Consider the following 144,179-nt stretch of genomic DNA (forward strand, 5'->3'; position numbering starts at 1 on the left):
TTTGTTTTATTAGCTTATATTCAGTATAAAAATCATGGATTTCATCATAACGCATACATGTACTTTGATTAAATCACCACCTTTGGGTTCTGGATTTTTTTTTCTTGGTGCTAGAGTCTTGCACTTGCCAGTCAAGTGCTCTGCTACTTCAGCCAGGCCTTCAGCTCATCTTCACATTTTAGGTACTTTATTTTTAGATAAGATCTTGCATTGCCTGACTTACTACACCTACCCCAGCTGACTTGTTGAGATGGAATCCTACTGATGTTTTGCCTGGGCTGGCCTCCAATTTTGATTCTCCTAATTTCCATCTCCCAAGTAGCTTGGATTATAGTCGTGAGCCACCCTTACCTGGCTCATGATATTGTTTATGTATTTATTTTGTGACTCATGGGGCTTGAACTCAGGGCCTGGGTGCTGTCACTGAGCTCTTTTTGCTATACCACTTTGAGCCACAGCTTCACTTTCAGTTTTCTGGTGGTTAATTGGAGTCTATCGAAGTGTCATGGATTTTCCCTACCTGGCTTTCAACTGTGATCCTCAGCTCTCAGCCTCATGAGTAGTTAGAATTACAGTCATGTGTCCCCAGCACTCAGCTTAAATAGCAATATTTTTTAAGTCTCTTGCTTTTTTTTAAGGTTTTTTTTGTTGCTATTGTTTAGGTTCTTAAAAACAACAACTATTTTTTTCTTTTTTGGTACTGGAGATTGAACTGAAGATAATGCACTTCCTAGACAAGTGCTTTAGCACTAAACCACATCCCTGCCCAAGTGTCTTGTTTGTAAAAGAATTTGTGTCATTGATTATTTGTCTCTCTTTGTATTTCCATTTTAGAAAGCTGCCTCCTATGCTGACAATGATGACAGTCACATGGCTAAAGATTGCCTGCTGGTTTATTCGCAGGAAGACACAGATTCCCTAAGGGGCTCCATTGGCTGTTGCAGTTTTATTGAAGGAGAGCTAGAGGACCACTTCTTAGATGACTTGGGTCTTAAATTCAAGACACTGGCTGAAGTTTGCTTAGGCCAAAAACTAGATATGGTTATGGAAATGGAGCAGAGGCCAAATCCAGTTAAAGAAACTAGCATGAGCACAGCTTCACTGTCACAGCATGAGCAAACCCGGGATAGTTCAGAGATTAGCTACTCCTCTAACAGCAGATTCCAAGTCCCAAAACCTATGCATGGAGCACACACAGAAAAAGTAACTCAGGAAACAGTCACTGAAATGGCAGTGTCTTCCAGGCAGAGTCAAAAGGTAGCATCACCTCTTCCTGACCCCATGGCTTCTGGTAATGTCATAGTGGCAGGATCTTCCTATGCCACAAGCTCTACTTTGCCACCAGGCACCGTGATCCTGGGTCCAGGACAGCCTCAGAGTCTTGTTGTGACAGAGAGGGTCTATGCCCCAGCCCCCACCTTGGTGGATCACCATTACACTAATGAAAGTAATGTTGTGGTTACAGAAAGAGTGATCCAGCCCAACGGGGGTGTCCTGAACCCCCTGGAAGGCGCCCAGCATCTTCAAGATTCACATTATGTTATGGTAAGGGAAAGAGAAAGCATCCTTGGCTCCGGTTCAGTGATGCAACCCTCTCTGACTACACCCAACAGGCAGAATGTGATGGTGACAGAAAGGGTGCTAACACCTGCTACCACTCTGCACTCTAGTTACCAGACACCCTCAGAAGCCTCGATCAAGGCTAGAAGCACTGTAGTTTCTGGATCTGGAGTCCTCAGCACTCTGCCAACTTCTGGTTTTACGGAATCTGGTCATTCTAACTCTACCATGACAACATCTTCTACCAGAGTCACTAAGCACAGCACTGTGCAGCATTCTTACTCCTAAATAGCATTCAGTCACAGATTCACATGGAACATAAGTAGCAGTGACTGGCTGAATGTTTTCTGTTTTCCTGGCCTTTCAGGAGCCCTGCAGATCTGCAGACAGAAGTAATTGAGCTTAAACCTCTTCTCAGTCACTGATCTGCACAGGACTACACTGTCTTTTCTTCCATTGGTGTATTTTAGAAATACCCTGGGGACATAGAGATGATACTGTTTCTTAAGTGCCTGTTTTCAGTAAGTTGTGCAGACAATAATCACAAAACAGGGACATCTGGCTTCTGACAATTTGCTAAATTGACACACCTTATCCAGTGCATTTGCCAAACCAGGAAACTGGATTTTTGTGCATACCCTGTTAACATTTAACCTAGAGTCTCCACATTCCTGCCCTAAGCAGATATATAACTCATTTATCCAATGGTACATCTATAGTCTGAGCTACCACTTTCTTTATGGGTCTCATTTAAGATTGAAACTCATTAATTTAAGTGATATGTGTTAAATTTTGAAGCACTGAAATAGAATATATATTGTATGTGTATATATAAGACATTTATGTATGTATGCTGGCCTCAAGATGAATCATATATTCTTGTCCTTCTACAGCCAAGAAAATTTCACTTATTACAGTAATAATAGTTCATCTTAAAAAAGCACTCAGGATACTCTCTCCTCCTCCCCTAATACTAGGACTTGAACTCAGGGCCTTGTGATCTTGCTTAATTGTTTTGCTCAATGATGGCACTCTACCACTTAAGCCACACTTCCACTTCCAGTTTTTGATGGATAATTGGAGATAAGAGTCTCATGGACTTTAATACCCTGGCTGTCTTCAAATCTCAGTCCTCAGATCTCAGCCTCTTGAGCTGCTAAGATTATAAATGTGAGCTACTAGTGGCTAGAATATATTATTTTCTGAAAAGCCACCATTTGGTGCAGGTAAATTAACCAGACATATTTCCTACTATTGTAGGGGTAGTGTCTTATCAGTCATCTTTACACTGACATATACTGTGCCTAACATTGTGCCAAATAATTATTAATAGAAGCAAACTGAATTGTCAAGCAATTCTTTTTGAGGTAAAGTGCACAAAAAAGATCTTATGTTTCTTTCATTATGAAGTTTGAAATTATGCTCTTCTTCTGGTGTCTCTGAGTCATTTATTGGCTTGTCATGCCTTAGTACATGGGTAATAGATGCTATATTATAAAATCCTCAAGTATTTACTTGATTTTGCACAACATCCCTGCCTTGTGTTTGCAAAAGTTACCAGAGTTATGTGGCTCCAAAATAGATCATATTTTATTTCTCTCAGAAACAGCAATGTTTCAAAATATATGTGCATATCAGGAAGAGTTTACATAAATACTCCCTGCAATGAAATTTTGTAATTTTTACAGACTACCTAACTTCTTGACTTCTATTTTGTTAAGGAAATGAAACATGAAGATTATACTTTTGTAGGCTTTCTAAAGAGAGTGTTTACTTGAATTGTGCCACAAGAAGATTTATATACTGCTCCAATATCTCAGTGTTAGGACAGATAGTTTTAGACATTATAAATTGTGGCTGAGATGAAAATGTCTCTTCTGTGACCTAGAATTGTTTACACTATACCTAGTAGGATTTTTTTTGTAGTTGTTTCCATTTTCAATTGTAGATGTAGATATATTTTGCCAATAGGAATATCACTGCTGTGTGAACATGTACATATGATTCACATATCCAGAAAAACAAAAGTTGGTCTTAAACTCCCTCCTTGGACAACCTTGAAAACCTTATCTGGCCCTTGTGTTTTCAGTGGTATGTTCCCCAAAAGGCGATGTGCATTCATTTTTATATGTTTGTATGTGTACCATCATAAATATTTAAATAAAAGACAATGTTCGAAATGTCTCATTCTCTGTAGCTTCTTACTGATGTATCATATGTTACTAGGAAGATTGTTTAGTTAACAAGACATTGCTTTGGACTGTGTTGATTCCAGAGCTCTGCTTGAATGAGCATAGCCAGTTTATTTTACAAGACTATTGTTTGTCTTCCTAACAAGGAAAAGAAAGACGAAAGCCCATTTAATCTTGAATGTCAGATCAGTGAACTGTATGTACTCTAAGAATTAACTCTAAAAATTAAATATGGTTACTGTTCGACTTGTAATGGGGTTATAGCTCAATAAACTCATTATTAATAAAAACATGTAGATTGAATGTGCACATAGTACTCCTAGCCAACTGAACAATAGTCTAATTTTGGATGATTGCATTTCACATTGGTGTCAACATTTAAATCATGGTAAGTCAGAGACTGTATGTGTTACTTATTCACATTTAACTGGGTACTACAGTTATATTTCTGCTTGCCAAATTTGGCAACCTTGTTCCTAAGGAACTGCAGGACACTGCTCAGAAAATAGCCCAATAGTAACCTGTGGCATTTGTTGAGGAGGGGCCTTGCACATTTGACACAAAGAGATAATATCTTACTGGGCACCAGTGGCTCACACCTGTAATCCTAGCAACTCAGGAGGATGAGATCGGAGGATCACAGTTGAAAGGCAGCCCAGGAAAGAAAGTCTGTGGGACTCCTATCTCCAATTACCCACCAGAAAATGGGAAGGGAAGGGAAGAAGGAAGGAAGGAATATAGGGAGTGAGGGTGGAAGGGAGGGAGGAAGGAAGGAAGGAAAGAAATTCTACACTGTTTGAGAGGTGCTCTTAGTTGCTTGTCATAGTTCACAGGGAAAACAATCAGAATCACATCTCTAGAGGAGAATGAAAATCCATCTCCTATCTTACTGGATTCTCAGCTGGGACTCAGTGATGTAGCACAGATGAGTGAAGGAATATATATATATATGCATATATGTCTGTTTACATTGAGATATTCAATGTTCAGTTTATATTGTTAAGAGCAGTTACTGGACAGATTCTCAACCAGAAGAGGGTCAGAGAACTCAGCCATGGAACAATGGAAAGCCATGTTTAAACAGAAGGAAATGGAAGTGAGGTCCAAAAATGGTTGGATTACAGCTCAGTATTTGTCTTACTTGGACAAGGCCTAACAGAAAGTAGTCTGTGACTGACTACTGATTGGTTGAGACTTTCCTCCTTGTTACAGAAGTGAAGTATCAAATGTAATTCTCTCTTCATTTACCTACTGGGCTCAGTGGCACTTCATTATACAGGGACTCAAGGTAGAAGGCAGACTCAGGACAAATTTAATTTCACAATAAACCAACTTGGACTAAAAGAGGATTTGAGCTCCTTGGCAAGTTACGGGAAGGCCTCTAGGAAAAGAATGGCAAACAAGGGTAAGGGTGGTATAAACCAATTCTACAACTCACGGGAGAGGGAAATGGGAAAGGGGGAGAATGGGGGAGGAAATAAGCTGGATAATTAATGTACTCACTTGCCTTACATATGAAACAGTAACTCCTCTGTACATCACATTAACAATAAATAAATGGAAAAAAAAAGAACCAAACAAAATTAAACAAAAATATTTTTTAAAAAGAATATATTGAGGTGATTAAGGTGAGTATGCTTAAAAAATAAATCTAAGGGAGCTGGTTGACCTCCTTCCACCTATAAGTATGTAATACGAAGTCAGGACCTTTTCCACAGGAATCCCTTATGATTTTTGAGTCATCCTAATCTTCTTGGTATAGAGACACCATTATGGCTGGACATTTCCTTCATAGATGGAAATTTCCCTCAGGAAGGAAACTTGAATTCTGTCTTCAGAACTGTGTGACTTCTCAAAATAATCAACCTAAAGTAATTGCTATGGTAAAATAGCATAGAGGGAGGTGGCACGTTGTGGTCTCCTCTACTACCACTACTCCCGGAAATAAACTGATGAAACTTCAAAACACAGTGCATGAAGATAACTCGAATTCTGTGTCCAGGATTTTTATCCCAAGTGGCACAATGGAGCCACATTTGGCTGATCTCCACAGAGTGTGTCACAATCACCACTCCTTCAAGCGGTACACAATCACCTGGAAATGATGATTCACAAAGCAAAGGCCATGGAGATGTTCTAGGAAGTTAGAAGGAGAAGAAGAATGAAAGAAGAGAGAACAGGGATAAAGTAATAGAGGGAAAATTTGATCCAAGCACATTATATGAATGAATGGAAATGCGATGATGAAACTACTTCCCGTGTATGACTTAGTATACATTAATAAAGATAAATAAGATGATATGTTGCAGACAATAGTCATCAAGTAAGTATATGTTATTTATTTAACAAACCAAATCTCTTCTATCTCACTGTCTTTCAAATCATCTGGTAATACTGAATTTTTTATCTAATTATGTCTATTTATTGTTTATCTAATTTTGTCTGTGAATTTCCTACCGTAAAATTTCCTACCCATTGGGGTTTGCTTATACATTTGATTCTTTCAAACTTTACTTCCTAAATTACAAACATTACTATCATGTTACTAGTCACCTTTTAAACCATAAAAAATATTTCTACCCCAGTGATTGTGAAATATGCTTTACCTGACAGTAAAATGAAATACTTTTCTTACTCTTTTTCTGCTTCTTTTCTGTTGGTTTTGTTGCTGCTGTTGTTATTGTTTTTGCTGCTTGGCGAATTGAACATAGGGACCCGGGTTTACTAGGCAAGTACTCAACCCACTTCAGCCATTTTCTACAGTCCATTTTTAGGGTTTTATTCTTTTTTTCAGCTAGAGTCTCATACTTTTGCCAGCCTGGCCTTGGAATATAAACCTCCTTCATTTACCTCCTAAAGTAACTGGGATTACAGATATGTACTACCATGCCTAGACTCAGCTTTCTTATGTTTAGCACTTTCACAGTTTAATTTTTTGATTCTTCTCTTTCCCACCTGTCTCTCTTTCTCATAGAGTACATTTCTGGTGAAGAGCACATAGATTTGTCTTGCCTTCTTATCCATTTGGTAAGTGCTGGGGTTTGATGGAAGGCTTTACAGCAACTGCCCAGGTGTAGAAGCTGAAGCCTTCAACTTGCCATCTACTGTCTCTGTTCTACTTTTTCACTCTTCCCTCCTTTCCGGCATTGTGTTGCAAAAGGTGTGTTTCAGAATTTGACCACAGGCCATTTTGTCCTTTAAAATCCAGAACACTTTATCAACAAGATCTCCTGTCAGCCTGGAAAACCTTCCCACAGGTTTAGAGGAGAAAGAATATAACTGAATTATTGACTAAGCACCAAGCCATGAGGTATGTCTCACTGACAACAAATAAACACAGTGCAAGAGCAGGAAGAATGGGCTATTTCCTTGCAGCCAGGTAGCACACAGGGGTACTGGATAAAGGATAATTCGGCCCTAAGTAAGTCTCACCTATACCTGGTGCTGAGCCTGGCACTGCTCAGTCTCTTGCTGATCATTCTTTCTGCTATGAATAGAGCAGTACCTGGTATTTCTGGCAGTACCCTCACTGACCATCCCGCAGGGCCTGGAGAGAGTGGAGGCCCTGGGCCTCCTGGGGAGAGACCCAAGACTCGACCCCCACGCGCTGCCCCCTGACGAGAACCTTCCAAGTCATCAGTGGCTCCTGCGAGAGCCTATACTGAATGTTGCTCATTCGCATTGCCTGCGACTCACCGAGTTGGCGGGAAAACGAACTCTCATTGCCAAGGACTCTGATCGCAGAGCTCCAACACTTGCGAATGCTTACCATGGGGGGCCATCTGGGCAAGATTGGCCTTTGCCTGCCTGCGGCCATCCCAGCCCACGAGGGGTCAAAGCGCCAAGCGCCTGCAGGCTGTGGACGACCCTCGGCCTCCAAGAGCGGCCCTCTGCTCTTCTCCAGGCTTCCCACCTCTCTCCACTTCCAACAGCCTCCACACATTCCATTCACTCTATCTGCAAAGGACCAGCACATGTGAGTATCACACAGTGCCACTGGACACGGCTAGCACAATGAAAACCCAGAGAGGCAGATATTGTCCGCACAGCAGCAGGTGGTTGAATAAAGAGGAGCAACTGGAAGCAGCTCATGGCAACCTGCCTGATTCAATGTCTTCTGTCCTTAAGGAAGTGTCTTTCCCTAGTTCTGTCTGGATGTCTTGAGTCACCAAGTAACCTATAGGTTCTGAACTGGTACAGAGGAGTGCAGATGAATACTACTGTGCTCATGGAGCTACACCTACTGGGAAAAAGCAAGATTCATTGTCATTGTGAGGGGTAAAGGCAATAGGAAATCGATGACCACAAAGCTGCAAAATACATGAGTATTGTATCACTGAATAAGAGAGAGGGAGAGAACCACTACTTCCAGTCAATCAGAGCAGGTTAAGCTTAGGAATGCTTGACTTGTCCCACCCCATGAAATGCTCATCAGACTCACGGCCCAGCAAAGCTTCCCTAACTTGCAGCTTTTGAGAAAATGAAGAGACCCACATAAACGAGTTCTGCACTACACAGAAAGTCAGAAGTGCATGTGACCACTATGTGCAAATGTACCTAAGCTCTCTAGCCTCACCTGGGGGATGGCTGAAGTGAAGATGTCCGGCGTCTTCTGTCTTGTAACCTCCTTCACCTTCTTGTGGTGCCCATGTCCTCCAGGATGGACAGATCTCAAGACCTCAGACTGAGTCCTATGTATGGAATCCATCTGACTTCCAACAACAAAAAGAAAGACTCTGTAAGTTAAAGAAAAATGTGTAAAATCTAGCTTCCAAGACAAAGGAATTCTATAGAATAGTAAACAACCACTTAAGATGCTCTCCATGCAGAAGAATATTGTAAGAAATTAGTAGACTTAGGAAGGATGGAGCTAAGGAAACTAAAGGCCAATTTCAAACAAAAATGATTTACTTATAAACCAGAGAGATTGATGAAAAGATTTGAAATACTAGAAGTTCCAAAGCATATCATCATAAATATGTCGAGTTGAGAACAAATGGAAGACATGAGTACAACAGAAACTATTAACTTATAATAACTACAGAAAAGGATCTAAATGATAAAATGTTGTCAATGAAAAAAATGTAACAAATATCTAGAGTTGAGAACTAGCACATGTGAAATCTAGTAAGGTCTGATTTTCAACCCAATATAGTTACTTCTAATTATAGCATGCTATGAAAACTTTTAAAATACTCTAAATCCAAAAGATTGTCCTAAGAAATATCTTCTATCTATATTGAAAGTGTAGGAGACATGAAACCTAAGGTCTGATTTCCATAGTTGGTCAGTCCAGGTCTCCTAATCCCACTGGGGTGCTCGCCTATAGCTGGGTGAGGGAGAAGGGGGGCCTATGCTTTTTAAGAGACATCACATCTGGGATACCAGCCCATATATCTTACAAAATCATTCTAATGTGCAGGAGCCAGAATTGTGGCTTTCACATGGCACAAAATTGCACATCAATGAACCAGGCCTAGGTATTTGGAGCCAGTTAAATCTGGCTTTGTCAAAAAGACTCCACATACCATTCAGGTCCTCTGCACAAGAGCTGGACATTGGAGCATCACACAGTGCCGCAGGACCAGGCTTGGACTATCCAAACCCGGAGAGGCAAGTTTGCTTCAAAAGGAATAGGGGCTGTGAAAAGAGGAGGAACAGGAAACAGCCCCTGGGATTCTGCCTGCTTCAGAAGACTCTGTCCTTGAGGTAGGGTCTTGAGTCACTAATTTGAAATGGTAGAGAAGTCTGGAGATGAACTCTTCTAAACCTGGGCAGGAGAAAGTGGAACTGCACCTATCAGGACAAAGCAGGATTCAGGGATTTTAGAAGTGGTTAGACAAAACAGGGAATCGAGGAGGACAAAGAAGTAAGAAGACAGAGGGAAAGGGATCCTTAACGAGGAAGAGGAAGAACCCCACTTCTTTTATTCTTTTGTTTTTTGGAATTATAATGCTTTTATTACCAGAATGTATCAAAGACTGATCTTTATATAGTTCTGCAATATCGTGGCACATTCCCAGTTTCACAACATTTAAGAATAAGTGTGATAGTATTGCAGTTTTTCAGAATAGAATAAAATCTTTAGCTTTGGTGGGTCAGATCTAATGGGAAGAAACCTGTCTACTTCAGCCTGAGATTCACATAGCTTCAAAAGAGCAAGAAGGATGAATTCACACCAAGCACACTGTCAGAGCAGTCCAAAGACCTCTCTAGACTCCCAAAAATTAAACTTCAAAAATGAAAGAATTGAACATGTTAACTTACGTTCATTTAACCAAAAAAATCAAAGTAAATAGTCATTTCCCAGTCTTTATAGTGAGACTCACGCCAAGATCTAAGAAGTGTATAGAAATTGAATCATCATGGCATGTCGAGTTGAGAACAAATGGAAGACATGAGTACAACAAACTATTAACTTTTAATAACTACAGAAAAGGCTCTAAATGATATAATGTCAATGAAAAAAATGAAAAAGAATCACATCACTGGGGACCCATCACCCCAACATGCTTTGTTTCAAACAGTATTTTAGAAATACAACAATCACAAGGACTCAATGCTGCCTCCATATTCCCATAGTGTCATGAATTGACCCCGTACACAGCGGATAAAAGAGACCCTCAAATCTTAAAGTAAGAATTAGCAGGTAAATGTAGGAATACTTCTTTTGTCCCAACCCATGAAATGCACGTCGGAAACCCAAACTCCAGCTTCTCCATCTTGTAGCTCCGGAGATGATAGGAGGAGCCACTCACCATGTTCTGCCCTACACAATAATGCAAGAGAGCCAATGAACAACATGGATAGATGCTGCTGTAGTTCTCCTGCCTCACCTGGATTTCTGATGATGCAGGGAATCGGCTTCTGTCCTGGGACCTGTGAGTTCTCGAGGTGCCCACTTCGTCCAGAAGTGACAGGCACAGGCTGCTAACTCTATCCCAGCCGGCTGAAGCCAGAGGTCCAGGTTCAGTTTGCTTTCTGCAGCTCCAGAGTGTGCGAGGCTCTTCCTGGTAGGTTTTGGGGTCAGATTCAGACGAAGGATGTTTGTTTGGGAGAAGGGAATGGGAGGGGGTGCGGATTACTTTTTGCTAGTGTACTGCCATTGGGTCTCCAGACCCTGTGGAACCACACCAATGGCAAGACAGGGGGCTGCGAACCCCAAAGGCCCAAATCCCCTGAAGCTTTGGGTGGGTGTGCAGAAGCTCCAACAGAGATTCTGCTGGCAACCATGGGTAAAGGGGATGGAGACTGGGACACAGAATGCTCCAGAAGAGGACCTGGTAGCTGGGGCAGCCACAATGAGTCCAAAGCCACCGGTGCCAGCTGAGGCCTCCCAGCCACCTGAGAAAAAAGGGGCCTGGGACAAGCTAGCAATCCTGGTGCCCACAGTGCCGGTGGCCTTGGCCTGAGAGGTGGTCCCACAGCCCGTGGTGGGGAGGCAGCTGAGGGAGGGCTGCTTGCTGGCAGGGGCCACAATGGTGGAGGCTGGGCAACCCTGACAGCTCAAAGTGGCCTGCCTAGAGTAGCCCAGAGCCCTCTGGCCTACTACTGAGGCAAGACCAGGCTCTGCAGGGGTGTGTGTGGCCAGCGCCTCTCCGAGCATCAAGGAGCAGCCAATGCCGGCAGGACTGGTTTCTTGTCCTCAAAGGCCAGCTTGGTGCAGACTCTTGGGTGGACACGCAAAGCCGGCTTGTTGGGGGAGGCAGAGGGAAATTTGAAGGCAGGCCTTGCTGTGTGGTGGAAGATTAAGCTGGCATCTCTTTCCTCAGAAGCAGGCGAGGGGCCTGCGAGAGCTGGGGAAGCCAGGGGAACTAGAGCAGGTGGCTGCTACCGAACTGGGCGAAGCCTTGATCTTGGCAAAGGGCCCTTGCCATCCATGCTCACCATGGAGCCACCAGCAGAGGCCAGGGGAGCCCCTACAATGCCCCTGGGAGGGGTAAAGTAGGTGGGAATGGCCTTGCTCTGAGGAGGATTTGTGCTTGGGTCTGTGGCAGAGGTGACAGAAGCCCTAGGGGAGCTGCCAGTATCCAGTACACAAAAGACCTGTGTGTTGTTGGCTAGAGCAGCTGGCTGTGTGGAAAAGCCAGATAGTGGCCCTGAGTTTGGGGATCCTATGCTGCCCATAACTGGCTCAGTGGCTGCAGCCTGGGTGCACCTGGAGGGAGACACGGTGGTATGTGTGGCCCTAGGTGGCACGGAGCTGTGGCCGTGGCCTTCAGGTGGAACTGGAACAGTGGGCCACGGCATGGCCGGCACATTATCATCAGTAGAACATGCTCCGTCCGCGAAGGACTGATAGGAGCCCCGAGCAGGGAAGCCTACCTTGGGGAATTGAGACATCATCACAGGCGAGGGTCTTGGGAGCTTCTGTGGTGGCTTTCCAGCCCCAGCACTGTCAGGGTGCTGTCTCTTGTGTTGTGGAACACAGACGGACCCTTGCTTGTCTCCAGCCACCTTGGTGGTTTTGTCTTGGAGGCCGTTGGCCAGTGGCTCCCCTGCCTTGGAATCTGGGATATTCCTGGAGGGTGCAGCCAGTGCGCAGGGGCTGGTGGTCTGCTCCTGACCAGGAGGAGGCGAAGCTGTGCCCTTCCAGAGGTGGATTTTCGGGGTTACCCCGCTGAACAGTCTCCTGCTGAGAGCCTTCATCTGATGGGTCTTCCAGCACCCAGCAGCCAGCGGGCCTAGGAGGAAATGGCGGGCCTGCTGGAGCAGATAGCATCTTTGAGGAGTGGGGAGAAGATTCCTGGTGAAAGGGGCAGGCAGGGCTCGCGATCCCCTCTTGCTGCCTCTCAGGAGAGAGATGAGGAGCCAGGAGGAGAGCAGAGGGATGCTCTTTTAGGCCGAAGGTCGTCCACAGCCCTCAGGCGCTTGGCACTTTGACCCCTTGTGAGCCGGGATGGCTTCAAGCAGGCAAAGGCAAGTCTTGCCCAGTTGGGCCTCCATGGCAAGCGTTCACAGACCTTGGCGCTCTGGGATCAGAGTCCTTGGCAATTAGAGTTGGTTTTCCACCAACTCGGTGAGTCACAGGCAACAGGAAAGAGCGATGTTCAGTATAAGCTCGCGCGGGAGCCATTGATGACATGGAAGGTTCTTGTCAGGGGGCAGCACGCTCCTGGGCCTCGAGTCTTGGGCCTCTGCCCACGAGGCCCAGGGTCTCCACTCTCTCCAGGCCCTGTGCGATGTTCAACATGGGTTGTGCCAGAAGTACCAGGTACAGCTTTTCTCATAGCAGAAAGAGTGATCAGCAAGAGACTGAGCAGTCCAGGCTCAGCACCAGGTACAGGTGATACTTTCTTAGGGCTGAATTATTCTTGATCCAGTACCCCTGTGTGTTGCTGCCTGGCTGCAAGGAAATAGCCCATTCTTCCTGCTCTTGCACTGTGTTTATTTGTTGTCAGTGATACATACTGCATGGCTTAGTGCTTAGTCAATAGTAGAATTATTTTCTTTCTCTCCTAATCCTGTTGAAGGTTTTCCAGGCTAACAGGAGATCTTGGTCTGATAAAGTGTTCTGTGGTTTAAAGTACAAAATGGCCTGTGGTCAAATTCTGAATCACACCTTTTGTAACACAATGCCAGAAAAGAGGGAAGAGTGAAAAAGTCGAACAGAGACAATAGATGGCAAGTTGAAGGCTTCAGCTTCTACACCTGGGCAGTTGCTGTAAAGCCTTCCATCAAACCCCAGCACTTACCAAATGGATAAGAAGGCAAGACATACCTCTGCGCTCTTCATCAGAAATGTAATCTACAAGAAACACAGAGACAGGTGGGAAAGAAAAGAAAGAAAATGTTAAATTGTGAAAGTGCTTAACATAAGAAAGCTGAGTCTAGGCATGGTAGTACAAATGTGTAATCATACTTACTTAGGAGGTAAATGAAGGAGGGTCATGTTCCAAGGCCAGACCTGCAAAAGTGTGAGACTCTAGCTGAAAATAGTAAAAACCCTAAACATGGGACTGGAGAAAATGACTGAAGTTGGTTGAGTACTTGCCTAGTAAACACGAGTCCCTATGTTCAATTGGCCAAGCAGCAAAAACAATAACAACCGCAGCAACAAAACCAACAGAAAAGAAGCAGAAAAAGAAAGTTATTTCATTTTATTGTCCGCTAAATCAGATTTCACAATCACCAGAGGGAGAGATATTCCATGTAGTTTCAAAGGTGACTAATAACATGATATGAATGTTTATAATTCAGGAAGTAATATTAGAAAGAAACAAGCATATAAGCAAAACCCTAATGGGTAGGATATTGTAACAGTTCATTTTTCAGTAGCTAATAAATAAAATTAGACTTAAAAAAATCAGTAATACGAGATGATTTGAATGACAGTGAAATAGGAGTAGGAGATTTTGGTGTGTTCAAAGATATAACATTCACATACTTACTTGTGTCTGCAACACACCATCGCACTTATTTGTATTAATGTCTATTAAGGCATACACGGGAAGTAGTTTCATCATAGCATTTCCATACATACATATAATGCACTTGGATCCTATTTATCTCTCTATTACTTTATCCCTCTTCCCTCCTCCTTCATTCTTGTCCTTCCAGCTTCCTAGACATCTCCATTTTACTCCCATGGCCTTTGCTTGTGAACTGTCATTTCCAGGTGATTGCGAGCACCTTGAAGGTATGGTGATAGGGACACACTCTGTGGAGATCTGCCAAACGTGGCTCATGACTATAGTCAAAGCTACTTGGGAGATGGAAATCAGGAGAATCAAAATTGGAGGGCAGCCCGGGCAAAACATCAGTAGGATCCCATCTCAACAAGTCAGCTGGCCTAGCTATAGTAAGTCAGGCAACGCAAGATCTTATCTAAAAATAAAGTACCTCAAATGTGAAGATGAGCTGAAGGCCTGGCTGAAGAAGTAGAACACTTGACTGGCAAATGCAAGACTTCAGCACCAAGAAAAGAAAATCCAGAACCCAAAGGTGGTGGTGTAATCAAAGTATATATACACGTATGCATCAGGATGAAATTTATGAATATAAGCAAATTAAACAAAGAAAGGAAGGAGGGCTTTTATATTGATGGAGAATAAATGGCCATGAGAAGTAAATCTAATAAAGGATGCTGACAGCATCATTGATAGAAATGCAATTCTATAATTGGCAGAATTCATATATAGCTTGTGCCAATTTTTAAGTTTCTAAATATGGGCTGGGAATGTGGCTTAGTGGTAGAGTGCTGGCCTAGCATGCAGGAAGCCCTGGGTTGGATTCCTCAGCACCACATAAACAGAAAATGCCAGAAGTGGTGCTGTGACTCAAGTGATGGAGTGCTTGCCTTGAGCAAAAAGAAGCCAGGGACAGTGAACAGGCCCTGAGTTGTAGCCCCAGGACTGACAAAAGAAAAAGTTGCTAAATTTGTGAATGGCACTATATGGTACTGTAGATATTGTGTGCAACTATGCATGGATGTGCGTGTGTGCATACATCTGAACATGTATGCACATAGGCATATGCATGCATGTGTATGTGTGTTCTAGCCATATATTTATTATGTGTGTTTTTGTACATATATACACGTGTACATGTAATACACGTAAAACAATGGAAGAATAAACGGCAGATGTAGAGAAATACTAAAAATTAGGTAAAATCTTGGTAGACTATTCAGTAATTCAAAATGTCTATACTTCTTGCACATTTTCTGACAAATGCTTTGTGGGCAGAAGATACTGAGGTTTGATTTGTGATCTTTCTGCTAAATTTGAATTCTTTCCCAATCAAAAGCAAGCAATATATGCATGACCGTGATTGCTGGGTGCAGGATTAAAGTGGACAAGGATCAATTAACTACCCAAAAGTCAGAAATAGAGCTGTGGCTCAAGTGGTAGAACATGAGTTTTGAGCAAAAAAAGCTCAGTGACAGCCCAAAGTTCAAGCCCCAAGACCAGCACACACACACATACACAGAAAATGAAAGAATGGATTTTTAAGCCTCAGTTGATACTGGACATAGTCTCTTCGGATCTGATGGGTGTGAATCCAGCAGAAGTCATCAAAGTAACTTGTAGAAAATATGCTTAAAGTGCAGTTCACTCATCGTCCAGCAGGGAGTCCCCAAGTGTGAGGGGCAGAGCCTTTGTGTGCAGTATGGAAATGGGACTCAGCAATGGAGGAACAACAAGAAGGGAGGAGTGTTTCAAGGGAAATGGAAACAGAGTCGTTCATGACAGGGAAAGAATGTACATTTAACAATGGCACCAAATACCATCCTAAAATCCCTTGCCATTCTCTGGGCCATATCTAGATCCATGCTCTACCTATCGCTCTACCTAACAACAAACTGTCACCTTGCAGCAACACTGTATCAACTCTGTTCTGGTAACCAAGTCAAAATAGGCTGTCACTTGTGCCCTTTGCTTAACAAAGGCCTGGGCAGGGAGTCTGAAATGACTACTGTTGAAAAGGGAGGCTGCCTTTGCTCCCTGCTCTCATACCACAACAGTTGACACAGACTCCCAATGTGAGGGGATCTCTCTCCACTAGCAAGTGCAAGACCACTTCTGCAGCAGGCATGGCTGCTTTGCCTTCCAAGTCAAGCCCATCGTATGCCTGACCCTATCTACCTGGACGTGGTATGAGATGTCACAAGTTGAGGGCTCAATCTCCAAGTCACTGTCACTCTGGAGATTCCAAGTATTTTAGGTTAGTGGGAACAAACAGCAATGGCACCATTGCATTATTGTCTCATGGATGAAAGCACCTCTAAAATCCTCTTAATTTAAAACCAGGAAATTATAGCAAGTGGCATTGATATGTGATGAACTGACCTTGTCTTCGGGGGGTACCCCCACCTTATTCCAGGGGTGATCCACCTCTGCAGTGCCAGGGATGACAGCCTCTCCACAATGGCATGGACTTTCCTGTCAGGGCTAGAACCGTAGTCCTCAGATCTCAGCCACCTGAGTAGCTAGGATTATAAGCAAGCCTGAGCCACGAGCACCCAGCTCTTTTGACTTCTTTAGTGACAAGAGGCATGAATTGGTCTAAGCCGAGATCAGTGCGCGCTCCTTACAAACTCTGTAAGAGAATACACACTGTGCCTGTCTGTTGTTGGCTATAGGATGAGGGTGTGCAAGACGTTCTCCTGCTTATATGTTTAAGATCAACCTAGCAAGACCATCACGGACACAGTCATTATCACCGTTGAGGACATCAATGACAACTTCCCCACACTGGTGGAGCCCGTGCAGAGTGTGTGTGTGGAAGCGGCCCCCAAGTGAACGTGACAGTGCTGCAGCGGGATGGCTTCTCCAACAGTGTGCCCTTCAGTTTCTCTATCGCTGACATTCCACCTGGAACCACCAAAAAATGGAAAATAATCCACCAGGAAAGGAAGCAGAGCTAACTATTGAGATACATTATACACATAGCTGCAAGCTTTTCTTCTGTAGCTGTTGTTTTGTCTCCCATTTGTTTGTCCAATATCACTTGTGAAAGGCATTTATAAAATGAGGTTCACTGTAGACATTGTTCCTTATAATGTCTTTGGGAAAAAACATTGTCTGAAAAAATCTAAATGGCAGCAGGGCCAGGCACTGTAATCTTAGTTCCTCCAGAGGCTGAAATCTAAGAATCACAATTCAAAGCAAGCACAGGCAGGCAAACCTAAGAGACTCAAATTAACCACCAAAAATAACAGAAGTAGAGCTGTTGTTTAAGTGATAGAGCACCAGTCTTGAGTGAAAAAGCTAAGGGAAAACACCAAACCTCTGAATTCAGTCTGCAGAACACACACATACACACACACACACACACACACACACACACAGTAGGAAGTTGTTTTTCACAAAGCTGTGGAAATAATTTTGTCTTTTTATCTAGGCAGTCAAAGCGTTCCTAAGTACAACAATCACAGTAGGTAGTTCCTAAATTATTAAATATGCCAACAATAAAACAATAATTTCACTTAAATAACATTTATTAGTATTACTCGCTCCCGGCACTCCGTATGCACTATCATACATCCTTACTTTATAGATTATTTCTTAATTACAATTACTAAAGTTTGACTCTGCAAAGCAATGATAGAGATTTTGTTTGTTTGTTTTTCAGTATGGGTTTCCTATGGGTCTAGGGCCATCCTCAGACTTTGGTCCTAATACCTATGCCTCTCATGTAGCCGTGATTACATGCTTAACCCACAATATCTAAGTTGCCTGTTGAGACAGGGTCTTGGTACCTTTTGCCCAGCCTGGCCTTGACCTATATTCTCTTCATTCCAAAATTATACAAGGGAGCCACCATTCCTGGCCCAGGACAATCTTGAAAAGCCTGCTCAGAAGACTATTTCATTTTAAAAAATTGGGTTTGTTTTAGAAAAGCTTCAAATATCATTCCCAGGTTTTTCTGAATTCATGTCTGTTATGGAATTTCATATGTGACAAATAATTTAGGTGATTTCCAGAGGATCATTCAAAATGTTGCATCCAGTTTTTAAGTTAAATACCTTCAATATCTAAACTGATTTCATAAATTAGTATACTTGGTTTCTTTTTGTATAGTCTAATTATCTGAATTAATAAGTAAATCCATCCTTTCATTTTTATGCTCTAAAATTTTAGTTCTAGTCTGAAACTGAGCCTATAAATACACTAAATCTAGAATTTTTCCACATTTTAATACTAAAATAACTCATGACTGTTCAGCCTGAAGCCACAGGTAGATCAGTAACACAAGCTACATTTTACGTTGGACTTACAAAGCTGATGTGCTATGAGCTACTTTTCCTTAAAAATACATGAAAAAAGTACATGAAACGTTCGTGAAAGAAAGTACATGAAACAAAATGTACATGAATCGTATAAAGAAATTCTTAGAGGTAAATATACATACATATATGACATGAAGATGACCGGTGCCATCTCATAGTCTGAGGGCCCATGTGGAATGAAAGGACACAGCAAGCCTGTCTCCTTCCTCCCTTCTCCCTCCTCCTTTCTTCCCTCTCCCTCAATAAGCTCCCAAACCCCATTTCCTCTCTAAAGTGCAAGTTGTCAACTCACACATAACTTCCTGGCATGTTGTGTAAACCACACACATTTGGTGACACATTAATCATCATGACAATAAAGTGTCCAGAGCAGCTCCTCTACTGTTTAACCTTTGTAGTTAAAGTCACTAGACAGATTTCAGTGATCACACATTATGAATTACACAGAAAGTGAAGGAACAGTAGAGCTTCTTCTACCTGGAGCTCCTCATTGGCTTTCCTCCCTTCCTGTGTTGTCACTCAATGTTGTTCCCTTCTGCCTCCTCCCCTTTGTAGGTACCAGTATGCTGAGGCAACACACCCGGCAAGAGCTGGGGAGAAGTGAGATTCAGTTCCTGCTTTCAGACAACCAGGGCCACAGCTGTCCTGAGTAGCAGATCCTCCCCCTCATGGTGTATGAATGCCTGCAGGGCAGCAGCTCTGTGAAGCCCAGCACTATAGCCACTTTGACCTGGGCCCAGCAGCCATTGCACTCATGATTTTCGCCCATTTGCTCTTGCTACACAAGTCTTCCAAGCCACTTTCTACCTTCTATTGTAATTTGAGAGCCCCATCATGATTTATGACTGTATAGACGTTAATTAATTCACCTATTAACAGTAGTGAGGGTGGTGGGAGTATGGCCTAGTGGTCAAGCACTCGTCTCATATTCATAAAGCCTTGGGTTCCATTGCTCAGCTCCACATATATAGAAAAAAAAAAAGCAGGAAGTGGCAGAGTGCTTGCCTTGAGCAAAAAGAAGCCTGGGACACTGCTCAGGCCCTGAGTTCCCAGGACTGGCAAAAACCAAACCAAAACAAACCAAAACAAAACAAAAAACAGCAGTGGGGTTTGAACTGAGGACCTTGTATTTGGTAGCCAGGTAATCTACCATCTGCGACTTTTAGTCTGGCATTTTTTGAGATAGGGTCTCACGTATTGCCCAGACTACCCTGGACTGCCATCCTTTGGCGTTTGCTTCCTATATGCCTGGGATTACACAGCACCCAGCCTTTTGGGGTTGAGATGGGGGTAGTATACTTTTCAATTGGGCAATCCAGGATGTAGAAGACACCACACCCACTCATTTATTTCTTATTTGGGTGGGGTATGTGGGGGGGGGGTTATGTGTATATGTGGTTTTGAGAGCGTTTAATGGAATTTTAGGAACTAGTTTTTCAATAATTCATGGGTTACTTAAGACCTCAGAGAGTCATGCCCTCATAACAAAATTCTGCTCTAACAAATGGACTTAAAATACTTCCTTTGTTGTAGAATATTGAAATGCATACAATGTGTGGAGAATTGCGATGTCAGGAAGGAAAACCTGGGAGAAAATTTGGTAGAGATGACACTGTTCAAAAAGAAATGTAATCATTGCCTGATTTATGTAAGTGTAACCTCGCTGTACATCACCTTTACAATAACAATAAATATAAGAAATGTTTCGAATCTTTCTACAACATAAAAAAGAAATACATTGAATTTTTCTACTGTCAAATCTTTCAAAACGGGGACAAGAAATTCACAAAACATTTTTTTGAATAGTGGCTAAAAATGAGATTCTGCTATGAGTAGAGCGGTACCTGGTACTTCTGGCACTACCCTTGTTGAACATCCCGCAGGGCCTGGAGAGAGTGGAGGCCCTGGGCCTCGTGGGGAGAGGACCAAGCCTCGAGGCCCCTGCGTGCTGCCCACTCACGAGAACCTTCCACGTCATCAGTGGCTCCCGCGCGAGCCTTCAGTGAACGTTGCTCATTCACATTGCCTGCGACTCACCGAGTTGGCGGGAAAACGAACTCTCATTGCCAAGGACTCTGATCGCAGAGGCCCAACCACTGTGAACCATTGCCATGGGTGCCCATCTGGGCAAGACTGGCCTTTGCCTGCCTGCGGCCATCCCGGCCCACAAGGGGTCTAAGCGCCAAGCGCCTGCAGGCTGTGGACGACCCTCGGCCTCCAAGAGCATCCCTCTGCTCTCCTCCTGGATCCCCACCTCTCTCCTGAGAGCCAGCAAGAGGGGATCGCGAGGCCCACTTGCCCCTTTCACCAGGCATCTTCTCTCCACTCCTCGAAGACGCTATCTGCTCCAGCAGGCCCACCATTTCCTCTTAGGCCCGCTGGCTGCTGGGTGCTGGAAGACCCGTCAGATGAAGGCTCTCAGCAGGAGACTGTGCAGCGGGGTGACCCCGAGAATCCACCTCCGGAAGGGCACAGCTTCGCCTCCTCCTGGGCAGGAGCAGACCACCAGCTCCTGCCCACAGGCTCCGCCCTCCAGGAACGTCCCAAATTCCAAGGCAGGGGAGCCACTGGCCAACGGCCTCCAAGACGAAATCACCAAGGTGTCTGCAGACAAGCAAGGGTCCGTCTGTGGTCCACAACACAAGAGACAGCACTCTGACAGTCCTGGGGCTGGAAAGCCACCGCTGAAGCTCCCAAGGTCCTCGCCAGTGCTGATGTCACAGGCCCCCAAGGTAGGGTTCCCTGCTTGGGGCTCCCATCAGGCCTTGGAGGAGAAACCATGCCCCTCCTCTGGGAGGTCCCTGGCAAGCGGGGACATCGCTGGCAAGCCCGGCTCCAGCCTGGACGGCCTCTCTTGTGGATTTGGTTCCTCGCTGGCCATGGCTGAGCTGTGCAAGAGGCCAGGGCCTGTGTCTTTCCCCTTGCTGGAAGAGAGGTTGTCCAAGAAAGTCAGGGAAGACTTGCTGCCTTGTCAGTCCAGGTCTTCAGCAGCTGCAGTGCCCCTTGACACCGAGATACCAGCAGACACACATGGGGAGGCCTCTAACAAAGTCCACAGCTGCCCTGCCACCACCCCATGCCCCAAACGTAGGGTGCAGTTTCAGATCCACCACAGCCAGCCTTCCTGTGCAACCTCTGCTGAGGCTTATGTGCCGGCCAGGCCGGGGCCCACTGTTCCAGTTCCAACTGAAGGCCACGGCCAAAGCTTCCTGCCACCTAGGGCCACACATACCACCATGGCTACCTCCAGCTGCACCCAGGCTACAGCCACTGAGCCTGGCATGGGCAGCATAGGGTCCCCAAACTCAGGGCCATTATCTGGCTTTTCCACACAGCCAGCTGCTCCAGGCATCAAGAGGCAGGGATTTTGTGCATTGGACACTGCCAGCTCCCCTAGGGCTTCTGTCCCCTCAGCCACAGACCCAGGCACAAATCCTCCTCAGAGCAAGGCCATTCCCACCTACTTTACAGCTCCAAGGAGCTTTGTAGGGGCTCCCCTGGCCTTTGATGGTAGCTCCCTTGTGAGTATGGATGGCAAGAGCCCTTTGTCCAAAATCCAGGCTTCGCCCAGTTCGGTTGCAGCCACCTGCTCTAGTTCCCCTGGCTTCCCCAGCTCTCGCAGCCCCTCGCCTGCCTCTGTCACCAGAGAGGCCAGCTTAAGCTTCCACCACACAGCAAGGCCTGCCTTCAAATTTCCCTCTGCCTCCCGCATCATGCCGACCTTGCGTGTCCCCCCAAGAGTCCGCACCAAGCTGGCCTTTGAGGACAAGAAGCCAGTCCTTCCTGCTCGCCTTGGCTCCTCCTTGATTCTAGGAAAAGCTCAGGCCACACACACCCATGCAGAGCTTGGGCCAGCCACAGCAACAGGCCAGAGGGCTCTGAGCTACTCTACACGGGCCACTTTGAGCTGTCAGGGGGGCCCAGCCTCCACCTTTGTGGCCCCTGCCAGCAAGCAGCCCTCCCTCGGCCGCCTCCTCAACACGGGCTGTGGGACCACCTCTCAGGCCAAGGACACCAGCACTGTGGGCTCCAGGCTTTCCAGCTTCTCTCAGGTCCCTTTGCTCTCGGGTTTCTGGGAGGCCTCAGCTGCCACCCGAGGCTTTGGATTCAGTGTGGCTGCCCCAGGCACCAGCTCCTCTTCTGGAGCATTCAGTGTCCCAGTCTCCATCCCATTTACCTATGGTTGCCAGCAGTCTCTCTGTTGGAGCTTCTGCAAGCCCACCCAAGACTTCAGGAGATTTGGGCCTTCGGGGTTCGCAGCCCCATGTCTTGCCATTGGTGTGGCTCCACAGGGACGGGAGGCCCAATGGCAGTACACTAGCAAAAAGTAATCCCCACCCCTTCCCATTCCCTTCTCCCAAACAAACATCCCTCATCTGACCCCAAAACCTACCAGGAAGAGCCTCGCACACTCTGGAGCTGCACAAAGCAAACCGAACCTGGACCTCTGGCTTCAGCTGGCTGAGATAGAGTTAGCAGCCTGTGCCTGTCACTTCTGGAGGAAGTAGGCACCTCGAGAACTCACAGATCTCAGGACAGAAGCCGATTCCCTGCATCATCAGAAATCCAGGTGAGGCAGGAGAATTACAGCAGCAACAGTCCATGTTGTTCATTGGCTCTCCTATGTTTTTGTGTAGCTCAGAATATGGTGAGTGGCTCCTCCCATCGTCTGTGGAGCTATACGGTGGGGAAGCTCTGCTGGAGGTTGGGTTTCTGATGTGCATATTTCATGGGTTGGGACAAAAGAAGTATTCCTAAATTTACTTGCTCACAATTACTTTAAGAAGTGAATGTCTCTGTATCGTCAATCTAAGCGATCAATTCATGACACTTTGGGAATGTGAAGGCAGCACTGAGCCCTGGTGATTGCTGTTTTTCTAACATACTGTCTCTAACAAAGCATGTTGGGGTGATCCGTCCCCAGAGGTGTGTTTCTTCTCAAATGCCATGATGACTTACTTTCCATAGTCTTGGTAGACCTTGGCGTGAGTCTCACGATAAAGACTGGGAAATGACTATTTACTTTGATTTTTTGAGTTAAATGAACCCACGTGAACTTGGTCAGTTCTTTCATTTTTGAAGCCTACTTTTTGGGGAGTCTAGTGAGGTCCTTGGACTGCTCTGACAGTGTGCTTGGGGTGAATTCATTCTTCGTGCTCTTTTGTGCCTATGTGAAGCTCAGGCTGAAGTGGACATGTCGCTTCTCATTTGATCTGAACCGTGAAAGCTAAAGATTTTATTCTGTACTGAAATACTGCAACACAATCTCACTTATTCTTAAATATTGTGAAACTAGGAATCTGCTGAAATATTGCAGATTTATAAAAACATCAGTTTTGGATACATTCTGGTAATGAAAGCATTATAATACCAAAGTAAAAAGAAAAAAGAAAAGAAAAGAAGTGGTGTTCTTCCTCTGCCTCTTTAAGGATCCCCTTTATTCAGTCTTCCTGCATTATCCTCAAAGATCCCGTCTTGTGTCTTTCCACTCACTACTAATGACCCTGAATCTTGCTTTATCCTGATAGGTGCTGCTCCACTTTCTCCTGCACAGCATTCGGAGTGTTCATCTCCAGCCTTCTCTATCATTTCAAATTGGTGACTCAAGACCTCCTGACAGAACCAGGGAAAGACCCTCCCTGAAGGACAGGGGCTTCTGAAGCAGGCAGAATCCCATGGGCTGCTTCCTATTGCTCCTCTTTACACAGCCCCCAGCTCCTTTTGAAGCAAACCTGCTTCTCCGGGTTTGGATAGTCCAAGCCTGGTCCTGCGGCACTGTGTGATGCTCCAATGTGCGGCTCTTGTGCAGAGGACCTGAATGGTATGTGGAGTCTTTTTGGCAAAGACAGATTGAACTGTCTCCAGACACCTAGGCCTGGGTCATCGATGAGCACAGTGGTGCCAGATGAAAGCCACAATGCTGGTTCCTGCACATTAGTATGATATTTTAACATTCATGGGCTGGTATCCCAGATGTGATGTCTCTGAAAAAGCATAGGCCTCTTCAGTCCCTAACCTGCTTACCAAACCCAACTATAGGCGAGCACCCTCAGTGTGCATCAGGAGACCTGGACTGACCACCTATGGAAGTCAGACCTTAGGTTTCATGTCTCCTTCCCTCTCTAGATAGAAGATATTTCTTAGGACAATTTTCTGGATTTAGAGTATTTTCAAAGTTTTCATATCATGCTATAATTAGAAGTAACTTTCTTGGGTTGAAAATCAGACCTTCCTAGATGTCCCATGCTCTTGTACTCAACTCCAGATATTTGTTACATTCTTTGCATTGACGATATTTTATCATTTACAGCCATTTTTGTAGTGATTATATGTTAAAAATTTCTGTTGTACTCTTGCCTTCCATTTCTTCTCAACTCGACATATTTATGATGATATGGGTTGGAACTACCAGTATTTTAAATCTTTACATACAGGTCTCTGGTTTATAAGTAAATCATTTTTGTTTGAAATTGTTCTTTAGTTTCCTTAGCTCCATCCTTCGTAACTCTACTAATTTGTTACAATATTCTTCGGCATGGAGAGCACCTTAAACGGTTGCTTACTATTCTGTAGAATTCCTTCATCTTGGAAGCTAGATTTTATACTTCACATCTCCTTCTGCACTCTAGATAATTTTTTACAAGATTTTTTACAATGACAATATTTTAAAGGTTTACACATTCTTCTTACAGAGTCATTCTTTTGGTTGTTGGAAGTCAGATGGATTCCATACATGGGACTCATTCTGAGGTCTTGAGATCTGTCCATCCTGAAGGACATGGGCACCACGAGAAGGCAAAGGAGATTACAAGACAGAAGATGCTGGATACCTTTACTTCAGCCATCACCCAGGTAGGGCTAGAGAGCTAACATGCATCTGCACATAGTGGTCACTTGCACTTCTGACTTTCTGTGTAGTGCAGAATTCGATTACGGGGGCCTTTACATTTTCTAAGAAGCTGGAAATTAGGGAAGCTTTGCTGGGCCGTGAGTCTGATGAGCATTTCATGGTGTGGGACAAGTCAAGCATTTCTAAGCTTTATCTGCTGATTGACTTGAAGAAGTGGTTCTCTTCATCTCTCTTATTCAGTGATAAAATACTCATGTATTTTGCTGCTTTGTGATCATCGATTGCCTGTTGCCTTTACCCCTGGCAATGACAATGAATCTTGCTTTTTCCCAGTAGGTGCAGCTCCTCCTGAATTTCCTCCTGCACAGTAGTCAAGTGTTCATCTGCACTCCTCTGTACCAGTTCAGAACCTATAGGTTACTTGATGACTCAGGACATCCAGACAGTACTAGGGAGAGACATTTTCTCAAGGACAGAAGACCTTCAGGCAGGTTGAGATGAGCTGCTTCCAGTTGCTCTTCTTTACTCAAGCACCTGCTGCTGTCCAGACAACTTCTGTCTCTCTCGGTTTTCATTGTGCCAGCCGTGTCCCGAGGCACTGGGTGATACTCACGTGTGCTGGCCCTTTTCAGATTGACTGAAAGGTATGTGTGGAGACCTGTTGGCGGTGCCATGTGGAACGATCTACAGTGCCCTAGGCTTGGCACATTGAATGTGGAAAGAGGTGCCATATGAAGGCCACAATATTGGCTATAAATTTTGGAGTGCTGCTTTGACTTATATGCTCTGGTAACCATGCTATGGTGTTCCTGAGAAAGCAATGCTCTTCCCATCCCCCCTCCCCCCCCCCATATTACCTGATTAGCCAACCCAGCTATAGTTGAGCCCACCCAATATATACCAGGAAACCTGTACTGATCTCATTTGGAAGTGAGACCTGAGTAGATTTTCATTGCAATATTCTCTTGTATTTACAATATTTTCAAAATTTGTCTACCATGCTATAATGCAGGTATCCATTTGTGTTGGATATCAAACCAAACAAGATTGCTCAAGCCCTCATTCTAAACTCTTGATATTTGTTACCATTTTTATTTGCATTGGCAATAACTCACTAAGTCCATACAGTTCTGTAGTAAATATTTTGTTGGAAAATAAACTTTGCATTATACATTGCCTTCAGTATTAACTCTGGAATTTTGTTACAAAAATCTTTTACACTGACAGTATTTTAAATGTTTGCCTACTCTTTCAAACATTTAAGTCCTTCATGTTGCATGTCAGACTTTAGAGTTCACATAATCTTTGTTCCAAGCTCTATTTGTTTGTTATAATAATTTTTCACATTGGAAATATTTTCAAATATGAGTACCCTGTGGTTCCCTGCCCACACTGTCTAGGCCGCTGCCACTCACCATCAACTTCATGAAATTTGCTCTTTTCTAGAAGGTAGACAGCAATATAGTCAGAAAGTGTCCCTTCCCTAGCTTCTTACCTCTGGGCCGGGGCACACTCTATCCCAGGGGATGGTACATACATACATAGCACTGTGACCATCTTTTAGAGTAGGACTAGGCACCCAGGGTGAGGTTCAGAGACATCTTGTCTAACGCCTCTGGTGATATGAGATTGAGGCTTCTGGGGAAAAGGCCTCCCTTGGACCATGGGTCGCTTATCTCATGCAAACCTGGCTTAAATTTCTCCCCACTCTACACCCAGGCTAGGCTAGCACAGGCTAGGCTGCCTGCAGCTTAGTGGCCAGGCAACTCTGGCTCTCACCTGGTAATATGGGGGCAGTGAATAGCTCACAGGATGGCCTGCAGACTCTCAGGAGTGCTAGAGCTCAGGGCTCACAGGGGTCTTTCTCCTCAAGTCTCAGGCCTCCACCTTTGCTCTGGCTACTCACATCCAAGGGGTCCTGATTGGCAGAATTAATCACCATTAGGTATGTTAGGAATGTTTCCAGGTAGGTAACCATGCCCTTGCATATAACTTGTAGGATTGGGTAGCTGATGAGCAAGGCCCAGGGCCTTGAGAGGAAATTCTGCCTCTATGCACCTGGGATGGCGACTTTACCTGGGCACCTTCAATCATCCCAATATAATACTGGGCAGAGCTTGATATGGTTGCTGCTGGAGACATCAGGAAAGATATTCAATGAGTTTGGCAACCACTTTTAAAAATTTTTTGGTCAGCTCTAGAGATAGAACTCAGGGTTCTGGTGGGGTTCCTTACCTTTTCCCTCAAGGCCTGTGCTTTAACACCTTGCGCACAGTACCACTCCCAGCTTTTATAATTTATTGAACATAAGACTCTCAAAGATTTGTCTGTCTAGATGGGGTTCTAACACTGACCCTCAGATCTCAGGCTTCTCATTAATTAGGATTACAGGTATGAGTTACTGCCCACCCCAAGGCATGAAAATGTTAAAGGAACCTGGCTGTCTACAGCCCCAGCTGTGGTCCAAGCCTGGGTCCTGCCTGGCCATCAGAGCATGGCCCTGTCACTACCCTTGTGCTCACCCTGGCCAGGAATGTACTAGCGTTGAGCAGCTGAAGCAGCTACCGATGAACTGCATCTATGACAATATAGTAGCAGAAGGGGGTTTTGGGGCCTGGGTCAGTGTACAGAGAAGGCTCAGCTGGGATGCCAGGTGCATTGCGAGGCACTGGGGCAGTGAGATTAAGCTGTCACAAGGATGGGGTCCTGAGGTCTGTACGTGGCTCATTGTGATACTACGTAGGGCCTGCTGGGAGGAAGGGGGCAAAAACTCTGAATTTCAGGGAGACCCTAGGAGCGACTTAAACATGCCTCGTGTTCATCTCATATCCAACCATGGCCTTACCTACAACCTGTCAGGTAAAGAGTAAAAGCCTCCAAACCCAGAAACTCTTAGGGATGGCTAACGTGCAGAAGTACCTGGGTCTTCGTGGGCAGAAACCAGGGAAGATACTAAGCTGAGATTCAGAACTCAGGAAGGCTGATGCTGAGGCCTCCTTGCTGAGCAGCCCTGCTCCTACACTGAAGGACCACAATTATCTGGGCCTAAGTTGCCTTCTCTTTCATATCTCTGTAATCTCTCACTCAGGTGGATTAGTGGGAGAGGAACTGGTTATTAACTAGGATCCTTTCTCTCCTGTTGTCCATACAAGGAGCCCAGAAAAGCACAGCTTCGGCATATAGTCCCTGGAAGCCCGTACACCTGGCTCTGACATTGGGGTGAGCTTTAGTGTCCTGGCTTCCCCACAGGTCAGGGGCCAGCCTCCCAAGCATCTCCAGGGATTTCCAGGATCACCTTGGACTCTACTAGCCAAGCCTTACCCTCAGCCTCCATCATACCTGAGGCCCCCACAGGCAACAACCAGAGCCGTGCGTCAGGGGTGAGCAGTGACTGCTCCTCCATGCCTCGGTACCACAAGCAGGCGGGGAAGCTTGTATCATCGGGGGAAGGGAGAGGGTGCATGAAGGCCACAGGACTGATTTACAGAAGCATCATGGTAGGTCGAGAAGCCTGGTGTCTTCATAGACTGCATCCTTGGCACTGGTGACCATGGGCGATTTGAATGTGTGGGCGTGTGAGATTCTTGGTCAGTCATAGATTATATGAATGAATAGTAGAAAGTAAAATATGTGCTGGTTGGGAGGAGGAAGGTATTAGGTGGATAATAACTTCTTTTTAGCAACATAACAACAGCTTTATTATCACATAATAATATGCCAGAGTAAAGTGGTGGGCTCTAGACCAGAGTTTCCCAAAGGCCATCAGGGACAGGCCATAAAGAATTACTTGGGATCTCAAAGGCTGGAGACATAGCTTAATGGTAGACTACCAGCCTGGCAAGGTCAAGGCCCTGACTTCAAACCCTAGTACTGACAGGACGGAGGGAGCCAAGAAGGGAGAGAAGATGATTTGAAGCTTTCTTCCAATGCAGATTCCTGGAGATGAGGGTGAGAGAGCTGTAGCATTTATCATCCCATTGATTTTCAGGAGTGATCTGCCTGACTTTTCTCCCTAACTGCTCTGTATCCATTCTTTCCATTGCTTCTGCAGCTATTCTCAGTTGGATGGATGCATGACCTTCCCCAGGAGAGGAGGGCCATTCTTTATTCTAGGATATGCAAGTAGTTGTGCTTCCCTGCTAGCTGGGCCAACATCAGGACATTGTCAAATCATAGACCTGGAAGAACTTGGACCTTGTGGAGCCCTTGGGAAGGTGACATTAGTGCAACTCAGGTCATTTGTGTGTGTGTGTGTGTCTGTGTGTGTGTGTGTTCAGGCAAGCCTATGTGTGTGCATACATGTACACATGCCAATACTAGGACTTATGAGAATAACCTCCTTGAATATGGATATGACCTTAAAATTCTGCTTCTACTGTTGTCTAGTCATTGTTTAATTTGTTCATTTCTAGTGTTTATGAGACCCTCTGTTATTTGGTGTGGAATACGAACTTTATGGGATGATGGTGGACTTTTGTACAGGTTGGAAATGCTGCCACCGCTCTCAAATTTGATGAAACGAAGGCCGGTCCATGCTGCACAAAACTATTGTGCGTTTCAGTTTCACTGAACAGGCCACTGCCCTAACACAGCCTCGAAATTCTTGCGATCCAGGCTGAAGGTATCATAAAAACAAATAACAATTGCAATCCAAACAGCAGCGTAGGAGTGTTCAGGCCCAGTCTTTTCAGGGAAACAGCCACCATCCTGAGGGCCAGGGAGTTGGATAGGAGAACCTACACCTCGTAGCCTCTACAAGAAGCCAAGACTTAGTCACCAGGGGAGCTCTTCATGGGGAGAAATGCTGCTGCTGAGATTACAGAGTGAAGGAATTGTTTGTTGTTTGGTGCTGACAAGACAATGGAACAGGACATTTGGTGAGTAAACTCAGTGAGGAATCCAGGCAGGCATGACAAAAATGGTTTGCAAACAAGGCACTCAAGCAACTCCTCAGGAAGCCCAATCTAGTTTCCAGAGTGACTACACTGTAAGAGTCGATGATCCGTTCTCAACAACTGCAAAGTGTGGAAGAGAATGGCTCCTTCACAGATATCAGAGTTTTGATGAAAGCAATCCTCATGGAAGCCCACACATTGGGCTGAGTAATCAGAGACAGCAAATCACCAGGATCAAATATTCTCAATGACGTGATAAACACTCGCGATGCACAAAGAAGTCCAGGAAATTAAGAAGAGGTCATTTCAGCAAGCGAGGAGATAAAAGTGATGAACTGGAACCACACGTGTGGATGTAGAGATAGGAACTGCAACACAACAGTCTCTAGAGGTATTCAATGGCAGTCGTGAGGCAGACACATTAATAATATTAAAAAAAGAGAACCGGAGGTAAGTCTAAATAGCTCAAAAGGGAAGATTGAAGGCAAATGATGAGCCAGAGTCTTTTAGGTTATACAATTGCTTAAAAGTACAAATCATGAAACTGATGATTAAGGTATGTTACAGAAAAATGAAATTATTATGAAGGGAATGCATGAAGTTGTTTGATAGCAGAGACTATGTAGACTTCTGACACCAAACTTTTACTGTTCTGGCTATGTTACTTTAGGTTTAATATATTCACTGTCATTCCCTCCATAAGCAGGAAACAAAAACTACATTGAAAAAGTACAAAAAGCAGTAATTGTAATATTTTACTACATAAGTGCTCCAATGAAATGCCATACCCCATGCTCACTGTGAACTTCTTCCCCCAACAGTCCAGAGCCTCTCCTTTCTCCCAGATATTCTCAGTCCTTTCCCTTTCTTTAGTTCTGTATATGACTCAGAATCCTGCCTGTCTTTCAGGTGTGTGTGTGTGTGTGTGTGTGTGTGTGTGTGTGTGTGTTTGTACACAGGTGCACATGCACACTCACACGCATGCGTGCTACTTCTGGGTCTTGAACTCTGGCCCTGGGTGCTCTCCTTGATATTTTGCACTCAAAGCTAGCATTCTGCAATCTGAGCCAAAGCCCCACTTCTGGCTTTGAACCACAGTCCTCAGATCTCAGCCTCCTAAGTAGCTAGGGACAGGTCTGAGTCACTGAGTCAGCCTCTGTCTTCCCGATTTATACTTTCCCAGTGCCTTTCTGCAGGCTTTTTCCTTGTTAATTTGTTGTCAGTTCATACCATAAGCTTCAATCATCAAGTTTTCACACCAGAGGAAACTTTCACAATGTTTTGTATTTATGCTGTCTAATTGCTAGCTCTAAAGGGAAAATTCCAAACTAAAACAGAGGTTAAATACATTTTGCCAGGTACACTAAAAACTTTCCCTCTCCCCCATCTCAGTTTTCTTCTTAACTTCCTTGAAGTATTTCTTTTAAATTAATTTGAAATTGCTCTTCTTTTTCCCAGTTGAGAGGCAAAAGTTTGGCTAACTTTCAGGGGTGCCTTTCTGAATGGCCTGAGGCCACATTTTTGAAATGCGAATGTCAGCATAGTACCCTGGCTCTCCTCAACTCTACTTCTAAGTAGTAAATATTTACCTTATAAGTACCCAGAGGATTGCTGTTTCTTTGAATAAAGAAAATTTTTAAACACAGTACTTGTCACTTTTAAGGAAAATGACTTGAACTGAAAGCATCACCTTCCACCTCACCCCCACCCAATAGGCACCTCTTAGAATTGTCTTGGCAGCAGATGCCTACACCATAATCTCCCCTCGTTCTGGATGTACAAGCAGTTTTGGAAAGGAGAGCTCTAGACCAAGGCCACCTCATATGTGTGGCTGAAGGAGACTTGGTTGCCCTTCCTAGGCTTTACTACTCTTGGTTAGTGGAGTTTGCCCTTTCTGCTCTTTTTCTTTTCTTACAACAAAACCCAAGCTCACTTTAAGAACTGGAAATACTGGGATTGCGAGCTTCCAAGATGCTTCTCTGGAGACTCTTGGAACTCAGCTAGCACACTGTGAAAAGCTCAAGCCACACAAAAAGGGTGAGTGTACCTACTCCAGCAAAGAGGCCCACTGAATCCACAGCATACAGCTGGCATAGCTGCGAGCCACAGATGGAGCATTGAGCCATGTTGGCTCCGTGAATGCCCAGGTAATTAAAGCTGCAACCACATCACAGGGCCCTGACAAGTGGCCCAGCAGAGTGTGGGGTGTGTGTAGAGTGAGGGGGTAAATGGACATCTTCCCTAAGCCTCTAAATTTTAGGATAATCCCCACCCCATCCCCACATTAAAGAAATGAGGCCAGGAGGCGTGATGCAATCACAAGAAAAGAATCTCCATTGATTCTATGGGGCAGTTGAGTTCCTCACCCCCCAATCCGCTGCCTTATCTGCCCAGGAGCTTCCTTTTGCTTCCCTTTTATTTTTCCCTTTTGTGGAGGTTTAGCAACCTTTTTCTTTCTTTCTTTTTTTTTTTTCTTGGCCAGTCCTGGGGCTTGGACTCAGGGCCTGAGCACTTTCCCTGGCTTCTTTTTGCTCAAGGCTAGCACTCTGCCACTTGAGCCACAGCGCCACTTCTGGCCATTTTCTGTATATGTGGTGCAGGGAATCAAACCCAGGGCCTCATGTATATGAGGAAGGCACTCTTGCCACTAGGCCATATCCCCAGCCCAGCAACCTTTTTCATATGTTCTTTCTTTTTGTGCTTGAATTGGACTTGGACTTGAACTCAAGACTTGGGGGGGGGGTCCCTTTGCTTCCTCTCTCAAGGCTCAGTGGAGCCACACATGCCATTTTGTCCTTGAGGGATTCATTGGAGATAAGTCTCAAAGTCTTTTCTGTAGGGTGTGGCTTCAAACCTGATCGTCAGATCTCAGCCTCCTGAAAAACCATAATTACAGGTGTGAGCCACTAGTGCCCAACTTCTCTAGAGGTGGGAAGCCAGATGTCTAAACCAAATGTACCACCATCCAAAGGGGAAAAGTCTGTCACTACTGCTCACACATGGACTCCAAGCTACTCAGGCTGAGATCTGAGGGTCAAGCAAGACCAGGCAGGAAAGTCCTGAGATTCTACTCTGAAATTAAACCACCAAAGAGCAGGAAGTGAGAGCTGGAGCTCACAGGTAAATTGCTAGCCTAGAGCAAGAAAGCTCATGGACACCACCCAAGCCCTGAGTTCAAGCCCCAGGACCTCCATCCTTTTTCCCCTCAAAGGAAAAGAAAAGAAAGGAAAAGACAAGAAATGAAGCAGGATTTCTGGGAAGACAGCCAAAGAGCAGCAGAGGCCTAGCTAAGCTCCCTCTGACATCCCAGTTTGACATGACTGCTCCAGAGAAACTGGTACTCCTAGGAACACAGGTCAAGGAAGTTAGAACAGTATACGTATTCTGGCTAGAAAGGAAAAATCAACTTTCCTTGCCTGAAAACACAGCTTTGAGCTCAGGGAAAGTGTCCCGCCAACCTGCTGGTGCTAGTGCCGGCACAGGCCCTAGCACTCCATACACCTAAAGCACACAGTGGCAACCAGGAAGAAATCCTCCATATGGTGGCAGACACACACGGATCACAGGCTGAGCATGGAAGGGCCGAAATCGCAGAAAAAGCATGAGTACCCCAAGAAAGATATTCCCACTCGGCCCACAGCAGCATCTGGAAGGTAGCCTTTCCCTCACGGCCAGATCAAAGCGCCATCTCAGACTCTGGCACTGACCAGGTCGGCCTAGACTAGAACTCAAGTGTGCCAGGCGAAAGAGAGGACAAAGGGGCCATCTTTGAAAAAGGCAAGAGTGACTGAGTGGTGAGAGCCAGCTCTGCCCAGGAGAAAGTTACCCCCCGATTCCCTCAGGTAGGAGGCTCCTTCCAAGGCCAAGGCTCACAGACTTAAGGAAAATCAGCCAGAGGTGCCTATCCACACTTCGCCCTGCCCCTTCATGTCCTGCCCCACTGATGCTGCAGCTGCTGACTCTCCAGCAGCCGCAAAATGTCAAATCCAACCGCAAGGGGTGAGCAGCTACCAGCAACTCTAAACAATCAGATGGTAGAGAAAACTGTTCCTGGGACAGATAAACAGCCCCTTTACAGATGAAGCCCAACTCCCACTAGCCAACAGAGCTGATTTCCACAGACAGCTCCACCCAGGGACAAGGTCACCTTGCCCAGGAGGGAGGGAACTCTCTCAGGTCAAATGGCTCTCAGCCAGGTAAACCAGGTTGGGAGAGCCCTGCCCTGCTGAGTTCACAGCCTATTCCCAGCCAGGCTTTAAAGGCAGCAGCCCCACAGCAGATGGGAGGAGCCACGGTTCCCCAGATTGTTCAGTGTCCCCAAACTACAGAGGACTCCCAAGTCCTACCCGCAAGCTGTGAAAACCACAGAGCCCCAGGACTTAATTAACAGGGGAGGAGGGTCAGAGTAGATCCAACCCCTGAAAACTGAAAGCAAATCAAACCAGCCAAGCAGCAGGAAAATAGACTCTAGACCGTCCCAGGAAAACACAGTGGAAAGATGCCGCCTAAACAAGGAAGACTCCATTTATAAACCTTGATTTAAACTATTCTACTTTTTATATTTTCTGTTTTTTATTTGTCTGTTTTATTGGGGGGGGGGTTATGGTAATGTTTTTTATTTTTATTTTTTGGGTATATACATTTTTTTTTTTAGTTTTTATTATAAAACAGATGTACAGAGAGGTTACAATTTCATACGTTAGGCATTGGATATATTTCTTGTATTGTTTGTTACCTTGTCCCTCTTTTGTGTGTTTCTTTTCCTATATTTTTCTTTGTTTTCCTTTTTACACTTTGTATCTTTAAAATTACTTTCCCTTGAGTAACACCTTTACTCTTGTCGGTTGAGTCTCCATTGTTTTATCATTTTAACCTCTTTCTTTCTACTGATTCTACTCTTCTCCACCTTTCCACTCCATGGACCAGGTTATCAGATGGAGGGTATCCCTGTTCAATCTCAGTGAGTCAAAGGGGTTCATAAAGAAATCCCACCAGTCCAAGTAGAACTACATATAAGAACAAAAATTGCCCTGATGGTTAAAACCGTAAATAAGTAACTACTGAATATAGGGCTCAAGGTAGGTTGTTGTATTGATATTGGATTGTTTGGGGACACAAAATTTGCTTGTATATATGAAAAAGATAGGGGAGGGAGCTGTATATAATTGTGAACTTCTAAAATTTATACAACAATGCTTGGTAAGTTCTGCTTTGGGTCTTAAATGGTGCTCACAGGTGCTTGTAGATTGGCATTTCCAATCCAAATGGGCCGAAGAAGCCCTGGAAAGATGGCAAACAAGGGAATATCATCTCCCACTCAAAACAAGCAGGAAGCAGAGCTGTCAGTCAAAGACCTACAAGAGGACCTTCAAAATTCCCTAGAAAGTCTACTGATAAAGATGTTCAATGAAAAGTTTGAATCCCTTCAGATACCTATTCTACAGTGTGTGGAGGCAAACCAAAAATTAATAGAGGATTTTATGGCCTCAACAAACAGCAAGATAAATGAACTTCAAGAGCCCAATGAAAAGAGAGCTACCCAGCTAAAAGATTTGAGAGACAGCAATCAGAACCAAATAAATGAAGTAAAGAAGTCCATACAGGACCTAAGAGAAAATTACAGCAAAGATATGGAAGCCATCAAGAAAGACCAGTTAGAATGAAGGGAGATTCAGAATCAAGTAGCTAGCCTACAGAGCAAAGTAGATGAAGCAGTGGTGTGAGTCTCAGGGACTGAAGATTCCATGGAATATATGGAGAAAGAACAAAAACAATACAAAACCAATCCAATTGGCAAACGAGATCATTCCTAGAGATCCAAGATACAATCAGGAAGACCAATTTAAGGCTACTAGATATCAAGTAAAACCTAGAGAAAGAACTCAATGCAACAGGCAATTATATTAACAGATAATTAGCTGAAAATGCCCCAAATATCCAGAAGGAATGGCCTATCCAGAGTCAAGAAGCTTTCAGAACACCAAACCAACCAGCCCTGAATAGGACCTCCCACCACCATATTGTGATCAAAACAGGATCAATATTGCCCAAGGAAAGAATCCTTAAAGCTGCTAGGGAGAAGAAAATAATCACATATAAACGAAAACCAATTAGAATTACACCAGACTTCTCAGCAGAGACCATGAAAGCAAGGAATGAGGTATGCCACAGCCTAAAGAAAAATAAATATCAACCAAGAATACTGTACCCAGCTAAACTCTCATTCATAGCTGAAAGTCAAATAAAAGTCTTCCACAGCAAGGAAAAACTGAAGAAATATATCTTCACCATACCACTTTCACAGAAAATCCTCAAGGATGTACTACATATGGAAAATAATCCAGATCACAATACAGACAGAGAAATAAAACCTACATAGAAAACTAGAATATTAGATCTAGAATTGGGAAGACTCAGCTAGTAACAAGATAGCTATACAAATGACAATCTCTAACTCTTCAATTAAATGACGTAGGCTCATAAGTTGCATCAAAAATCACGAAACATCTTTCTACTGCCTCCAAGACAAACATCTATCCAGCAGAAGCAAGCATCTTCTAAATGTCCAAGGCTACAATAAAATCTACCAAGCAAATGGCCTCCACAAGTAGGCTGGAGTTTCAATCCTAGTATCAGATAAAATCGACTACAAATTAAAAATGGTTAGAAGAGACAAAGAAGGTTACTACATACTAATAAAGGGATCTTGACTACAGGAGGATATAACCATCCTAAATGTCTACACCCCAAATACAGGAGCCCCCAACGTCATCCAACAAACACTACTGACTCTAGAAACACTCACAGACCCAATGACATTGATAGTTGCAGACTTTAACTCTCCACTGTCATGTCTGAACCGATTATCATGCCAAAAACAGAGCAAAGTAACCTCAGAACTAAACAACTCCACAGACCAACTAGACATAAGCGACAACTACAGAGGATTCCATCCAGCAACACCAGAATACACATTCTTTTCAGCAGCACATGGAATATTCTCCAAAATACATCAAATCTTAGGGCACAAAGAAAATCTGTACAAATTCACAAGTATTGAAATCATTCCCAGCATTCTCTGAGACCACAATGGAAGAAAATTAGAGCTTAACTCCAACAGCCACCACAGAAAATCCTATAATTCATGGAGACTACACAACAAAATTCTGAACCATCAGTGGGTCATTGAAGAAATTAAAACAGAAATTGAAATGTTTATGGAAATAAACCAAGAGGAGCACAGAAAGGACCAGCTGTTTGGGACACAGTGAAGGCCGTACTCACAGGAAAATTTACATCACTGAGGGCCTACACCAAAAAACTGGAGAAACAGCAATTCAACAACTTACGGAAGCACCTTAAGCACCTCAAAGGAGAACAAGAAGCCAAACCCCAAGGCAGCAGACAGAAGCAAATAATTAAAGTCAAATCAGAATTCAATGATTTCGAGTCAAAAAAGAAACATCACAAGAATCAACAAAACAAAGAGTTGGTTCTTTGAACAAATTAAAAAGGTAGACAAATCCCTAGCCAACCTGACCAAAACACAAAGGCAGCACATCCAAATAAAGAAGATCAGAGATGAAACAGGTAACATCACCTCAGAAACAATCAAACTTCACAACACCATAAGGGACTATTTTGCAAACCTTTACACCCACAATTCGAGAACCCTGAAGAAATGGACGATTTCCTAGCAAAAAATTGATATCCCCAAACTCAACCATGCACATTTAAACCTTGTAAACAGACCAATATCCAGCATTGAAATAGAAACTGACATAAGAGTTTTCCCATCCAAGAAAAGCCCAGATCCAGACGGATTCACAGCAGAATTCTACAAGTCCTTCAAAACAGAACTCTCACCAATATTTCTCAAACTCCACAATTGAATTGAAAGAGAAAGTTTGCTACCAAACACATTCTATGATGCCAGTATAACCCTCATTCCTAAACCAGGCAAGGACTCATCAAGGAAAGAGAACTGTAGACCGATTACCTTGTTAAACATTGATGCAAAAATTTTCAACAAAATTCTGGCCAATCGACTTCAACAAGTGATCAAAAATATCATACACCGTGAACAAACTTGATTCATCCCAGGGATGCAAAGTTGGTTCAATATACGCAAGTGAATTTACGTAATCCACCACATCAACCCGAGCATGGTAAAGAATCACACGGTTATGTCCCTACATGCGGAAAAGGCATTCCATAAAATCCAGGGCTTTTATGATACAAGCCCTGGAAAAACTGGGATTCCAGGGAACATTCCTGAATATAATCAAGGCAGTCTCTGACAAACCAACAGCAAGCATAATTCTAAATGGGGAAAAACTAAAGCCATTCCCTTTAAAATCAGGAACAAGGCAGGGGTGTCCACTCTCTCCCCTGCTCTTCAACATAGTACTAGAATTCCTAGCCAGAGCAATTAGGCATGAAGAAAATATAAAGGGGATCCAAATAGGAAAAGATGAAGTTAAACTTTCTCTCTTCGCAGATGACATGATCCTGTACCTAAAGAACCCCATAGACTCTACCCCCAAGCTACTAGAGCTGATCCAAAACTTTGGCAAAGTTGCAGGATATAAAATAAACCTTCAAAAATCAATGGCCTTTCTCTATGCTAACGACCCGAAGACCGAGGCTGAAGTCCGGAAAGCAACTCCTTTTGCAATAGCCCCCCAAAACATAAACTACCTTGGAATAACCTTAACCAAAGAAGTGAAAGACCTCTTTGATGAGAACATTAAAAGCTTGAAAAACGAAATTCCGTCAGAACTAAGAAAATGGAAAAACCTCCCATGCTCCTGGATTGGGAGGATTAATATAATCAAAATGGCAATATTGCCAAAGGCTATCTACAAATTCAAAGCAATACCCATTAATAGCCCAACACCATTTTTTGATGAAATAGAGGAAGCAATCCAGAAACTCATATGGAACAATAATAGACCTAGAATAGCAAAAACAATCCTAAGCAGAAAGAACAGTGCTGGAGGAATTACAATACCCAACTTCAAGCTGTATTATAAAGTGATAGTAATAAAAAGAGCTTGGTATTGGCACCGGAACAGGCCTGAAGACCAATGGAACAGAATTGAAGACCCAGAAATGAACCCCCAGAACTACGCCTACTTAATCTTTGATAAAGGAGCTAAAACAATAGTAGGGAAGAAAGATAGCCTCTTTAACAAATGGTGCTGGCAAAACTGGCTCAACACGTGCAACAAACTAAAACTAGGTCCTAATATATCACCCTGCACCAAAATCAATTCCAAATGGATTAAAGACCTCAAAATCAAAACAGACACCCTGAAAACACTAAAAGAAGGAGTAGGAGAAACACTTGGGCTCCTTGGCACAGGATGGAACTTCCTTAACAAAGACCCAGAAAGGCTATAAATCAAAGAAAGGTTGGATAAATGGGACTGCCTCAAACTGCAGAGCTTCTGCTCGGCAAAGGACATAGCTCGCAAGATAAAAAGAAAGACCACAGACTAGGAGAATAACTTTACCGGCCATTCAAAGGACAAAGGCCTCATCTCTAAAATATATGCAGAACTAAAAAAATTACCTTCTTCCAAAACAAAACTGCAAAGAACCAACAGCCCCCTCATCAAGTGGGCTAAAGACTTACAAAGAGACTTCTCTCATGAGGAAATGAGAATGGCCAAGAGACATATGAAAAAGTGCTCTACATCACTAGCCATAAAAGAAATGTAAATCAAAACAACATTGAGATTCCATCTCAACCCAGTAAGAATGTCATATATCAAGAAAAATAACAATAACAATTGTTGGAGGGGATTTGGCCAAAAGGGAACCCTTCTTCATTGTTGGTAGGAATCTAAACTGGTTCAGCCACTCTGGCAAGCAGTATGGAGATTCCTCAGAAGGCTATATATAGAGCTCCCTTATAACCCAGAAGTCCCACTTTTGGGTATCCATCCAAAAGATAACAAAGAAAATCACAGTAATGCCACCAGCACAACAATGTTCATCGCAGCACAATTTGTCATAGCTAAAATATGGAACCAACCCAGATGCCCCTCGGCAGATGAGTGGATCAGGAAAATGTGGTACATATACACAATGGAATTTTATGCCTCTTTCAGAAAGAATGACATTGTCCCATTTGTAAGGAAATGGAAGGACTTTGAAAAAATTATACTGAGTGAAGTGAGCCAGACCCGAAGAAACATGAACTCTATGGTCTCCCTTATTGGGAATAATTAGTACAGGTTTAGGTTAGTCATAGCAGAGCATCACAAGGCCCAATAGCTATACCCTTATGTACACATAAGATGATTCTAAGTGAAATGAACTCCATGTTATGGAAACAATTGTTATATCACAGTTGTAAGTACTTTCAACGTCCCATGTGTATCTGTAGCTTCTATTCCTTTTTTTTTTTGGCCATCCTGGGGATTGGGACTCTGGGCCTGAGCACTGTCCCTGGCTTCTTTTTGCTCAAAGCTAGCACTCTGCCACTTGAGCCACAGCGCCACTTCTGTCCATTTTCTGTATATGTGTTGCTGATGAATCAAACCCAGGGCCTCATGTATATGAGGCAGGCACTCTTGCCAATAGGCCATATCCCCAGCCCCTGTAGCTTCTATTGTTGGTGATGATCTTGTATCACCGTCCTGTGGTTGTAGCTAGACTATCTCTGTAATCTTATATTAGTATATTGGAAACCGTGTATGCTGGTATTGGAACTAGGAAATTGAAATGGAATACCATAATTGAGAGACACAGGGTAAAAAAAGACAAACAACTATAAAAGCAATACTTGCAATAACTGTTTGGTGTAAGTGAACTGAACACCTCAGGGGGGGAAAGGGAAAGGGGGAGGAGGGAGGGGAGTATGAGGGACAAGGTAACAAACAGTACAAGAAATGTATCCAATGCCTAATGTATATAACTGTAACTTCTCTGTACATCAGTTTGATAATAAAAATTTGAAGAAAAAAATGAACAAAACAGAAAAAAAAAACCAGAAAACAACAAAAACAAAAAGACACTTTCTGTCTTCACTGATGACATGATCCTATACCTAAAGAACCCAATAGATTCCACTCTGAAGGTACTAGAGCTGATCCAAAACTTTGGCAAAATAGCAGGATATAAAATAAATCCTCAAAAATCAATGAAGAGTGAGGCCTACATCGGGAAAGTAACACCTTTTGCAATAGCCTCAAAAAACATAAAATACCTAGGAATAACCTTAACTAAAGAAGTGAAAGCCACTATGATGAGAATGTAAAAACCTGAAAAACAAAATTAAGGCAGAACTAGGGAAATGCAAGACCTCCCATGCTCCTGGATTGGTAAGATTAATATTGTTAAAACGGCAATATTGCCAAAGACTATCTACAAATTCAATGCAATACCCATTAATATCCCAACACCACTTTTTAATGAAATAGAGGAAGCAAACCAGAAATTCATGTGGAACAGTAAAAGAGCCTGAATAGCAAAAACAATGCTAAGCAGAAAGAATAGAGCTGGAGGAATTACAATTACCAAACTTCAAGCTGTATTATAAAGCTGTACTAATCCAAATAGCTTGGTATTGGCACAAGAACAGGCCTGAGCACCAATGGAACAGAACTGAAGACCCAGGAATGAACCCACGGAACTATGCCTACTTAATCTTTGATAAAAAATCTAAACAATAGGATGGAAGAAAGATAGCCTCTTTCACAAATGGTGCTGACCAAACTGGTTCAACACCTGCATCAAATTAAACTAGATCCTCATACATCAGCCTGCACCAAAACCAATTGCAAATGGATCGACGACCTCAAAAAAAAAAAAAAACACCAGACACCCTGTAAACACTACAAGAAGAGGTAGGAAAAACACTTGGGCTCCTTGGACACAGGACAAAAGTTCCTTAATAAAGGCCCACAATTGCAACAAATCAAACAAAGGTTGGACAAATGGGACTGTATCAAACCACAGAGCTTCTGCAAGGCAAAAGACATAGCTTGCCAAAAAAACAAAGCCCACAGATTGGGGAAAGATCTTACCGGCCATTAAACGGACATAGGCCTCATCTAAAATATATGCAGAAAAAAAATTAAAAATTAAATTAAATATATGCAGAACTAAAAAACTTAAATTCCGCCAAAACCAAACCACAAAGAACCAACAGCCCCCTCATCAAGTGGGCTAAAGACTTAAAAAGAAACTTCTCTGATGAGGAAATGACAATAGCCAAGAGACATATGAAAAAGTACATCACTGGCCATAAAGAAATGCAAATAAATACAACACTGAGATTCCACCTCACCCCAATAAGAAGGTCCATGATCAAGAAAACTAACAAAAACAAATTTTGGAGGGGATGTGGCGAAAAAAAAACCCTACTTCCTTGTTGGTGGGCATATAAACTGGTTCAGCCACTCTGGAAAGCAGTATGGACATTCCTCAGATGGCTCAACATAGAGCTCCCCTAGGACCCAGCAGCACCAATTTTGGGCATCTACCCAAAAGACTAAAAAGAAGAATACACAAAAGTCACCAGCACAAAAATGTTAATCGCGGCACAATTTGGCATAGCTAAAATATGGAACCAAGCCAAATGCCCCTCAGGAGACCAACGGATCAGGAAAATGGAGTACATATACACAATGGAATTTTATGTCTCTATCAGAAAGAATGACATTGCCCCATTCATAAGGAAATGGAAGAACTTGGAAACAATTCCACTAAGTGAAGTGAGCCAGACCCAAAGAAGCATGAATGCTATATGGATTTCCTAATAGAAAATAATTAGTACAGGTTTAGGCTAGTCACAGCACAGGATCACAAGAGCCCAATCACTTTGCCGTTATGAACACATAAGATGATTCTAAGTGAAATGAATTCCATGTGATGGAAACGACTTTTATATCACTGTTATAATTACATTCAACATGCCATGTGAAAGCATAGCTTGTATTGTTGATGATCCTCTTGTATCGCCTTCATGTGGTTGTAACTACTACTGTATCTTATCTGAGTACATTGGAAACTTTGTATACTGGTATTAGACCTAGCAAAGTGAAAGGGAATACCAAAATCGAGAGACACAGGATAAAAAGACAAATGACTACAAAAGCAATACTTGCAAAACTGTTTGGTGTCATCCAACTGAGAACCTCATGGAGGGAGAGGGAAAGGGGGTGTGGGGGAGGGGGAATGAGGGAGGAGGTCACAAACAGTACAAGAAATGCATCCAATGCATAACATATGAAACTGTAACCTCTCTGTACATCAGTTTGACAAGAAAAAATTAAAAAGTCAACCAGCATCAAAAGCAATACTTGCCAAACCATTTGGTGTGACCAAATAAACAACTGTTGCGGGGAGAGGAAAAGGGGGGGAGAGAGGAGGGAATGAGGAAGGAGGTAACAAATTGTAAAAGAAATGTACTCATGTCCTCACATATGAAACTATAACCCCTCTGTACATCACTTTGACAATAAAGAAGCAAAAAAAAGAAAAGGAAAGAGAAGAAAAGAGGCTGGGAATGTGGCTTTAGTGGTAGAGTACTTGCCTAGCATGCATGAAGCCATGAATTTGATTCCTCAGCACCACATAAACAGAAAAAGTCAGAATTGGCACTGTGGCTCAAGTGGTAGAGTCCTAGCCTTGAGCCAAAAGAAGCAGGAATAATGCTCAGGCCCTGACTTCATGCCCCAGGACTACAAAAAAAGGGAAGTAAATAAATAAAAACACAGACAAATGAAAGGGAAACTCTTTCCCTAAACTATAAAAATGAAAACTTCATTCGTACACAATGGAAAATACAATTTAAACAAAACATGTAAAATAGGTTATAATTTATTGTATCAGTGTCAAGTTTACAGCATGTCCAGGAACCGAGGAGAAAAGATAGTCTGTGAGACTATGGAGCTAGAGTGAGCATTCATACTATAGGTTGCATCCTATTTCCTGTCAGTCTCTATGCCATCTACAATGCATCTTGTGCCCATTGGTCAACATACTAAACTTTTTTGTGACATTACATTATTCCGGGTATTCGATAGCAAAACCAAAGTATTTGCTTATACTTATAGAATAGTACCCAAATTGTAAAATGTTTCCAATGCGAAAAATTACTGTAACAAACACATAGAGCTGAGAGCAAAGAATATGTGATGTCTAAATTCTGACCTCCAACATGAAGGACTTAAATGCTTGAAAGAGTGGTCAAATATTGAAGATGCTGTCAGTGTAAAAGATTTTTGTAACAAATTTGCAGAGTTAATACTGAAGGCAATGTATAATGTAAAAGTTTATTTTCCAACAAAGTATTTACTACAGAACAATATGGAAATAATGAGTTATTGCCAATGCAAAAACATGGTAACAAATATCTCGAGTTTAGCATGAAAGCTTTCGCAATCTAGTAAGGACTGATTTCCAACCCCAAATGGTTACTTCTTAATATAGCATAGTATACAAATTTTTAAAATATTGTAAATACAAAAGAATACAAAAACGAATCAGGTCTGAGTTCCAAATGGGGTCAGTAGAGGTTCCCCATTAGACATTGGGAGATATCAACTATAGCTAGGTTGAGTAACCAGGTAATATGTGTGGGGGTGGGGTGGGGGGAAGAGCATTGCTTTCTCAGGAACCCCATAGCATGGTTACCAGAGCATATAAGTCAAAGCAGCACTCCAAAAATTATAGCCAACACTTTGGCGTTCATATGGCACCTCTTTCCGCATTAGCCAAGCCTAGGACACTGGAGGCAGTTAAACATTGCACTTCCAACATGCCTCCACACATACCATTCACTCTATCTGCAAAGGACCAGCACATGTGAGTATCACACTGTGCCACTGGACACAGCTAGCACAATGAAAACCCAGAGAGGCAGATATTGTCCGCACAGCAGCAGGTGGTTGAATCAAGAGGAGCAACTGGAAGCAGCTCATGGCAACCTGCCTGATTCCACGTCTTCTGTCCTTAAGGAAGTTTCTCTCCCTAGTTCTGTCTGGATGTCTTGAGTCACCAAGTAACCTATAGGTTCTGAACTGGTACAGAGGAGTGCAGATGAATACTACTGTGCTCATGGAGCTACACCTACTGGGAAAAAGCAAGATTCATCGTCATTGCAAGGGGTGAAGGCAATAGGAAATCGATGATCACAAAGCAGCAAAATACATGAGTATTGTATCACTGAAAAAGAGAGAGGGAGAGAACCACTACTTCCAGTCAATCACAGCAGGTTAAGCTTAGGAATGCTTGACTTGTCCCACCCCATGAAATGCTCATCAGACTCACGACCCAGCAAAGCTTCCCTAACTTGCAGCTTTGGAGAAAATGAAGAGACCCACCTAACCGAGTTCTGCACTACACAGAAAGTCAGAAGTGCATGTGACCACTATGTGCAAATGTACGTAAGCTATCTAGCCTCACTTGGGTGATGGCTGAAGTGAAGATGTCCGGCGTCTTCTGTCTTGTAACCTCCTTCGCCTTCTCGTGGTGCCCATGTCCTCCAGGATGGACAGATCTCAAGACCTCAGAATGAGTCCTATGTATGGAATCCATCTGACTTCCAAAAACAAAAAGAAAGACTCTGTAAGATAAAGAAAAATGTGTAAACCTTTAAAATATTGTCATTGTAAAAAATCCTGTAGGAAATTATCTACAGAGCGAAAGGAGATGTGAAGTATAAAATCTAGCTTCCAAGACAAAGGAATTCTATAGAATAGTAAGCCACCACTTAAGAGGCTCTCCATGCAGAAGAATATTGTAAGAAATTAGTAGAGTTACAAAGGATAGAGCTAAGGAAACTAAAGGCCAATTTCAAACAAAAAGGATTTACTTATAAACCAGAGAGCTTTATGTAAAGATTTAAAATACTAGCAGTTCCAAAGCATACAATCATAAATATGTCGAGTTGAGAACAAATAGAAGACATCAGTACAACAGAAACTATTAACTTATAATAACTACAGAAAAGGCTCTAAATGATAAAACGTTGTCAATGAAAAAAATGTAACAAATATCTAGAGTTGAGAACTAGCACATGTGGAATCGAGGAAGGTCTGATTTTCAACCCAATATAGTGACTTCTAATTATAGCATGATATGAAAACTTTTAAAATACTCTAAATCCAAAAGATTGTCCTAAGAAATAGCTTCTATCTATATTGAGAATGAAGGAGACATGAAACCTAAGGTCTGACTTCCATACTTGGTCACTCCAGGTCTCCTAATCCCACTGGGGTGCTTGCTTATAGCTGGGTTAGGGAGGAGGGGCGCCTTTGCTTTGTAAGAGACATCACATCTGGGATACCAGCCCGTATATCTTACAAAACCATTCGAAGGTGCAGGGGCCAGAATTGTGGCTTTCACCTGGCACAAAATTGCACATCAATGAACCAGGCCTAGGTGTCTGGAGATAGTTCAATCTGGCTTCGCCAAAAAGACCCCACATACCATTCAGGTCCTCTGCACAAGAGCCGCACACTGGAGCATCACACAGTGCCGCAGGACCAGGCTTGGACTATCCAAACCCGGAGAGGCACGTTTGCTTCAAAAGGAATAGGCGGCTGAGAAAAGAGGAGGAACAAGAAGCAGCCCCTGGGATTCTGCCTGCTTCAGAAGACTCTGTCCTTGAGATAGGGTCTTGAGTCACCAATTTGAAATGGTAGAGAAGGCTGGAGATGAACTCTCCTAATGCTGTGCAGGAGAAAGTGGAGCTGCACCTATCAGGACAAAGCAGGATTCAGGGATATTAGAAGTACATAGACAAAACAGGGAATCGAGGAGGACAAAGAAGGAAGAAGACAGAGGAAAAGGGATCCTTAACGAGGCAGAGGAAGAACCCCACTTCTTTTATTCTTTTGTTTTTTGGAATTATAATGCTTTTATTACCAGAATGTATCAAAGACTGATCTTTATATAGTTCTGCAATATCGTGGCACATTCCCAGTTTCACAACATTTAAGAATAAGTGTGATAGTATTGCAGTTTTTCAGAATAGAATAAAATCTTTAGCTTTGGTGGGTCAGATCTAATGAGAAGAAACCTGTCTACTTCAGCCTGAGATTCACATAGCTACAAAAGAGCAAGATGGATGAATTCACACCAAGCACACTGTCAGAGCAGTACAAAGACCTCATTAGACTCCTAAAAAAGTAAACTTCAAAAATGAAAGAATTGAACATGTTAACTTATGTTCACTTAACCAAAAAAAAAAGTAAATAGTCATATCCCAATCTTTATCGTGAGACTCACACCAAGATCTAAGAAGTGTATAGAAAGTGAGTCATCATGGCATGTCGAGTTGAGAACAAATGGAAGACATGAGTACAACAGAAACTATTAATTATAATAACTACAAAAATGGCTGTAAATGATATACTGTTGTCAACGAAAAAAATGAAGAAGGATCACATCACTGGGGACCCATCACCCCAACATGATTTGTTTTAGATAGTATTTTAAAATACAACAATCACAAGGACTCAATGCTGCCTCCACATTCCCATAGTGTCATGAATTGATCACGTAGATAGTGGATAAAAGAGACCCTCACATCTTAAAGTAAGTATTAGCAGGTAAATGTAGGAATACTTCTTTTGTCCCAAACCATGAAATGCATGTCGGAAACCCAAACTCCAGCACAGCTTCTCCATCGTGTAACTCCGGAGATGATAGGAGGAGCCACTCACCATGTTCTGCCCTACACAATAATGCAAGAGAGCCAATGAACAACATGGATAGATGCTGCTGTAGTTCTCCTGCCTCACCTGGATTTCTGATGATGCAGGGAATCGGCTTCTGTCCTGGGACCTGTGAGTTCTCGAGGTGCCCACTTCGTCCAGAAGTGACAGGCACAGGCTGCTAACTCTATCCCAGCCGGCTGAAGCCAGAGGTCCAGGTTCAGTTTGCTTTCTGCAGCTCCAGAGTGTGCGAGGCTCTTCCTGGTAGGTTTTGGGGTCAGATTCAGACGAAGGATGTTTGTTTGGGAGAAGGGAATGGGAGGGGGTGCGGATTACTTTTTGCTAGTGTACTGCCATTGGGTCTCCAGACCCTGTGGAACCACACCAATGGCAAGACAGGGGGCTGCGAACCCCAAAGGCCCAAATCCCCTGAAGCTTTGGGTGGGTGTGCAGAAGCTCCAACAGAGATTCTGCTGGCAACCATGGGTAAAGGGGATGGAGACTGGGACACAGAATGCTCCAGAAGAGGACCTGGTAGCTGGGGCAGCCACAATGAGTCCAAAGCCACCGGTGCCAGCTGAGGCCTCCCAGCCACCTGAGAAAAAAGGGGCCTGGGACAAGCTAGCAATCCTGGTGCCCACAGTGCCGGTGGCCTTGGCCTGAGAGGTGGTCCCACAGCCCGTGGTGGGGAGGCAGCTGAGGGAGGGCTGCTTGCTGGCAGGGGCCACAATGGTGGAGGCTGGGCAACCCTGACAGCTCAAAGTGGCCTGCCTAGAGTAGCCCAGAGCCCTCTGGCCTACTACTGAGGCAAGACCAGGCTCTGCAGGGGTGTGTGTGGCCAGCGCCTCTCCGAGCATCAAGGAGCAGCCAATGCCGGCAGGACTGGTTTCTTGTCCTCAAAGGCCAGCTTGGTGCAGACTCTTGGGTGGACACGCAAAGCCGGCTTGTTGGGGGAGGCAGAGGGAAATTTGAAGGCAGGCCTTGCTGTGTGGTGGAAGATTAAGCTGGCATCTCTTTCCTCAGAAGCAGGCGAGGGGCCTGCGAGAGCTGGGGAAGCCAGGGGAACTAGAGCAGGTGGCTGCTACCGAACTGGGCGAAGCCTTGATCTTGGCAAAGGGCCCTTGCCATCCATGCTCACCATGGAGCCACCAGCAGAGGCCAGGGGAGCCCCTACAATGCCCCTGGGAGGGGTAAAGTAGGTGGGAATGGCCTTGCTCTGAGGAGGATTTGTGCTTGGGTCTGTGGCAGAGGTGACAGAAGCCCTAGGGGAGCTGCCAGTATCCAGTACACAAAAGACCTGTGTGTTGTTGGCTAGAGCAGCTGGCTGTGTGGAAAAGCCAGATAGTGGCCCTGAGTTTGGGGATCCTATGCTGCCCATAACTGGCTCAGTGGCTGCAGCCTGGGTGCACCTGGAGGGAGACACGGTGGTATGTGTGGCCCTAGGTGGCACGGAGCTGTGGCCGTGGCCTTCAGGTGGAACTGGAACAGTGGGCCACGGCATGGCCGGCACATTATCATCAGTAGAACATGCTCCGTCCGCGAAGGACTGATAGGAGCCCCAGCAGGGAAGCCTACCTTGGGGAATTGAGACATCATCACAGGCGAGGGTCTTGGGAGCTTCTGTGGTGGCTTTCCAGCCCCAGCACTGTCAGGGTGCTGTCTCTTGTGTTGTGGAACACAGACGGACCCTTGCTTGTCTCCAGCCACCTTGGTGGTTTTGTCTTGGAGGCCGTTGGCCAGTGGCTCCCCTGCCTTGGAATCTGGGATATTCCTGGAGGGTGCAGCCAGTGCGCAGGGGCTGGTGGTCTGCTCCTGACCAGGAGGAGGCGAAGCTGTGCCCTTCCAGAGGTGGATTTTCGGGGTTACCCCGCTGAACAGTCTCCTGCTGAGAGCCTTCATCTGATGGGTCTTCCAGCACCCAGCAGCCAGCGGGCCTAGGAGGAAATGGCGGGCCTGCTGGAGCAGATAGCATCTTTGAGGAGTGGGGAGAAGATTCCTGGTGAAAGGGGCAGGCAGGGCTCGCGATCCCCTCTTGCTGCCTCTCAGGAGAGAGATGAGGAGCCAGGAGGAGAGCAGAGGGATGCTCTTTTAGGCCGAAGGTCGTCCACAGCCCTCAGGCGCTTGGCACTTTGACCCCTTGTGAGCCGGGATGGCTTCAAGCAGGCAAAGGCAAGTCTTGCCCAGTTGGGCCTCCATGGCAAGCGTTCACAGACCTTGGCGCTCTGGGATCAGAGTCCTTGGCAATTAGAGTTGGTTTTCCACCAACTCGGTGAGTCACAGGCAACAGGAAAGAGCGATGTTCAGTATAAGCTCGCGCGGGAGCCATTGATGACATGGAAGGTTCTTGTCAGGGGGCAGCACGCTCCTGGGCCTCGAGTCTTGGGCCTCTGCCCACGAGGCCCAGGGTCTCCACTCTCTCCAGGCCCTGTGCGATGTTCAACATGGGTTGTGCCAGAAGTACCAGGTACAGCTTTTCTCATAGCAGAAAGAGTGATCAGCAAGAGACTGAGCAGTCCAGGCTCAGCACCAGGTACAGGTGATACTTTCTTAGGGCTGAATTATTCTTGATCCAGTACCCCTGTGTGTTGCTGCCTGGCTGCAAGGAAATAGCCCATTCTTCCTGCTCTTGCACTGTGTTTATTTGTTGTCAGTGATACATACTGCATGGCTTAGTGCTTAGTCAATAGTAGAATTATTTTCTTTCTCTCCTAATCCTGTTGAAGGTTTTCCAGGCTAACAGGAGATCTTGGTCTGATAAAGTGTTCTGTGGTTTAAAGTACAAAATGGCCTGTGGTCAAATTCTGAATCACACCTTTTGTAACACAATGCCAGAAAAGAGGGAAGAGTGAAAAAGTCGAACAGAGACAATAGATGGCAAGTTGAAGGCTTCAGCTTCTACACCTGGGCAGTTGCTGTAAAGCCTTCCATCAAACCCCAGCACTTACCAAATGGATAAGAAGGCAAGACATACCTCTGCGCTCTTCATCAGAAATGTAATCTACAAGAAACACAGAGACAGGTGGGAAAGAAAAGAAAGAAAATGTTAAATTGTGAAAGTGCTTAACATAAGAAAGCTGAGTCTAGGCATGGTAGTACAAATGTGTAATCATACTTACTTAGGAGGTAAATGAAGGAGGGTCATGTTCCAAGGCCAGACCTGCAAAAGTGTGAGACTCTAGCTGAAAATAGTAAAAACCCTAAACATGGGACTGGAGAAAATGACTGAAGTTGGTTGAGTACTTGCCTAGTAAACACGAGTCCCTATGTTCAATTGGCCAAGCAGCAAAAACAATAACAACCGCAGCAACAAAACCAACAGAAAAGAAGCAGAAAAAGAAAGTTATTTCATTTTATTGTCCGCTAAATCAGATTTCACAATCACCAGAGGGAGAGATATTCCATGTAGTTTCAAAGGTGACTAATAACATGATATGAATGTTTATAATTCAGGAAGTAATATTAGAAAGAAACAAGCATATAAGCAAAACCCTAATGGGTAGGATATTGTAACAGTTCATTTTTCAGTAGCTAATAAATAAAATTAGACTTAAAAAAATCAGTAATACGAGATGATTTGAATGACAGTGAAATAGGAGTAGGAGATTTTGGTGTGTTCAAAGATATAACATTCACATACTTACTTGTGTCTGCAACACACCATCGCACTTATTTGTATTAATGTCTATTAAGGCATACACGGGAAGTAGTTTCATCATAGCATTTCCATACATACATATAATGCACTTGGATCCTATTTATCTCTCTATTACTTTATCCCTCTTCCCTCCTCCTTCATTCTTGTCCTTCCAGCTTCCTAGACATCTCCATTTTACTCCCATGGCCTTTGCTTGTGAACTGTCATTTCCAGGTGATTGCGAGCACCTTGAAGGTATGGTGATAGGGACACACTCTGTGGAGATCTGCCAAACGTGGCTCATGACTATAGTCAAAGCTACTTGGGAGATGGAAATCAGGAGAATCAAAATTGGAGGGCAGCCCGGGCAAAACATCAGTAGGATCCCATCTCAACAAGTCAGCTGGCCTAGCTATAGTAAGTCAGGCAACGCAAGATCTTATCTAAAAATAAAGTACCTCAAATGTGAAGATGAGCTGAAGGCCTGGCTGAAGAAGTAGAACACTTGACTGGCAAATGCAAGACTTCAGCACCAAGAAAAGAAAATCCAGAACCCAAAGGTGGTGGTGTAATCAAAGTATATATACACGTATGCATCAGGATGAAATTTATGAATATAAGCAAATTAAACAAAGAAAGGAAGGAGGGCTTTTATATTGATGGAGAATAAATGGCCATGAGAAGTAAATCTAATAAAGGATGCTGACAGCATCATTGATAGAAATGCAATTCTATAATTGGCAGAATTCATATATAGCTTGTGCCAATTTTTAAGTTTCTAAATATGGGCTGGGAATGTGGCTTAGTGGTAGAGTGCTGGCCTAGCATGCAGGAAGCCCTGGGTTGGATTCCTCAGCACCACATAAACAGAAAATGCCAGAAGTGGTGCTGTGACTCAAGTGATGGAGTGCTTGCCTTGAGCAAAAAGAAGCCAGGGACAGTGAACAGGCCCTGAGTTGTAGCCCCAGGACTGACAAAAGAAAAAGTTGCTAAATTTGTGAATGGCACTATATGGTACTGTAGATATTGTGTGCAACTATGCATGGATGTGCGTGTGTGCATACATCTGAACATGTATGCACATAGGCATATGCATGCATGTGTATGTGTGTTCTAGCCATATATTTATTATGTGTGTTTTTGTACATATATACACGTGTACATGTAATACACGTAAAACAATGGAAGAATAAACGGCAGATGTAGAGAAATACTAAAAATTAGGTAAAATCTTGGTAGACTATTCAGTAATTCAAAATGTCTATACTTCTTGCACATTTTCTGACAAATGCTTTGTGGGCAGAAGATACTGAGGTTTGATTTGTGATCTTTCTGCTAAATTTGAATTCTTTCCCAATCAAAAGCAAGCAATATATGCATGACCGTGATTGCTGGGTGCAGGATTAAAGTGGACAAGGATCAATTAACTACCCAAAAGTCAGAAATAGAGCTGTGGCTCAAGTGGTAGAACATGAGTTTTGAGCAAAAAAAGCTCAGTGACAGCCCAAAGTTCAAGCCCCAAGACCAGCACACACACACATACACAGAAAATGAAAGAATGGATTTTTAAGCCTCAGTTGCTACTGGACATAGTCTCTTCGGATCTGATGGGTGTGAATCCAGCAGAAGTCATCAAAGTAACTTGTAGAAAATATGCTTAAAGTGCAGTTCACTCATCTTCCAGCAGGGAGTCCCCAAGTGTGAGGGGCAGAGCCTTTGTGTGCAGTATGGAAATGGGACTCAGCAATGGAGGAACAACAAGAAGGGAGGAGTGTTTCAAGGGAAATGGAAACAGAGTCGTTCATGACAGGGAAAGAATGTACATTTAACAATGGCACCAAATACCATCCTAAAATCCCTTGCCATTCTCTGGGCCATATCTAGATCCATGCTCTACCTATCGCTCTACCTAACAACAAACTGTCACCTTGCAGCAACACTGTATCAACTCTGTTCTGGTAACCAAGTCAAAATAGGCTGTCACTTGTGCCCTTTGCTTAACAAAGGCCTGGGCAGGGAGTCTGAAATGACTACTGTTGAAAAGGGAGGCTGCCTTTGCTCCCTGCTCTCATACCACAACAGTTGACACAGACTCCCAATGTGAGGGGATCTCTCTCCACTAGCAAGTGCAAGACCACTTCTGCAGCAGGCATGGCTGCTTTGCCTTCCAAGTCAAGCCCATCGTATGCCTGACCCTATCTACCTGGACGTGGTATGAGATGTCACAAGTTGAGGGCTCAATCTCCAAGTCACTGTCACTCTGGAGATTCCAAGTATTTTAGGTTAGTGGGAACAAACAGCAATGGCACCATTGCATTATTGTCTCATGGATGAAAGCACCTCTAAAATCCTCTTAATTTAAAACCAGGAAATTATAGCAAGTGGCATTGATATGTGATGAACTGACCTTGTCTTCGGGGGGTACCCCCACCTTATTCCAGGGGTGATCCACCTCTGCAGTGCCAGGGATGACAGCCTCTCCACAATGGCATGGACTTTCCTGTCAGGGCTAGAACCGTAGTCCTCAGATCTCAGCCACCTGAGTAGCTAGGATTATAAGCAAGCCTGAGCCACGAGCACCCAGCTCTTTTGACTTCTTTAGTGACAAGAGGCATGAATTGGTCTAAGCCGAGATCAGTGCGCGCTCCTTACAAACTCTGTAAGAGAATACACACTGTGCCTGTCTGTTGTTGGCTATAGGATGAGGGTGTGCAAGACGTTCTCCTGCTTATATGTTTAAGATCAACCTAGCAAGACCATCACGGACACAGTCATTATCACCGTTGAGGACATCAATGACAACTTCCCCACACTGGTGGAGCCCGTGCAGAGTGTGTGTGTGGACGCGGCCAGGTGAACGTGGCCCAGTGAACGTGACAGCGCTGCAGTGGGATGGCTTCTCCAACAGTGTGCCCTTCAGTTTCTCTATCGCTGACATTCCACCTGGAACCACCAAAAAATGGAAAATAATCCACCAGGAAAGGAAGCAGAGCTAACTATTGAGATACATTATACACATAGCTGCAAGCTTTTCTTCTGTAGCTGTTGTTTTGTCTCCCATTTGTTTGTCCAATATCACTTGTGAAAGGCATTTATAAAATGAGGTTCACTGTAGACATTGTTCCTTATAATGTCTTTGGGAAAAAACATTGTCTGAAAAAATCTAAATGGCAGCAGGGCCAGGCACTGTAATCTTAGTTCCTCCAGAGGCTGAAATCTAAGAATCACAATTCAAAGCAAGCACAGGCAGGCAAACCTAAGAGACTCAAATTAACCACCAAAAATAACAGAAGTAGAGCTGTTGTTTAAGTGATAGAGCACCAGTCTTGAGTGAAAAAGCTAAGGGAAAACACCAAACCTCTGAATTCAGTCTGCAGAACACACACATACACACACACACACACACACACACACACACAGTAGGAAGTTGTTTTTCACAAAGCTGTGGAAATAATTTTGTCTTTTTATCTAGGCAGTCAAAGCGTTCCTAAGTACAACAATCACAGTAGGTAGTTCCTAAATTATTAAATATGCCAACAATAAAACAATAATTTCACTTAAATAACATTTATTAGTATTACTCGCTCCCGGCACTCCGTATGCACTATCATACATCCTTACTTTATAGATTATTTCTTAATTACAATTACTAAAGTTTGACTCTGCAAAGCAATGATAGAGATTTTGTTTGTTTGTTTTCAGTATGGGTTTCCTATGGGTCTAGGGCCATCCTCAGACTTTGGTCCTAATACCTATGCCTCTCATGTAGCCGTGATTACATGCTTAACCCACAATATCTAAGTTGCCTGTTGAGACAGGGTCTTGGTACCTTTTGCCCAGCCTGGCCTTGACCTATATTCTCTTCATTCCAAAATTATACAAGGGAGCCACCATTCCTGGCCCAGGACAATCTTGAAAAGCCTGCTCAGAAGACTATTTCATTTTAAAAAATTGGTTTGTTTTAGAAAAGCTTCAAATATCATTCCCAGGTTTTTCTGAATTCATGTCTGTTATGGAATTTCATATGTGACAAATAATTTAGGTGATTTCCAGAGGATCATTCAAAATGTTGCATCCAGTTTTTAAGTTAAATACCTTCAATATCTAAACTGATTTCATAAATTAGTATACTTGGTTTCTTTTTGTATAGTCTAATTATCTGAATTAATAAGTAAATCCATCCTTTCATTTTTATGCTCTAAAATTTTAGTTCTAGTCTGAAACTGAGCCTATAAATACACTAAATCTAGAATTTTTCCACATTTTAATACTAAAATAACTCATGACTGTTCAGCCTGAAGCCACAGGTAGATCAGTAACACAAGCTACATTTTACGTTGGACTTACAAAGCTGATGTGCTATGAGCTACTTTTCCTTAAAAATACATGAAAAAAGTACATGAAACGTTCGTGAAAGAAAGTACATGAAACAAAATGTACATGAATCGTATAAAGAAATTCTTAGAGGTAAATATACATACATATATGACATGAAGATGACCGGTGCCATCTCATAGTCTGAGGGCCCATGTGGAATGAAAGGACACAGCAAGCCTGTCTCCTTCCTCCCTTCTCCCTCCTCCTTTCTTCCCTCTCCCTCAATAAGCTCCCAAACCCCATTTCCTCTCTAAAGTGCAAGTTGTCAACTCACACATAACTTCCTGGCATGTTGTGTAAACCACACACATTTGGTGACACATTAATCATCATGACAATAAAGTGTCCAGAGCAGCTCCTCTACTGTTTAACCTTTGTAGTTAAAGTCACTAGACAGATTTCAGTGATCACACATTATGAATTACACAGAAAGTGAAGGAACAGTAGAGCTTCTTCTACCTGGAGCTCCTCATTGGCTTTCCTCCCTTCCTGTGTTGTCACTCAATGTTGTTCCCTTCTGCCTCCTCCCCTTTGTAGGTACCAGTATGCTGAGGCAACACACCCGGCAAGAGCTGGGGAGAAGTGAGATTCAGTTCCTGCTTTCAGACAACCAGGGCCACAGCTGTCCTGAGTAGCAGATCCTCCCCCTCATGGTGTATGAATGCCTGCAGGGCAGCAGCTCTGTGAAGCCCAGCACTATAGCCACTTTGACCTGGGCCCAGCAGCCATTGCACTCATGATTTTCGCCCATTTGCTCTTGCTACACAAGTCTTCCAAGCCACTTTCTACCTTCTATTGTAATTTGAGAGCCCCATCATGATTTATGACTGTATAGACGTTAATTAATTCACCTATTAACAGTAGTGAGGGTGGTGGGAGTATGGCCTAGTGGTCAAGCACTCGTCTCATATTCATAAAGCCTTGGGTTCCATTGCTCAGCTCCACATATATAGAAAAAAAAAAAAGCAGGAAGTGGCAGAGTGCTTGCCTTGAGCAAAAAGAAGCCTGGGACACTGCTCAGGCCCTGAGTTCCCAGGACTGGCAAAAACCAAACCAAAACAAACCAAAACAAAACAAAAAACAGCAGTGGGGTTTGAACTGAGGACCTTGTATTTGGTAGCCAGGTAATCTACCATCTGCGACTTTTAGTCTGGCATTTTTTGAGATAGGGTCTCACGTATTGCCCAGACTACCCTGGACTGCCATCCTTTGGCGTTTGCTTCCTATATGCCTGGGATTACACAGCACCCAGCCTTTTGGGGTTGAGATGGGGGTAGTATACTTTTCAATTGGGCAATCCAGGATGTAGAAGACACCACACCCACTCATTTATTTCTTATTTGGGTGGGGTATGTGGGGGGGGGGTTATGTGTATATGTGGTTTTGAGAGCGTTTAATGGAATTTTAGGAACTAGTTTTTCAATAATTCATGGGTTACTTAAGACCTCAGAGAGTCATGCCCTCATAACAAAATTCTGCTCTAACAAATGGACTTAAAATACTTCCTTTGTTGTAGAATATTGAAATGCATACAATGTGTGGAGAATTGCGATGTCAGGAAGGAAAACCTGGGAGAAAATTTGGTAGAGATGACACTGTTCAAAAAGAAATGTAATCATTGCCTGATTTATGTAAGTGTAACCTCGCTGTACATCACCTTTACAATAACAATAAATATAAGAAATGTTTCGAATCTTTCTACAACATAAAAAAGAAATACATTGAATTTTTCTACTGTCAAATCTTTCAAAACGGGGACAAGAAATTCACAAAACATTTTTTTGAATAGTGGCTAAAAATGAGATTCTGCTATGAGTAGAGCGGTACCTGGTACTTCTGGCACTACCCTTGTTGAACATCCCGCAGGGCCTGGAGAGAGTGGAGGCCCTGGGCCTCGTGGGGAGAGGACCAAGCCTCGAGGCCCCTGCGTGCTGCCCACTCACGAGAACCTTCCACGTCATCAGTGGCTCCCGCGCGAGCCTTCAGTGAACGTTGCTCATTCACATTGCCTGCGACTCACCGAGTTGGCGGGAAAACGAACTCTCATTGCCAAGGACTCTGATCGCAGAGGCCCAACCACTGTGAACCATTGCCATGGGTGCCCATCTGGGCAAGACTGGCCTTTGCCTGCCTGCGGCCATCCCGGCCCACAAGGGGTCTAAGCGCCAAGCGCCTGCAGGCTGTGGACGACCCTCGGCCTCCAAGAGCATCCCTCTGCTCTCCTCCTGGATCCCCACCTCTCTCCTGAGAGCCAGCAAGAGGGGATCGCGAGGCCCGCTTGCCCCTTTCACCAGGCATCTTCTCTCCACTCCTCGAAGACGCTATCTGCTCCAGCAGGCCCACCATTTCCTCTTAGGCCCGCTGGCTGCTGGGTGCTGGAAGACCCGTCAGATGAAGGCTCTCAGCAGGAGACTGTGCAGCGGGGTGACCCCGAGAATCCACCTCCGGAAGGGCACAGCTTCGCCTCCTCCTGGGCAGGAGCAGACCACCAGCTCCTGCCCACAGGCTCCGCCCTCCAGGAACGTCCCAAATTCCAAGGCAGGGGAGCCACTGGCCAACGGCCTCCAAGACGAAACCACCAAGGTGTCTGCAGACAAGCAAGGGTCCGTCTGTGGTCCACAACACAAGAGACAGCACTCTGACAGTCCTGGGGCTGGAAAGCCACCGCTGAAGCTCCCAAGGTCCTCGCCAGTGCTGATGTCACAGGCCCCCAAGGTAGGGTTCCCTGCTTGGGGCTCCCATCAGGCCTTGGAGGAGAAACCATGCCCCTCCTCTGGGAGGTCCCTGGCAAGCGGGGACATCGCTGGCAAGCCCGGCTCCAGCCTGGACGGCCTCTCTTGTGGATTTGGTTCCTCGCTGGCCATGGCTGAGCTGTGCAAGAGGCCAGGGCCTGTGTCTTTCCCCTTGCTGGAAGAGAGGTTGTCCAAGAAAGTCAGGGAAGACTTGCTGCCTTGTCAGTCCAGGTCTTCAGCAGCTGCAGTGCCCCTTGACACCGAGATACCAGCAGACACACATGGGGAGGCCTCTAACAAAGTCCACAGCTGCCCTGCCACCACCCCATGCCCCAAACGTAGGGTGCAGTTTCAGATCCACCACAGCCAGCCTTCCTGTGCAACCTCTGCTGAGGCTTATGTGCCGGCCAGGCCGGAGCCCACTGTTCCAGTTCCAACTGAAGGCCACGGCCAAAGCTTCCTGCCACCTAGGGCCACACATACCACCATGGCTACCTCCAGCTGCACCCAGGCTACAGCCACTGAGCCTGGCATGGGCAGCATAGGGTCCCCAAACTCAGGGCCATTATCTGGCTTTTCCACACAGCCAGCTGCTCCAGGCATCAAGAGGCAGGGATTTTGTGCATTGGACACTGCCAGCTCCCCTAGGGCTTCTGTCCCCTCAGCCACAGACCCAGGCACAAATCCTCCTCAGAGCAAGGCCATTCCCACCTACTTTACAGCTCCAAGGAGCTTTGTAGGGGCTCCCCTGGCCTTTGATGGTAGCTCCCTTGTGAGTATGGATGGCAAGAGCCCTTTGTCCAAAATCCAGGCTTCGCCCAGTTCGGTTGCAGCCACCTGCTCTAGTTCCCCTGGCTTCCCCAGCTCTCGCAGCCCCTCGCCTGCCTCTGTCACCAGAGAGGCCAGCTTAAGCTTCCACCACACAGCAAGGCCTGCCTTCAAATTTCCCTCTGCCTCCCGCATCATGCCGACCTTGCGTGTCCCCCCAAGAGTCCGCACCAAGCTGGCCTTTGAGGACAAGAAGCCAGTCCTTCCTGCTCGCCTTGGCTCCTCCTTGATTCTAGGAAAAGCTCAGGCCACACACACCCATGCAGAGCTTGGGCCAGCCACAGCAACAGGCCAGAGGGCTCTGAGCTACTCTACACGGGCCACTTTGAGCTGTCAGGGGGGCCCAGCCTCCACCTTTGTGGCCCCTGCCAGCAAGCAGCCCTCCCTCGGCCGCCTCCTCAACACGGGCTGTGGGACCACCTCTCAGGCCAAGGACACCAGCACTGTGGGCTCCAGGCTTTCCAGCTTCTCTCAGGTCCCTTTGCTCTCGGGTTGCTGGGAGGCCTCAGCTGCCACCCGAGGCTTTGGATTCAGTGTGGCTGCCCCAGGCACCAGCTCCTCTTCTGGAGCATTCAGTGTCCCAGTCTCCATCCCATTTACCTATGGTTGCCAGCAGTCTCTCTGTTGGAGCTTCTGCAAGCCCACCCAAGACTTCAGGAGATTTGGGCCTTCGGGGTTCGCAGCCCCATGTCTTGCCATTGGTGTGGCTCCACAGGGACGGGAGGCCCAATGGCAGTACACTAGCAAAAAGTAATCCCCACCCCTTCCCATTCCCTTCTCCCAAACAAACATCCCTCATCTGACCCCAAAACCTACCAGGAAGAGCCTCGCACACTCTGGAGCTGCACAAAGCAAACCGAACCTGGACCTCTGGCTTCAGCTGGCTGAGATAGAGTTAGCAGCCTGTGCCTGTCACTTCTGGAGGAAGTAGGCACCTCGAGAACTCACAGATCTCAGGACAGAAGCCGATTCCCTGCATCATCAGAAATCCAGGTGAGGCAGGAGAATTACAGCAGCAACAGTCCATGTTGTTCATTGGCTCTCCTATGTTTTTGTGTAGCTCAGAATATGGTGAGTGGCTCCTCCCATCGTCTGTGGAGCTATACGGTGGGGAAGCTCTGCTGGAGGTTGGGTTTCTGATGTGCATATTTCATGGGTTGGGACAAAAGAAGTATTCCTAAATTTACTTGCTCACAATTACTTTAAGAAGTGAATGTCTCTGTATCGTCAATCTAAGCGATCAATTCATGACACTTTGGGAATGTGAAGGCAGCACTGAGCCCTGGTGATTGCTGTTTTTCTAACGTACTGTCTCTAACAAAGCATGTTGGGGTGATCCGTCCCCAGAGGTGTGTTTCTTCTCAAATGCCATGATGACTTACTTTCCATAGTCTTGGTAGACCTTGGCGTGAGTCTCACGATAAAGACTGGGAAATGACTATTTACTTTGATTTTTTGAGTTAAATGAACCCACGTGAACTTGGTCAGTTCTTTCATTTTTGAAGCCTACTTTTTGGGGAGTCTAGTGAGGTCCTTGGACTGCTCTGACAGTGTGCTTGGGGTGAATTCATTCTTCGTGCTCTTTTGTGCCTATGTGAAGCTCAGGCTGAAGTGGACATGTCGCTTCTCATTTGATCTGAACCGTGAAAGCTAAAGATTTTATTCTGTACTGAAATACTGCAACACAATCTCACTTATTCTTAAATATTGTGAAACTAGGAATCTGCTGAAATATTGCAGATTTATAAAAACATCAGTTTTGGATACATTCTGGTAATGAAAGCATTATAAACCAAAGTAAAAAGAAAAAAGAAAAGAAAAGAAGTGGTGTTCTTCCTCTGCCTCTTTAAGGATCCCCTTTATTCAGTCTTCCTGCATTATCCTCAAAGATCCCGTCTTGTGTCTTTCCACTCACTACTAATGACCCTGAATCTTGCTTTATCCTGATAGGTGCTGCTCCACTTTCTCCTGCACAGCATTCGGAGTGTTCATCTCCAGCCTTCTCTATCATTTCAAATTGGTGACTCAAGACCTCCTGACAGAACCAGGGAAAGACCCTCCCTGAAGGACAGGGGCTTCTGAAGCAGGCAGAATCCCATGGGCTGCTTCCTATTGCTCCTCTTTACACAGCCCCCAGCTCCTTTTGAAGCAAACCTGCTTCTCCGGGTTTGGATAGTCCAAGCCTGGTCCTGCGGCACTGTGTGATGCTCCAATGTGCGGCTCTTGTGCAGAGGACCTGAATGGTATGTGGAGTCTTTTTGGCAAAGACAGATTGAACTGTCTCCAGACACCTAGGCCTGGGTCATCGATGAGCACAGTGGTGCCAGATGAAAGCCACAATGCTGGTTCCTGCACATTAGTATGATATTTTAACATTCATGGGCTGGTATCCCAGATGTGATGTCTCTGAAAAAGCATAGGCCTCCTCAGTCCCTAACCTGCTTACCAAACCCAACTATAGGCGAGCACCCTCAGTGTGCATCAGGAGACCTGGACTGACCACCTATGGAAGTCAGACCTTAGGTTTCATGTCTCCTTCCCTCTCTAGATAGAAGATATTTCTTAGGACAATTTTCTGGATTTAGAGTATTTTCAAAGTTTTCATATCATGCTATAATTAGAAGTAACTTTCTTGGGTTGAAAATCAGACCTTCCTAGATGTCACATGCTCTTGTACTCAACTCCAGATATTTGTTACATTCTTTGCATTGACGATATTTTATCATTTACAGCCATTTTTGTAGTGATTATATGTTAAAAATTTCTGTTGTACTCTTGCCTTCCATTTCTTCTCAACTCGACATATTTATGATGATATGGGTTGGAACTACCAGTATTTTAAATCTTTACATACAGGTCTCTGGTTTATAAGTAAATCATTTTTGTTTGAAATTGTTCTTTAGTTTCCTTAGCTCCATCCTTCGTAACTCTACTAATTTGTTACAATATTCTTCGGCATGGAGAGCACCTTAAACGGTTGCTTACTATTCTGTAGAATTCCTTCATCTTGGAAGCTAGATTTTATACTTCACATCTCCTTCTGCACTCTAGATAATTTTTTACAAGATTTTTTACAATGACAATATTTTAAAGGTTTACACATTCTTCTTACAGAGTCATTCTTTTGGTTGTTGGAAGTCAGATGGATTCCATACATGGGACTCATTCTGAGGTCTTGAGATCTGTCCATCCTGAAGGACATGGGCACCACGAGAAGGCAAAGGAGATTACAAGACAGAAGATGCTGGATACCTTTACTTCAGCCATCACCCAGGTAGGGCTAGAGAGCTAACATGCATCTGCACATAGTGGTCACTTGCACTTCTGACTTTCTGTGTAGTGCAGAATTCGATTACGGGGGCCTTTACATTTTCTAAGAAGCTGGAAATTAGGGAAGCTTTGCTGGGCCGTGAGTCTGATGAGCATTTCATGGTGTGGGACAAGTCAAGCATTTCTAAGCTTTATCTGCTGATTGACTTGAAGAAGTGGTTCTCTTCATCTCTCTTATTCAGTGATAAAATACTCATGTATTTTGCTGCTTTGTGATCATCGATTGCCTGTTGCCTTTACCCCTGGCAATGACAATGAATCTTGCTTTTTCCCAGTAGGTGCAGCTCCTCCTGAATTTCCTCCTGCACAGTAGTCAAGTGTTCATCTGCACTCCTCTGTACCAGTTCAGAACCTATAGGTTACTTGATGACTCAGGACATCCAGACAGTACTAGGGAGAGACATTTTCTCAAGGACAGAAGACCTTCAGGCAGGTTGAGATGAGCTGCTTCCAGTTGCTCTTCTTTACTCAAGCACCTGCTGCTGTCCAGACAACTTCTGTCTCTCTCGGTTTTCATTGTGCCAGCCGTGTCCCGAGGCACTGGGTGATACTCACGTGTGCTGGCCCTTTTCAGATTGACTGAAAGGTATGTGTGGAGACCTGTTGGCGGTGCCATGTGGAACGATCTACAGTGCCCTAGGCTTGGCACATTGAATGTGGAAAGAGGTGCCATATGAAGGCCACAATATTGGCTATAAATTTTGGAGTGCTGCTTTGACTTATATGCTCTGGTAACCATGCTATGGTGTTCCTGAGAAAGCAATGCTCTTCCCATCCCCCCTCCCCCCCCCCATATTACCTGATTAGCCAACCCAGCTATAGTTGAGCCCACCCAATATATACCAGGAAACCTGTACTGATCTCATTTGGAAGTGAGACCTGAGTAGATTTTCATTGCAATATTCTCTTGTATTTACAATATTTTCAAAATTTGTCTACCATGCTATAATGCAGGTATCCATTTGTGTTGGATATCAAACCAAACAAGATTGCTCAAGCCCTCATTCTAAACTCTTGATATTTGTTACCATTTTTATTTGCATTGGCAATAACTCACTAATTCCATACAGTTCTGTAGTAAATATTTTGTTGGAAAATAAACTTTGCATTATACATTGCCTTCAGTATTAACTCTGGAATTTTGTTACAAAAATCTTTTACACTGACAGTATTTTAAATGTTTGCCTACTCTTTCAAACATTTAAGTCCTTCATGTTGCATGTCAGACTTTAGAGTTCACATAATCTTTGTTCCAAGCTCTATCTGTTTGTTATAATAATTTTTCACATTGGAAATATTTTCAAATATGAGTACCCTGTGGTCCCTGCCCACACTGTCTAGGCCGCTGCCACTCACCATCAACTTCATGAAATTTGCTCTTTTCTAGAAGGTAGACAGCAATATAGTCAGAAAGTGTCCCTTCCCTAGCTTCTTACCTCTGGGCCGGGGCACACTCTATCCCAGGGGATGGTACATACATACATAGCACTGTGACCATCTTTTAAGTAGGACTAGGCACCCAGGGTGAGGTTCAGAGACATCTTGTCTAACGCCTCTGGTGATATGAGATTGAGGCTTCTGGGGAAAAGGCCTCCCTTGGACCATGGGTCGCTTATCTCATGCAAACCTGGCTTAAATTTCTCCCCACTCTACACCCAGGCTAGGCTAGCCAGGCTAGGCTGCCTGCAGCTTAGTGGCCAGGCAACTCTGGCTCTCACCTGGTAATATGGGGGCAGTGAATAGCTCACAGGATGGCCTGCAGACTCTCAGGAGTGCTAGAGCTCAGGGCTCACAGGGGTCTTTCTCCTCGAGTCTCAGGCCTCCACCTTTGCTCTGGCTACTCACATCCAAGGGGTCCTGATTGGCAGAATTAATCACCATTAGGTATGTTAGGAATGTTTCCAGGTAGGTAACCATGCCTTGCATATAACTTGTAGGATTGGGTAGCTGATGAGCAAGGCCCAGGGCCTTGAGAGGAAATTCTGCCTCTATGCACCTGGGATGGCGACTTTACCTGGGCACCTTCAATCATCCCAATCTAATACTGGGCAGAGCTTGATATGGTTGCTGCTGGAGACATCAGGAAAGATACGCAATGAGTTTGGCAACCCTTTTTAAAATGTTTTGGTCAGCTCTAGAGATAGAACTCAGGGTTCCGGGGGGTTCCTTACCTTTTCCCTCAAGGCCTGTGCTTTAACACCTTGCCGACAGCACCACTCCCACCTTTTATAATTAATTGAACATAAGACTCTCAAAGATTTGTCTGCCTAGATGGGGTTCTAACACTGACCCTCAGATCTCAGGCTTCTCATTAATTAGGAATACGGTATGAGTTACTGCCCACCCCAAGGCATGCAAATGTTTAAGGAACCTGGCTGTCCACAGCTCCAGCTGTGGTCCAAGCCTGGGTCCTGCCTGGCCATCACAGCATGGCCCTGTCACTACCCTTGTTCTCACCCTGGCCAGGAATGTACTAGCGTTGAGCAGCTGAAGCAGCTACCTATGAACTGCATCTATGACAATATAGTAGCAGAAGGGGGTTTTGGGGCCTGGGTCAGTGTACAGAGAAGGCTCAGCTGGGATGCCAGGTGCATTGCGAGGCACTGAGGCAATGAGAGTAAGCTGTCACAAGGATGGGGTCCTGAGGTCTGTACCTGGCACATTGTGGTACTACTTAGGGCCTGCTGAGGGGGGGGGGGGGGCGGGCAAAAGACTCTGAATTTCAGGTTGACCCTAGGAGCGACTTAAACACGCCACGTGTTCATCTCATATCCAACCATGGCCTTAGCTACAACCTGTCAGGTAAAAGGTAAAAGCCTCCATACCAAGAAACTCTTAGGGATGGCTAACGTGCAGAACTACCTGGGTCTTGGTGGGCAGAAACCAGGGAAGATACTAAGCTGAGATTCAGGAGTCAGGAAGGCTGATGCTGAGGCCTCCTTGCTGAGCAGCCCTGCTCCTACACTGAAGTACCTCAATTCTTTGGGCCTAAGTTGCCTTCTCTTTCATAACTCTGTAATCCCTCGCTCAGGTGGATGAGGGGGAGAGGAACTGGTTATTAACTAGGATCCTTTCTCTCCTGTGGTCCATACAAGGAGCCCAGAACAGCGCAGCTTCGGCATACAGTTTCTGGAAGCCCGTACACCTGGCTCTGACCTTGGGGCGGTCTTTAGTGTCCTGGTTTCCCCACAGGTCACGGGGCAGCCTCCCAAGCATCTCCAGGGATTTTCAGGATCACCTTGGCCTCTACCAGCCAAGCCTTACCCTCAGCCTCCATCACACCTGAGGCCCCCACAGGCAACAACCAGAGCCGTGCGTCAGGGGTGAGCAGTGACTGCTCCTCCATGCCTCGGTACCACAAGCAGGCGGGGAAGCTTGTGTCATCGGGGGAACGGGGAGCGTGCATAGAGGACACAGGCCTGATTTAGAGAAGCATCATGGTAGGTCGAGAAGCCTGGTGTCCTCAGAGACTGCATCTTTGGCACTGGTGACCATGGGCGATTTGAATGTGTGGGCGTGTGAGATTCTTGGTCAGTCATACTTTATATGAATTAATAGTAGAAAGTAAAATATTTACTGATTGGGAGGAGGAAGGAACTAGGTAGATAATAACTTCTTTTTTAGCAACATAACAACAGCTTTATTATCACATAATAATATGCCAGAGTAAAGTGGTGGGCTCTAGACTAGAGTTTCCCAAAGGCCATCACGGACAGGCCATAAAGAATTACTTGGGATCTCAAAAGCTGGAGGCATAGCTTAATGGTAGACTACCAGCATGGCAAGATCAAGGTCCTGACTTCAAACCCTAGTACTGACAGGACGGAGGGAGCCAAGAAGGGAGAGAAGATGATTTGAAGCTTTCTTCAAATGCAGAATCCTGGAGATGAGGGTGAGAGAGCTGTAGCATTTATCATCCCATTGATTGTCAGGAGTGATCTGCCTGACTTTCCCCCCTAACTGCTGTGTATCCATTCTTTCCATTGCTTCTGCAGCTGTTCTCATTTGGATGGATGCATGACCTTCCCCAGGAGAGGAGGGCCATTCTTTATTCTAGGATATACAAGTAGTTGTGCTTCGCTGCTAGCTGGGCCAACATCAGGACATTGTCAAATCATAGACCTGGAAGAACTTGGACCTTGTGGAGCCCTTGGGAAGGTGACATTAGTGCATCTCAGGTCATTTGTGTGTGTGTGTGTCTGTGTGTGTGTGTTCACGCAAGCCTATGTGTGTGCATACATGTACACATGCCAATACTAGGACTTATGAGAATAACCGCCTTGAATATGGATATGACCTTAAAATTCTGCTTCTACTGTTGTCTAGTCATTGTTTAATTTGTTCATTTCTAGTGTTTATAAGACCCTCTGTTATTTGGTATGGAATACGAACTTTATGGGATGATGGTGGACTTTTGTACAGGTTGGAAATGCTGCCACCCCTCTCAACTTTGATGAAACGAAGGCCGGTCCATGCTGCACAAAACTACTGTGCGTTTCAGTTTCACTGAACAGGCCACTGCCCTAACACAGCCTCGAAATTCTTGCGATCCAGGCTGAAGGTGTCATAAAAACAAATAACAATTGCAATCCAAACAGCAGCGTAGGAGTGTTCAGGCCCAGTCTTTTCAGGGAAACAGCCACCATCCTGAGGGCCAGGGAGGTGGATAGGAGAACCTACACCTCGTAGCCTCTACAAGAAGCCAAGACTTAGTCACCAGGGGAGCTCTTCATGGGGAGAAATGCTGCTGCTGAGATTACAGAGTGAAGGAATTGTTTGTTGTTTGGTGCTGACAAGACAATGGAACAGGACATTTGGTGAGTAAACTCAGTGAGGAATCCAGGCAGGCATGACAAAAATGGTTTGCAAACAAGGCACTCAAGCAACTCCTCAGGAAGGCCAATCTAGTTTCCAGAGTGACTACATTGTAAGAGTCGATGATCCGTTCTCAACAACTGCAAAGTGTGGAAGAGAATGGCTCCTTCACAGATATCAGAGTTTTGATGAAAGCAATCCTCATGGAAGCCCACACATTGGGCTGAGTAATCAGAGACAGCAAATCACCAGGATCAAATATTCTCAATGACGTGATAAACACTCGCGATGCACAAAGAAGGCCAGGAAATTAAGAAGAGGTCATTTCAGCAAGCGAGGAGATAAAAGTGATGAACTGGAACCACACGTGTGGATGCAGAGATAGGAACTGCAACACAACACTCACTAGAGGTATTCAATGGCAGTCGTGAGGCAGACACATTAATAATATTAAAAAAAGAGAACCGGAGGTACGTCTAAATAGCTCAAAAGGGAAGATTGAAGGCAAATGATGAGCCAGAGTCTTTTAGGTTATACAATTGCTTAAAAGTACAAATCATGAAACTGATGATTAAGGTATGTTACAGAAAAATGAAATTATTATGAAGGGAATGCATGAAGTTGTTTGATAGCAGAGACTATGTAGACTTCTGACACCAAACTTTTACTGTTCTGGCTATGTTACTGTAGGTTTAATATATTCACTGTCATTCCCACCATAAGCAGGAAACAAAAACTACATTGAAAAAGTACAAAAAGCAGTAATTGTAATATTTTACTACATAAGTGCTCCAATGAAATGCCATACCCCATGCTCACTGTGAACTTCTTCCCCCAACAGTCCAGAGCCTCTCCTTTCTCCCAGATATTCTCAGTCCTTTCCCTTTCTTTAGTTCTGTATATGACTCAGAATCCTGCCTGTCTTTCAAGTGTGTGTGTGTGTGTGTGTGTGTGTGTGTGTGTGTGTGTGTGTGTGTGTGTGTGTGTGTGTACACAGGTGCACATGCGCACTCACACGCATGCGTGCTACTTCTGGGTCTTGAACTCTGACCCTGGGTGCTGTCCTTGAGGTTTTGCACTCAAGGCTAGCATTCTGCAACCTGAGCCAAAGCCCCACTTCTGGCTTTGAACCACAGTCCTCAGATCTCATCCTCCTAAGTAGCTAGGGACAGGTCTGAGTCACTGAGTCAGCCTCTGTCTTCCATATTTATACTTTCCCAGTGCCTTTCTGCAGGCTTTTTCCTTGTTAATTTGTTGTCAGTTCATACCATAAGCTTCAATCATCAAGTTTTCACACCAGAGGAAACTTTCACAATGTTTTGTATTTATGCTGTCCAATTGCTAGCTCTAAAGGGAAAATTCCAAACTAAAACAGAGGTTAAATACATTTTGCCAGGTACACTAAAAACTTTCCCTCTCCCCCATCTCAGTTTTCTTCTTCACTTCCTTGAAGTATTTCTTTTAAATTAATTTGAAATTGCTCTTCTTTTTCCCAGTTGAGAGGCAAAACTTTGGCTAATTTCAGGGTGCCTTTCTGAATGGCCTGTGGCCACATTTTTGAAATGCGAATGTCAGCATAGTACCCTGGCTCTCCTCAACTCTACTTCTAAGTAGTAAATATTTACCTTATAAGTACCCAGAGGATTGCTGTTTCTTTGAATAAAGAAAATTTTTTAACACAGTACTTGTCACTTTTAAGGAAAATGACTTGATCTGAAAGCATCACCTTCCACCTCACCCCCACCCAACAGCCACCTCTTAGAATTGTCTTGGCAGCAGATGCCTACAGCATAATCTCCCCTCTTTCTGGATGAACAAGCAGTTTTGGAAAGGAGAGCTCTAGACCAAGGCCACCTCATATGTGTGGCTGAAGGAAACTTGGTTGCCCTTCCTAGGCTTTACTGCTCTGGGATAAATCCTCTTGGTTAGTGGAGTTTGCCCTTTCTGCTCTTTTTCTTTTCTTACAACAAAACCCAAGCTCACTTTAAGAACTGGAAACACTGGGATTGCGAGCTTCCAAGATGCTTCTCTGGAGACTCTTGGAACTCAGCTAGCACACTGTGAAAAGCTCAAGCCACACAAAAAGGGTGAGTGTACCTACTCCATCCAGCAAAGAGGCCCACTGAATCCACAGCACACAGCTGGCATAGCTGCAAGCCACAGATGGAGCATTGAGCCATGTTGGCTCCGTGAATGCCCAGGTAAGTAAAGCTGCAACCACATCACAGGGCCCTGACAAGTGGCCCAGCAGAGGGGAGGGTGTGTGTAGAGTGAGGGGGTAAATGGACATCTTCCCTAAGCCTCTAAATTTTAGGATAATCTTCACCCCATCCCCACATTAAAGAAATGAGGCCAGGAGGCGTGATGCAATCAAAAGAAAAGAATCTCTATTGATTCTATGGGGCAGTTGAATTCCTCCCCCGCAATCAGCTGCCTTATCTCCTTATCTGCCCAGGAGCTTCCTTTTGCTTCCCTTTTCTTTTTCCCTTTTGTGGAGCTTTAGCAACCTTTTTCTTTCTTTCTTTTTTTTTTTTCTTGTCCAGTCCTGGGGCTTGGACTCAGGGCCTGAGCACTTTCCCTGGCTTTTTTGCTCAAGGCTAGCACTCTGCCACTTGAGCCACAGCGCCACTTCTGGCCATTTTCTGTATATGTGGTGCGGGGAATCAAACCCAGGGCCTCATGTATATGAGGAAGGCACTCTTGCCACTAGGCCATATCCCCAGCCCAGCAACCTTTCTCATATGTTCTTTCTTTTTGTGCTTGAATTGGACTTGGACTTGAACTCAAGACTTGGGTGGGGGGGTCCCTTTGCTTCCTCTCTCAAGGCTCAGTGGAGCCACACATCCCATTTTGTCCTTGAGGGATTCATTGGAGATAAGTCTCAAAGTCTTTTCTGTGGGGTGTGGCTTCAAACCTGGATCGTCAGATCTCAGCCTCCTGAAAAACCATACTTACAGGTGTGAACCACTAGTGCCCACATTCTCTAGAGGTGGGAAGCCAGATGTCTATACCAAATGTACCACCATCCAAAGGGGAAAAGTCTGTCACTACTGCTCACACATGGAGTCCTAGGTACTCAGGCTGAGATCTGAGGGTCAAGCAAGCCCAGGCAGGAAAGTCCTGAGATTCTACTCTGAAATTAAACCACCAAAAAGCAGGAAGTGAGAGCTGGAGCTCACAGGTAAATCAGCCAGAGGTGCCTATCCACACTTCGCCCTGCCCCTTCATGTCCTGCCCCACTGATGCTGCAGCTGCTGACTCTCCAGCAGCCGCAAAATGTCAAATCAAACCGCAAGGGGTGAGCAGCTACCAGCAACTCTGAACAATCAGATGGGAGAGAAAACTGCTCCTGGGACAGATAAACAGCCCCTTTACAGATGAAGCCCAACTCCCACTAGCCAACAGAGCTGATTTCCACAGACAGCTCCACCCAGGGACAAGGTCACCTTGCCCAGGAGGGAGGGAACTCTCTCAGGTCAAATGGCTCTCAGCCAGGTAAACCAGGTTGGGAGAGCCCTGCCCTGCTGAGTTCACAGCCTATTCCCAGCCAGGCTATAAAGGCAGCAGCCCCACAGCAGATGGGAGGAGCCACGGTTCCCCAGATTGTTCAGTGTCCCCAAACTACAGAGGACTCCCAAGTCCTACCCGCAAGCTGTGAAAACCACAGAGCCCCAGGACTTAATTAAGAGGGGAGGAGGGTCAGAGTAGATACACCCCCTGAAAACTGAAAGCAAATCAAACCAGCCAAGCAGCAGGAAAATAGACTCTAGACCGTCCCACAAAAAACACACTGGAAAGAGGCCGCCTAAACAAGGAAGACTCCATTTATAAACCTTGATTTAAACTATTCTACTTTTTATATTTTCTGTTTTTTATTTGTCTGTTTTATTGGGGGGGGGTTATGGTAATGTTTTTTATTTTTATTTTTGGGGTATATACATTTTTTTTAGTTTTTATTATAAAACAGATGTACAGAGAGGTTACAATTTCATACGTTAGGCATTGGATATATTTCTTGTATTGTTTGTTACCTTGTCCCTCTTTTGTGTGTTTCTTTTCCTATATTTTTCTTTGTTTTCCTTTTTACACTTTGTATCTTTAAAATTACTTTCCCTTGAGTAACACCATTACTCTTGTCGGTTGAGTCTCCATTGTTTTATCATTTTAACCTCTTTCTTTCTACTGATTCTACTCTTCTCCACCTTTCCACTCCATGGACCAGGTTATCAGATGGAGTGTATCCCTGTTCAATCTCAGTGAGTCATAGAGTTTCATAAAGAAATCCCACCAGACCAAGAAGAACTACATATAAGAACAAAAATTGCCCTGATGGTTAAAACCGTAAATAAGTAACTACTGAATATAGGGCTCAAGGTAGGTTGTTGTATTGATATTGGATTGTCTGGGGACACAAAATTTGCTTGTATATATGAAAAAGATAGGGGAGGGAGCTGTATATAATTGTGAACTTCTAAAATTTACACAACAATGCTTGGTAAGTTCTGCTTTGGGTCTTAAATGGTGCTCACAGGTGCTTGTAGATTGGCATTTCCAATCCAAATGGGCCGAAGAAGCCCTGGAAAGATGGCAAACAAGGGAATATCATCTCCCACTCAAAACAAGCAGGAAGCAGAGCTGTCAGTCAAAGACCTACAAGAGGACCCTCAAAATTCCCTAGAAAGTCTACTGATAAAGATGTTCAATGAAAAGTTTGAATTCCTTCAGATACCCATTCTACAGTGTGTGGAGGCAAACCAAAAATTAATAGAGGATTTTATGGCCTAAACAAACAGCAAGATAAATGAACTTCAAGAGCCCAATGAAAAGAGAGCTACTCAGCTAAAAGATTTGAGAGACAGCAATCAGAACCAAATAAATGAAGTAAAGAAGTCCATACAGGACCTAAGAGAAAATTACAGCAAAGACATGGAAGCCATCAAGAAAGACCAGTCAGAATGAAGGGAGATTCAGAATCAAGTAGCTAGCCTACAGAGCAGAGTAGATGAAGCAGTGGATTGAGTCTCAGGGACTGAAGATTCCATGGAATATATGGAGAAAGAACAAAAACAGTACAAAACCAATCCAATTGGCAAATGAGATCATTCCTGGAGATCCAAGATACAATCAGGAAGACCAATTTAAGGCTACTAGGTATCAAGGAAAACCTAGAGAAAGAACTCAATGCAACAGGCAATTATATTAACAGATAATTAGCTGAAAATGTCCCAAATATCCAAAAGGAATGGCCTATCCAGAGTCAAGAAGCTTTCAGAACACCAAACCAACCAGCCCTGAATAGGACCTCCCACCACCATATTGTGATCAAAACAGGATCAATAGGGCCCAAGGAAAGAATCCTTAAAGCTGCTAGGGAGAAGAAAATAATCACATATAAAAGAAAACCAATAAGTATTACACCAGACTTCTCAGCAGAGACCATGAAAGCAAGGAATGAGATATGCCACAGCCTAAAGAAAAATAACTATCAACCAAGAATACTGTACCCAGCTAAACTCTCATTCATAGCTGAAAGTCAAATAAAAGTCTTCCACAGCAAGGAAAAACTGAAGAAATATATCTTCACCATACCACTTTCACAGAAAATCCTCAAGGATGTACTACATATGGAAAATAATCCAGATCACAATACAGACAGAGAAATAAACCCTACATAGAAAACTAGAATATTAGATCTAGAATTGGGAAGACTCAGCTAGTAACAAGATAGCTATACAAATGACAATCTCTAACTTTTCAATTAAATGACATAGGCTCATAAGTTGGATCAAAAATCACGAACCATCTTTCTACTGCCTCCAAGACACACATCTATCCAGCAGAAGCAAGCATCTTCTAAATGTCCAAGGCTACAATAAAATCTACCAAGCAAACGGCCTCCACAAGTAGGCTGGAGTTTCTATCCTAGTATCAAATAAAATCGACTACAAATTAAAAATGGTTAGAAGAGACAAAGAAGGTTACTACATACTAATAAAGGGATCTTGACTACAGGAGGATATAACCATCCTAAATGTCTACACCCCAAATACAGGAGCCACCAACTTCATCCAAAAAACGCTACTGACTCTAGAAACACTCACAGACCCAATCACATTGATAGTTGCAGACTTTAACTCTCCACTGTCATGTCTAAACAGATTATCATGCCAAAAACAGAGCAAAGTAACCTCAGAACTAAACAACTCCACAGACCAACTAGACATAAGCGACAACTACAGAGGATTCCATCCAGCAACACCAGAATACACATTCTTTTCAGCAGCACATGGAATATTCTCCAAAATACATCACATCTTAGGGCACAAAGAAAATCTGTACAAATTCACAAGTATTGAAATCATTCCCAGCATTCTCTGAGACCACAATGGAAGAAAATTAGAGCTTAACTCCAACAGCCACCACAGAAAATCCTATAATTCATGGAGACTAAACAACACAATGCTGAACCATCAGTGGGTCATTGAAGAAATTAGAGCAGAAATTCAAATGTTTATGGAAATAAACCAAGAGGAGCACAGAAAGGACCAGCTGTTTGGGACACAGTGAAGGCCGTACTCACAGGAAAATTTACATCACTGAGGGCCTACACCAAAAAACTGGAGAAACAGCAATTCAACAACTTACGGAAGCACCTTAAGCTGCTCAAAGGAGAACAAGAACCCAAACCCCAAGGCAGCAGACAGAAGCAAATAATAAAAGTCAAATCAGAATTCAATGATTTCGAGTCAAAAAAGAAACATCACAAGAATCAACAAAACAAAGAGTTGGTTCTTTGAACAAATTAAAAAGGTAGACAAATCCCTAGCCAACCTGACCAAAACACGAAGGCCGCACACCCAAATAAAGAAGATCAGAGATGAAACAGGTAACATCACCTCAGAAACAACCAAACTTCACAACACCATAAGGGACTATTTTGCAAACCTTTACACCCACAATTCGAGAACCCTGAAGAAATGGACGATTTCCTAGCAAAAATTGATATCCCCAAACTCAACCACGCAGATTTAAACCTTCTAATCAGACCAATATCCAGCATTGAAATAGAAACTGACATAAGAGTTTTCCCATCCAAGAAAAGCCCAGATCCAGACGGATTCACAGCAGAATTCTACAAGTCCTTCAAAACAGAACTCACACCAATATTTCTCAAACTCCACAATTGAATTGAAAGAGAAAGTTTGCTACCAAACACATTCTATGATGCCAGTATAACCCTCATTCCTAAACCAGGCAAGGACTCGTCAAGGAAAGAGAACTGTAGACCGATTACCTTGTTAAACATTGATGTAAAAATTTTCAACAAAATTCTGGCCAATCGACTTCAACAAGTGAACAAAAAAATCATACACCGTGAACAAACTGGATTCATCCCAGGGATGCAAAGTTGGTTCAATATACGCAAGTGAATTTACGTAATCCACCACATCAACCCGAGCATGGTAAAGAATCACACGGTTATGTCCCTACATGCGGAAAAGGCATTCCATAAAATCCAGGGCTTTTATGATACAAGCCCTGGAAAAACTGGGATTCCAGGGAGCATTCCTGAATAGAATCAAGGCAGTATATGACAAACCAACAGCAAGCATAACTCTAAATGGGGAAAAACTAAAGCCATTCCCTTTAAAATCAGGAACAAGGCAGGGGTGTCCACTCTCTCCCCTGCTCTTCAACATAGTACTAGAATTCCTAGCCAGAGCAATTAGGCATGAAGAAAATATAAAGGGGATCCAAATAGGAAAAGATGAAGTTAAACTTTCTCTCTTCGCAGATGACATGATCCTGTACCTAAAGAACCCCATAGACTCTACCCCCAAGCTACTAGAGCTGATCCAAAACTTTGGCAAAGTTGCAGGATATAAAATAAACCTTCAAAAATCAACGGCCTTTCTCTATGCTAACGACCCGAAGACTGAGGCTGAAATCCGGAAAGCAACTCCTTTTGCAATAGCCCCCCAAAACATAAACTACCTTGGAATAACCTTAACCAAAGAAGTGAAAGACCTCTTTGATGAGAACATTAAAAGCTTGAAAAACGAAATTCCGTCAGAACTAAGAAAATGGAAAAACCTCCCATGCTCCTGGATTGGGAGGATTAATATAATCAAAATGGCAATATTGCCAAAGGCTATCTACAAATTCAAAGCAATACCCATTAATAGCCCAACACCATTTTTTGATGAAATAGAGGAAGCAATCCGGAAACTCATATGGAACAATAATAGACCTAGAATAGCAAAAACAATCCTAAGCAGAAAGAACAGTGCTGGAGGAATTACAATACCCAACTTCAAGCTGTATTATAAAGTGATAGTAATAAAAAGAGCTTGGTATTGGCACCGGAACAGGCCTGAAGACCAATGGAACAGAATTGAAGACCCAGAAATGAACCCCCAGAACTACGCCTACTTAATCTTTGATAAAGGAGCTAAAACAATAGTAGGGAAGAAAGATAGCCTCTTTAACAAATGGTGCTGGCAAAACTGGCTCAACACGTGCAACAAACTAAAACTAGGTCCTAATATATCACCCTGCACCAAAATCAATTCCAAATGGATTAAAGACCTCAAAATCAAAACAAACACCCTGAAAACACTAAAACAAGGAGTAGGAGAAACACTTGGGCTCCTTGGCGCAGGACGGAACTTCCTTAACAAAGACCCAGAAAGGCTATAAATCAAAGAAAGGTTGGACAAATGGGACTGCATCAAAATGCAGAGCTTCTGCTCGGCAAAGGACATAGCTCGCAAGATAAAAAGAAAGACCACAGAATAGGAGAATAACTTTACCGGCCATTCAAAGGACAAAGGCCTCATCTCTAAAATATATGCAAAACTAAAAAAATTACCTTCTTCCAAAACAAAACTGCAAAGAACCAACAGCCCCCTCATCAAGTGGGCTAAAGACTTACAAAGAGACTTCTCTCATGAGGAAATGTGAATGGCCAAGAGACATATGAAAAAGTGCTCTACATCACTGGCCATAAAAGAAATGCAAATCAAAACAACATTGAGATTCCATCTCAACCCAGTAAGAATGTCATATATCAAGAAAACTAACAATAACAATTGTTGGAGGGGATGTGGCCAAAAGGGAACCCTTCTTCATTGTTGGTGGGAATGTAAACTGGTTCAGCCACTCTGACAAGCAGTATGGAGATTCCTCAGAAGGCTATATATAGAGCTCCCTTATAACCCAGAAGTCCCACTTTTGGGTATCCATCCAAAAGATCACAAAGAAAATCACAGTAATGCCACCAGCACAACAATGTTCATCGCAGCACAATTTGTCATAGCTAAAATATGGAACCAACCCAGATGCCCCTCGGTAGATGAGTGGATCAGGAAAATGTGGTACATATACACAATGGAATTTTATGCCTCTTTCAGAAAGAATGACATTGTCCCATTTGTAAGGAAATGGAAGGACTTTGAAAAAATTATACTGAGTGAAGTGAGCCAGACCCGAAGAAACATGAACTGTACGGTCTCCCTTATTGGGAATAATTAGTACAGGTTTAGGCAAGTCATAGCAGAGCATCACAAGGCCCAATAGCTATACCCTTATGTACACATAAGATGATGCTAAGTGAAATGAACTCCATGTTATGGAAACAATTGTTATATCACAGTTGTAAGTACTTTCAACGCCCCATGTGTATCTGTACCTTCTATTCTTTTTTTTTTTTTTTTTTTTTTGGCCATCCTGGGGATTGGACTCTGGGCCTGAGCACTGTCCCTGGCTTCTTTTTGCTCAAAGCTAGCACTCTGCCACTTGAGCCACAGCGCCACTTCTGTCCATTTTCTGTATATGTGTTGCTGGGGAATCGAACCCAGGGCCTCATGTATATGAGGCAGGCACTCTTGCCACTAGGCCATATCCCCAGCCCCTGTAGCTTCTATTGTTGGTGATGATCTTGTATCACCATCCTGTGGTTGTAGCTAGACTATCTCTGTAATCTTATATTAGTATATTGGAAACCGTGTATGCTGGTATTGGAACTAGGAAATTGAAATGGAATACCATAATTGAGAGACACAGGGTAAAAAAAGACAAACAACTACAAAAGCAATACTTGCAATAACTGTTTGGTGTAAGTGAACTGAACACCTCAGGGGGGGAAAGGGGGAGGAGGGAGGGGAGTATGAGGGACAAGGTAACAAACAGTACAAGAAATGTATCCAATGCCTAATGTATATAACTGTAACTTCTCTGTACATCAGTTTGATAATAAAAATTTGAAGAAAAAAATGAACAAAACAGAAAAGAAAACCAGAAAACAACAAAAACAAAAAGACACTTTCTGTCTTCACAGATGACATGATCCTATACCTAAATAAACCAATAGACTCCACTCTGAAGCTACTAGAGCTGATCCAAAACTTTGGCAAAATAGCAGGATATAAAATAAATCCTCAAAAATCAATGAAGAGTGAGGCCTACATCAGGAAAGTAACACCTTTTGCAATATCCTCAAAAAACATAAAATACCTAGGAATAACCTTAACCAAAGAAGTGAAAGCCACTATGATGAGAATGTAAAAACCTGAAAAACAAAATTAAGGCAGAACTAGGGAAATGCAAAGATCTCCCATGCTCCTGGATAGGTAAGATTAATATTGTTAAAACGGAATATTGCCAAAGACTATCTACAAATTCAATGCAATACCCATTAATATCCCAACACCACTTTTTAATGAAATAGAGGAAGCAAACCAGAAATTCATGTGGAACAGTAAAAGAGCCTGAATAGTAAAAACAATGCTAAGCAGAAAGAATAGAGCTGGAGGAATTACAATTACCAAACTTCAAGCTGTATTATAAAGCTATACTAATCCAAATAGCTTGTTATTGGCACAAGAACAGGCCTGAGCACCAATGGAACAGAACTGAAGACCCAGGAATGAACCCACGGAACTATGCCTACTTAATCTTTGATAAAAAAGCTAAACAATAGGATGGAAGAAAGATAGCCTCTTTCACAAATGGTGCTGACCAAACTGGTTCATCACCTGCAACAAATTAAACTAGATCCTCATACATCAGCCTGCACCAAAACCAATTGCAAATGGATCGAAGACCTCAAAAAAAAAAAAAAAAAAAAAAAACACCAGACACCCTGTAAACACTACAAGAAGCAGTAGGAAAAACACTTGGGCTCCTTGGACACAGGACAAAAGTTCCTTAATAAAGGCCCACAATTGCAACAAATCAAACAAAGGTTGGACAAATGGGACTGTATCAAACCACAGAGCTTCTGCAGGGCAAAAGACATAGCTTGCAAGAAAAACAAAGCCCACAGATTGGGGAAAGATCTTACCGGCCATTAAACGGACATAGGCCTCATCTAAAATATATGCAGAAAAAAATTAAAAATTAAATTAAATATATGCAGAACTAAAAAACTTAAATTCCGCCAAAACCAAACCACAAAGAACCAACAGCCCCCTCAACAAGTGGGCTAAAGACTTAAAAAGAAACTTCTCTGATGAGGAAATGACAATGGCCAAGAGACATATGAAAAAGTACATCACTGGCCATAAAGAAATGCAAATAAAAACAACACTGAGATTCCACCTCACCCCAGTAAGAAGGTCCATGATCAAGAAAACTAACAAAAACAAATTTTGGAGGGGATGTGGCCAAAAAAAAACCCTACTTCCTTGTTAGTGGGAATATAAACTGGTTCAACCACTCTGGAAAGCAGTATGGACATTCCTCAGATGGCTCAACATAGAGCTCCCCTAGGACCCAGCAGCACCAATTTTGGGCATCTACCCAAAAGACTAAAAAGAAGAATACACAAAAGTCACCAGCACAAAAATGTTCATCGCGGCACAATTTGGCATAGCTAAAATATGGAACCAATTCAAATGCCCCTCAGGAGACCAACGGATCAGGAAAATGGAGTACATATACACAATGGAATTTTATGTCTCTATCAGAAAGAATGACATTGCCCCATTCATAAGGAAATGGAAGAACTTGGAAACAATTCCACTAAGTGAAGTGAGCCAGACCCAAAGAAGCATGAATGCAATGGCTTCCCTAATAGAAAATAATTAGTACAGGTTTAGGCTAGTCACAGCACAGGATCACAAGAGCCCAATCACTATGCCCTTATGAACACATAAGATGATGCTAAGTGAAATGAATTCCATGTTATGGAAACGACTTTTATATCACTGTTATAATTACATTCAACATGCCCTGTGAAAGCATAGCTTGTATTGTTGATGATCCTCTTGTATCGCCTTCCTGTGGTTGTACCTACACTACTACTGTATCTTATCTGAGTACATTGGAAACTTTGTATACTGGTATTAGACCTAGCAAAGTGAAAGGGAATACCAAAATCGAGAGACACAGGATAAAAAGACAAATGACTACAAAAGCAATACTTGCAAAACTGTTTGGTGTCATCCAACTGAGAACCTCATGGAGGGAGAGGGAAAGGGGGTGTGGGGGAGGGGGAATGAGGGAGGAGGTCACAAACAGTACAAGAAATGCATCCAATGCATAACATATGAAACTGTAACCTCTCTGTACATCAGTTTGACAAGAAAAAATTAAAAAGTCAACCAGCATCAAAAGCAATACTTGCCAAACCATTTGGTGTGACCAAATAAACAACTGTTGGGGGGAGAGAGGAGGGAATGAGGAAGGAGGTAACAAATTGTAAAAGAAATGTACTCATGTCCTCACATATGAAACTATAACCCCTCTGTACATCACTTTGACAATAAAGATGCAAAAAAAAGAAAAGGAAAGAGAAGAAAAGAGGCTGGGAATGTGGCTTTAGTGGTAGAGTACTTGCCTAGCATGCATGAAGCCCTGAATTTGATTCCTCAGCACCACATAAACAGAAAAAGTCAGAATTGGCACTGTGGCTCAAGTGGTAGAGTCCTAGCCTTGAGCCAAAAGAAGCAGGAATAATGCTCAGGCCCTGACTTCATGCCCCAGGACTACAAAAATAGGTAAGTAAATAAATAAAAACACAGACAAATGAAAGGGAAACTCTTTCCCTAAACTATAAAAATGAAAACTTCATTCGTACACAATGGAAAATACAATTTAAACAAAACATGTAAAATAGGTTATAATTTATTATATCAGTGTCAAGTTTACAGCATGTCCAGAAACCGAGGAGAAAAGATAGTCTGTGAGACTATGGAGCTAGAGTGAGCGTTCATACTATAGGTTGCATTCTATTTCCTGTCAGTCTCTATGCCGTCTACAATGCATCTTGTGCCCATTGGTCAACATACTAAACTTTTTTGTGACATTACATTATTCCGGGTATTCGAGAGAAAAACCAAAGTATTTGCTTATACTTATAGAACAGTACCCAAATTGAAAAATATTTCCAATGCGAAAAATTACTGTAACAAACACATAGAGCTGAGAGCAAAGTATATGTGATGTCTAATTTCTGACCTCCAACATGAAGGACTTAAATGCTTGAAAGAGTGGTCAAATATTGAAGATGCTGTCAGTGTAAAAGATTTTTGTAACAAATTTCCAGAGTTAATACTGAAGGCAATGTATAATGTAAAAGTTTATTTTCCAACAAAATATTTACTACAGAACAATATGGAAATAATGAGTTATTGCCAATGCAAAAACATGGTAACAAATATCTCAAGTTTAGAATGAGGGCTTGAGCAATCTAGTAAGGACTGATTTCCAACCCCAAATGGTTACTTGTTATTATAGCATAGTATACAAATTTTTAAAATATTGTAAATACAAAAGAATACAAAAACGAATCAGGTCTGAGTTCCAAATGGGGTCAGTAGAGGTTCCCCATTAGACATTGGGAGATATCAACTATAGCTAGGTTGAGTAACCAGGTAATATGTGTGGGGGTGGGGTGGGGGGAAGAGCATTGCTTTCTCAGGAACACCATAGCATGGTTACCAGAGCATATAAGTCAAAGCAGCACTCCAAAATTTATAGCCAACACTTTGGCGTTCATATGGCACCTCTTTCCGCATTAGCCAAGCCTAGGACACTGGAGGCAGTTAAACATTGCACTTCCAACAGGCCTCCACACATACCATTCACTCTATCTGCAAAGGACCAGCACATGTGAGTATCACACTGTGCCACTGGACACAGCTAGCACAATGAAAACCCAGAGAGGCAGATATTGTCCGCACAGCAGCAGGTGGTTGAATCAAGAGGAGCAACTGGAAGCAGCTCATGGCAACCTGCCTGATTCCACGTCTTCTGTCCTTAAGGAAGTTTCTCTCCCTAGTTCTGTCTGGATGTCTTGAGTCACCAAGTAACCTATAGGTTCTGAACTGGTACAGAGGAGTGCAGATGAATACTACTGTGCTCATGGAGCTACACCTACTGGGAAAAAGCAAGATTCATTGTCATTGCGAGCGGTGAAGGCAATAGGAAATCGATGATCACAAAGCAGCAAAATACATGAGTATTGTATCACTGAATAAGAGAGAGGGAGAGAACCACCACTTCCAGTCAATCACAGCAGGTTAAGCTTAGGAATGCTTGACTTGTCCCACCCCATGAAATGCTCATCAGACTCACGACCCAGCAAAGCTTCCCTAACTTGCAGCTTTGGAGAAAATGAAGAGACCCACCTAACCGAGTTCTGCACTACACAGAAAGTCAGAAGTGCATGTGACCACTATGTGCAAATGTACCTAAGCTCTCTAGCCTCACCTGGGTGATGGCTGAAGTGAAGATGTCCGGCGTCTTCTGTCTTGTAACCTCCTTCACCTTCTTGTGGTGCAAATGTCCTCCAGGATGGACAGATCTCAAGACCTCAGAATGAGTCCTATGTATGGAATCCATCTGACTTCCAAAAACAAAAAGAAAGACTCTGTAAGTTAAAGAAAAATGTGTAAACCTTTAAAATATTGTCATTGTAAAAAATCCTGTAGGAAATTATCTACAGTGCGAAAGGAGATGTGAAGTATAAAATCTAGCTTCCAAGACAAAGGAATTCTATAGAATAGTAAGCAACCACTTAAGATGCTCTCCATGCAGAAGAATATTGTAAGAAATTAGTAGAGTTACAAAGGATAGAGCTAAGGAAACTAAAGGCCAATTTCAAACAAAAAGGATTTACTTATAAACCAGAGAGCTTTATGTAAAGATTTAAAATACTAGCTGTTCCAAAGCATACAATCATAAATATGTCGAGTTGAGAACAAATGGAAGACATCAGTACAACAGAAACTATTAACTTATAATAACTACAGAAAAGGCTCTAAATGATAAAACGTTGTCAATGAAAAAAATGTAACAAATATCTAGAGTTGAGAACTAGCACATGTGGAATCTAGTAAGGTCTGATTTTCAACCCAATATAGTGACTTCTAATTATAGCATGATATGAAAACTTTTAAAATACTCTAAATCCAAAAGATTGTCCTAAGAAATAGCTTCTATCTATATTGAGAATGAAGGAGACATGAAACCTAAGGTCTGACTTCCATACTTGGTCACTCCAGGTCTCCTAATCCCACTGGGGTGCTTGCTTATAGCTGGGTTAGGGAGGAGGGGCGCCTTTGCTTTGTAAGAGACATCACATCTGGGATACCAGCCCGTATATCTTACAAAACCATTCGAAGGTGCAGGGGCCAGAATTGTGGCTTTCACCTGGCACAAAATTGCACATCAATGAACCAGGCCTAGGTGTCTGGAGATAGTTCAATCTGGCTTCGCCAAAAAGACCCCACATACCATTCAGGTCCTCTGCACAAGAGCCGCACACTGGAGCATCACACAGTGCCGCAGGACCAGGCTTGGACTATCCAAACCCGGAGAGGCACGTTTGCTTCAAAAGGAATAGGCGGCTGAGAAAAGAGGAGGAACAAGAAGCAGCCCCTGGGATTCTGCCTGCTTCAGAAGACTCTGTCCTTGAGATAGGGTCTTGAGTCACCAATTTGAAATGGTAGAGAAGGCTGGAGATGAACTCTCCTAATGCTGTGCAGGAGAAAGTGGAGCTGCACCTATCAGGACAAAGCAGGATTCAGGGATATTAGAAGTACATAGACAAAACAGGGAATCGAGGAGGACAAAGAAGGAAGAAGACAGAGGAAAAGGGATCCTTAACGAGGCAGAGGAAGAACCCCACTTCTTTTATTCTTTTGTTTTTTGGAATTATAATGCTTTTATTACCAGAATGTATCAAAGACTGATCTTTATATAGTTCTGCAATATCGTGGCACATTCCCAGTTTCACAACATTTAAGAATAAGTGTGATAGTATTGCAGTTTTTCAGAATAGAATAAAATCTTTAGCTTTGGTGGGTCAGATCTAATGAGAAGAAACCTGTCTACTTCAGCCTGAGATTCACATAGCTACAAAAGAGCAAGATGGATGAATTCACACCAAGCACACTGTCAGAGCAGTACAAAGACCTCACTAGACTCCTAAAAAAGTAAACTTCAAAAATGAAAGAATTGAACATGTTAACTTATGTTCACTTAACCAAAAAAAAAAGTAAATATTCATATCCCAATCTTTATCGTGAGACTCACACCAAGATCTAAGAAGTGTATAGAAAGTGAGTCATCATGGCATGTCGAGTTGAGAACAAATGGAAGACATGAGTACAACAGAAACTATTAATTATAATAACTACAAAAATGGCTGTAAATGATATACTGTTGTCAACGAAAAAAATGAAGAAGGATCACATCACTGGGGACCCATCACCCCAACATGATTTGTTTTAGATAGTATTTTAAAAATACAACAATCACAAGGACTCAATGCTGCCTCCACATTCCCATAGTGTCATGAATTGATCACGTAGATAGTGGATAAAAGAGACCCTCACATCTTAAAGTAAGTATTAGCAGGTAAATGTAGGAATACTTCTTTTGTCCCAAACCATGAAATGCATGTCGGAAACAAAAACTCCAGCACAGCTTCTCCATCGTGTAACTCCAGATATGATAGGAGGAGCCACTCACCATGCTCTGCCCTACACAATAATGCAAGAGAGCCAATGATCAAGATGGCTAGATGCTGCTGTAGTTCTCCTGCCTCACCTGGATTTCTGATGATGCAGGGAATCGGCTTCTGTCCTGGGACCTGTGAGTTCTCCAGGTGCCCACTTCCTCCAGAAGTGACAGGGCACAGGCTGCTAACTCTATCCCAGCCAGCTGAAGCCAGAGGTCCAGGTTCCGTTTGCTTTGTGCAGCTCCAGAGTGTGCGAGGCTCTTCCTGGTAGGTTTTGGGGTCAGATTCAGACGAGGGATGTTTGTTTGGCAGAAGGGAATGGGAGGGGGTGGGGATTACTTTTTGCTAGTGTGCTGCCATTAGGTCTCCAGTCCCTGTGGAGCCACACCAATGGCAAGACAGGGGGCTCTGAACCCCAAAGGCCCAAATCCCCTGAAGCCTTGGGTGGTTCTGCAGAAGCTCCAACAGAGATTCTGCTGACAACCATGGGTACAGGGGATGGAGAGTGGGACACAGAATGCTCCAGAAGAAGAGCTGGTAGCTGGGGCAGCCACACTGAATCCAAAGCCACGGGTGCCAGCTGAGGCCTCCCAGCAACCTGAGAAAAAAGGGGCCTGGGACAAGCTGGCAATCCTGGTGCCCACAGTGCCGGTGGCCTTGGCCTGAGAGGTGGTCCCACAGCCCGTGGTGTGGAGGCACCTGAGGGAGGGCTGCTTGCTGACAGGGGCCACAATGGTGGAAGCTGTGCCCCCCTGACAGCTCAAAGTGGCCCGTGTAGAGTAGCCCAGAGCCCTCTGGCCTACTACTTAGGCAGGCCCAGGCTCTGCAGGGGTGTGTGTGGCCTGTGCCTCTCCTAGCATCAAGGAGCAGCCAATGCCGCAGCAAGGACTGGCTTCTTGTCCTCAAAGGCCAGCTTGGTACAGACTGTTGGATGGACACGGAAAGCCGGCTTGTTGCGTGAGGCAGAGGGAAATTTGAAGGCAGGCCTTGCTGTGTGGTGGAAGCTTAAGCTGGCCTCTATTTCCTCAGAAGCAGGCGAGGGGCTGCGAGAGCTGGGGAAGCCAGGGGAACTAGAGCAGGTGGCTGCTACCGAACTGGGCGAAGCCTTGATCTTGGACAGAGGGCCCTTGCCATCCATACTCACAGTGGAGCCACCAGCAGAGGCCAGGGGAGCCCCTACAATGCCCCTGGCAGGGGTAAAGTAGGTGGGAATGGCCTTGCTCTGAGGAGGATTTGTGCTTGGGTCTGTGGCAGAGGTGACAGAAGCCCTAGGGGAGCTGGCAGTGTCCAGTACACAAAAGACCTGACTTTTGTTGTCTAGAGCAGCTGGCTGTGTGGAAATGCCAGATAGTGGCCCTGAGTTTGGGGATCCTATGCGGCCCATGCCAGGCTCAGTGGCTGTAGCCTGGGTGCAGCTGGAGGGAGACCCGGTGGTATGTGTGGCCCTAGGTGGCACGGAGCTGTGGCCGTAGCCTTCAGGTGGAACTGGAACAGTGGGCCCCTGCGTGGCCGGCACATTGTCCTCAGCAGAAGATGCACCGTCCTCCAAGGACTGATGGGAGCCCCAAGCAGGGAAGCCTACCTTGGGGAATTGAGACATCATCACAGGCGAGGGTCTTGGGAGCTTCAGCGGTGGCTTTCCAGCCCCAGCACTGTCAGGGTGCTGTCTCTTGTGTTGTGGGTCACAGACGGTCCCTTGCTTGTCTCCAGCCACCTTGGTGGATTTGTCTTGGAGGCCGTTGGCCAGTGGCTCCCCTGCCTTGGAATCTGGGACGTTCCTGGAGGGCGCAGCCTGTGCACAGGAGCCAGTGGTCTGCTCCTGCCCAGGAGGAGGCGAAGCTGTGCCCTTCCGGAGGTGGATTCTCGGGGTCACCCCGCTGCACAGTCTCCGGCTGAGAGCCTTCATCTGATGGGTCTTCCAGCACCCAGCAGCCAGCGGGCCTAGGAGGAAATGGCGGGCCTGCTGGAGGAGATAGTGTCTTCGAGGAGTGGAGAGAAGATGCCTGGAGAAAGGGGCAGGCTGGCCTTGGGATCCCCTCTTGCTGGCTCTCAAGAGAGAGGTGGGGAGCCAGGAGGAGAGCAGAGGAAAGCTCTTGGAGGCCGAGGGTCGTTCACGGCCCGCAGGCACTTGGCACTTTGACCCCTTGTGAGCCGGGATGGCTTCAAACAGGCAAAGGCAAGTCTTGCCCAGTTGGGCCCCCATGGCAAGCGTTCACAGGCCTTGGCGCTCTGGGATCAGAGTCCTTGGCAATTAGAGTTCGTTTTCCGCCAACTCGGTGAGTCGCAGGCAACAGGAACAAGCAACTTTCAGTATAGGCTCGTGCGGGAGCCACTGATGACATGGAAGGTTCTTGTCAGGGGGCAACGCGCCCTGGGCCTCGAGTCTTGGGCCTCTCCCCACGGGGCCCAGGACCTGCACTCTCTCCAGGCCCTGTGCGATGTTCAACATGGGTTGTGCCAGAAGTACCAGGTACAGCTCTACTCATAGCAGAAAGAATGATCAGCAAGAGACTGAGCAGTTCCAGGCTCATCACCAGGTACAGCTGACACTTTCTTAGGGCCGAATTATCCTTTATACAGTACCCCTGTGTATGCTGCCTGGCTGCAAGGAAATAGCCCATTCTTCCTGCCCTTGCACTGTGTTTATTTGCTGTCAGTGATACATACCGCATGGCTTAGTGCTTAGTCAATACTAGAATTATTTTCTTTCTCTTCTAATCCTGTGGGAAGGTTTTCCAGGCTGACAGGAGATCTTGCTTTGATAACCTGTTCTGGGTTCTAAAGGACAAAATGGCCTGTGGTCAAATTCTGAAGCACACCTTTTGCAACACAATGCCAGAAAGGAGGCAAGAGTGAAAAAGTAGAACAGAGACAGTAGATGGCAAGTTGAAGGCTTCAGCTTCTACACCTGGGCAGTTGCTGTAAAGCCTTCCATCAAACCCCAGCATTTACCAAATGGATAAGAAGGCAAGACATAACCTCTGCGCTCTTCACCAGAAATGTAATCTACAAGAAACACAGAGACAGGTGGGAAAGAAAAGAAAGAAAAAGTTAAATTGTGAAAGTGCTAAATATAAGAAAGCTGAGGGCTGGGGATATGGCCTAGTGGCAAGAGAGCTTGCCTCGTATACATGAGGCCCTGGGTTCAATTCCCCTGCACCACATATACAGAAAACGGCCAGAAGTGGCGCTGTGGTTCAAGTGGCAGAGTGAGCAAAAGGAAGCCAGGGACAGTGCTCAGGCCATGAGTCCCAAGGTCCAGGAAAGGCAAAAAAAAAGAAAGAAAGAAAGAAAGAAAGAAAGCTGAGTCTAGGCATGGTAGTGCATATCTGTAATCGCACTTACTTAGGAGGTAAATGAAAGAGGGTCATGTTCCAAGTCCAGACCTGCAAAAGTGTGAGACTCTAGCTGAAAATAGTAAAAACCCTAAACATGGGACTGGAGAAAATGGCTGCAGTGGGTTGAGTACTTGCCTAGTAACCCCGGGTCCCTATGTTCAATTCGCCAAGCAGCAAAAACAATAACAACAGCAGCAACAAAACCAACAGAAAAGAAGCAGAAAAAGAAAGTTATTTCATTTTATTGTCCGCTAAACCAGATTTCACAATCACCAGAGGGAGAGATATTCCACGTAGTTTCAAAGGTGACTAATAACATGATATGAATGCTTATAATTCAGGAAGTAATGTTAGAAAGAATCAAGCATATAAGCAAGACCGCAATGGGTAGGATATTGAAACAGTTCATTTTTCAGTACCTAATAAATAAAATTAGACTTAAAAAAATCAGTAATACGAGATGATTTGAATGACAGTGAAATAGGAGTAGGAGAGTTTGTTGTGTTCAAATATATAACATTCACATACTTACTTGTGTCTGCAACACATCATCGTACTTATTTGTATTAAAGTCTATGTCTAGTAAGGCATACACGGGAAGTAGTTTCATCATAGCATGTCCATAATACATATAATGCACTTGGATCATATTTATCTCTCTATTACTTTATCCCTCTTCCCTCCTCCTTCATTCTTGTCCTTCCAGCTTCCTAGACATCTCCATTTTACTCCCATGGCATTTGCTTGTAAACTGTCATTTCCAGGTAATTGCGAACACCTTGAAGGAGTGGTGATAGGGACATACTCTGTGGAGATCTGCCAAACCTGGCTCATGACTATAGTCAAAGCTACTTGGGAGATGGAAATCAGGAGAATCAAATTTGGAGGCCAGCCCAGGCAAAACATCAGTAGGATCCCATCTCAACAAGTCAGCTGGCCTAGCTATAGTAAGTCAGGCAGCTTAAGATCTTATCTAAAAATAAAGTACCTCAAATGTGAAGATGAGCTGAAGGCCTGGCTGAAGAAGAAGAACACTTGACTGGCAAATGCAAGACTTCAGCACCAAGAAAAAAAATCGAAAACCCAAACTTGGTGGTATAATCAAAGTACATATACATGTATGCATCAGGATGAAATCTATGAATATAAGCAAATTAAACAAAGAAAGGAAGGAGGGCTTTTATATTGACGGAGAATAAATGGCCATGACAAGTAAAGCTAATAAAGGATGTGAACAGGATCATGGATAGAAATGCAATCCAATAATTGGCAGAATTCATATATAGCATGTGCAAATTTTAAGTTTCTAAATATGGGCTGGGAATGTGGCTTAGTGGTAGAGTGCTGGCCTAGCATGCAGGAAACCCTGGGTTGGATTCCTCAGCATCAAATAAACAGAAAATGCCAGAAGTGGTGCTGTGACTCAAGTGATGGAGTGCTTGCCTTGAGCAAAAAGAAGCCAGGGACAGTGAACAGGCCCTGAGTTGTAGCCCCAGGACTGGCAAAAGAAAAAGTTGCTAAATTTGTGAATGGCACTATATGGTACTGTAGATGTTGTGTGCAACTATGCATGGATGTGCGTGTGTGCATCCATCTGAACTTGTATGCACATAGGCATAGGCATGCATGTGTATGTGGGTTCTTGCCATATATTTATTATGTGTGTTTTTGTACATATATACACGTGTGCATGTAGTACATGTAAAACAATGGAAGAATAAACGGCAGATGTAGAGAAATACTAAAAATTAGGTGAAATCTAGGTAGACTATTCAGGAATTCAAAATGTCTATACTTCTTGCACATTTTCTGACAAATGCTTTGTGGGCAGAAGATACTGAGGTTTGATTTGTGATCTTTCTGCTTTCCCAATCAAAAGCAAGCAATATGTGCATGACCGTGATTGCTGGGTGCAGGATTAAAGTGGACAAGGATCAATTAACTACCCAAAAGTCAGAAGTAGAGCTGTGGCTCAAGTGGTAGAACATGAGTTTTGAGCGAAAAAAGCTCAGTGACAGCCCTGAGTTCAAGCCCCAAGACCAGCAAACACACACATACACACAAAATGAAAGAATGGATTTCTAAACCTCAGCTGCTACTGGACATAGTCTCTTGGGATCTGATGGGTGTGAATCCAGCAGAAGTCATCAAGGTAACTTGTAGAAAATATGCTTAAAGTGCAGTTCACTCATCTTCCAGCAGGGAGTCCCCAAGTGTGAGGGGCAGAGCCTTTGTGTGCAGTATGGAAATGGGACTCAGCCATGGAGGAACAACAAGAAGGGAGGAGTGTTTCAAGGGAAATGGATACAGAGTCGTTCAGGACAGGGAAAGAATGTACATTTAACAATGGCACCAAATACCATCCTAAAATCCCTTGCCATTCTCTGGGCCATATCTTGATCCATGTTCTACCTATCGCTCTACCTAACAACAACCTATCACCTTGCAGCAACACTGTATCAACTCTGTTGTGGTAACCAAGACAAAATAGGCTGTCACTTGTGCCCTTTGCTTAACAAAGGCCTGGGCAGGGAGTCTGAAATAACTACTGTTGAAAAGGGAGGCTGCCTTTACTCACTGCTCTCATACCACAACAGTTGACACAGACTCCCAATGTGAGGGGATCTCCCTCCACTAGCAAGTGCAAGACCACTTCTGCAGCAGGCATGGCTGCATTGTCTTCCAAGTCAAGCCCATCGTAAGCCTGACCCTATCTATCTGGACGTGGTATGAGATGTCACAAGTTGAGGGCTCAATCTCCAAGTCACTGTCACTCTGGAGATTCCAAGTATTTTAGGATAGTGGGAACAAACAGCAATGGCACCATTGCATTATTGTCTCATGGACGAAAGCACCTCTAAAATCCTCTTAATTTAAAAACCAGGAAATTAGAGCAAGTGGCATTGATATGTGATGAACTGACCTTGTCTTCGGGGGGTACCCCCACCTTATTCCAGGGGTGAACCATCTCTATAGTGCCAGGGATGACAGCCTCTCCACAATGGCATGGACTTTCCTGTCAGAGCTAGCTTCCTGTCAGGGCTAGAACCATAGTCCTCAGATCTCAGCCACCTGAGTAGCTAGGATTATAAGCAAGCCTGAGCCACGGGCACCCAGCTCTTTTGACTTCTTTAGTGACAAGAGGCATGATTTGGTCTCAGCCGAGATCTGTGTAGACCAGGAAGTGTAGTTAAGTGGACAGTGCGTGGTCCTTACCAACTCTGTAAGAGAATACACACTGTGCCTGTCTGTTGTTCCTATAGGATGAGGGTGTGCAAGACGTTCTCCTGCTAATATGTTTATGATCAACCTAGCAAGACCATCATGGGCACAGTCATTATCACCGTTGAGGACATCAATGACAACTTCCCCACACTGGTGGAGCCCGTGCAGAGTATGTGTGTGGACGCGGCCCCCAAGTGAACGTGACAGCGCTGCAGCGGGATGGCTTCTCCAACAGCATACCCTTCAGCTTCTCCATCGCTGACATTCCACCTGGAACCACCGAAAAATGGAAAATAATCCACCAGGAAAGGAAGCAGAGCTAACTATTGAGATACATTATACACATAGCTGCAAGCTTTTCTTCTGTAGCTGTTGTTTTGTCTCCCATTTTTTTTGTCCAATATCACTTGTGAAAGGCATTTAAAAAATGAGGTTCACTGTAGACATTGTTCCTTATAATGTCTTTGGGAAAAAACATTGTCTGAAAAAAATCTAAATGGTAGCAGGGCCAGGCACTGGTAATCTTAGTTCGTCAAGAGGCTGAAATCTAAGAATCGCAATTCAAAGCAAGCACAGGCAGGAATACCTAAGAGACTCAAATTAACCACCAAAAATAACAGAAGTAGAGCTGTTGTTTAAGTGATAGAGCACCAGTCTTGAGTCAAAAAGCTAAGGGAAAACACCAAACCTCCGAATTCAGTCTTCAGAACACACACATACACACAGTAGGAAGTTGTTTTCCACAAAGCTGTGGAAATAATTTTGTCTTTTTATCTAGGCAGTCAAAGTGTTCCTAAGTACAACAATCACAGTAGGTAGTTCCTAAATTATTAAATATGCCAACAATAAAACAATAATTTCACTTAAATCACATTTATTAGTATTACTCTCTCCCGGCACTCTGTATGCACTATCATACATCCTTACTTTATAGATTATTTCTTAATTACAAGTACTAAACTTTGACTCTACAAAGCAATGATAGAGATTTTGTTTGTTTGTTTTTCAGTATGGGTTTCCTATGGGTCTAGGGCCATCCTCAGACTTTGGTCCTAATACCTATGCCTCCCATGTAGCCGTGATTACATGCTTAACCCACAATATCTAAGTTGCCTGTTGAGACAGGGTCTTGGTACCTTTTTGCCCAGCCTGGCCTTGACCTATATTCTCTTCATTCCAAAATTATACAAGGGAGCCACCATTCCGGGCCCAGGACAATCTTGAAAAGCCTGTTCAGAAGACTATTCCATTTTAAAAAATTGGGTTTGTTTTAGAAAAGCTTCAAATATCATTCCCAGGTTTTTCTTAATTTATCTTTATTATGGAATTTCATATGTGACAAATAATTTTAGGTGATTTCTAGAGGATCATTCAAAACGTTGCATCCAGTTGTTAAGTTAAATACCTTCAATATCTAAACTGACTTCATAAATTAGTATACTTGGTTTCTTTTTGTATAGTCTAATTAACTGAATTAATAAGTAAATCCATCCTTTCATCTTTATGCTCTAAAATTTTAGTTCTAGTCTAAAACTGGGCCTATAAATACACTAAATATAGAATTTCTCAACATTTTAATACTAAAATAATTCGTGACTGTTCAGCCTGAAGCCACACGTAGATCAGTAACACAAGCTACATTTTATGTTGGACTTACTAAGCTGATGTGCTATGGGATACTTTTCCTTAAAAATACATGAAAAATGTACATGAAACGTTCGGGAAAAAAAGTACCTGAAACAAAATGTACATGAAGAGTATAAAGAAATTCTTAGAGGTAAATATACATATATATATGACATGAAGATGACCGGTGCCATCCCATAGTCTGAGGGCCCATGTGGAATGAAAGGACACAGCAAGCCTGTGTCCTTCCTCTCTTCTCCCTCCTCCTTTCTTCCCTCTCCCTCAATAAGCTCCCAAACCCCATTTCCTCTCTAAAGTGCAAGTTGTCAACTCACATGTAAGTTCCTGGCCTGTTGTGTAAACCACACACATTTGGTGACACATTAATCATCATGACAATAAAGTGTCCAGAGCAGATCCTCTACTGTTTAAACTTTGTAGGCAAAGTCACTAGACAGATTTCAGTGATCACACATTATGAATTACACAGAAAGTGAAGGAACAGTAGAGCTTCTTCTACCTGGAGCTCCTCATTGGCTTTCCTCCCTTCCTGTGTTGTCACTCAATGTTGTCCCCTTCTGCCTCCTCCCCTTTGCAGGTACCAGTATGCTGAGGCAACACACCCAGCAAGAGCTGGGGAGAAGTGAGATTCAGTTCCTGCTTTCAGACAACCAGGGCCACAGCTGTCCTGAGTAGCAGATCCTCCCCCTCATGGTGTACGAATGCCTGCAGGGCAGCAGCTCTGTGAAGCCCAGCACTATAGCCACTTTGACCTGGGCCCAGCAGCCATTGCACTCATGATTTTCGCCCTTTTGCTCTTGCTACACAAGTCTTCCAAGCCACTTTCTACCTTCTCTTGTAATTTGAGAGCCCCGATTGTAATGCCCAAGTCAAGAGAAACCCACCAAGAAGACCACCGAGAGCCAGACATTCCAAAATGCAAAAGCAAGGCTTTAATCAGGCGAGTTGCAACTCAGGCCTTGTCCCTTACACCGACGCAGCGGAGATAGGGAGGAAGCCCTGAGCTGGATTTTTACAGGGCTTATAAAAGCAAAAAATACGAAATTTACAGCAAGCAGGTGTTTAGGCAGAATTTGGGTATGGACCGATGGCTGATTGGCTCGGGGCTAGGGGCATTCTAGGATGGTCAAAGGTTATCAAAGGAGTTTCCTAGCTGTCCTTTTATCTTGTACTTTGTGCAATCCGTCCCAAGGCCAGGCACAGCACACAGTAGCTTCTTTAACTTGTAGATAGCTTTGTTCTAGGAATTTACAAGTGCTGTAGGGAGTCTGGCTTTAAGGCTGTTAAAGAATTTGCAGCTTAACTGCTTTAGCACAAACTAACCAGTTCCTGAAACTTAAGCATGCTCAGGGTCATTTAGATTTTGATATAGACAACAAAGGGGTTAACACCTCAGAACAGAGCACTTTTCATTTAACCCTTCACGATGATGATTTATGACTCTATAGACGTTAATTAATTCACCTATTAACAGTAGTGAGGGTGGTGGGAGTATGGGCTAGTGGTCAAGTACTCGTCTCATATTCATAAAGCCTTGGGTATGATTGCTCAGCTCCACATATATAGAAAAAGAAAAGCAGGAAGTGGCAGAGTGCTTGCCTTGAGCAGAAAGAAGCCAGGGACACTGCTCAGGCCCTGAGTTCCCAGGACTGGCAAAAACCAAACCAAACCAAAACAAAAAACAGTAGTGGGGTTTGAACTGAGGACCTTGTATTTGGTAGCCAGGTAATCTACCATCTGAGACTTTTAGTCTGGCATTTTTTGAGATAGGGTCTCACGTATTGCCCAGACTACCCTGGACTGCCATCATTTGGCTTATGCTTCCTATATGCCTGGGATTACACAGCACCCAGGCTTTTGGGGTTGAGATGGGGGTCGTATACTTTTCAATTGGGCAATCCAGGATGTAGAAGCCACCACACCCACTCATTTATTTCTTATTTGTGTGGGGTATGTGTGTGTGGGAGGGTGTATGTGTATATGTGTTTTTGAGAGCTTTTAAGGGAATTTTAGGAACTAGTTTTTCAAAAATTCATGGGTTACTTAAGACCTCAGAGAATCATGCCCTCCTAACAAAATTCTGCTCTAACAAATGGTCTTTGTTGTAGAATATTGAAATGCATACAATTTGTGGAGAATTGCGATGTCAGGAAAGAAAACCTGGGAGAAAAATTGGTAGAGATGACACTGTTCAAAAAGAAATGTACTGAACTTCCAGGAAGACAGCAGAGCAGCTGCAGGGCACTAGCTCAGCTCCCTCCAGCACCACAGTTTTCTCACCCCATAGAAACTTTTACCACTAGAAATACAACCAGCATAAGTTGTAACAGTACAGGGATTCTGGCCAGGAAGGAATAATCGACTTTGCACATCTGAAAACACAGATTCGAGCTCTGGGCGGTATCCCACCGCCACGCCAATGTCGGCGGCGCCAGCACAGTGCCCATCACAGCAACCCGCACTCTATGGAGGTAACACACACAGCAGAGACCAGGTGGCGGCTGAGCACGGACGACCTGAAATCGCAGAGAAAGCGTGAGTACCCACGAAAGATATTTTCACTCACGCCCACAGAGCAACTTTGGCAAGGCAGCCCTTCCCCCACCGCCAGAGAAAAGCGCCATCTTTGCCACTGGCATAGGGTCAGACCAGATTGGAACTAAAGCGGGCCTGGGAAAAGCGAGGTCAAATTAGCCATCTTTGAAAAGGGCAAGAGGGACCAATCAGTGAGAGCCAACTCCGCCCAGGAGAACGCCCCCTGCCCAGGTGGGAGGTGAGTCCTGGGCCGCACATAGCCAGAGGTGCCCCGCCCTGCCCGCCGGAATTTCTAAATTTAACGCGAAAACAGCCAGCAGCTCCCAGCGGCAAAAAAACAACAGACGGAGGAACCTAAGACAGTTAAATGGTCCCATCACAGAGGAAGCCTAATTCCCAGCCTGAAAAGGAGCTGCTTTCCAAAGCCACCTCCGCCAAGGAGGCCGCCCGGCGCAGGAGGCAGAAGCCTTGCACAGGCAAGCACCTCTCAGCCAGGTAAAACAGGCCAGAGGCGCCCCGCCCTGCTCAGTCCACAGCCTATTCAAAGGCAGGCATTAAAGGCTGCGGCCCTGCAGTAGACAGAGGAGCAAGCTGAATTCTGCCAAACCCAGAAAATCAGGAATATAGACTGCAGACCATCACAAGGAAACCAGAGCCTGGGGAAAGACCACCCAAACAAGGAAGACTCCATTTTTTTTTCTTTATCTTTTCAACATTTCTTCAACTTTAAAAAAAAAAATTTTTTTTCAAGTCTGAAACGTCATCGTTTTTTTTTCCCATGTTTTCTATTTTTACCTGTTTGTTTTATCAAGTTTTTGTTTTCTTTTCTGTTTGTTTGGGTTGTTCCTTTTCTGATTTTTTAAAAAAAAATTTCTTTTTTATCTTCTTTTTAAAATAATTTTTCTCTGTTGTGTTCATCTGTCTCCCACTACTTTTACATTTGCGTTCTCTTTCTTTAAAACTTACTTTCCTATGAAGAACACCTCCACTCTTTTCTGCTAACTCTCCATTATCTATCATTGCAACCTTATTCTCTCTACTGATTCTACTCTTCTCGACACTTCCACGTCACTGAAACTAAACCAAAATCACCACCTCCCCTCCCCAATATATTTTACTCTATTCCCTTTACTACCTCCAACTTACCCTCCTGACTTACTGCCTGGACCTCCAGTCTCCAATGACTCCTGGTTATTGGATAGAGGGTATCCCAGCTTAATCCAAGTGAATCAAAGGGGTTCATAGAGAAAGCCAGTCCTAAAAGAACTTAATATAAAAACAAGAATTGTGTATAGGGTTGTAACAGTAAATAAGTAACTACTGAATACGGGGCCCAGGATCAGTTGTTATATTGAAATTGAATTCTTTAGGAACACCAAATCTAATTTTATAGACAGGTATACAGGGTATCTGTACATAATTGTGAACTTGTAAGATTTACACAACAGTGCTTGGTAAGGGCTGCGTTGGGTCTTAAACAGTGCTCACAGGTGCTGGTAGACTGGCCTCCCCAATTCAAATGGGCAGAAGAAACACAAGAAAGATGGCAAACAATGAAGTCTTATCCCCCACTCAAAACAAGCAGGAAGCAGAGCAGTCAATCAAAGACATAGAAGAGAACCCTCAAAATGCTCTACAAAGTCTACTGATAAACATGATAAATGAAAAGTTCGAAGCTCTTCAGTCAATTATTCTAGAGCGTGAGGAGGCAAAGCAAAAATTAATGGAGAATTTCATGGCATCCACAAATAGAAAGATAAATGAACTTCAAGAGTCAAATGAAAAGATAGCTAACCAGCTTAAAGATTTGAGAGACAACTCTCAAAACCAAAGTAATGAAGTTAATGAAGTAAAGAAGTCCATACAAGACCTAAGAAATGACATGGAAATTATCAGGAAAGACCAGTCAGAAGCAAAAGAGATTCAAAATCAAGTAACTAGCCTACAGTCCCGACTAACTGAAGCAGAGGATCGAATTTCAGGAGCTGAAGATTCCTTAGATTCTATGGAGAAAGATCAAAAATCAATACAAATCCAGTCCAATCAACAAAACAGATTGCTACAGGAGATTCAAGACAGGATCAGGAAGCCCAATTTAAGGATAATAGGTATTGAGGAAAACCTGGAGAAAGAGGTTAATGGGATAGGCAACCTATTTAACAGAATATTAGCTGAGAACTTCCCAAATATCCAGAAGGAAAGGCCTATGCAGATACAAGAAGCATTTAGAACCCCAAATTGACCAGACCAGAATAGGACATCCCACTGACACATTGTGATCAAAACAGCTTCAGCAGAGTACAAGGAAAAAATACTCAAAGCTGTTAGGGCAAAGAAAACAATCACATATAAAGGAAAAGCAATCAGAATTACCCCAGACTTCTCAGCAGCGACCATGAAAGCAAGGAGAGCCTGGAATGAAGTATACCAAACTCTAAATAAACATAACTACCAACCAAGAATCCTGTACCCAGCCAAACTCTTCCTTCATACCCAAAGGTCAAATAAAAGTCTTCCACAATAAGGAAAAACTGAAACAATATATCTCCATCAAACAAGCTTTAAAGAAAGTCTTGAAAGATGTACTATACAAGGATAATAATCAAGATCCCAATACAGACAGAGAAATGAACCCTAATTAGTAAACATCAGATCAAGAAATGGGAAGACACAGCTTTAAACAAGATAGTGATAATGAAAGGAACAAACGATCATCTCTCAATCCTAACTGTCAACATTAATGGACTTAATTCTCCAATCAAATGACATAGGCTCATGAGTTGGATCCAAAATCAAGATCCATCTTTCTGCTGCCTCCAAGAGACACATCTCTCCAGCAAAAGTAAACATCTTCTAAAAGTGAAAGGCTGGAAACAAATCTATCAAGCAAATGGCCCCCATAAGCAGGCTGGAGTTGCAATCCTAGTATCAGACAAAATTGACTTCAAATTAAAAAAGGTAAGAAGAGACAAAGAAGGATACTACATACTAGTAAAAGGATCTCTCCTACAGGAAGAAATAACCATTCTAAATATCTACACACCAAATGCAGGAGCACCCAACTTCATCAAACAAACACTACTGGCTCTAAAAACACTCAAAGACCCAAACACATTGACAGTTGGGGACTTTAACACTCCACTATCACCTCTGGACAGATCAACACGCCAAAAACTGAACAAAGAAACCACAGAACTAAACAATTGCATAGACCAACTAGACTTAATCGACATCTACAGAATATACCACCCAGCAAGGACAGAATACACATTCTTTTCGGCAGCACATGGAACATTCTCCAAAATAGATCACATCTTAGGGCACAAAGAAAATCTGTACAAATTCATAAGTATCAAAACCATTCCCTGCATTCTCTCAGACCACAATGGAATAAAATTAGAGCTCAACTCAAATAGCCACCACAGAAATTGCTAAAATTCATGGAGACTAAAAAACACTCTGCTGAACCATCAGAGGGTCATTGAAGAAATTAAAATGGAAATTCAAATGTTTATGGAATTCAACCAAGTTGAGGACACAAAGTACCAGCTCCTTTGGGACACAGCAAAGGCAGTACTCAGAGGAAAATTTATATCTCTGAGTGCATACATCAACAAACTGGAGAAACAGCAACTCAATAATATAAGGAAGCACCTTAATTTCCTTGAGAGAGAACAACAAGCCAAACCCCAAATCAATAGACGGAAGCAAATAATTAAAATTAAATCAGAATTAAGTCAATTAGAGACGAAAAAAACCATCGAAAGAATCCACAAAACAAAGAGTTGGTTCTTTGAAAAAATCAACAAGATAGACAGACCCCTGGCAAACCTGACCAAAAAACAAAGGCAGCACACTCAAATAAACAAGATAAGAGATAAAACAGTTAACATCACCACAGAAATAACCGAAATTCAGAAAATAATAAGGGACTATTTTGCAAACCTTTATGCCAACAAGTTCAAGAACTTGGAAGAAATGGATGATTTCCTAGAAAAAATTCATATCCCCAAACTGAACCATGAAGATTTAAACCACCTAAACAGACCCATATCCAGTACTGAAATAGAAAAGGCAATAAATGATCTCCCATCCAAGAAAAGCCCAGGTCCAGACGGATTCACTGCAGAATTCTACAAGACCTTCAAAACAGAACTCACACCAATATTTCTCAAACTCTTCAATGAAATTGAAAGAGAACGTTCACTTCCAGACTCATTCTATGGAGCCAGTGTAACCCTCATCCCAAAACCAGGCAGGGACTCATCATGGAAGGAGGACTATAGACCGATCTCCCTGATGAACATAGATGCAAAAATTCTCAACAAAATTCTGGCCAATCGACTTCAACAGGTCATCAAAAAAATCATACACCACGATCAAACTGGATTCATCGCAGGGATGCAAACTTGGTTTAATATACGCAAGTCAATTAATGTAATCCACCACATCAACCGGAGCAAGCTAAAGAACCACATGGTTTTATCTCTGGATGCAGAAAAAGCGTTTGATAAAATCCAGCACCCATTTATGCTAAAAGCCCTGGAAAACTGGGATTCCAGGGAACATTCCTGAATAGAATCAAGGCAGTTTATGACAAACCAACAGCAAGCATAACTCTAAATGGGGAAAAAACTAAAGCCATTCCATTTAAAATCAGGAACAACGCAGGGATGTCCACTCTCTCCCCGGCTCTTCAACATAGTACTAGAATTCCTAGCCAGAGCAATCAGGCATGAAGAAAATATAAAGGGGATCCAAGTAGGTAAAGATGAAGTTAAACTCTCTCTCTTTGCAGATGACACGATCCTATACCTAAAGAATCCCATAGACTCTACCACCAAGCTACTAGAACTGATCCAAAACTTTGGGAGAGTTACAGGATATAAAATAAACCTTCAAAAATCAACGGCCTTTCTCTATGCTAACGACCCGAAGACGGAGGCTGATATCTAGAAAGCAACGCACTTTGCAATAGCCCCCCAAAACATAAAACACCTAGGAATAACCTTAACCAAAAAAGCGAAAGACATCTTTGAGGAGAACTTTAAAACCTTGAAAAAGAAAATTAAGTCAGAACTAAGGAAATGGCAAAACCTCCCATGATTCTGGATTGGGAGGATTAATATAACCAAAATGGCAATATTGCCAAAGGCTATCTACAAATTCAATGCAATACCCATTAATATCCCAACACCATTTTTTGATGAAATAGAGGAAGCAATCCAGAAATTCATGTGGAATAATAAAAGACCTAGAATAGCAAAAACAATCCTAAGCAGAAAGAACAGTGCTGGAGGAATTACAATACCCAACTTCAAGTTGTACTATAAAGCTATAGTAATAAAAACAGCTTGGTATTGGCACCGGAACAGGCCTGAAGAACAATGGAACAGAATTGAAGACCCGGGAATGAACCCACAGAACTACGCCTACTTAATCTTTGATAAAGGGGCTAAAACAATAGTTTGGAAGAAAGATAGCCTCTTTAACAAATTGTGCTGGAAAAACTGGCTCAACACATGCAACAAACTAAAACTTGATCCTTATATATCACACTGCACCAAAATCAATTCCAAATGGATTAAAGACCTCAAAATCAAAACAGACACCCTGAAAACACTAAAGGAAGAAGTAGGAGAAACACTTGGGCTCCTTGGCGCAGGACGGAACTTCCTTAACAAAGATCCAGAAAGGCTATAAATCAAAGAAAGGTTGGACAAATGGGACTGCATCAAAATGCAGAGCTTCTGCACGGCAAAGGACATAGCTTGCAAGATAAACAGAAAGCCCACAGACTGGGAGAAGATCTTTACCGGCCATTCAACGGACAAAGGCCTCATCTCTAAAATATATGCAGAACGAAAAAAATTACCTTCTTTGAAAACAAAACCGCAAAGAACCAATAGCCTGCTCATCAAGCGGGCTAAAGAGCTACAAAGAGACTTCTCTGATGAGGAAATGAGAATGGCCATGAGAGATATGAAAAAGTGCTCTACATCACTGGCCATAAAAGAAATGCAAATCAAAACAAGATTGAGATTCCATCTCACCGCCGTAAGAAGGTCATATATCAAGAAAACTAACAATAACAATTGTTGGAGGGGATGTGGCCAAAAGGGAACCCTACTTCATTATTGGTGGGAATGTAAACTGGTTCAGCCACTCTGGCGAGCAGTATGGAGATTCCTCAGAAGGCTAAATGTAGAAGTCCCCTATGACCCAGCAACCCCACTTTTGGGTATCTATCCAAAAAACCACAAACAAACTCACAGTAAAGCCACCAGCACAACAATGTTCATCGCAGCTCAATGTGTCATAGCGAGAATCTGGAACAAACCCAGATGCCCCTCCGTAGACGAATGGATCAGGAAAATGTGGTACATATACACAATGGAATTTTATGCCTCTATCAGAAAGAATGCCATTGTCCCATTTGTAAGGAAATGGAAGGACTTAGAAAAAGTTATACTAAGTGAAGTGAGCCAGACCCAAAGAAACATGAACTCTATGGTCTCCCTTATTGGGAATAATTAGCACAGGTTTAGGCAAGTCACAGCAGAGGATCACAAGAGCCCAATAGCTATACCCTTATGATCACATAAGATGATGCTAAGTGAAATGAACTCCATTTTATGGAAATGAATGTCATGTCACAGTTGTAATTACTTTCATCACCCCTTGTGTATCTGTAGTTTCTACTATTGATGATGTTCTTGTATCACCTTCTTGTGATTGTATCTAAACTATCTCTGTAATCTTATCTGAGTATATTGGAAACCGTGTATACTGGTATTAGAATTAGGAAATTGAAAGGGAATACCAAAATTGAGAGACAAAGGGTAAAATAAGACGAAAAACAACAAAAGCAATACTTGCAAAACTGTTTTGTGTAAGTGAACTGAACACCTCAGGGGGGGAAAGGGTAAGGGGGAGGTAGGAGGGGGGGATGGGGGACAATGTAACAAACAGTACAAGAAATGTATCCAGTGCCTAATGTATGAAACTGTAACCTCTCTGTACATCACCTTTACGATAACAATAAATATAAGAAATGTTTCGAGTCTTTCTACAACATAAAAAAGAAATACATTGAATTTTTCTACTGTCAAATCTTTTAAAACGGGGGACAAGAAATTCACAAAACATTTTTTTGAATAGTGGCTAAAAATGAGATTCTGCTATGAGTAGAGCGGTACCTGGTACTTCTTGCACTACCCTTGTTGTGGAGGCCCTGGGCCTCGTGGGGAGAGGCCCAAGACTCGAGGCCCCTGCCTGCTGCCCGCTCACGAGAACCTTCCACGTCATCAGTGGCTCCCGCGCGAGCCTTAAGTGAACGGTGCTCATTCGCGTTGCCTGCGACTCACCGAGTTGGCGGGAAAACGAACTGTCATTGCCAAGGACTCTGATCGCAGAGCCCCAACCACTGTGAACCATTGCCATGGGCGCCCAACTGGGCAAGACTGGCCTTTGCCTGCCTGCGGCCATCCCGGCCCATAAGGGGTCTAAGCGCCAAGCGCCTGCAGGCTGTGGACGACCCTCGGCCTCCAAGAGCATCCCTCTGCTCTCCTCCTGGCTCCCCATCTCTCTCCTGAGAGCCAGCAAGAGGGGATCGCGAGGCCCGCTTGCCCCTTTCACCAGGCATCTTCTCTCCACTCCTCGAAGACGCTATCTACTCCAGCAGGCCCGCCATTTCCTCCTAGGCCCGCTGGCTGCTGGGTGCTGGAAGACCCGTCAGATGAAGGCTCTCAGCAGGAGACTGTGCAGCGGGGTGACCACGAGAATCCACCTCCGGAAGGGCACAGCTTCACCTCCTCCTGGGCAGGAGCAGACCACCAGCTCCTGCGCACAGGCTCCGCCCTCCAGGAACGTCCCAAATTCCAAGGCAGGGGAGCCACTGGCCAACGGCTTCCAAGACGAAACCACCAAGGTGGCTAGAGACAAGCAAGGGACCGTCTGTGATCCACAACACAAGAGACAGCACCCTGACAGTTCTGGGGCTGGAAAGCCACCGCTGAAGGTCCCAAGGTCCTCGCCAGTGCTGATGTCTCAGGCCCCCAAGGTAGGGTTCCCTGCTTGGGGCTCCCATCAGTCCTTGGAGGAGAAACCGTGCCCCTCCGCTGGGAGGTCCCTGCCAAGCGGGGACAGCGCTGGCAAGCCCGGCTCCAGCCTGGACGGCCTCTCTTGTGGATTTGGTTCCTCGCTTGCCATGGCTGAGATGTGCAAGAGGCCAGGGCCTGTGTCTTTCCCCTTGCTGGAAGAGAGGCTGCCCAAGAAAGTCAGGGAAGACTTGCTGCCTTGTCAGTCCAGGTCTTCAGCAGCTGCAGTGCCCCTTGACACCGAGGTACCAGCAGACACACATGGGGAGACCTCTAACAAAGTCCACAGCTGCCCTGCCAGCAACCCATGCCCCAAACGTAGGGTGCAGTTTCAGATCCACCACAGCCAGCCTTCCTGTGCAACCTCTGCTGAGGCTTATGTGCCGGCAAGCCGGGACCCACTGTTGCAGTTCCACCTGAAGGCCACGGCCAAAGCTTCCTGCCACCTAGTGCCACACATACCACAATGGCTACCTCCAGCTGCACCCAGGCTACAGCCACTGAGCCTGGCATGGGCAGCATAGGGTCCCCAAACTCAGGGCCACTATCTGGCTTTTCCACACAGCCAGCTGCTCCAGGCATCAAGAAGCAGAGATTTTGTGCATTGGACACTGCCAGCTCCCCTAGGGCTTCTGTCACCTCAGCCACAGAACCAGGCACAAATCCTCCTCAGAGCAAGGCCATTCCCACCTATGTTACAGCTCCAAGGGGCATTGTAGGGGCTCCCGTGGCCTTTGCTGCTAGCTCCTATGTGAGCATGGATCGCAAGAGCCCTCTGTCCAAGATCCAGGCTTCGCCCAGTTCGGTTGCAGCCACCTGCTCTAGTTCCCCTGGCTTCCCCAGCTCTCGCAGCCCCTCGCCTGCCTCTGCCACCAGAGAGGCCAGCTTAAGCTTCCACCACACAGCAAGGCCTGCCTTCAAATTTCCCTCTGCCTCCCGCACCATGCCGACTTTGCGTGTCCCCCCAAGAGTCCGCACCAAGCTGGCCTTTGAGGACAAGAAGCCAGTCCTTGCTGCTCGCCTTGGCTCCTCCTTGATGCTAGGAAAAGCTCAGGCCACACACACCCATGCAGAGCTTGGGCCAGCCACAATAACAGGCCAGAGGGCTCTGGGCTACTCTACACGGGCCACTTTCAGCTGTCAGGGGGGCCCAGCCTCCACCTTTGTGGCCCCTGCCAGCAAGCCGCCCTCCCTCGGCCGCCTCCTCAGCACGGGCTGTGGGACCACCTCTCAGGCCAAGGACACCAGCACTGTGGGCTCCAGACTTTCCAGCTTCTCTCAGGCCCCTTTTCTCTCGGGGTGCTGGGAGGCCTCAGCTGGCACCCGAGGCTTTGGATTCAGTGTGGCTGCCCCAGGCACCAGCTCCCCTTCTGGAGCATTCAGTGTCCCAGTCTCCATCCCATTTACCTATGGTTGCCAGCAGACTCTCTGTTGGAGCTTCTGCAAACCCACCCAAGGCTTCAGGAGATTTGGGCCTTCGGGGTTCGCAGCCCCATGTCTTGCCATTGGTGTGGCTCCACAGGGACCGCAGGCCCAATGGCAGTACACTAGCAAAAAGTAATCCCCACCCCCTCCCATTCCCTTCTCCCAAACAAACATCCCTTGTCTGAATATGACCCCAAAACCTACCAGGAAGAGCCTCGCACACTCTGGCGCTGCACAAAGTAAACCGAACCTGGACCTCTGGCTTCAGCTGGCTGAGATAGAGTTAGCAGCCTATGCCTGTCACTTCTGGAGGAAGTGGGCACCTCGGAACTCACAGGTCCCAGGACAGAAGCCGATTCCCTGCATCATCAGAAATCCAGGTGAGGCAGGAGAATTGCAGCAGCAACAGTCCATGTTGTTCTTTTGCTCTCCTATGTTTTTGTGTAGTACAGAACATGGTGAGTGGCTCCTCCCATCGTCTCTGGAGCTATACGGTGGGGAAGCTCTGCTGGAGCTTGGGTTTCTGATGTGCATATTTCATGGGTTGGGACAAAGAAGTATTTCTAAATTTACCGGCTAACAATAATTTTAAGAAGTGAGTGTCTCTGTATCATCAATCTAAGCGATCAATTTATGACACTTTGGGAATGTGAAGGCAGCACTGAGCCCTTGTGATTGCGGTTTTTCTAACATACTGTCTCTAACAAAGCACGTTGGGGTGATCAGTCCCCAGAGGTGTGTTTCTTCTCAAATGCCATGATGACTTACTTTCCATAGTCTTGGTAGACCTTGGCGTGAGTCTCACGATAAAGACTGGGAAATGACTATTTACTTTGATTTTTTGAGTTAAGTTAACCCACGTGAACTTGGTCAGTTCTTTCATTTTTGAAGTCTACTTTTTGGGGAGTCTAGTGAGGTCCTTGGACTGCTCTGACAGTGTGCTTGGGGTGAATTCATTCTTCGTGCTCTTTTGTGCCTATGTGAAGCTCACGCTGAGGTAGACATGTTGTTTCTCATTTGATCTGAACCATGAAAGCTAAAGATTTTATTCTGTACTGAAAAACTGCAACACAACCTCACTTATTCTTAAATATTGTGAAACTGGGAATCTGCTGCAATATTGCACATTTATAAAAAGATCACTGTTTGATACATTCTGGTAATAAAAGCATTATAGTACCAAAATTAAAATAAAAAACAGAAGAAAAGAAGTGGGGTTCTTCCTCTGCCTCTTTAAGGATCCCCTTTATTCTGTCTTCCTGCATTATCCTCAAAGATCCCGTCTTGTGTCTTTCCACTACTAATGACCCTGAATCTTGCTTTATCCTGATAGGTGCTGCTCTGCTTTCTCCTGCACAGCATTCGGAGTGTTCATCTCCAGCCTTCTCTATCATTTCAAATTGGTGACTCAAGACCTCCTGACAGAACCAGGGAAAGACCCTCCCTGAAGGACAGGGGCTTCTGAAGCAGGCAGAATCCCATGGGCTGCTTCCTATTCCACCTCTTTACTCATCCCCCTGCTCCTTTCGAAGTAAACCTGCTTCTCCGGGTTTGGATAGTCCAAGCCTGGTCCTGCGGCACTGTGTGATGCTCCAATGTGCGGCTCTTGTGCAGAGGACCTGAATGGTATGTGGCGTCTTTTTGGCAAAGCCAGATTGAACTGTCCCCAGACACCTAGGCCTGGGTCATTGATGAGCACAGTGGTGCCAGGTGAAAGCCACAATGCTGGTTCATGCACATTAGTATGATATTTTAACATTCATGGGCTGGTATCCCAGATGTGATGTCTAAGAAAAAGCATAGGCCTCCTCAGTCCCTAACCTGCTTACCAAACCCAACTATAGGCGAGCACCCTCAGTGTGCATCAGGAGACCTGGACTGACCACCTATGGAAGTCAGACCTTAGGTTTCATGTCTCCTTCCCTCTCTAGATAGAAGATATTTCTTAGGACAATCTTTTGGATTTAGAGTATTTTCAAAGTTTTCATATCATGCTATAATTAGAAGTAACTTTCTTGGGTTGAAAATCAGACCTTCCTAGATGTCCCATGCTCTTGTACTCAACTCCAGATATTTGTTACATTCTTTGCATTGACGATATTTTATCATTTACAGCCATTTTTGTAGTTATTATATGTTAAAAATTTCTGTTGTACTCTTGCCTTCCATTTCTTCTCAACTCGACATATTTATGATGATATGGGTTGGAACTACCAGTATTTTAAATCTTTACATACAGGTCTCTGGTTAATAAGTAAATCATTTTTGTTTGAAATTGTTCTTTAGTTTCCTTAGCTCCATCCTTCGTAACTCTACTAATTTGTTACAATATTCTTCGGCATGGAGAGCACCTTAAACGGTTGCTTAATATTCTGTAGAATTCCTTCATCTTGGAAGCTAGATTTTATACTTCACATCTCCTTCTGCACTCTAGATAATTTCTTACAAGATTTTTTACAATGACAATATTTTAAAGGTTTACACATTCTTCTTACAGAGTCATTCTTTTGGTTGTTGGAAGTCAGATGGATTCCATACATGGGACTCATTCTGAGGTCTTGAGATCTGTCCATCCTGAAGGACATGGGCACCACGAGAAGGCAAAGGAGATTACAAGACAGAAGATGCTGGATACCTTTATTCAGCCATCACCCAGGTAGGGCTAGAGAGCTAACATGCATCTGCACATAGTGGTCACTTGCACTTCTGACTTTCTGTGTAGTGCAGAATTCGATTACGGGGGCCTTTACATTTTCTAAGAACCTGGAAATTAGGGAAGCTTCGCTGGGCCGTGAGTCTGATGAGCATTTCATGTTGTGGGACAAGTCAAGCATTTCTAAGCTTTATCTGCTGATTGACTTGAAGAAGTGGTTCTCTTCATCTCTCTTATTCAGTGATAAAATACTCATGTATTTTGCTGCTTTGTGATCATCGATTGCCTGTTGCCTTTACCCCTGGCAATGACAATGAATCTTGCTTTTTCCCAGTAGGTGCAGCTCCTCCTGAATTTCCTCCTGCACAGTAGTCAAGTGTTCATCTGCACTCCTCTGTACCAGTTCAGAACCTATAGGTTACTTGATGACTCAGGACATCCAGACAGTACTAGGGAGAGACATTTTCTCAAGGACAGAAGACCTTCAGGCAGGTTGAGATGAGCTGCTTCCAGTTGCTCTTCTTTACTCAAGCACCTGCTGCTGTCCAGACAACTTCTGTCTCTCTCGGTTTTCATTGTGCCAGCCGTGTCCCGAGGCACTGGGTGATACTCACGTGTGCTGGCCCTTTTCAGATTGACTGAAAGGTATGTGTGGAGACCTGTTGGCGGTGCCATGTGGAACGATCTCCAGTGCCCTAGGCTTGGCACATTGAATGTGGAAAGTGGTTCCATGTGAAGGCCACAATATTGGCTATAAATTTTGGAGTGCTGCTTTGACTTATATGCTCTGGTAACCATGCTATGGTGTTCCTGAGAAAGCAATGCTCTTCCCCTCCCCCCTCCACCCCCCCACATTACCTGATTAGCCAACCCAGCTATAGTTGAGCCCACCCAATATATACCAGGAAACCTGTACTGATCTCATTTGGAAGTGAGACCTGAGTAGATTTTCATTGCAATATTCTCTTGTATTTACAATATTTTCAAAATTTGTCTACCATGCTATAATGCAGGTATCCATTTGTGTTGGATATCAAACCAAACAAGATTGCTCAAGCCCTCATTCTATACTCTTGATATTTGTTACCATTTTTATTTGCATTGGCAATAACTCACTAATTCCATACAGTTCTGTAGTAAATATTTTGTTGGAAAATAAACTTTGCATTATACATTGCCTTCAGTATTAACTCTGGAATTTTGTTACAAAAATCTTTTACACTGTCAGTATTTTAAATGTTTGCCTACTCTTTCAAACATTTAAGTCCTTCATGTTGCATGTCAGACTTTAGAGTTCACATAATCTTTGTTCCAAGCTCTATCTGTTTGTTATAATAATTTTTCACATTGGAAATATTTTCAAATATGAGTGCCCTGCGCTTCCCTGCCCACACTGTCTAGGCCGCTGCCACTCACCATCATCAACTTCATGAAATTTGCTCTTTTCTAGAAGGTAGACAGCAATATAGTCAGAAAGTGTCCCTTCCCTAGCTTCTTACCTCTGGGCCGGGGCAAACTCTATCCCAGGGGATGATATATACATACATAGCACTGTGACCATCTTTTAGAGTAGGACTAGGCACCCAGGGTGAGGTTCAGAGACATCTTGTCTAACGCCTCTGGTGATATGAGATTGAGGCTTCTGGGGAAAAGGCCTCCCTTGGACCATGGGTCGCTTATGTCATGCAAACCTGGCTTAAATTTCTCCCCACTCTACACCTTTGAGGGATTTGTGGCCCAGGCTAGGCTGCCTGCAGCTTAGTGGCCAGGCAACTCTGGCTCTCACCTGGTAATATGGGGGCAGTGAATAGCTCACAGGATGGCCTGCAGGCTCTCAGGAGTGCTAGAGCTCAGGGCTCACAGGGGTCTTTCTCCTCGAGTCTCAGGCCTCCACCTTTGCTCTGGCTACTCACATCCAAGGGGTCCTGATTGGCAGAATTAATCACCATTAGGTATGTTAGGAATGTTTCCAGGTAGGGAACCATGCCCTTGCATATAACTTGTAGGATTGGGTAGCTGATGAGCAAGGCCCAGGGCCTTGAGAGGAAATTCTGCCTCTATGCACCTGGGATGGCGACTTTACCTGGGCACCTTCAATCATCCCAATATAATACTGGGCAGAGCTTGATATGGTTGCTGCTGGAGACATCAGGAAAGATATTCAATGAGTTTGGCAACCACTTTTAAAAATTTTTTGGTCAGCTCTAGAGATAGAACTCAGGGTTCTGGTGGGGTTCCTTACCTTTTCCCTCAAGGCCTGTGCTTTAACACCTTGCGCACAGTACCACTCCCAGGTTTTATAATTTATTGAACATAAGTCTCTCAAAGATTTGTCTGTCTAGATGGGGTTCTAACACTGACCCTCAGATCTCAGGCTTTTCATTAATTAGGATTACAGGTATGGGTTACTGCCCACCCCAAGGCATGAAAATGTTAAAGGAACCTGGCTGTCTACAGCCCCAGCTGTGGTCCAAGCCTGGGTCCTGCCTGGCCATCAGAGCATGGCCCTGTCACTACCCTTGTGCTCACCCTGGCCAGGAATGTACTAGCGTTGAGCAGCTGAAGCAGCTACCGATGAACTGCATCTATGACAATATAGTAGCAGAAGGGGGTTTTGGGGCCTGGGTCAGTGTACAGAGAAGGCTCAGCTGGGATGCCAGGTGCATTGCGAGGCACTGGGGCAGTGAGATTAAGCTGTCACAAGGATGGGGTCCTGAGGTCTGTACGTGGCTCATTGTGATACTACGAAGGGCCTGCTGGGAGGAAGGGGGCAAAAATTCTGAATTTCAGGGAGACCCTAGGAGCGACTTAAACACGCCATGTTTTCATCTCATATCCAACCATGGCCTTACCTACAACCTGTCAGGTAAAGAGTAAAAGCCTCCAAACCCAGAAACTCTTAGGGATGGCTAACGTGCAGAAGTACCTGGGTCTTCGTGGGCAGAAACCAGGGAAGATACTAAGCTGAGATTCAGAACTCAGGAAGGCTGATGCTGAGGCCTCCTTGCTGAGCAGCCCTGCTCCTACACTGAAGGACCACAATTATCTGGGCCTAAGTTGCCTTCTCTTTCATATCTCTGTAATCTCTCACTCAGGTGGATTAGCGGGAGAGGAACTGGTTATTAACTAGGATCCTTTCTCTCCTGTGGTCCATACAAGGAGCCCAGAAAAGCACAGCTTCGGCATATAGTCTCTGGAAGCCCGTACACCTGGCTCTGACATTGGGGTGATCTTTAGTGTCCTGGCTTCCCCACAGGTCAGGGGCCAGCCTCCCAAGCATCTCCAGGGATTTGCAGGATCACTTGGCCTCTACCAGCCAAGCCTTACCCTCAGCCTCCATCACACCTGAGGCCTCCACAGGCAACAACCAGAGCTGTGTGTCAGGGGTGAGCATTGATTGCTCCTCCATGCCTCGGTACCACAAGCAGGTGGGGAAGCTTGTATCATCGGGGGAAGGGAGAGGGTGCATGAAGGCCACAGGACTGATTTACAGAAGCATCATGGTAGGTCGAGAAGCCTGGTGTCTTCAGAGACTGCATCCTTGGCACTGGTGACCATGGGCGATTTGAATGTGTGGGCGTGTGAGATTCTTGGTCAGTCATAGATTATATGAATGAATAGTAGAAAGTAAAATATGTGCTGGTTGGGAGGAGGAAGGTATTAGGTGGATAATAACTTCTTTTTAGCAACATAACAACAGCTTTATTATCACATAATAATATGCCAGAATAAAGTGGTGGGCTCTAGACTAGAGTTTCCCAAAGGCCATCAGGGACAGGCCATAAAGAATTACTTGGGATCTCAAAGGCTGGAGACATAGCTTAATGGTAGACTACCAGCCTGGCAAGGTCAAGGCCCTGACTTCAAACCCTAGTACTGACAGGACGGAGGGAGCCAAGAAGGAAGAGAAGATGATTTGAAGCTTTCTTCCAATGCAGATTCCTGGAGATGAGGGTGAGAGAGCTGTAGCATTTACCATCCCATTGATTTTCAGGAGTGATCTGCCTGACTTTTCTCCCTAACTGCTCTGTATCCATTCTTTCCATTGCTTCTGCAGCTGTTCTCAGTTGGATGGATGCATGACCTTCCCCAGGAGAGGAGGGCCATTCTTTATTCTAGGATATGCAAGTAGTTGTGCTTCCCTGCTAGCTGGGCCAACATCAGGACATTGTCAAATCATAGACCTGGAAGAACTTGGACCTTGTGGAGCCCTTGGGAAGGTGACATTAGTGCATCTCAGGTCATTTGTGTGTGTGTGTGTGTGTGTGTGTGTGTGTGTGTGTGTGTGTACACAAGCCTATGCGTGTGCATACATGTACACATGCCAATACTAGGACATATGAGATTAACCTCCTTGAATATGGATATGACCTTAAAATTCTGCTTCTACTGTTGTCTAGTCATTGTTTAGTTTGTTCATTTCTAGTGTATTTAAGACCCTCTGTCATTTGGTGTGGAATAGGAACATTATGGGATGATGGTGGCCTTTTGTACAGGTTGGAAATGCTGCCACCCCTCTCAACCTTGATGAAAAGATGGCCGGTCCATGCTGCACAAAACTACTGTGCGTTTCAGTTTCACTGAACAGGCCACTGCCCTAACACAGCCTCGAAATTCTTGCGATCCAGGCTGAAGGTATTATAAAAAAAATAACAATTGCAATCCAAACAGCAGAGTAGGACTGTTCAGGCCCAGTCTTTTTTTTTTTTTTTTTTTTTTTTTTTGCCAGTCCTGGGCCTTGGGCTCAGGGCCTGAGCACTGTCCCTGGCTTCTTTCCGCTCAAGGCTAGCACTCTGCCACTTGAGCCACAGCGCCGCTTCTGGCCGTTTTCTGTATATGTGGTGCTGGGGAATCGAACCTAGGGCCTCGTGTATCCGAGGCAGGCACTCTTGCCACTAGGCTATATCCCCAGCCCCCCAGGCCCAGTCTTTTCAGGGAAACAGCCACCATTCTGAGGGCCAGGGAGGTGGATAGGGGAACCTACACCTCGTAGCCTCTACAAGAAGCCAAGACTTAGTCACCAGGGGAGCTCTTCATGGGGAGAAATGCTGCTGCTGAGATTACAGAGCGAAGGAATTGTTTGTTGTTTGGTGCTGACAAGACAATGGAACAGGACATTTGGTTAGTACACTCAGTGAGGAATCCAGGCAGGCATGACAAAAATGGTTTGCAAACAAGGCACTCAAGCAACTCCTGGGAAGGCCAATCTAATTTTCAGAGTGACTTCATTGTAAGAGTCGATGAACAGTTCTCAACAACTGCAAAGTATGGAAGAGAATGGCTCCTTCACAGATATCAGAGTTTTGATGAAAGAATTCCTCATGGAAGTCCACACATTGGGCTGAGTAGTCAGAGACAGCAAATCACTTGATTCAAATATTCTCAATGACGTGATAAACACTCGCGATGCACAAAGTAGTCCAGGAAATTAAGAAGAGGTCGTTTCAGCAAGCGAGGAGATAAACGTGATGAACTGGAACCACCCTTGTGGATCTAGAGATAGGAACTGCAACAAAACACTCACTAGAGGTATTCAAGAGCAGACGTGAGGCAGACACAGTAATAATATTAAAAAAGGGAACTGGAGGTAGGTCTAAATAGCCGAAAAGGGAAGATTGAAGGCAAATGATGAGCCAGAGTCTTTTAGGTTATACAATTGCTTAAAAGTACAAATCATGAAACTGATGATTAAGTTATGTTACAGAAAAAGTTCGTGAAATTATTATAAAGGGAATGCATGAAGTTGTTTGATAGCAGAGACTATGTAGTCTTCTGAAACCAAACTTTTACTGTTCTGGCTATGTTACTGTAGGTTTAATATATTCACTGTCATTCCCACCATAAGGAGGAAACAAAAACTACATTGAAAAAGTACAAAAAGTAGTAATTGTAATGTTTTACTACATAAGTGCTCCAATGAAATGCCATACCCCATGCTCACTGTGAACTTCTTCCCCCAACAGTCCAGAGCCTCTCCTTTCTCCCAGATATTCTCAGTCCTTTCCCTTTCTTTAGTTCTGTATATGATTCAGCATCCTGCCTGTCTTTCAGGTGTGTGTGTGTGTGTGTGTGTGTGTGTGTGTGTGTGTGTGTGTGTGTGTGTGTTTACACAGGTGCACATGCACACTCACACACATGCGTACTACATCTGGGTCTTGAACTATGGCCCTGGGTGCTGTTCTTGAGCTTTTGCACTCAAGGCTGGCATTCTGCAACCCGAGCCAAAGCCCCACTTCTGGCTTCGAACCACAGTCCTCAGATCTCAGCCTCCTAAGTAGCTAGGGACAGTTCTGAGTCACTGAGTCAGCCTCTGTCTTCCAGATTTATACTTGCCCAGTGCCTTTCTGCAGGCTTTTTCCTTGTTAATTTGTCGTCATTTCATACCATTAGCTTCAGTCATCAAGTTTTCACCCCAGAAGAAACTTTCACAATGTTTTGTATTTATGCTGTCCAATTGCTACCTCTAAAGGTTCAGTTCCAAACTTAACAAAGGTTAAATACATTTTGCCAGGTACACTAAAAACTTTCCCTCTCCCCACCTCAGTTTTCTTCTTCACTTTCTTGAAGTATTTCTTATAAATTAATTTGCAATTGCTCTTCATTTTCCCATTTGAGAGGCAAAAAGTTGGCTAACATTCAGGGGTGCCTTTCTGAATAGCCTGAGGCCTGGCTCTCCTCAACTCTACCTCTAATAGTAAATATTTACCTTCTTAGGTACCTAGAGGATTGCTGTTTCTTTGAATAAAGAAAATTATTAAACACAGTACTTGTCACTTTTAAGGAAAATGACTTGAACTGAAAGCATCACCTTCCACCGCACCCTACCCAACAGCCACCACTTAGAATTGTCTTGGCAGCAGATGCCTACACCATAATCTCCCCTCCTTCCCAATGAACAAGCAGTTTTGGAAAGGAGAGCTCTAGACCAAGGCCACCTCATATGTGTGGCGGAAGGAGACTTGGTTGCCCTTCCTAGGCTTTACTGCTCTGGGATAAATCCTCTTGGTTAGTAGAGTTTGCCCCTTCTGCTCTTTTTCTTTTCTTACAACAAAACCCAAGCTCACTGTAAGAACTGGAAACACTGGGATTGCGAGCTCCCAAGATGCTTCTCTGGAGACTCTTGGAACTCAGCTAGCACACTGTGAAAAGCTCAAGCCACACAAAAAGGGTGAGTGTACCTACTCCATCCAGCAAAGAGGCCCACTGAATCCACAGCACACAGCTGGCATAGCTGCGAGCCAGAAGGAGCACTGAGCCATGCTGGCCCCGTGAATGCCCAGGTAAGTAAAGCTGCAACCACATCACAGGGCCCTGACAAGTGGCCCAGCAGAGGGTGGGGTGTGTGTAGAGTGAGGGGGTAAATGGACATCTTCCCTAAGCCTCTAAATTTTAGGATAATCCCCACCCCATCCCCACATTAAAGAAATGAGGCCAGGAGGCGTGATGCAATCACAAGAAAAGAATCTCCATTGATTCTATGGGGCAGTTGAATTCCTCCGCCCCAATCCGCTGCCTTATCTGCCCAGGAGCTTCCTTTTGCTTCCCTTTTCTTTTTCCCTTTTGTGGAGGTTTAGCAACCTTTTTCTTTCTTTCTTTTTTTTTTTCTTGGCCAGTCCTGGGGCTTGGACTCAGGGCCTGAGCACTTTCCCTGGCTTCTTTTTGCTCAAGGCTAGCACTCTGCCACTTGAGCAACAGTGACACTTCTTGCCATTTTCTGTATATGTGGTGCTGGGGAATCAAACCCAGGGCCTCATGTATATGAGGCAGGCACTCTTGCCACTAGGCCATATCCCCAGCCCAGCAACTTTTTTCTTATGTTCTTTCTTTTTGTGCTTGAATTGTACTTGGACTTGAACTCAAGACTCGAGAGGGGGGTACCTTTGCTTCCTCACTCAAGGTTCAGTGGAGCCACACATCCCATTTTGGCCTTGAGGGATTCATTGGAGATAAGTCTCAAAGTCTTTTCTGTAGGGTGTGGCTTCAAACCTGGATCGTCAGATCTCAGCCTCCTGAAAAACCGTAATTACAGGTGTGAGCCACTAGTGCCCAACTTCTCTAGAGGTGGGAAGCCAGATGTCTATATCAAATGTACCACCATCCAAAGGGGAAAAGTCTGTCACTACTGCTCACACATGGACTCCTAGCTACTCAGGCTGAGATCTGAGAGTCAAGTAAGCCCAGGCAGGAAAGTCCTGAGATTCTACTCTGAAATTAAACCACCAAAAAGCAGGAAGTGAGAGCTGGAGCTCACAGGTAAATTGCTAGCCTAAGCAAGAAAACTCATGGTCACTATCCAAGCCCTGAGTTCAAGCCCCAGGACCTCTATCCTCCTTCCCCTCAATGGAAAAGAAAAGAAAGGAAAAGACAAGCAAAGAAGCAGGATTTCTGGGAAGACAGCCAAAGAGCAGCAGAGACCTAGCTAAGCTCCCTCTGACATTCCAGTTTGACTTGACTGCTCCAGAGAAACTGGTACTCCTAGGAACACAGGGCAAGGAAATTAGAACAGTATAAGTATTATGGCCAGAAAGGAAAAATCAACTCTACTGGCCTCAAAACACAGCTTTGAGCTCAGGGAAAGTGTCCCACCACCCTGCTGGTGCTAGTGCCGGCACAGGCCCTAGAACTCCATGCACCTAAAGCACACAGTGGCAACCAGGAAGAAATCCTCCAAATGGCGGCAGACACACACAAATCACAGGCTGAGCACAGAAGGGCCGAAATGGCAGAAAAAGCATGAGTACCCCACGAAAGACATTCTCACTGGAACCACAGCTGCATTCGGAAGGTAGCCCTTCCCTCACGGCCAGATCAAAGCGCCATCTCAGACTCTGGCACTGACCAGGTCAGCCTAGACTGGAACTCAAGCGTGCCAGGTGAAAGAGAGGACAAAGGGGCCATCTTTGAAAAAGGCAAGAGTGACTGAGTGCTGGGAGCCAGCTCTGCCCAGGAGAAAGTTAACCCCCCATTCCCTCAGGCAGGAGGCTCCTTCCGAGGCTAAGACTCACAGACCCAAGGAAAATCAGCCAGAGGTGCCCATCCACACCTCGCCCTGTCCCTTCATGTCCTGCCCCACCAATGCTGCAGTGCTACAAATTAAAAATGGTTAGAAGAGACAAAGAAGGTTACTACATACTAATAAAGGGATCTCGACTACAGGAGGATATAACCATCCTAAATGCCTACACCGCAAATACAGGAGCCCCCAACTTCATCCAACAAGCACTACTGACTCTGGAAACACTCACAGACCCAATCACATTGATAGTTGCAGACTTTAACTCTCCACTGTCAAGTCTGGACAGATTATCATGCCAAAAACAGAACAAAGTAACCTCAGAACTAAACAACTGCACAGACCAACTAGACATAAGCGACAACTACAGAGGATTCCACCCAGCAATTCCAAAATACACATTCTTTTCAGCAGCATATGGAATATTCTCCAAAATACATCACATGTTAGGGCACAAAGAAAATCTGTACAAATTCACAAGAATTGAAATCATTCCCAGCATTCTCTCAGACCACAATGGAAGAAAATTAGAGCTTAACTCCAACAGCCACCACAGAAAATCCTATAATTCATGGAGACTAAACAACACAATGCTGAACCATCAGTGGTTCATTGAAGAAATTAGAACAGAAATTGAAATGTTTATGGAAATAAACCAAGAGGAGCACTGAAAGGACCAGCTGCTTTGGGACACAGTGAAGGCAGTACTCAGAGGAAAATTTACATCACTGAGGGCCTACACCAACAAACTGGAGAAACAGCAACTCAACAACTTAAAGAAGCACCTTCAGCTCCTCAAAGGAGAACAAGAAGCCGAACCCCAAGGCAATAGACGGAAGCAAATAATTAAAGTCAAATCAGAATTCAATGATTTGGAGTCAAAAAAGAAACATCACATGAATCAACAAAACAAAGAGTTGGTTCTTTGAAAAAATTAACAAGGTAGACAAATCCCTAGCCAACCTGACCAAAACACGAAGGCAGCACACCAAAATAAAGAAGATCAGAGATGAAACAGGTAACATCACCTCAGAAACAACCAAACTTCACAACACCATCAGGGACTATTTTGCAAACCTTTACACCCACAATTCGAGAACCAGGAAGAAATGGACGATTTCCTAGCAAAAAATTGATATCCCCAAACTCTACCATGCACATTTAAACCTTCTAAACAGACCAATATCCAGCATTGAAATAGAAACTGACATAAGAGTTTTCCCATCCAAGAAAAGCCCAGATCCAGACGGATTCACAGCAGAATTCTACAAGGCCTTCAAAACAGAACTCACACCAATATTTCTCAAACTCCTCAATGGAATTGAAGGAGAAAGTTCGCTACCAAACACATTCTATAATGCCAGTATAAGCCTCATCCCTAAACCAGGCAGGGACTCATCAAGGAAAGAGAACTGTAGACGGATTACCTTGTTAAACATTGATGCAAAAATTCTCAACAAAATTCTGGCTAATAGACTTCAACAAGTTATCAAAAAAATCATATACCGTGAACAAACTGGATTCAGCCCAGGGATGCAAAGTTGGTAAAATATACACAAGTCAATTTACATAATCCACCACATAAACCCAAGCATGGAAAGAATCACACAGTTATATATCTACATGCAGAAAAGGCATTCCATGAAATCCAAGGCTTTTATGATACAAGCCCTGGAAAAACTGGGATTCCAGGGAACATTCCTCAATAGAATCAAGGCAGTCTATGACAAACCAACAGCAAGCATAACTCTAAATGGCGAAAAACTAAAGCCATTCCCTTTAAAATCAGGAACAAGGCAGGGATGTCCACTCTCTCCCCGGCTCTTCAACATAGTACTAGAATTCGTAGCCAGAGCAATTAGTCATGAAGAAAATATAAAGGGGATCCAAATAGGAAAAGATGTAGTTAAACTTTCTCTCTTCACAGATGACACGATCCTATACCTAAAGAATCCCATAGACTCTACCCCAAGCTACTACAGCTGCTGCAAAACTATGGCAAAGTTGCAGAATATAAAATAAACCTTCAAAAATCAACGGCCTTTATCTATGCTAACGACACGAAGACCGAGACTGAAATCAGGAAAGCAACTCCTTTTGCAATAGCCCCCCAAAACATAAACTACCTAGGAATAACCTTAACCAAAGAAGTGAAAGACCTCTTTGATGAGAATTTTAAAAGCTTAAAAAATGAAATTAAGTCAGAGCTAAGGATATGGAAAAACCTCCCATGCTCCTGGATTGGGAGGATTAATACTGTCAAAATGGCAGTATTGCCAAAGGCTATCTACGAATTCAATGCAATACCCATTAATATCCCAACACCATTTTTTAATGAAATAGTGGAAGCAATCCAGAAATTCATATGGAATGATAAAAGACCTAGAATAGCAAAAACAATCCTAAGCAGAAAGAACAGTGCTGGAAGAATTACAATACCCAACTTCAAGCTGTATTATAAAGCTATAGTAATAAAAACAGCTTGGTATTTGCACCGGAACAGGCCTGAGGACCAATGGAACAGAATTGAAAACCCAGAAATTGACCCACAGAACTACGCCTACTTAATCTTTGATAAAGGAGCTAAAACAATAGTTTGGAAGAAAGATAGCCTCTTTAACAAATGGTGCTGGCAAAACTGGTTCAACACATGTAACAATCTAAAACTACATGCTAATATATCACCCTGCACCAAAATCAATTCCAAATGGATTAAAGACCTCAAAATCAAAACAGACACCCTGCAAACACTAAAGGAAGGAGTAGGAGAAACACTTGGGCTCCTTGGCGCCGGACAGAACTTCCTTAACAAAGACCCAGAAAGGCTATAAATCAAAGAAAGGTTGGACAAATGGGACTGCATCAAACTGCAGAGCTTCTGTACGGCAAAGGACATAGCTCACAAGATAAAAAGAAAGACCACAGACTAGGAGAATAACTTTACCGGCCTTTCAACGGAAAAAGGCCTCATCTCCAAAATATATGCAGAACTAAAAAAATTACCTTCTTCCAAAACAAAACCGCAAAGAACCAATAGCCTCCTCATCAAGTGGGCTAAAGACTTACAAAGAGACTTCTCTGATGAGGAAATGAAAATGGCCAAGAGACATAGAAAAACTGCTCTACTTCACTTGCCAAAAAAGAAATGCAAATAAAAACAACATTAGGATTCCATTTCACCCCAGTAAGAATGTCATATATTAAGATAACTAACAATATCAGTTTTTGGAGGGGATGTGGCCAAAAGGGAACCCTTCTTCATTATTGGTGGGAATGTGAACTGGTTCAGCCACTCTGACAAGCAGGATGGAGATTCCTCAGAAGGCTATATATAGAGCTCCCTTATGACCCAGAAGCCCCACTTTTGGGTATCTGTCCAAAAGACCACAAACAAAATCACAGTAATGCCACCAGCACAACAATGTTCATCTCAGCACCATTTGTCATAGCTAAAATATGGAACCAACCCAGATGCCCCTACGTAGACGAATGGATCAGGAGAATGTGGTACATATACACAATGGAATTTTATGCCTCTAACAGAAAGAATGATATTGTCACATTTGTAAGGAAATGGAAGGACTTGGAAAAAATTATACTGAGTGAAGTGAGCCAGACCCAAAGAAACATAAACTCTATGGTCTCCCTTATTGGGAATAATTAGTACTGGTTTAGGCAAGTCATAGCGGAGCATCACAAGGCCCAATAGCTATACCCTTATGATCACATAAGATGATGCTAAGTGAAATGAACTTCATGTTATGGAAACAATTGTTATATCACAGTTGTAACTACTTTCAACGTCCCATGTGTATCTGTAACTTTTATTCTTGGTGATGTTCTTGTATCACCATCCTGTGGTTATAGCTAGACTATCTCTGTAATCTTATCTGAGTATATTGGAAACCTTGTATGCTGGAACTGGAACTAGGTAATTGAAAGGGAATACCATAATTGAGAGACACAGGGTAAAAAAAAGACAAACAACTACAAAAGCAATACTTGCAATAACTGTTTGGTGTAAGTGAACTGAACACCTCGAGGAGGGGGAGGGAAAGGGGGAGAAGGGAGGGGGGTATGAGGGAGAAGGTAACAAACAGTACAAAAAATGTATCCAATGCCTAACGTATGAAACTGTAACCTCTCTGTACATCAGTTTGATAATAAAAGTTTGAAGAAAAAAAAAACAAAACGGAGAAAAACAAAAAAACAACAAAAACAAAAAAACACTTTCTGTCTTCACAGATGACATGATCCTATACATAAAGAACCCCATAGACTCCACTCTGAAGCTCCTAGAGCTGATCCAAAACTTTGGCAAAATAGCAGGATATAAAATAAACCCTCAAAAATCAATGAAGACTGAGGCCGACATCAGGAAAGTAACACATTTTGCAATAGTCTCAAAAAACATAAAATACCTAGGAATAACCTTAACCAAAGAAGTGAAAGCCCGCTATGATGAGAACTGTAAAAACATGAAAAACAAAATTAAGGCAGAACTAGGGAAATGCAAAGACATGCCATGCTCCTGGATTGGGAGAATAAATATTGTCAAAATGGCAATATTGCCAAAGTCTATCTACAAATTCAATGCAATACCCATCAATGTCCCAACACCACATTTTAATGAAATAGAGGAAGCAAACCAGAAATTCATGTGGAACAGTAAAAGAGCCCGAATAGCAAAAACAATGCTAAGCAGAAAGAATAGAGCTGGAGGAATTACAATTACCAAACTTCAAGCAGTATTATAAAGCTATAGTAATACAAATAGCTTGTTATTGGCACAAGAACAGGCCTGAGCACCAATGGAACAGAACTGAAGACCCAGAAATGAACCCACGGAACTATGACTACTTAATCTTTGATAAAAAAGCTAAACAATAGGATGGAAGAAAGATAGCCTCTTTCACAAATGGTGCTGACCAAACTGGTTCAACACCTGCAACAAATTAAAGTAGATCCTTATATATCAACCTGCACCAAAACCAATTGCAAATGGATCAAAGACTTCAAAAAAAAAAAACAGACACCCTGTAAACACTACAAGAAGGAATAGGAGAAACACTTGGGCTCCTTGGACACAGGACGAAAGTTCCTTAATAAAGGCCCACAGTTGCAACAAATCAAACAAAGGTTGGACAAATGGGACTGTATCAAACCACAGAGCTTCTGCAGGGCAAAAGGACATAGCTTCCAAGAGAAGCAAAGCCCACAGATTGGGGAAAGATCTTTACCACCCATTAAACGGACATAGGCCTCATCTAAAATATATGCAGAAAAAAATTAAAAATTAAATTACATATATGCAGAACTAAAAAACTTAAATTCCTCCAACAACAAACCACAAAGAACCAACATCCCCCTCAACAAGTGGGCTAAAGACTTAAAAAGAAACTTCTCTGATGAGGAAATGAGAATGGCCAAGAGATATATGAAAAAGTACTCTACATCACTGGCCATAAAAGAAATGCAAATCAAAACAACACTGAGATTCCATCTCACCCCAGTAAGAAGGTCCATGACCAAGAAAACTAACAATAACAAATTTTGGAGGGGATGTGGCTAAAAGAAAACCCTACTTCATTGTCGGTGGGAATATAAACTGGTTCAGCCACTCTGGAAAGTGGTATGGACATTCCTCAGAGGGCTGAACACAGAGCACCCCTAGGACCCAGCAGCACCACTTTTGGGCATCTACCCAAAACACTAAAAAGAAGAATACACTAAAGCCACCAGCACAAAAATGTTCATCGCGGCACAATTTGGCATAGCTAAAATATGGAACCAAGCCAGATGCCCCTCAGGAGACAAATGGATCAAGAAAATGGAGTACATATACACAATGGAATTTTATGTCTCTATCAGAAAGAATGACATTGCCCCATTCGTAAGGAAATGGAAGAAATTGGAAACAATTCCACTAAGTGAAGTGAGCCAGACCCAAAGAAGCATGAATTCTATGATTTCCCTAATAGAAAATAATTAGTACAGGTTTAGGCTAGTCACAGAGCAGGATCACAAGAGCCCAATCACTATGCCCTTATGAACACATAAGATGATGCTAAGTGAAAAGAATTCCATGTTATGGAAACGACTTTTATATCACTGTTGTAATTACTTTCAACATGCCATGTGAAACCGTAGCTTGTATTGTTTTTTTTTTTTTTTTTTTTTGGCCAGTGCTGGGCCTTGGACTCAGGGCCTGAGCACTGTCCCTGGCTTCTTCCCGCTCAAGGCTAGCACTCTGCCACTTGAGCCACAGCGCCGCTTCTGGCCGTTTTCTGTATATGTGGTGCTGGGGAATCGAACCTAGGGCCTCGTGTATCCGAGGCAGGCACTCTTGCCACTAGGCTATATCCCCAGCCCCCCGTAGCTTGTATTGTTGATGATCTTCTTGTATCGCCTTCCTGTGGTTGTACCTACACTACTACTGTATCTTATCTGAGTACATTGGAAACTTTGTATACTGGTATTAAACCTGGCAAAGTGAAAGGGAATACCAAAATCGAGAGACACAGGATAAAAAGACAAATGACTACAAAAGCAATACTTGCAAAACTGTTTGGTGTCATCCAACTGAAAAACTCATGGAGGGACAGGGAAAAAGGGAGGGGGAGGGGGAATGAGGGAGGAGGTCACAATCAGTACAAGAAATGCATCCAATGCATAACATATGAAACTGTAACCTCTCTGTACATCAGTTTGACAGCAAAAAATTAAAAAGTCAACCAGCATCAAAAGCAATACTTCCAAAGCCATTTGGTGTAACCAAATAAACAACTGTTGGGGAGAGAGAGAAAGGGGGGGAGAGAGGAGGGAATGAGGAAGGAGGTAACAAATTGTAAAAGAAATGTACTCATGTCCTCACATATGAAACTATAACCCCTCTGTACATCACTTGGACAATAAAGAAGTTAAAAAAGAAAAGGAAAGAGAAGAAAAGAGGCTGGGAATGTGGCTTTAGTGGTAGAGTACTTGCCTAGCATGCATGAAGCCCTGACTTTGATTCCTCAGCACCACATAAACAGAAAAAGTCAGAATTGGCACTGTGGCTCAAGTGGTAGAGTCCTAGCCTTGAGCCAAAAGAAGCAGGAATAATGCTCAGGCCCTGACTTCATGCCCCAGGACTACAAAAATATGTAAGTAAATAAATAAAAACACAGACAAATGAAAGGGAAACTCTTTCCCTAAAATATAAAAATGAAAACTTCATTCCTACACAATGAAAAATACAATTTAAACAAAACATGTAAAATAGGTTATAATTTATTATATCAGTGTCAAGCTTACAGCATGTCCAGGAACTGTGGAGAAAAGATAGTCTGTGAAACTATGGAGCTAGAGTGAGCGTTCATACTATAGCTTGCATCCTATTTCCTGTCAGTCTCTATGCCATCTACAATGCATCTTGTGCCCATTGGTCAACATACTAAACTTTTTTGTGACGTTACATTATTCCGGGTATTCGATAGCAAAACCAAAGTATTTGCTTATACTTATAGAATAGTAACCAAATTGTAAAATATTTCCAATGCGAAAAATTACTGTAACAAACACATAGAGCTGAGAGCAAAGAATATGTAATGTCTAAATTCTGACCTCCAACATGAAGGACTTAAATGCTTGAAAGAGTGTACAAACATTGAAAATACTGTCAGTGTAAAAGATTTTTGTAACAAATTTCCAGAGTTAATACTGAAGGCAATGTATAATGTAAAAGTTTATTTTCCAACAAAATATTTACAACAGAACAATATGGAAATAATGAGTTATTGCCAATGCAAAAACATGGTAACAAATATCTCGAGTTTAGAATGAGGGCTTGAGCAATCTAGTAAGGACTGATTTCCAACACAAAATAGTTACTTATTATAGCATAGTATACAAATTTTTTAAATATTGTAAATACCAAAGAATACGAAAACGAATCAGGTCTGAGTTCCAAATGGGGTCAGTAGAGGTTCCCCATTACACATTGGGAGATATCAACTACAGCTAGGTTGAGTAACCAGGTAATGTGTGATGGGGTGGGGTGGGGGGAAGAGCATTGCTTTCTCAGGAACACCATAGCATGGTTACCAGAGCATATAAGTCAAAGCAGCACTCCAAAATTTATAGCCAACATGTGGCGATCATATGGCACCTCTTTCCGCATTAGCCAAGCCTAGGACACTGGAGGCAGTTAAACATTGCACTTCCAACAGGCCTCCACACATACCATTCACTCTATCTGCAAAGCACCAGCACATGTGAGTATCACACAGTGCCACTGGACACGGCTAGCACAATGAAAACCCAGAGAGGCAGATATTGTCTGGACAGCAGCAGGTGGTTGAATCAAGAAGAGCAACTGGAAGCAGCTCATGGCAACCTGCCTGATTCCATGTCTTCTGTCCTTAAGGAAGTTTCTCTCCCTAGTTCTGTCTGGATGTCTTGAGTCACCAAGTAACCTATAAGTTCTGAACTGGTACAGAGGAGTGCAGATGAATACTACTGTGCTCATGGAGCTACACCTACTGGGAAAAAGCAAGATTCATTGTCATTGTGAGGGGTAAAGGCAATAGGAAATCGATGATCACAAAGCAGCAAAATACATGAGTATTGTATCACTGAATAAGAGAGAGGGAGAGAACCACTACTTCCAGTCAATCAGAGCAGGTTAAGCTTAAGAATGCTTGACTTGTCCCACCCCATGAAATGTTCATCACACACACGGCCCAGCAAAGCTTCCCTAACTTCCAGCTTTGGAGAAAATGAAGAGACCCACATAACCGAGTTCTGCACTACACAGAAAGTCAGAAGTGCATGTGATCACTATGTGCAAATGTACCTAAGCTCTCTAGCCTCACCTGGGTGATGGCTGAAATAAAGATATCTGGTGTCTAATGTCTTGTAAACTCCTTCGCCTTCTCGTGGTGCCCATGTCCTCCAGGAAGTAGAGATCTCAAGACCTGAGACTGAGTCCTATGTATGGAATCCATCTGACTTCCAACAACAAAAAGAAAGACTCTGTAAGTTAAAGAAAAATGTGTCAACCTTTAAAATATTGTCATTGTAAAAAATCCTGTAGGAAATTATCTACAGTGCAAAAGGAGAAGTGAAGTATAAAATCTAGCTTCCAAGGGGCTGGGAATATAGCCTAGTGGCAAGAGTGCCTGCCTAGTACACACGAGGACCTAGGTTCGATTCCCCAGCACCACATATGAAGAAACCGGCCAGAAGCGGCGCTGTGGCTCAAGTGGCAGAATGCTAGCCTTGAGCAGGAAGAAGCCAGGGACAGTGCTCAGGCCCTGAGTCCAAGGCCCAGGACTGGCCAAAAAAAAAAAGAAAAAAAAAAAGAAAAAAAATCTAGCTACCAAGACAAAGGAAATCTATAGAATAGTAAGCAACCACTTAAGATGCTCTCCATGCAGAAGAATATTGTAAGAAATTAGTAGAGATACAAAGGATAGAGCTAAGGAAAATAAAGGCCAATTTCAAACAAAAATGATTTGCTTATAAAACAGAGAGCTTTATGCAAAGATTTAAAATAATTGCAGTTCCAAAGCATACCATCAAAAATATGTCCAGTTGAGAACAAATGGAAGACATGAGTACAATAGAAACTATTAACTTATAATAACTACAGAAAAGGCTCTAAATGATAAAACGTTGTCAATGAAAAAAATGTAACAAATATCTAGAGTTGAGAACTAACACAAGTGGAATCGAGGAAGGTCTGATTTTCAACCCAATATAGTGACTTCTAATTATAGCATGATATGAAAACTTTTAAAATACTCTAAATCCAAAAGATTGTCCTAAGAAATAGCTTCTATCTATATTGAGAATGAAGGAGACATGAAACCTAAGGTCTGACTTCAATACTTGGTCAGTCCAGGTCTCCTAATCCCACTGGGGTGCTCGCTTACAGCTGGGTTAGGGAGGAGGGGCACCTTTGCTTTGTAAGAGACATCACATCTGGGATACCAGCCCGTATATCTTACAAAACCATTCGAATGTGCAGGAGCCAGAATTGTGGCTTTCACCTGGCACAAAATTGCACATCAATGAACCAGGCCTAGGTTTCTGGAGATAGTTCAATCTGGCCTTGCCAAAAAGACCCCACATACCATTCAGGTCCTCTGCACAAGAGCCGCACACTGGAGCATCACACAGTGCCGCAGGACCAGGCTTGGACTATCCAAACCCGGAGAGGCAAGTTTGCTTCAAAAGGAATAGGCGGCTGAGAAAAGAGGAGGAACAAGAAGCAGCCCCTGGGATTCTGCCTACTTCAGAAGACTCTGTCCTTGAGACAGGGTCTTGAGTCACCAATTTGAAATGGTAGAGAAGGCTGGAGATCAACTCTCCTAATGCTGTTCAGGAGAAAGTGGAGCTGCACCTATCAGGACAAAGCAGGATTCAGGGATATTAGAAGTACATAGACAAAACAGGGAATCGAGGAGGACAAAGAAGGAAGAAGACAGAGGAAAAGGGATCCTTAACGAGGCAGAGGAAGGACCCCACTTCTTTTATTCTTTTGTTTTTTGGAATTATAATGCTTTTATTACCAGAATGTATCAAAGACTGATCTTTATATAGTTTTGCAATATTGTGGCACATTCCCAGTTTCACAACATATAAGAATAAGTGTGATTGTATTGCAGTTTTTCAGAATAGAATAAAATCTTTAGCTTTGGTGGGTCAGATCTAAGGGGAAGAAACCTGTCTACTTCAGCCTGAGATTCACATAGCTACAAAAGAGCAAGAAGGATGAATTCACACCAAGCACACTGTCAGAGCACTCCAAAGACCTCACTAGACTCCCAAAAAAGTAACCTTCAAAAATGAAAGAATTGAACATGTTAACTTATGTTCATTTAACCAAAAATATAAAACTAAATAGTCATATCCCAGTGTTTATCGTGAGACTCACGCAAAGATCTAAGAAGTGTAAAGAAAGTGAGTCATCATGGCATGTCGAGTTGAGAACAAATGGAAGACATGAGTACACAGAAACTATTAACTTATAATAACTACAGAAAAGGCTCTATATGATATAATGTTGTCAATGAAAAAAATGAAGAAGGATCACATCACTGGGGACCCATCACCCCAACATGCTTTGTTTCAGACAGTATTTTAGAAATACAGCAATCACCAGGACTCAATGCTGCCTCCACATTCTCATAGTGTCATGAATTGATCACGTAGATAGTGGATAAAAGAGACCCTCACATCTTAAAGTAAGTATTAACAGGTAAATGTAGGAATACTTCTTTTGTCCCAACCCATGAAATGCATGTCGTAAACCCAAACTCCAGCACAGCTTCTCCATCGTGTAACTCCAGATATGATAGGAGGAGCCACTCACCATGTTCTGCCCTACACAATAATGCAAGAGAGCCAATGAACAAGATGGGTAGATGCTGCTGTAGTTCTCCTGCCTCACCTGGATTTCTGATGATGCAGGGAATTGGCTTCTGTCCTGGGACCTGTGAGTTCTCGAGGTGCCCACTTCCTCCAGAAGTGACAGGGCACAGGCTGCTAACTCTATCCCAGCCAGCTGAAGCCAGAAGTCCAGGTTCGGTTTGCTTTGTGCAGCTCCAGAGTGTGTGAGGCTCTTCCTGGTAGGTTTTGGGGTCAGATTCAGACTAGGGATGTTTGTTTGGGAGAAGGGAATGGGAGGGGGTGGGGATTACTTTTTGCTAGTGTGCTGCCATTGGGTCTCCAGTCCCTGTGGAGCCCACCAATGGCAAGACACGGGGCTGCGAACCCCAAAGGCCCAAATCCCCTGAAGACTTGGGTGGTTCTGCAGAAGCTCCAACAGAGATTCTGCTGGCAACCATGGGTACAGGGGCTGGAGAGTGGGATACAGAATGCTCCAGAAGAAGAGCTGGTAGCTGGGGCAGCCATACTGAATCCAAAGCCACGGGTGCCAGCTGAGGCCTCCCTGCAACCTGAGAAAAAAGGGGCCTGGGACAAGCTGGCAATCCTGGGGCCCATAGTGCCGATGGCCTTGGCCGGAGAGGTGGTCCCACAGCCCGTGGTGTGGAGGCAGTTGAGGGAGGCTGCTTGCTGACAGGGGCCACAATGGTGGAGGCTGGGCCACCCTGACAGCTCAAAGTGGCCTGCCTAGAGTAGCCCAGAGCCCTCTGGCCTACTACTGAGGCAGGCCCAGGCTCTGCAGGGGTGTGTGTGGCCTGCGCCTCTCCTAGCATCAAGGATCAGCCAATGCCGGCAGCAAGGACTGGCTTCTTGTCCTCAAAGGCCAGCTTGGTGCGGACTCTTGGATGGACACGGAAAGCTGGCTTGTTGCGGGAGGCAGAGGGAAATTTGAAGGCAGGCCTTGCTGTGTGGTGGAAGCTTAAGCTGGCCTCTCTTACCTCAGAAGCAGGCGAGGGGCTGCGAGAGCTGGGGAATCCAGGGGAACTAGATCAGGTGGCTGCTACCGAACTGGGCGAAGCCTTGATCTTGGACAGAGGGCCCTTACCATCCATGCTCACCATGGAGCCACCAGCAGAGGCCAGGGGAGCCCCTACAATGCCCCTGGGAGGGGTAAAGTAGGTGGGAATGGACTTGCTCTAAGGACGATTTGTGCTTGGGTCTGTGGCAGAGGTGACAGAAGCCCTAGGCAAGCTGGCAGTGTCCAGTACACAAAAGACCTGCGTTTTGTTGTCTAGAGCAGCTGGCTGTGTGGAAAAGCCAGATAGTGGCCCTGAGTTTGGGGATCCTATGCTGTCCATAACAGGCTCAGTGGCTGCAGCCTGGGTGCAGCTGGAGGTAGCCACGGTGGTATGTGCGGCCCTAGGTGGCAGGAAGCAGGAAGCTTTTGAAATCTATGAATATAAGCAAATGAAACAAAGAAAGGAAGGAGGGCTTTTATATTGACGGAGAATAAATGGCCATGACAAGTAAATCTAATAAAGGATGTGAACACGATCATGGATAGAAATGCAATCCTATAATTGGCAGAATTCATATATAGCATGTGCCAATTTTAACTTTCTAAATGTGGGCTGGGAATGTGGCTTAGTGGTAGAGTGCTGGCCTAGCGTGCAGGAAACCCTGGGTTGGATTCCTCAGCATCCCATAAACAGAAAATGCCAGAAGTGGTGCTGTGACTCAAGTGATGGAGTGCTTGCCTTGAGCAAAAAGAAGCCAGGGACAGTGAACAGGCCCTGAGTTGTAGCCCCAGGACTGGCAAAAAAAAAAAAAGTTGCTAAATTTGTGAATGGCACTATATGGAACTGTAGATATTGTGTGCAACTATGCATGGATGTGCGTGTGTGCATACATCTGAACATGTATGCACATAGGCATATGCATGCATGTGTATGTGGGTTCTTGCCATATATTTATTATGTGTGTTTTTGTACATATATACACGTGTGCATGTAGTACATGTAAAACAATGGAAAAATAAAAGGCAGATGTAGAGAAATACTAAAAATTAGGTGAAATCTAGGTAGACTATTCAGGAATTCAAAATGTCTATACTTCTTGCACATTTTCTGACAAATGCTTTGTGGGCAGAAGATACTGAGGTTTGATTTGTGATCTTTCTGCTAAATTTGAATTCTTTGCCAATCAAAAGCAAGCAATATATGCATGACCAAGATTGCTGGGTGCAGGATTAAAGTGGACACGGATCAATTAACTACCCAAAGTCAGAAGTAGAGCTGTGGCTCAAGTGGTAGAACATGAGTTTTGAGCAAAACAAGCTCAGTGACACCCCTAAGTACAAGCCCCAAGACCAGCAAACACACACATACACACAAAATGAAAGAATGGATTTCTCAGCCTCAGCTGCTACTGGACATAGTCTCTTGGGATCTGATGGGTGTGAATCCAGCAGAAGTCATCAAGGTAACTTGCAGAAAATATGCTTAAAGTGCAGTTCACTCATCTTCCAGCTGGGAGTCCCCACGTGTGAGGGGCAGAGCCTTTGTGTGCAGGATGGAAATGGGACTCAGCAATGGAGGAACAACAAGAAGGGAGGAGTGTTTCAAGGGAAATGGAAATAGAGTCGTTCATGACAGGGAAAGAATGTGCATTGAACAATGGCACCAAATACCATCCTAAAATCCCTTGCCCTTCTCTGGGCCATATCTTGATCCATGCTCTACCTATCGCTCTACCTAAAAACAAACTGTCACCTTGCAGCAACACTGTATCAACTCTGTTGTGGTAACCAAGACAAAATAGGCTGTCACTTGTGCCCTTTGCTTAACAAAGGCCTGGGCAGGGAGTCTGAAATGACTACTGTTGAAAAGGGAGGCTGCCTTTGCTCCCTACTCTCATACCACAACAGTTGACACAGACTCCCAATGTGAGGGGATCTCCCTCCACTAGCAAGTGCAAGACCACTTCTGCAGCAGGCATGGCTGCGTGATCTGCCAAGTCAAGCCCATCGTAACCCTGATCCTATATACCTGGACGTGGTATGAGATGTCACAAGTTGAGGGCTCAATCTCCAAGTCACTGTCACTCTGTAGACTCCAAGTATTTTAGGTTAGTGGGAACAAACAGCAATGGCACCATTGCATTATTGTCTCATGGACGAAAGCACCTCTAAAATCCTCTTAATTTAAAACCAGGAAATTAGAGCAAGTGCCATTGATATGTGATGAACTGACCTTGTCTTCGGGGGGTACCCCCACCTTATTCCAGGGGTGAACCATCTCTATAGTGCCAGGGATGACAGCCTCTCCACAATGGCATGGACTTTCCTGTGAGGGCTAGCTTCCTGTCAGGGCTAGAACCGTAGTCCTCAGATCTCAGCCACCTGAGTAACTAGGATTATAAGCAAGCCTGAGCCACGGACACCCAGCTCTTTTGACTTCTTTAGTGACAAGAGGCATGATTTGGTCTCAGCCAAGATCTGTGTAGACCAGGAAGTGTAGTTAAGTGGACAGTGCGTGGTCCTTACCAACTCTGTAAGAGAATACACACTGTGCCTGTCTGTTGTTGGCTATAGGATGAGGGTGTGCAAGATGTTCTCCTGCTTATATGTTTAAGATGAACCTAGCAAGACCATCACGGGCACAGTCATTGTCACCCTTGAGGACATCAATGACAACTTCCCCACACTGGTGGAGCCTGTGCAGAGTGTGTGTGTGGACGCGGCCCAGGTGAACGTGGCCCAGGTGAACGTGACAGCGCTGCAGTGGGATGGCTTCTCCAACAGTGTGCCCTTCAGTTTCTCTATCGCTGACATTCCACCTGGAACCACCGAAAAATGGAAAATAATCCACCAGGAAAGGAAGCAGAGCTAACTATTGAGATACATTATACACATAGCTGCAAGCTTTTCTTCTGTAGCTGTTGTTTTGTCTCCCATTTGTTTGTCCAATATCACTTGTGAAAGGCATTTATAAAATGAGGTTCACTGTAGACATTGTTCCTTATAATGTCTTTGGGAAAAAACATTGTCTGAAAAAATCTAAATGGCAGCAGGGCCAGGCACTGGTAATCTTAGGTCCTCCAGAGGCTGAAATCTAAGAATCACAATTCAAAGCAAGCAGAGGCAGGCAAACCTAAGAGACTCAAATTAACCACCAAAAATAACAGAAGTAGAGCTGTTGTTTAAGTGATAGAGCACCAGTCTTGAGTGAAAAAGCTAAGGGAAAACACCAAACCTCTGAATTCAGTCTGCAGAACACACACACACACACACACACACACACACACACACACACACACACATACACACAGTAGGAATTTGTTTTTCATAAAGCTGTGGAAATAATTTTGTCTTTTTATCTAGGCAGTCAAAGCGTTCCTAAGTACAACAATCACAGTAGGTATTTCCTAAATTATTAAATATGCCAACAATAAAACAATAATTTCACTTAAATAACATTTATTAGTATTACTCTCTCCCGGCACTCTGTATGCACTATCATACATCCTTACTTTATAGATTATTTCTTAATTACAATTACTAAAGTTTGACTCTGCAAAGCAATGATAGAGATTTTGTTTGTTTGTTTTTCAGTATGGGTTTCCTATATGGGTCTAGGGCAATCCTCAGACTTTGGTCCTAATACCTATGCCTCCCATGTAGCCGTGATTACATGCTTAACCCACAATATCTAAGTTGCCTGTTGAGACAGGGCCTCGGTACCTTTTTGCCCAGCCTGGCCTTGACCTATATTCTCTTCATTCCAAAATTATACAAGGGAGCCACCATTCCTGGCCCAGGACAATCTTGAAAAGCCTGCTCAGAAGACTATTCCATTTTAAAAAATTAGGTTTGTTTTAGAAAAGCTTCAAATATCATTCCCAGGTTTTTCTGAATTTATGTCTGCTATGGAATTTCATATGTGACAAATAATTTAGGTGATTTCCAGAGGATCATTCAAAATGTTGCATCCGGTTTTTAAGTTAAATACCTTAAATATCTAAACTGACTTCATAAATTACTATACTTGGTTTCTTTTTGTATAGTCTAATTATCTGAATTAATAAGTAAATCCATCCTTTCATCTTTGTGCTCTAAAATTTTAGTTCTAGTCTAAAACTGGGCCTATAAATACACTAAATCTAGAATTTTTCAACATTTTAATACTAAAATAACTAATGACTGTTCAGCCTGAAGCCACAGGTAGATCAGTAAAAAAAAAGTACATGAAACAAAATGTACATGAACAGTATAAAGAAATTCTTAGAGGTAAATATACATACATATATGACATGAAGATGACCAGTGCCATCCCATAGTCTGAGGGCCCATGTGGAATGAAAGGACACAGCAAGCCTGTCTCCTTCCTCCCTTCTCCCTCCTCCTTTCTTCCCTCTCCCTCAATAAGCTCCCAAACCCCATTTCCTCTCTAAAGTGCAAGTTGTCAACTCACACATAACTTCCTGGCATGTTGTGTAAACCACACACATTTGGTGACACATTAATCATCATGACAATAAAGTGTCCAGAGCAGATCCTCTACTGTTTAACCTTTGTAGTCAATGTCACTAGACAGATTTCAGTGATCACACATTATGAATTACACAGAAAGTGAAGGAACAGTAGAGCTTCTTCTGCCCGGAGCTCCTCATTGGCTTTCCTCCCTTCCTGTGTTGTCACTCAATGTTGTTCCCTTCTGCCTCCTCCCCTTTGCAGGTACCAGTATGCTGAGGCAACACACCCAGCAAGAGCTGGGGAGAAGTGAGATTCAGTTCCTGCTTTCAGACAACCAGGGCCACAGCTGTCCTGAGTAGCAGATCCTCCCCCTCATGGTGTACGAATGCCTGCAGGGCAGCAGCTCTGTGAAGCCCAGCACTATAGCCACTTTGACCTGGGCCCAGGAGCCATTGCACTCATGATTTTCGCCCTTTTGCTCTTGCTACACAAGTCTTCCAAGCCACTTTCTACCTTCTATTGTAATTTGAGAGCCCCATCATGATTTATGACTGTATAGACGTTAATTAATTCACCTATTAACAGTAGTGAGGGTGGTGGGAGTATGGCCTAGTGGTCAAGCACTCGTCTCATATTCATAAAGCCTTGGGTTCGATTGATCAGCTCCACATATATAGAAAAAAAAAAAAAGCAGGAAGTGGCAGAGTGCTTGCCTTGAGCAAAAAGAAGCCTGGGACACTGCTTAGGCCCTGAGTTCCCAGGACTGGCAAAAACCAAACCAAACCAAACCAAAACAAAACAAAAAACAGTAGTGGGGTTTGAACTGAGGACTTGTATTTGGTAGCCCGGTAATCTACCATCTGCGACTTTTAGTCTGGCATTTTTTGAGATAGGGTCTCACGTATTGCCCAGACTACCCTGGACTGCCATCATTTGGCGTTTGCTTCCTATATGCCTGGGATTACACAGCACCCAGCCTTTTGGGGTTGAGATGGGGGTCGTATACTTTTCAATTGGGCAATCCAGGATGTAGAAGCCACCATACCCACGCATTTATTTTTTATTTGTGTGGGGTATGTGTGTGTGGGGGGGGTGGTTTATGTGTATATGTGGTTTTGAGAGCTTTTAATGGAATTTTAGGAACTAGTTTTTCAATAATTCATGGGTTACTTAAGACCTCAGAGAGTCATGCCCTCATAACAAAATTCTACTCTAACAAATGGTCTTACAATACTTCCTTTGTTGTAGAATATTGAAATGCATACAATGTGTGGAGAATTGCGATGTCAGGAAGGAAAACCTGGGAGAAAAATTGGTAGAGATGACACTGTTCAAAAAGAAATGTTAATCATTGCCTGATTTATGTAAGTGTAACCTCTCTGTACATCACCTTTACAATAACAATAAATATAAGAAATGTTTTGAGACTTTCTACAACATAAAAAAGAAATACATTGAATTTTTCTACTGTCAAATCTTTTAAAATGGGGGACAAGAAATTCACAAAACATTTTTTTGAATAGTGGCTAAAAATGAGATTCTGCTATGAGTAGAGCGGTACCTGTACTTCTGGCACTACCCTTGTTGAACATCCCGCAGGGCGTGGAGAGAGTGGAGGCCCTGGGCCTCGTGGGGAGAGGCCCAAGCCTCGAGGCCCCTGCGTGCTGCCCACTCACGAGAACCTTCACGTCATCAGTGGCTCAGGAGCGAGCCTTCAGTGTACGTTGCTCATTCGCGTTGCCTGCGACTCATCGAGTTGGCGGGAAACGAACTCTCATTGCCAAGGACTCTGATCACAGAGCGCCAACCACTGTGAACCATTGCCATGGGCGCCCATCTGGGCAAGACTGGCCTTTGCCTGCCTGCGGCCATCCCAGCACACAAGGGGTGTAAGCGCCAAGCGCCTGCAGGCTGTGGACGACCCTCGGCCTCCAAGAGCATCCCTCTGCTCTCCTCCTGGCTCCCCATCTCTCTCCTGAGAGCCAGCAAGAGGGGATCGCGAGGCCCACTTGCCCCTTTCACCAGGCATCTTCTCTCCACTCCTCGAAGACGCTATCTGCTCCAGCAGGCCCGCCATTTCCTCCTAGGCCCGCTGGCTGCTGGGTGCTGGAAGACCCATCAGATGAAGGCTCTCAGCAGGAGACTGTGCAGCGGGGTGACCCCGAGAATCCACCTCCGGAAGGGCACAGCTTCGCCTCCTCCTGGGCAGGAGCAGACCACCAGCTCCTGCCCACAGGCTCCGCCCTCCAGGAACGTCCCAGATTCCAAGGCAGGGGAGACTCTGGCCAACGGCCTCCAAGACGAAACCACCAAGGTGTCTGCAGACAAGCAAGGGTCCGTCTGTGGTCCACAACACAAGAGACAGCACCCTGACAGTCCTGGGGCTGGAAAGCCACCGCTGAAGGTCCCAAGGTCCTCGCCAGTGCTGATGTCTCAGGCCCCCAAGGTAGGGTTCCCTGCTTGGGGCTCCCATCAGGCCTTGGAGGAGAAACCGTGCCCCTCCTCTGGGAGGTCCCTGGCAAGCCGCGACATCGCTGGCAAGCCCGGCTCCAGCCTGGACGGCCTCTCTTGTGGATTTGGTTCCTCGCTTGCCATGGCTGAGCTGTGCAAGAGGCCAGGGCCTGTGTCTTTCCCCTTCCTGGAAGAGAGGTTGTCCAAGAAAGTCAGGGAAGACTTGCTGCCTTGTCAGTCCAGGTCTTCAGCAGCTGCAGTGCCCCTTGACACCGAGGTACCAGCAGACACACATGGGGAGGCCTATGACAAAGTCTACAGCTGCCCTGCCACCACCCCATGCACCAAACGTAGGGTGCAGTTGCAGATCCACCACAGCCAGCCTTTATGTGCAACCTCTGCTGAGGCTTATGTGCCGGCCAGGCCGGAGCCCACTGTTCCAGTTCCAACTGAAGGCAATGGCCAAAGCTTCCTGCCACCTAGGGCCACACATACCACCATGGCTACCTCCAGCTGCATCCAGGCTACAGCCATTGAGCCTGGCATGGGCAGCATAGGGTCCCCAAACTCAGGGCCACTATCTGGCTTACCCACACAGCCAGCTGCTCCAGGCATCAAGAGGCAGGGATTTTGTGCATTGGACACTGCCAGCTCCCCTAGGGCTTCTGTCCCCTCAGCCACAGACCCAGGCACAAATCCTCCTCAGAGCAAGGCCATTCCCACCTACTTTACAGCTCCAAGGAGCTTTGTAGGGGCTCCCCTGGCCTTTGCTGGTAGCTCCCTTGTGAGTATGGATGGCAAGAGCCCTTTGTCCAAAATCCAGGCTTCGCCCAGTTCGGTTGCAGCCACCTGCTCTAGTTCCCCTGGCTTCCCCAGCTCTCGCAGCCCCTCGCCTGCCTCTGCCACCAGAGAGGCCAGCTTGAGCTTCCACCACACAGCAAGGCCTGCCTTCAAATTTCCCTCTGCCTCCCGCATCATGCCGACCTTGCGTGTCCCCCCAAGAGTCCGCACCAAGCTGGCCTTTGAGGACAAGAAGCCAGTCCTTGCTGCTCGCCTTGGCTCCTCCTTGATTCTAGGAAAAGCTCAGGCCACACACACCCATGCAAAGCTTGGGCCAGCCACAGCAACAGGCCAGATGGCTCTGGGCTACTCTACACCGGCCACTTTGAGCTGTCAAGGGGGCCCAGCCTCCACCTTTGTGGCCCTTGCCAGCAACCAGCCCTCCCTCGGCCGCCTCCTCAACACGGGCTGTGGGACCACCTCTCAGGCCAAGGACACCAGCACTGTGGGCTCCAGGCTTTCCAGCTTCTCTCAGGTCCCTTTGCTCTCGGGTTGCTGGGAGGCCTCAGCTGGCACCCGAGGCTTTGGATTCAGTGTGGCTGCCCCAGGCACCAGCTCCGCTTCTGGAGCATTCAGTGTCCCAGTCTCCATCCCATTTACCTATGGTTGCCAGCAGACTCTCTGTTGGAGCTTCTGCAAACCCACCCAAGGCTTCAGGAGATTTGGGCCTTCGGGGTTCGCAGCCCCATGTCTTGCCATTGGTGTGGCTCCACAGGGACGGGAGGCCCAATGGCAGTACACTAGCAAAAAGTAATCCCCACCCCCTCCCATTCCCTTCTCCCAAACAAACATCCCTTGTCTGAATCTGACCCCAAAACCTACCAGGAAGATCCTCGCACACTCTGGAGCTGCACAAAGCAAACCGAACCTGGACCTCTGGCTTCAGCCGGCTGAGATAGAGTTAGCAGCCTGTGCCTGTCACTTCTGGAGGAAGTAGGCACCTCGAGAACTCACAGATCTCAGGACAGAAGCCGATTCCCTGCATCATCAGAAATCCAGGTGAGGCAGGAGAATTACAGCAGCAACAGTCCATGTTGTTCATTTGCTCTCCTATGTTTTTGTGTAGTACAGAATATGGTGAGGGGCTCCTGCCATCGTCGCTGTAGCTATACGTTGGGGAAGCTCTGCTGGAGCTTGGGTGTCTGATGTGCATATTTAATGGATTGGGACAAAAGAAGTATTCCTAAATTTACTTGCTCACAATTATTTAAAAAAGTGAATGTCTCTGTATCGTCAATCTAAGAGATCAATTCATGACACTTTGGGAATGTGAAGGCAGCACTGAGCCCTGGTGATTGCTGTTTTTCTAACGTACTGTCTCTAACAAAGCATGTTGGGGTGATCGGTCCCCAGAGGTGTGTTTCTTCTCAAATGCCATGATGACTTACTTTCCATAGTCTTGGTAGACCTTGGCGTGAGTCTCACGATAAAGACTGGGAAATGACTATTTACTTTGATTTTTTTGAGTTAAATTAACCCACGTGAACTTGGTCAGTTCTTTCATTTTTGAAGCCTACTTTTTGGGGAGTCTAGTGAGGTCCTTGGACTGCTCTGACAGTGTGCTTGGGGTGAATTCATTCTTCGTGCTCTTTTGTGCCTATGTGAAGCTCAGGCTGAAGTGGACATGTCGCTTCTCATTTGATCTGAACCGTGAAAGCTAAAGATTTTATTCTGTACTGAAATACTGCAACACAATCTCACTTATTCTTAAATATTGTGAAACTGGGAATCTGCTGCAATATTGCAGATTTATAAAAAGATCAGTTTTGGATACATTCTGGTAATGAAAGCATTATAGTAACAAAATAAAAAGAAAAAAGAAAAGAAAAGAAGTGGTGTTCTTCCTCTGCCTCTTTAAGGATCCCCTTTATTCAGTCTTCCTGCATTATCCTCAAAGATCCCGTCTTGTGTCTTTCCACTCACTACTAATGACCCTGAATCTTGCTTTATCCTGATAGGTGCTGCTCCACTTTCTCCTGCACAGCATTCGGAGTGTTCATCTCCAGCCTTCTCTATCATTTCAAATTGGTGACTCAAGACCTCCTGACAGAACCAGGGAAAGACCCTCCCTGAACGACAGGGGCTTCTGAAGCAGGCAGAATCCCATGGGCTGCTTCCTATTGCTCCTCTTTACACAGCCCCCTGCTCCTTTCGAAGCAAACCTGCTTCTCCGGGTTTGGATAGTCCAAGCCTGGTCCTGCGGCACTGTGTGATGCTCCAGTGTGCGGCTCTTGAGCAGAGGACCTGAATGGTATGTGGAGTCTTTTTGGCAAAGACAGATTGAACTGTCTCCAGACACCTAGGCCTGGGTCATCGATGAGCACAGTGGTGCCAGGTGAAAACCACAATGCTGGTTCCTGCACATTAGTATGATATTTTAACATTCATGGGCTGGTATCCCAGATGTGATGTCTCTGAAAAAGCATAGGCCTCCTCAGTCCCTAACCTGCTTACCAAACCCAACTATAGGCGAGCACCCTCAGTGTGCATCAGGAGACCTGGACTGACCACCTATGGAAGTCAGACCTTAGGTTTCATGTCTCCTTCCCTCTCTAGATAGAAGATATTTCTTAGGACAATCCTTTGGATTTAGAGTATTTTCAAAGTTTTCATATCATGCTATAATTAGAAGTAACTTTCTTGGGTTGAAAATCAGACCTTCCTAGATGTCACATGCTCTTGTACTCAACTCCAGATATTTGTTACATTCTTTGTATTGACGATATTTTATCATTTACAGCCATTTTTGTAGTTATTATATGTTAAAAATTTCTGTTGTACTCTTGCCTTCCATTTCTTCTCAACTCGACATATTTATGATGATATGGGTTGGAACTACCAGTATTTTAAATCTTTACATACAGGTCTCTGGTTTATAAGTAAATCATTTTTGTTTGAAATTGTTCTTTAGTTTCCTTAGCTCCATCCTTCGTAACTCTACTAATTTGTTACAATATTCTTTTGCATGGAGAGCACCTTAAACGGTTGCTTACTATTCTGTAGAATTCCTTCGTCTTGGAAGCTAGATCTTATAATTCACATCTCCTTCTGCACTCTAGATAATTTCTTACAAGATTTTTTACAATGACAATATTTTAAAGGTTTACACATTCTTCTTACAGAGTCATTCTTTTGGTTGTTGGAAGTCAGATGGATTCCATACATGGGACTCATTCTGAGGTCTTGAGATCTGTCCATCCTGAAGGACATGGGCACCATGAGAAGGCGAAGGAGATTACAAGACAGAAGATGCTGGATACCTTTACTTCAGCCATCACCCAGGTAGGGCTAGAGAGCTAACATGCATCTGCACATAGTGGTCACTTGCACTTCTGACTTTCTGTGTAGTGCAGAATTCGGTTACGGGGGCCTTTACATTTTGTAAGAAGCTGGAAAGTAGGGATGCTTCGCTGGGCTGTGAGTCTGATGAGCATTTCATGTTGTGGGACAAGTCAAGCATTTCTAAGCTTTACTGCTCAGATTGACTTGAAGAAGTGGTTCTCTTTGTGTCACTTATTCAGTGGTAAAATACTCATGTATTTTGCTGCTTTGTGATCATCGATTGCCTGTTGCCTTTACCACTCGCAATGACAATGAATCTTGCTTTTTCCCAGTAGGTGCAGCTCCTCCTGAATTTCCTCCTGCACAGTAGTCAAGTGTTCATCTGCACTCCTCTGTACCAGTTCAGAACCTATAGGTTACTTGATGACTCAGGACATCCAGACAGTACTAGGGAGAGACATTTTCTCAAGGACAGAAGACCTTCAGGCAGGTTGAGATGAGCTGCTTCCAGTTGCTCTTCTTTACTCAAGCACCTGCTGCTGTCCAGACAACATCTGTCTCTCTCGGTTTTCATTGTGCCAGCCGTGTCCCGAGGCACTGGGTGATACTCACGTGTGCTGGCCCTTTTCAGATTGACTTAAAGGTATGTGTAGAGACCTGTTGGCGATGCCACGTGGAACGACCTCCAGTGCCCTAGGCTTGGCACATTGAATGTGGAAAGAGGTGCCATGTGAAGGCCACAATATTGGCTATAAATTTTGGAGTGCTGCTTTGACTTATATGCTCTGGTAACCATGCTATGGTGTTCCTGAGAAAGCAATGCCCTTGCCCTCCCCCCTCCCCCACCCACATTACCTGGTTAGCCAACCCAGCTATAGTTGAGCCCACCCAATATATACCAGGAAACCTGTACTGATCTCATTTGGAAGTGAGACCTGAGTAGATTTTCATTGCAATATTCTCTTGTATTTACAATATTTTCAAAATTTGTCTACCATGCTATAATGCAGGTATCCATTTGTGTTGGATATCAAACCAAACAAGATTGCTCAAGCCCTCAGTCTAAACTCTTGATATTTGTTACCATTTTTTTGCATTGGCAATAACTCACTAATTCCATACTGTTCTGTAGTAAATATTTTGTTGGAAAATAAACTTTGCATTGTACATTGCCTTCAGTATTAACTCTGGAATTTTGTTACAAAAATCTTTTACACTGACAGTATTTTAAATGTTTGCCTACACTTTCAAACATTTAAGTCCTTCATGTTCCATGTTAGACTTTAGAGTTCACATAATCTTTGTTCTGAGCTCTATCTGTTTTTTATAATAATTTTTCACATTGGAAATATTTTCAAATATGAGTACCCTGCACTTCCCTGCCCACACTGTCTAGGCCGCTGCCACTCACCTTCATCAACTTTATGAAATTTGCTCTTTTCTAGAAGGTAGACAGCAATATAGACAGAAAGTGTCCCTTCACTACCTTCTTACCTCTCGGCCGGGGCACACTCTATCCCAGGGGATGATATATACATACATAGCACTGTGACCATCTTTTAAAGTAGGACTAGGCACCCAGGGTGAGGTTCAGAGACATCTTGTCTAATGCCTCTGGTGATAGGAGATTGAGGCTTCTGGGGAAAAGGCCTCCCTTGGACCATGGGTCGCATATCTCATGCAAACCTGGCTTAAATTTCTCCCCACTCTACACCCTTGAGGGATTTGTGGCCCAGGCTAGGCTGCCTGCAGCTTAGTGGCCAGGCAACTCTGGCTCTCACCTGGTAAGATGGGGGCAGTGAATAGCTCACAGGATGGCCTGCATGCTCTCAGGAGTGCTAGAGCTCAGGGCTCACAGGCGACTTTCTCCTCGAGTCTCAGGCCTCCACCTTTGCTCTGGCAACTCACATCCAAGGGGTCCTGATTGGCAGAATTATCACCATTAGGTATGTTAGGAATGTTTCCAGGTAGGTAACCATGTCCTTGCTTATAACTTGTAGGATTGGGTAGCTGATGAGCAAGGCCCAGGGCCTTGAGAGGAAATTCTGCCTCTATGCACCTGGGATGGCGACTTTACCTGGGCACCTTCAATCATCCCACTCTAATACTGGGCAGAGCTTGATATGGTTGCTGCTGGAGACATCAGGAAAGATACGCAATGAGTTTGGCAACCCCTTTTTAAAATGTTTTGGTCAGCTCTAGAGATAGAACTCAGGGTTCCGGTGGGGTTCCTTACCTTTTCCCTCAAGGCCTGTGCTTTAACACCTTGCCCACAGCTCCACTCCCAGCTTTTATAATTAATTGAACATAAGACTCTCAAAGATTTGTCTGCCTAGATGGGGTTCTAACACTGACCCTCAGATCTCAGGCTACTCATTAATTAGGATTACAGGTATGAGTTACTGCCCACCCCAAGGCATGCAAATGTTTAAGGAACCTGGCTGTCCACAGCTCCAGCTGTGGTCCAAGCCTGGGTCCTGCCTGGCCATCACAGCATGGCCCTGTCACTACCCTTGTTCTTACCCTGGCCAGGAATGTACTAGTGTTGAGCAGCTGAAGCAGCTACCGATGAACTGCATCTATGACAATATAGTAGCAGAAGGGGTTTTGGGGCCTGGGTCAGTGTACAGAGAAGGCTCAGCTGGGATGCCAGGTGCATTGCGAGGCACTGAGGCAATGAGAGTAAGCTGTCACAAGGATGGGGTCCTGAGGTCTGTACCTGGCTCATTGTGATACTACGTAGGGCCTGCTGAGGGGGGGGGGGGCGGGCAAAAGACTCTGAATTTCAGGTTGACCCTAGGAGCGACTTAAACACGCCACGTGTTCATCTCATATCCAACCATGGCCTTAGCTACAACCTGTCAGGTAAAAGGTAAAAGCCTCCATACCAAGAAACTCTTAGGGATGGCTAACGTGCAGAACTACCTGGGTCTTGGTGGGCAGAAACCAGGGAAGATACTAAGCTGAGATTCAGGAGTCAGGAAGGCTGATGCTGAGGCCTCCTTGCTGAGCAGCCCTGCTCCTACACTGAAGTACCTCAATTCTTTGGGCCTAAGTTGCCTTCTCTTTCATAACTCTGTAATCCCTCGCTCAGGTGGATGAGGGGGAGAGGAACTGGTTATTAACTAGGATCCTTTCTCTCCTGTGGTCCATACAAGGAGCCCAGAACAGCGCAGCTTCGGCATACAGTTTCTGGAAGCCCGTACACCTGGCTCTGACCTTGGGGCGGTCTTTAGTGTCCTGGTTTCCCCACAGGTCACGGGGGCAGCCTCCCAAGCATCTCCAGGGATTTTCAGGATCACCTTGGCCTCTACCAGCCAAGCCTTACCCTCAGCCTCCATCACACCTGAGGCCCCCACAGGCAACAACCAGAGCCGTGCGTCAGGGGTGAGCAGTGACTGCTCCTCCATGCCTGGGTACCACAAGCAGGCGGGGTAGCTTGTGTCATCGGGGGAAGGGGGAGCGTGCATAGAGGACACAGGCCTGATTTAGAGAAGCATCATGGTAGGTCGAGAAGCCTGGTGTCCTCAGAGACTGCATCTTTGGCACTGGTGACCATGGGCGATTTGAATGTGTGGGCGTGTGAGATTCTTGGTCAGTCATACTTTATATGAATTAATAGTAGAAAGTAAAATATTTACTGATTGGGAGGAGGAAGGTACTAGGTAGATAATAACTTCTTTTTTAGCAACATAACAACAGCTTTATTATCACATAATAATATGCCAGAGTAAAGTGGTGGGCTCTAGACTAGAGTTTCCCAAAGGCCATCAGGGACAGGCCATAAAGAATTACTTGGGATCTCAAAAGCTGGAGGCATAGCTTAATGGTAGACTACCAGCATGGCAAGATCAAGGCCCTGACTTCAAACCCTAGTACTGACAGGACGGAGGGAGCCAAGAAGGGAGAGAAGATGATTTGAAGCTTTCTTCAAATGCAGATTCCTGGAGATGAGGGTGAGAGAGCTGTAGCATTTACCATCCCATTGATTGTCAGGAGTGATCTGCCTGACTTTTCCCCCTAACTGCTGTGTATCCATTCTTTCCATTGCTTCTGCAGCTGTTCTCATTTGGATGGATGCATGACCTTCCCCAGGAGAGGAGGGCCATTCTTTATTCTAGGATATGCAAGTAGTTGTGCTTCGCTGCTAGCTGGGCCAACATCAGGACATTGTCAAATCATAGACCTGGAAGAACTTGGACCTTGTGGAGCCCTTGGGAAGGTGACATTA

General features: G+C 44.3%; 1 protein-coding gene across 1 annotated transcript in view; it reads left to right on the forward strand.

Moving 5' to 3' along the window:
• LOC125363998 (desmoglein-2-like) overlaps nucleotides 1-2,452 on the forward strand; it is a 44,483-nt gene extending 42,031 nt beyond the window's left edge. Inside the window, exon 16 of the mRNA XM_048363367.1 lies at nucleotides 835-2,452. Coding sequence (XP_048219324.1) covers nucleotides 835-1,848 — 1,014 coding nt within the window. The 3' untranslated portion in view covers nucleotides 1,849-2,452. The remainder of the gene's footprint in view (nucleotides 1-834) is intronic.
• The last annotated feature ends 141,727 nt before the right edge of the window (nucleotides 2,453-144,179 follow it).

This window comes from Perognathus longimembris, chromosome 15, assembly GCF_023159225.1.
Source record: "Perognathus longimembris pacificus isolate PPM17 chromosome 15, ASM2315922v1, whole genome shotgun sequence".
Taxonomy (NCBI): domain Eukaryota; kingdom Metazoa; phylum Chordata; class Mammalia; order Rodentia; family Heteromyidae; genus Perognathus; species Perognathus longimembris.